The 144,179-nt window shown below is 42.7% G+C and overlaps 3 protein-coding genes and 1 long non-coding RNA gene across 12 annotated transcripts in view; 3 read left to right on the forward strand and 1 right to left on the reverse strand.

Moving 5' to 3' along the window:
- The first annotated feature begins 15,919 nt into the window (after window positions 1–15,919).
- LOC115053508 (uncharacterized) lies at window positions 15,920–19,473 on the forward strand. The gene is made up of 5 exons (XR_003841452.1): window positions 15,920–15,942; window positions 16,271–16,527; window positions 16,794–17,011; window positions 18,005–18,157; window positions 19,179–19,473. It is a non-coding gene; the product is annotated as an uncharacterized LOC115053508 (long non-coding RNA).
- A 2,525-nt stretch (window positions 19,474–21,998) lies between these two features.
- eif3k (eukaryotic translation initiation factor 3, subunit K) lies at window positions 21,999–27,153 on the forward strand. 4 transcript variants are annotated; one of them, XM_029518272.1, is made up of 8 exons: window positions 22,000–22,181; window positions 22,962–23,060; window positions 24,444–24,564; window positions 24,686–24,763; window positions 25,253–25,313; window positions 25,496–25,573; window positions 25,773–25,898; window positions 27,017–27,153. In XM_029518272.1, exons 1-8 carry the CDS (start codon window positions 22,120–22,122, stop codon window positions 27,046–27,048), a joined length of 657 nt encoding a protein of 218 aa, XP_029374132.1. In that variant the 5' UTR covers window positions 22,000–22,119; the 3' UTR covers window positions 27,049–27,153. The 4 variants fall into 4 exon arrangements, with proteins under 4 accessions (XP_029374133.1, XP_029374132.1, XP_029374131.1 ...); XM_029518271.1 differs by having other exon boundaries at window positions 22,001–22,181; window positions 24,689–24,763; window positions 25,253–25,319; XM_029518270.1 differs by having other exon boundaries at window positions 22,002–22,181; window positions 25,253–25,319.
- A 9,906-nt stretch (window positions 27,154–37,059) lies between these two features.
- On the forward strand, window positions 37,060–75,848 carry LOC115053401 (alpha-actinin-4-like). 5 transcript variants are annotated; one of them, XM_029518059.1, is made up of 23 exons: window positions 37,061–37,451; window positions 63,266–63,380; window positions 63,620–63,739; window positions 64,894–64,980; window positions 65,494–65,581; window positions 65,839–65,917; window positions 66,082–66,163; window positions 66,796–66,881; window positions 68,677–68,769; window positions 68,849–68,974; window positions 69,103–69,207; window positions 69,407–69,554; window positions 69,772–69,922; window positions 70,036–70,144; window positions 70,454–70,594; window positions 70,686–70,868; window positions 71,036–71,170; window positions 71,466–71,645; window positions 71,756–71,902; window positions 72,297–72,377; window positions 73,247–73,312; window positions 73,950–74,108; window positions 74,191–75,848. In XM_029518059.1, the coding sequence occupies exons 1-23, from the start codon at window positions 37,326–37,328 to the stop codon at window positions 74,347–74,349; spliced, it is 2,766 nt and encodes a 921-aa protein (XP_029373919.1). In that variant the 5' UTR covers window positions 37,061–37,325; the 3' UTR covers window positions 74,350–75,848. The 5 variants fall into 5 exon arrangements, with proteins under 5 accessions (XP_029373923.1, XP_029373919.1, XP_029373922.1 ...); XM_029518063.1 differs by lacking the exons at window positions 66,796–66,881; window positions 72,297–72,377 and adding an exon at window positions 67,425–67,510 and having other exon boundaries at window positions 37,060–37,451; XM_029518062.1 differs by lacking the exon at window positions 72,297–72,377.
- A 58,649-nt stretch (window positions 75,849–134,497) lies between these two features.
- eif2a (eukaryotic translation initiation factor 2A) overlaps window positions 134,498–144,179 on the reverse strand; it is an 11,441-nt gene continuing 1,759 nt past the window's right edge. For both annotated transcript variants that reach the window (XM_029518406.1, XM_029518407.1), the window contains 13 exons: window positions 143,941–144,059; window positions 143,721–143,820; window positions 141,870–141,952; window positions 141,490–141,563; window positions 141,259–141,403; window positions 141,056–141,172; window positions 140,724–140,880; window positions 140,465–140,549; window positions 140,044–140,376; window positions 139,527–139,640; window positions 139,020–139,133; window positions 138,847–138,912; window positions 134,498–135,122 (listed from right to left, as the gene is read on the reverse strand). In XM_029518406.1, coding sequence (XP_029374266.1) covers window positions 135,057–135,122; window positions 138,847–138,912; window positions 139,020–139,133; window positions 139,527–139,640; window positions 140,044–140,376; window positions 140,465–140,549; window positions 140,724–140,880; window positions 141,056–141,172; window positions 141,259–141,403; window positions 141,490–141,563; window positions 141,870–141,952; window positions 143,721–143,820; window positions 143,941–144,059 — 1,573 coding nt within the window. In that variant the 3' untranslated portion in view covers window positions 134,498–135,056. The remainder of the gene's footprint in view (window positions 135,123–138,846; window positions 138,913–139,019; window positions 139,134–139,526; window positions 139,641–140,043; window positions 140,377–140,464; window positions 140,550–140,723; window positions 140,881–141,055; window positions 141,173–141,258; window positions 141,404–141,489; window positions 141,564–141,869; window positions 141,953–143,720; window positions 143,821–143,940; window positions 144,060–144,179) is intronic.

Here is a 144,179-nt window from a genome sequence, read left to right on the forward strand (position 1 = left end):
AGTGAAAAGACTTGATCAGTTCTGAAAACATCACCTGAATCCAAAACCTTTTTTACTCTCAAGATGATTCCAAGCAGAATCAGACAATGAACTCTGAGCTTCAACAGATTCATGTGAAAATGCCTCAGTCTGCAAAGTGGACAGACCAAAGTGACCTGGGGAGGTTTGGACAATTAGCTGAACTGTGCTCCATTATATCATCTACAGCTAAAATCAAAGAATCTAATACATCAACCTGTGGATTTTTTTAGACGCAGTTTTGGGACCAAAAGCCATTCCAGTCTTTTACATCTCCTCTCTGGAGTTGAGTTGGCCATTCAGAAGAAGAGTTAGTGGGGCTTGGGGGTGTGGTTGAGTACATGCTGTGACATCAGAAAGTTCCACAAGCCCTGACAGTCGGTTTTGAGGCTCATTTTCTGAAAACAGGCCATAAGCATTTACTAAATTAGAATCAGAGACCAGAGAATCTGACTTTTATTGCAAAACTGTTCCTCGTGTTACCAAAGACGAAGCTCATATGTTCAGCTCAGCAGCTATATTATCAAACTATTGCAGCACACCAAAATGATAAATATAACTAATTTTGCAGATATACAAACCTGATTATGGCTCTAGATGAGACATTAAAACCTCCCTGACATTGACATTTTCAAGGACAAATTGGTCATATTTTCTCAATGGCTTCTTAAATTATACTGTGTAGATTTTTCTTTCCTTTCCTGCTGCTGTCACAGTCTGTCCTGCCCTGATGGCTCATGTTTTGTTTTCATTTGTGTTTCCTGTTTTATTGTGGTCACTTTCCTCTGGTCTCATTTCAGACCCACTTCCTGTTAAGTTTCCCACCTGTTTGATTGTCTGCCCTGCCCTAATGTGTTGCACCTGTGTCTCGTTGTTTTCCCTCTCCTGGTGTATTTAGTCTGTCTTCCCTTCCTCCTCTGCCAGATCTTCTTTACTTCTTGTGAGATTTCCAGCGTTATTTCTATACTAGTACCTTGTGTGACCTTTGCTTTGCCCTCCACTGACTTTTTTGCTTGCCAATTTGGATACCTGGACTGATTACCAGTGTATCAACCTATTTCTTTGTTTTAATATGTTATATTGATTTTCTGGAACTTTTTACCCCACAAAAATACAGCACATGTCCATGTCATTTCAATTTACACTGTCTTCTTGTAAACATGGGGTGCATTGTTTTTCAACTTTGACTCATTGGGTTCACCCTTCCCTCTTATCTCACCCCGCCCTAACCAAACCTCCCACTGGTCCCCCACCCCAATCCCACCCCCACCCATTCATTCACCCATAAGGTTACAGGTTACAGAACACACTTAAGGAAAAAAGAAGATTATGAAAAGGAAGAGGAAAAAAAAGGAAAGAAGAATGGGAGAAGATTAAAAAGGGGAATGAAAGGATAAAATAAAGTAAATAAGTAAATAAACAAAATAATGAGGGAGGGAAAATTCCATCAAAGCAAAAGGACGTGTATGCGTGTCACGAAAGCTATGACAGCATAAGTTTTAGTCAGTAGGACAGTTCGAGATTCCTCGGGTGTTATGCCAAGGAGGGCACAGATGGGGTCAGGATCTATTCAGATTCCAATCATCTCACTAAAAGCTTTAAAAAATACTTGTCCAAAAGGTAGAGATAGCATGTGCATCAAGTCTGCAGGTTGTCCTCTACATCAGAGGCATAGTGGGTCAAGGTTTGGATAAATCTTTGCCTGCTTAGCCTTAGTAAAGTGAAATCTGTGTACAACCTTCAGTTGGAATAGGCCATGTTTAGCTGACGTGGATGATGTATGTATCAGATCTAAGATGGCGTTCAACTGATCATCTCTGAAAACTGTTCCAAGCTCAGAATCCCAGGCCTTTCTTTTCAGTGGGCTCTGGGCAATTGTCTGAATGAGGTCATAGATCTGGGCTATCAGTCCTCTGTTGTCTGGTTTCAATTCTAGGATGCAGTCTAAATGTGATTTTGTAGGTTTATCTGGAAATGAGTGGAATGTCTTTTGTATGAAGCTCCTGATCTGTAAGCAACAGAAGAAATAGTTTTTAGGTAAGTCTTAGGCCTGGGATAATTGAGAGAATGATGCAAATGTATCTTCTATATATAAGTTACACACTAATTTGGTCCCTTTATCAAACCACTGGATAAATGTAGGGTCTGTACGAGAGAGAATAAACATGCAATTCAGCTTGATAGGGGAGAGAATAGAGAGACCTTGTATTCCAAAATGCTTTCTAAATTGAGCCCAAATTTTTATAAAATTATTAACTATTGTATTTGAAGTCCAATTATTACGCACACTGGGCAAAGCTGCGCAAATCACTGAGCATAAGTGATATCGGCACAACGAGAGTTCTAACTGCACCCAATCCGCCTTTCCTGTAATTGGTTTATCGTCAACCCAATGGGTAAATTTTTTAATGTTGCATGGCCAATAATAAAAAAGAAAGTTTGGCAGAGCCAGCCCTCCTGAGCACTTAGGTTTTTGGAGGTGGATCTTGCTGATATGGCTGGATTTATTCCCTCATATGAAGGAAATAATGATTTTATCAAGTGTATTAAGTGTAAGTGTAAGTGTATGTAAGAAAGTTTTTTTTTTTTTTTTATCAAAATTGGAATGTTTTGGAGGAGATATAGAAATTTTTTTGTAAATACTATCATTTTGATAAGATTCATAGGTCCAGCTACTGATAAAGGTGAAGAGGCCCACCTGTTCATGTCCTGTTTACAGTTGTTAAGGAGAGTAATGAAATTCTTTGTAAAGGTAGTAGGCAATGTATGGGTGACTTCAGTTCCCAAGTACTTAAAGCTATTTTGGATCCTTTTAAAAGGGGGAGGGTTAGAAATTGGTGTGTCTGTTCAGATTTTAAGGAGAACATTTTGCTCTTTTGCAAATTTAACTTGTATCCTGAGAGTCTCCCAAATTGTTTCACAATATCTCGATGTAGGAAAGTGATGAGGCCGGGTCAGAGATGTATAAAAGTAAGTCATCCACATATAAAGAGACTTTGAACTCTAGGCCATCCCGCTGTATACCCTTAAAATCCTTGCAAAGTCGCAATGCTATTGCTAGAAGTTCAATTGAGATTGCAAACAGGAGTGGGGGAAGAGGACATCCCTGTCTTGTCCCCCTTCCAAGAGAAAAATAAGCAGATTAGGCGTTATTAGAAATTAGTGATGCCAGGGGAGAGGAGTAAAGCAATTTGACCCAAGCGATTAACTTTTCTTTAAATACAAATTTGTGGAGAGTGAAAAATATGTGGTTCCACTCGACCCGGTCAAAGGCTTTTTCGGCATCAAGTGAAAAGACTACCTCAGGATATTTTGACCGGGGTTGAGTGGATCACATTGAATAGCTTTCTCAAATTTGAGTAAGAATTTCGGCCATGGATAAATCCTGTTTGATTGGGCGAGACAACATCAGGAATTACATTCTCCAGGCGCTTAGCTAAGACCTTAGATAATATCCACATTTAGCAAAGAATTTAACAATTTAGCAAAGAAATAGGTTGGTATGATGAACACAGGAGTGGGTCTTTATCTTTCTTCACCAATAGGGAGATTGAGGCTTGTCTCAGCATCATAGAGAGAGTTCCTAGTGAGAATGCTTCCTTAAACATTGCTTGGAGAGTTGGTGCTCATTGTAGGGCAAACCTTTCATAAAATTCACATGTTAACCCATCAGGGCCGGGGGATTTGTGATTTTACATAGATTTTATAGCCATGACAATTTCGGAAATTGAGATGTCCACGCACAGTTTGGTATTTTGGTCTTCAGACACAGTAGGGAGACTCAAATTTTTTAAGAAATTACTAGAGAGATCAGGTTCATTACTGCATTCTGACTTGTAAAAGTCAGAGTAAAATCGAAAGAAAGTGTTATTTATGTCAATATGGTCTGTCAGCATCTCACCCGTACGTGATTGAATCTTTGTAATTGAGCGAGAGGTAGCTGCCTGGCGAGCTTGCACAGCTAGTAGTCTACTTGCTTTGTCCCCAAAATTGTAGGTGTTGCGCCTAGTCTACATAATAAGACATGTTACCTCATCAGTGGTTAATAGGTCAATTCAGTTTGCAGTCCCAAGCGGTCTTTATATACCTTTGATTTGTTGATTTGTTGAGAAATATTTTGCAATCTTGATTTTTTTTTTTTTCTGTTCTAAGTGTGGAGGAATAGGCTATGATTTGCCCTTGAATGCATACTTTAAGGGTCTCCCATAATGTAGCATATGAAAGTTAGGGAGGTCCAAGTCAAAAAGGATAGTGCCGTGGTCTGATATCACAATACTGGTACATGAATAATTGTACTGGGATTTTAGTCTTTAAAGCTGTAAACTAAGGTAATGGTTCCTATTAAATTAGGGAGTCCGTCTCTTAAAATCTTCAGTTTAAACCTTTGGTTGATTGTAGTTGAAAAATGTAAAAAAAATAAAAAATAAAAATAAAAATCACAGGGAAGCAGGGGCTGTAAGTTTCACCACATAAATGAAAAATGAAGAAGAAAGATTGAAATTGTTATGGATGAAGCATGGCATACACTGAGTTCTACCAAACAGCTCATTTCCCTTCATTCCTCCAGTAAAAGTTTACTTTAGTAGCATGTCCTTGTAAAAGAAAGGAAAGGAAAGAAAAAAGAATCAAACAACCCAGAAGATAAATAAGTAAAGGTATTACTAACAATGTTGTTGTGATTGGGCATTAAATGTAACAAAATTACACTGGTTTAGCGGATAAGCCAACTGGCATTTGGCATAACACCAGACTGTTAACAGAGTGACCAAGATATGTCCGCACTAGGCAGAAATCCCCTGACCAGTTTCATCACCAGGTGATGGTGGTCTTCCACAGAGACTCTGAAAGACCATCTGGCCCCCCTTGACCCCCTAATTGCTTTAGCCTCCAAGATTGATAAGACTGCTTGAACGGGAAAAGGCTAGGCCCAAATCTAAAAGCCCTGTATTTTCCCATTGGAGGCTACAATCCGATAGCGCCCCGGTCTCCTGGGGACGTCCACCATCGAAGTCTATGGAAACCCACACCCTCTGAGGAACCCATGCAGATTGGGAGAGCCAGGCTTTCTCCAGAGGAGTGCCAGTGATGCATGGATGAAGGCCGTTGCATCTCCTGTGATCCACTCAGACATTTCCTCTTCAACTGTCCAGAGAAGACCAGGGGCTTATATGGGAATCTGAGCCAATTGGTAAGCTAGATCTCATTGAACAATGAGTTGACATGTCTGCTTCTCAGTCTCACTCACCTCCCCCTCTCTGTCCTTTAGCCACCAGGTCCTCATTGATTCTGGAGCTGATATAAGCTTTGTGGACTACGACTTGGCTAAAAATATAAACACTGTCTCTTCTGCCTCTACTTCAACCCATCAATGCAAGCACTGTGGATGGATGTTTACTCTATACGGTCACTCACCACACACCGCCAGTGATGCTCACCTTCAGTGACTCTAACACAGAAGAGCTCTGCTTTCACCTTTATCAGGCCCCACTACATCACCTGATTTTGGGTTACCCTTTGCTAATTGACCACAACTCCCACATAGATAAAGTCAAAGCTTGGGGGTCTTAAGGATGTTTTCAACAAGTCTAAGGCCACCTCCCTGCCTCCTCATTGCCCTTATGACGCCATAGATTTGTCTATGGCGTCCCTGGTCCCTGGTCAGATATCTCTCTGGACTTTGTCACTGGATTGCCACCCTCTGACGATAACACCACCATACGCACAGTAGTCGACCGGTTTTTCAAAATGGTCCATTTCATTCCCTTGCCTCAACTCCCCGCTGCCAAGTAAACTGCAGAGGTGGCCCTGCTTCATGTTTTTCGGCTCCATGGTTTCCCTAGGGATGTCCTGTCAGACCATGGTCCACAGTTCATGGCTCAATCATTATGTTTTCTTTTCCTGGTATATTAACATTGAGAAAACTTTGAAATGCCTGAGGAGTTTAAAGGGGAGGTGAAACATGCCTGTGCCTGCGTAAACTGTAAACATAAGTTTAACTTTTTGGGTACCAAAATGATGTTGAAAGCCTTAACTTGGATGACTTTGTACTTAGATTCTGACTACATATCAAAGAATAATCAGATAATATTGTGTTATTATTCTTACAGAAACCATGCATAGTATAACGGACACAATCCTCCTTTGAAACTTTATTTAAGTTTGTGAGTACTGCTTTTTGGCATGGGCATGTTTGATGACTGCTTTGGGTTGTCCTGCCTGTCTCTTTTCTGCCTGGCTAGCACGTTTTAGTACCTTTTCCCTGCAGTCAGCCACAGCCGTCCCTTTCCAGCTGTGGTCAGAGTATGTTGGGCAGTCGGTAAAACCCAGGCTATAAGCATTTAAAGTAAAAACAGAGAGCGCCACTTCAGGCTTTAATCTTTTGGTCTGGTGGACAAGTAGTTTGCCTGACTCAAAGGTCTTCATCTCTGTATAATCTTCCTCAAAAAAAATGTTCACTGTAAACAATGGCCTCAGCACCCATCATAGGATTCTCCCTCTTCATTGCCAGCGCTGTAGTACAGCTCTCCGCCCCAGTGGCAGTTTATGGAAACTGACTGTTTTGCCCTAAGATTTCAAAGGATCAACATTGTTCATGCAGACAATCGTTAATGTTAAACTTTAGCCAAGTTACTGTTAGCTAGATATGTTAATTATAACTTTATATTTCTTTCCAGCAAAGTGACAAGATGTTCCCTCAAACATGATGTTGACTTACCTTGGAAGAGATATCAAATCAAATGAAATCAATTGTATTTGTATAGCGCCAAATCATAACAAAGTTACATCAAGGCACTTTACATATAGAGCAGGTCTAGACCAAACTCATTCTAAAATTATTTAAAGAGATCCAACAGATCCCCCCATTAGCAAGCACTTGGCGACAGTGACAAGGAAAAGCTTCCTTTAAGCGGCAGAAACCTCGGGCAGAACCAGGTTTAGGGGGAGCAGCCATCTCCCTGGACCGGTTGGATTGAGAGAGGGATAGAGTGAGAGCAAGAGTGAGAGAGGCACGGGGTGGGGAGGGGTGGGGGCTATGGTCTACCTCACAGTTTAATCTCCAGGAGACACTTTTCTTTGTTGAGATGTGGTTTGGGAAAGGGTAAAAAATACACCCCATCACCCAGCCTCTCAGGATACCTTGTGTCAGAGTCGCATGTACTCCATGCACACCGTTTGACCATTTTTAAACCTTTAAAATGCAGAAAAAGTTAATAAAACTGAGCGACTTTCTGTAATGTATTTCAATGGACATCCAGGTGAAGAATATCAGTGTATGGGAATGGCTGTAAGCACTGTGATTGGACAGTTTTGATATTTTTTAAATTAGCCTGTATTTCAGACTTTTCTAACATGGTATAGTTACCAACACTAGAGCAAAAATGTCAGAAATAATGCTTCAGAAATAGACCCTGCTTATGTATTGTGCTTAAATTGGTAAGTATCAAAGGGTGAGATAGCGCTGAAGATAAGTGCCAACTCTACTTCCTACATCCATTTACAGGAAGGGAGGGCAGGTCGTCAGACCCACCATGGATGAGTGCCAGAAGTCATTTATTGACATCCAACCTGCAGGTTATGCTTTATGTTTTTAAATTCTGTAAGGGGACATTTCCACTGCTTGATAAATATGAAAGTAATTTAGGGCGAGAATCATTTTACATCCAGAGTTTATTTTTCAGCTTTCAAGCATTCTGGCCATAGATAGATAAACTTGACCTAACATAAGAGAAGTTATCTTGGGAAACTTTTCACATAGGGCTTGATAACTTATATGACAATGATATTGCAATGCTAAGTGACTGATGTTTAATTAACAGGAGGGGACCAACATGGTGGAATATTTTCAGCATGCAGTGAAGAGGCTACTGTTTCCTCATATTTTGAACCTTGGGGATGAATTCACCACATCCAAGGCCTTCAACATCATCACAGACAATGCAATAGAAGCTGACTCTTTGCTGGGAGCCGCTGATGTCTGTTTCAAGGCATTTTTTGTCCTGGACATAAATTATACAAAGCAGAGCCTACTCACCTGAGAATTCTTCAAAAATGCTGTGTGCTGCATTGATGGACATGAATCTTCTTCAGTTAAGTTTCTAAGAATTGTTTGTGTACATACATGATCCATACTGAATTTTTTGGTGTTTTTTGTATATAGTTGTTTTCTGGTGTTAACCACAAGATGAATCAATAAGGTTAGTTTGGTTGTTTGTTTATGTTGAATTTGTTGAAGTTAATTTAGCTCTCTAGGTTGGGTTAAATGAACAACCCAATAAATGGGTTAAATGGTAAGACTCAGCACATGTTCTGTCCCAGAGTTATCCAGCGGCTGGGTTAAGGTTGGGCTATTTTTTCACCCAGCAGTTTTTTGAGTCTATCCCCCCAGCAGAGCCCCATTCTAGACAAGCGGGAACACAGTGCCAGACTCCGTCAGGATGTCATGCAGCGTTTATAAAGACAATTCAAGGTTAATATTTGCACATTGCCTTTTAATATTGCAATCTGCAATTTCAACCATTACAGTTCTAAATTGTGTCAACTCCTCCATCAGGTTGTTGATTGTTTGTATTGTCTCCCTTTGTAGCTGCAGGACTGTATTGGTGAGAAGTCGACCACTCGCAGGTGTACCAGATTAATGTTTATAGCCTTTGTGTTTTTCCTCCGTTCGAGTGATTTTGAGTTTCCATAACGTTATCAAATCAAATCAAATAAAATCAGATTTATTTGTATAGCGCCAAATCATAACAAAGTTACATCAAGGCACTTTACATATAGAGCAGGTCTAGACCAAACTCTTTATAAATTTATTTAAAGAGACCCAACAGATCCCCCGATGAGCAAGCACTTGGCAACAGTGGCAAGGATAAAACTTCCTTTAAGAGGCAGAAACCTCGAGCAGAACCAGGCTCAGGGGGGGCGGCCATCTGCCTTGACCGATTGGGTTGAGAGTGGGAGAGAGAGAGAGAGAGAGAGAGAGAGAGAGAGACAGGCATTGGAGGGGGGGGGGGGGGGGGGGTAGGCAGGAACATGTTGTTGCTTGAAGTTCATGGAGTTGAGCTGTAATGCAGAATTCATGCTATATGGGACCAGCAGATGTTGCAGGAACATGGGATGGCGATGAGTCACCACCTGCAGGATGAGGACAGGGAGAGAGAGGAGAGGAACTGGGAGAGACAGAGACTTTGGCAGAACATGGTTAGTAAATATAGTATAAATGCTTAGAACTGGGTGAAACTGTTGTTTTTTTTTTTTTTTAAGAAGGATGGTTTTTATCAGCGCATGCAAGGAGAGAGTTAGAGAGAAAGAGGGAGAGACAGAGAGAGAGAGAGAGAGAGAGAGAGAGAGAAGCTCAGTCCTTCCCCCAGCAGCCTAGGCCTATAGCATTATACCTAAAGAGTAGAGGACTTTTTAACTGTACGCTCTGTCATACAGGAAAGTTTTAAGCCTGGTCTTGAAAGTTACTAAAGAGTCCGCCCCCCGGACCGATGCTGGGAGTTGGTTCCATAGAAGAGGAGCCTGATAACTGAACGATCTGCCTCCAGATTTACTCTTGGAGACTCTAGGAACCACAAGTAAACCTCCATCTAGAGAGCGGAGTGGCCTGCTAGGACAGTAAGGAACTATGAGCTCTCTGAGATACGATGGAGCTTGGCCATTAAGAGCTTTATACTTTTTATTGATTTACATTTGATCCTCCGCTTAGAAGCGTGAGAGTTTTTGTTTTGACTAGTCAGGGTTTTTCTCCTTACGGAATATTTTCTGTTTTCCCCGTTAGGTCCCTTTAGTGTAGCCTGATGGGTGGCCCAAACCACCCATCGAACCGGAGCCGGCGGCCCCGACTGCGGTTTCCGTTCAGGCTGAGCCCACCGCTGGTTTCGGCATTAGACTGGCGCCCCCAGAGCGATTCTCCGGGGAGCCTGGAGTTTGCAAGGCGTTTTTGATAGACTGCTCCATCCACTTTGAGCATTCCCCCTACGCTTTTTCTAATGACCGAGCGAAGATTGCGTTTATGGTTTCCCATCTGACCGGGAGAGCAAGGGCATGGGCCACTGCGGAATGGGGCCGTGACTCCCCACTTTGTCACTCGCTCAGGGATTTTCAAGCGGCTCTCCAGAGAACTTTCGACCCTGTAACCACAGACTGAGAAAAGGCCAGGGAGCTAAGCGGGCTGACACAGGCTGGTGGGTCGGTGTGTGACTACGCCATCTGCTTTCGCACCCTGGCGGTGGAGAGCGGATGGAATTCCGCCGCACTGTACGACATATTCCTCAAGGGGCTGTCCACACCCATACGGGAATGTCTGGCTCCAGTGGACCTACCTCAGGACCTGGACTCCCTCATCGCCCTAGCCATCCGGACTGACAACCGGATTAAAGAGCTCCGCCAACATCAGGAACACCGACCGCCGTCGGAGAGGTACCGGCGTTTGCAGGTGCAGGATACTACGGCAGCCCGGGGTTCTACTTGACCGGCTGGGGAGTCCGAACCCATGGAACTTGGCAGGACATCCGAGGAGCGGCAACGACGACAGCAGGAGGGCAGATACTTCTAATGCGGGGAGTCTAGCCACCTCGTCGCCGCGTGCCCCGCCGAAGGGACCAAACGGGTGAGTTCACCAGCAGTTCAGGGCCGTGCTTCACGTGTCCTCACAGCAGCGAGGGTCTCTCACCACGACACTACCACGAGCATTAAAGTGGGCCGATGAGAGTCTGATGGACTGGGGGTTGGCAGCCAAATTAGGGCTCAATCCCGAGCCATTGGCCAGGCCCATTAGCGCTAGTGCTCTTAATGGCAAGGAACTGTTCACGATAACCCATGTCACTGAAACACTAAAACTACACACATTCACGGACATAAAGAGCACATACAATTTTTTCTCTGCCACTCTCCATCACAGACACTAATCCTGGGCCATCCCTGGTTGTGCATCCATAACCCCCACATTAACTGGAAGACCGGAGAGATCATAGGGTGTGGGGGGGTGCGGAACACACTGAACCCTGAAGATGATGTGTCAAACATTAACCATGTTTCTCTCCATGCCACCACAGACTCAGAATTAGACCTAACATCCGTCCCTTCCTGTTACCACCACTTCTGGGACGTGTTCAGCAAATCCAAGGCCTTGTCGCTGCCTCCTCGTAGACCTTACGACTGCGCCATCGACCTGATCCCCGGTTCCAGTATCCCCAAGGGCTGCCTATACTCGGTCTCCGGACCAGAGAAGGCGGCCATGAAGGAGTATATCGAGACTTCACTGATCCGCCCTTCTTCGTCAGCTGCTGGAGCTGGGTTCTTCTTTGTGGCTAAAAAGGATTGGTCCCTAAGACCATGCATTGATTACAGCCCCCTCAATGACATCACAATAAAAAACCGTTATCCTTTGCCCCTCATGTCCTCCGTTTTCGACCAACTCCAACAGGCGAAAATATTCACAAAATTAGATTTGCATAACACTTATCATCTCGTAAGAATCAGGGAGGGGGACGAATGGAAAACTGGGTTCAACACCCCAAGCGGCCACTATGAATACCTGGTCATGCCCTTCGGACTCACTAATGCACCCGCAGTTTTTCAGGCCATGATTAATGATGTGCTCAGGGACTTCCTCGACCAGTTTGTGTATGTATACTTAGATGATATTCTTATCTACTCCCCAGATGTAGACTCCCACAGACAGCATGTTACCACAGTTCTTCAACGGTTATTAAGTCACAAGTTATATGTTAAAGCCGAAAAGATCGAATTCCACGCCGACACCATCTCCTACCTGGGCTTCATCGTAGCTCCTGGGAGAGGTCAGACAGATCTGGCTAAAGTTAGCGCTGTGACCAACTGGCCCACACCTGATAGCCACAAGAAAGTTCAGCAGTTCCTCAGGTTTGCTAACTTTTACAGGCGATTCATCAGAGGCTTCAGCGTCATAGCGGCTCCCCTGCATGCACTCACCTCGTCGAGGGTACAGTTGTCCTGGTCTCCAGAGGCAGAGGCGGCCTTCCAGACCCTGAAGTCCCGCTTCACCACAGCCCCGATCCTCACGATGCCGGACCCCAGGTGACAGTTCAGGGTAGAGGTGGATGCCTCCAACGAGGGAATTGGGGCCGTCCTCTCACAACGGTCCGAGCAGGATGGGAAGATGCATCCAATGCGCCTTCACAAAGGAAGCGGAGCACAACTATGATTTCGGCAACCGGGAGCTGTTAGCATTCAAGGTGGCTCTGGAGGAGTGGAGACACTAGTTGGAGGGAGCTGAACATCCATTCATTGTCTGGACAGATCACAAAAACCTGGAATATATACACAAGGCCAAGAGACTCACTTCCCTTCAGGCCAGGTCGGCGCTCTTCTTTAACCGTTTCTCCTTCTCCATCTCTTACAGGCTGGGGTCCCGGAACGTTAAACCCGACGCCCTGTCACTTCTCTACGACGGTATCACGGTGGTTGATAGATTTTCTAAAATGACCAGATTCATTGCTTTGCCGAAGCTGCCTTCAGCCAAGGAGATGGCTGAAATAATGATTAACCAAGTGTTCAAGATTCATGGCTTTCCCAAGGACATTGTTTCAGACCGGGGGCCCCAGTTCGTGTCACATTTCTGGAAGGAATTTTGCTGGCTCATGGGAGCCAACGCCAGCCTTACCTCAGGCTATCACCCGGAGTAGATATTGAGTGAATTTTCATTTTTGTGTGAACTTTTGCTTTAAGATCTGTGGTGGAAGAGCTATTCAGAAGCCTTACTTAACTAAATATACTAACACCACAAAGTACTGCATCACAAGTAAAAGTAGATAATATTATCAGCACAATGCAGGCCAGTATCAAAAGTAGTAGTGATTTTGCAATTAAATGTTCCCTCATGATGCTGTTACTGCTGTGTTCATGTTTAATTTTACTGTTGATATTTACAGGGATAGTGTGGATTTTTTTGAAGTATAATTGTTTGTGGCTTGTTGTCCTGACTAGGTCCCAGAGGTCTGTCAGTTTTTGTTTGTCCTCTGGTCATCAGTTTGGATTAGGTAAGATTAAAAGATAGATGTTTTAAACTTGATTTGGCTGACTGACTTTTATAGTGGGTTAAGGGGTGTGGTTAAGAGTTTTTACGGTGCCCAAATAATTTTAATTCCATGATTGCATTTCGTTTGATTATGTGAGTGAAAATTATAGTGACGGAGTGAAGTTATTTGGGTGTACGTAGGCCTGTCACGTTTGGTGGGTGTAACTGTTACATTGATCGAATAATATAAAAGTAATTGTTAGATTAATAAAAAAATTAATCATTAGATTAATTATTTAAAAAATAATTGTTAGGTGCAGCCCACATTACTCCAGTCTTTCATAATTCACCCATCTCTATGTTTTCCCAAGTTCACATAATTCTCCATGGGTTAAAGAGATTCATCATATCTTTGAAGAAGCTGAATTACAGTATATGTATACTAATAATTTAATATGCAGCATATATGCTATAAGAATAAAGTTACTTGTTGGGTTTGATACAAAATAGTTAAATGATATTTTTATTAAAACTAAAATTACGAACATATATAGGAGTCAGACAGAATACTCAATTATGGAGAGGGCTGGGGGACAGTACCACTATTTTGGGATTCTAGCATCACTTAGAAATACACTATCTAAGTACATACACACATTGGTAGACAATTTCACTTTGAAATTGCAAATAAACATAGATGGCCTTCCTTTGTTCAAGAGCTCTAGTTTGCAGCTGTGGCCCATCCTTGGTCTGCTACTAAGTGTTCCCATGAAAGAACCAGTAGTGATAGGTTTGTTCTGCGAACCAAAGAAACCCAGTTCAGCAATGGAGTTCCTCAGAGATTTTGTTACAGAGTTGCAACAGCTTGAGAAAGGTTTTGATCTAGATGGCAAGAAATTCAAGCTCAAACTGGACACAGTAATTTGTGACACACCAGCCAGAGCCTTTGTTAAAAACACAAAGAATCACAATTCTTACCATGGCTGTGACAAATGTGTGCACCCTGGAAAATACATTAACAGACGCATGACATATCCATGTACAGACTATGCTTTAAGGACAGATGAATCATTTGAAAACATGGTTGATGAGTGTCATCATCATGAGGGCCCACATCCATTTCATGGTAGCAGTGTTGGCATGGTTTCACAGTTCCCTTTAGATTATATGCATTTGGTTTGTTTAGGTGTTGTTAGGTGTCTGCTACACATCTGGCTTAGAGGACCTCTCAACTTCCGAGTACCTGCAAACATAGTAGAAAGAATGTCTGAGGAAATGCGTTCCTATATTCCTGTGGAGTTTGCCCGCAAACCCAGATCACTGAGGGAATTAGATCGTTGGAAGGCCACAGAATTAAGGCAGTTTCTACTGTATACAGGAACTGTAAAGCTGGGTGCCTTTCTGGACATAAATATGTACAACAACTTCTTGCTGCTCTTCTCTGGTATTGCAATTTTAGTAAGTCCTTGACCATCCTGTCATACACAGTTTGCTGCCACCTTGCTTGAATCTTTTGTCAGTCACTTTGGTGAAATATATGGCAAAGATCAAATTGTTTATAATGTACATGGTTTGGTCCATCTAGCAGATGAAGTACAACAACATGGTTGCCTAGACTCATTTTCTGCATTTCCATATGAAAGCTACCTGCACAAGCTGAAAAAGTTAGTTAGAAAACCAGACTTTCCCCTGGCCCAAATTATCCGGCGATTGTCAGAAATTAAAATTATGGTACCTCCCTTAAAAAGCAGCATTTTGTTGGGCCACTTGTATGTGGAATGTCAGTGAAAGCACAGTACAGAGAAATGGCCTGTGACAAGTGGACTATTAAAGTTTCAACAGGGGATAATGTTTTTGTCATTGGAAATGACATTTGCCGCATACTTAACATTGTAGAATGCAGTGATGCAGTGTATGTAGTATACCAAGACTTTGCAGATAAGTCTTTGTTCTTCACTTATCCATTCAACTCTGATTACCTGAACATTCATACAATTTCCCAAACATCTGATACACTCAAGTGTGTTAAGTTTTCAGAGCTTGCTTCTGCTTTTGCCTCACAGGAGGGGTTTTTTGGCCATTCCCCTATTTCATACAGTTTAGGGATGTGTCATGTTTTGGTGAGACAATGCAGGTCTGTCATTTGTTCAGGTTTAAGGTAACTAGCTTTTGATCTTCCATGTAGGGCTGGGCAGTATATTGATATCACATTTATATAAGAATTGTATAGTATTAGTGTAGCTCTTGTGTTCAAGTGTTAAAAGTGAAGTACAAACGTTTTGACTGGATGGGTGTAAATACAAAATAAGTGTCAGAGACTGTGACAGAAACGGACGGACTGCACCACCAGAAACACCATCTTTGTGAACAGGACTGGACAGTTGACTGTATTTTTTATGAATTGTGTCTAATTATCAATGGTGACTAAAAGATACTCACTTCTTGAAACAGAAAGTTATATTTTTATGATTGATGGTGATGTTTGTTTCTTTCCTTCACGTTATAGGATGTTCCATTTAATAGAATTTTTGTTAAACAAGAGTGTAGCAGTGGTGCCACAACAGTGGAATAGTGATGGTGTGGTCTGTTGGCCACATTACAAGAGTGATGAAAGAGTGGAGAGGGCTGTCAAAAATTTGGAGGAGCCAGGACCTGAGTGACAAATGTTTGACGTGAGAGTTCTTAAATCATGTGGTAAGTATTCGAATAAGAAATGGCTATTGTAAGTAAATATCAGCATATGCTCATATTTGTAACTTGAAAAAATCAATTTAACTCTATTCTATTGTATGCAACTTGACACATTTAATTTTTAGATCAGTATTTTGAAGCACAGCAGCTTTTAAAGAATTTGCTTACGCACAGTACGTCGGACCTCCAATCTGAAGAGGAAGAGGAGATTCAACCAAAAAAGGGAAGCTAAAGCTGATGTAAGTATGTATATATTTTCCTAAGCGTTCTTCTGAACTTTTTGACATTTAGTTTCACAGCAGCTCTTTCAGTGTTATGCTATGACCAATTTAACAACATAGGCAAAGCTAATTGGTAAGGCAAGCTTGAACTGGGTGAAAAGGTCAGTAAGTGAGCTTCTTAGTTTTGTGGGTAATTTTGGCATGTTTGTTTATTCAGAAAAGTATTGACACAGCATTGAATACATTGTTGGTTGTTTTTTGATTAGACAAAATAAAGTACAGAATAACACTAGAAAAACATTCATGTCATATTAACATGGGCTTATTTATCCAACCAACTTTGTAGTCATTTCTTTGGGGACTCGGACGAAGACAGTGAGGAGGAGGGGGTTCCGAAAAAGAGAGCCAAGGGTCCGGCCAAAACACCCACAGCTCCTAGTGTCCCACCGCCACCTTGCCGTGTGCTACCACGTACACCCACTTCACCACCTCCTCAGATAGAAAACAGGGAACAAATAGATGAGGCTACTCCCTCTACTAGTCAGGTGTACAGACCCACATGGCGAGGTGGAAGGTGTGGCTCAGACACATTTGCCTGCTCTGGTGAGTGATACCTGAAATGGCCATGAGATTCAACATCTCGATCATTTCACTTTTTAAGATGTTAACTGTATTACCTCTGTATCAGTAGTTTTCAAACGTCTTGTGCCGTAGGAACACCAAAGAGCAAACCAAAATTCCAAGGCACACCATATACCCAGGGGACAATAAAGATGTATTGTTTTGGCCTACATAACAGTGAAATCTGCCTTAAGGAGTTGTTATAAGCTAACTGGAATTAATTTATATATTTTAATGTTCTTTAAAAGCTGCTGAAGTCCACATCATGAGCCTCCTGGAATATATTAAACACCAGCAAGACCTGCTAATAGCTAAAGTGAATTTTCTGACAAGCAAGCTCAACCCGACTGGCACCAATAGAGACATGGCAGAGCCCGTCCAGTTCCCACTGGGTTTGATGGAGGAAGTGGAGGAATTTGAGGACTGGCTCAAAGATCCTGCCAATTCACGTCAGAGGCAGAGTCTGGTGAGTTAAGTTTTTCTTTATTTTGTTATCATCACATTACATTTCACCATCACTTTACGTTTAAAATTTTCTGGAATTGAAATCTGAGCTTTTTTCAGTCTTAAAAAGGACATGAAACAGTCAACCAAGTTGTGATGGTTTACTAAATGGACATCCCCTCTGATCAACCGTTATATAATAAACATGATAAATGTAAGCATTTAAGAGAGAAAAGAAGATCTGTTTTAGATATCAGATATAGATAGCCAGGGGGCCACCATATACTGCCTAATCCTAGCTGGGGATGTCATGTGGGTGGCTCGCTTGGTTGCGCTCATACAGTATAGTACGTATACAGTGGAAACAATATAAGATATCACGACAGATAACGACTGAGACACTGGCAGAAGGAGACATGCGGGGCACAGGAGACAAGAGGACAAAGGGGAGACCACTATTGTATTATAGATGTAAAAATAAATTTTTACAGTGTTTAAAGCTATGAACAAACAGCCCGCTTTCATTCACTGCTGCTACGCCAGCTTGTGGTGCTGAAAAGAGCGGACACACGTCTCCTAACCTGCAGATTTCAACTGCAACACAAGAATAATCTGATGTGAGCTTTCTGATACAGTATAGCAGACATATAGTTACATGTTAATGTTGTCAGTCCACTCTGCTCTTACCCACAAAGCGCCAACTTCAAAATTTTGGTGTTGTGCCACTGCTTAGTTCTCAAGCTTAGTTCTCAACCCACATAAAAAATGTGACTTATTAAGGGCTGATAAGGCGTTTCAAGTTCATCTTCCTCAATTTTCACTAGACTAGGTAGAAATGACAAAAATAAATTTGACATATCTTTGGTTTCAAATTTTTGACAGACTGGTTCTTCTAATATATACAAGCGTCATCAGTGCCAAAACAAGCATGTTTCATGTCCTCTTGAAAGCCTGTGGAATCTTGGTTTCAATATGTGATTGTAATCTGTGTGTTTGTCTGTATATTTGTATTTAGATTTCCTCACTGGGATGTATTGGGGGCCATGATATTAAGCGTGTCACATCCTGGCCCGCATATTCCCTGATGATGTGGGGCGCAAGATTAATCGGAAGGCCATCAACGGAAAAAAATCCTTCAGCCAGATTGCGACCAAGACTTTGCTTCTGTGTAAGTAATTGTGATAACGTTCTTAGACAGTGACATAACTGTTATAATAGATTACACGAGAAATGACTAATGCTAATTTATTTGATTGAGGGCACCGGGGAGGTGATCAATGCTTGGGGCATCAAAAAACATTGCAGAATGTTTTTGCGAATATATATATATATATATATATATATATATATATATATATATATATATTACACACACACACAGTGACGGAAACGCGGTGCGAGTGCGTTGCAGGGTGAGGACCCAATTGCAGGAGCCAGAAACCAGGTAGGTGACGAAAAAGACTTTAATCTGAACTAAATCTACTACATGAACTGAACGACAAAACGCCGCAGCCGCCTTGCATTCCTGTCGCTGCCCAGCACAGAACAGAACAGGAAGGCAGGACGGCTGCGGCGGCAGCGGCCCAGCCGGAACAGGAACGTAAGACGGCTGCGGCGGCAGCAGCCCAGCCGGAGCAGGATCAGAAGCGGGAGGTGGCTGCATGGGACGAAAAAGACTTTAATCTGAACTAAATCTACTACATGAACTGAACGACAAAACATGAACAAGCAACGAGGAACAAGGAATAAGCGAGAAGGATCCGACAAGGACTAGACTGAAAACAGGGCTTAAATACAATGCTAGACAAGACACAGGTGATCCACATCAGGGCAGGGAAGGCAATCAACATGGGACACAACCAGGAAGTAAAGTAATGGGGGACACGAAGGAACCAGGACTACAAAATAAAACAGGAAGTTACAAGGACAGGACAGAATTAACTCCAAACCCTGACAGTTTACACACGTTTCCAGTATTTACACTAAGTTAAACTAACAAATATCTGGCTATAGCTTTAAATTCACTGTTCAGACATGAGATTTGCTGAGTTGTGTCAAAAATGCAAATAAGGACACCTAAATGTCAGGCAGCAAAATTTCACTTCAAAAGCCAATGCTTATACGCATCTTTTTAAAATATTACAACTGGTTACTGTAATGGGAGTTCATGAAATTTTGTGTGATTTCAGATGCTGTAAAAAAGAGCCACATTGGCCGTGCTGCGACTGAAGCGAGATAAGCAGACATGCTATTCGCTGGTTCAACCTGCCAGCTGACTGGGGAAACTCCCGGAGGTGTCCCAGTAGTTTAAATGAGGACCAACTAGGGAAAGTTAAGAAAAAAAAAAATATGCAGTGTTCTTTTATTTACTGATTAATCTTTTTACAATGTTGCCTTGTTGTTTTTGTTGTTGTTGTTGTTATTATTTTTCGTGTCTAACTGTAATGATTATTTTCAACATTAAATAAACCTGTTCATGATTTTCTCCACTAACTGATTGTTCCATAAAATGTTTATCAGTTTTTCTCAGAGTCCAAGATGACTTCCTCAAATGTCTTGTTTGCAATAAACTGTTCTAGATACATAGTTGCATTCAATTTTTCTATTTACAGTATGTTTTGACCTCTTACCTGATGAGTCTCACTGATAAATGATAGCTCTCTTGCAGCCATAGCAAAGCTGTATATTGTACTGCTTCACAGGAAAATTTAACCAGAGACTCTAGAGTGGGATATATATATATATATACATTGTCATATATTTTCAAGTCTTGAATGTTTTATTACTATTACTACTAAGCTTTTTCAGAGCAATCTAGATGTTGGTCAGCTAGATTTTAGATATCTCTGTAGTTAGTTATGGCCAAAGGAGCCATTTTGAATCTGGCCCGGATCAGCTACTTTATGAATGGATCTGGAACGGATCCGGACCGGATGAGCTGCTTCATGAACGGATTCGGACCGGCTGAGCTGCTTTATCCGGTTTGGATCCGTGTTCCTTATCCGTTCCGCCGTGCAAGTGGACTCTGATCCGTATCCGCTTTGCTGATCTGTTCCGGAGCATATAGCGGATCCGGGGCGCAGTGAGTTTGCTATCTGGGATAGCTAATGTTAACTTTCGCGCTAATTTCAGATCGCTCTCCTCACCAGTAATGACAGCTTTGGTCATGTTACTGCTGTAACTGCGTGAATAATGAACGAAAGACCAGAAGACCCATAGTTATAAGTCATGAATGAATTACTAATTACAAGTGAATGAGTCTCAGTCCCAAAGACTCGGAGTTACCAGGGTTAAACGAATCAGTCGCGCCTACACTGAGATTGCGCAGCAGTCATGCGACATGTGAACAAGAGACGAATCAGTTCATTCCTACAGAAAGATCTCCTCATGAACGAATCTGAGCCTGTGGCGCGCATGCTCGGACCAGGGAAAAGAGAATGAATCAATCACTGAGATGGCTTGTACTCCCGAGTCATACAAAAGATTAGTTCAAAATGAACTAGTGATGGGCAAATTATACCGAGGCTTCACCAGTGTCACGTGACCGTGGCTTCGCGCTTCATTACTTAATATTTTTTTAATATAATAACAAAATATTTCGAAGCTTATCATTGGCTCATAGTCTTTTAGTGTGTATTATTGGCTCATGGCGTTTCAATGCATTCTAAGCCAATGACAGCTTGACAGGTTTGACAGATTTGAGTGGTTTGGTGCCATACCAGCGATATGCATCATTGTGCCTCAAAATGGGGTTGTGAGGAGATAGAGCTTTGGATAGTGAGAGTATTTCCATGGTGAGTACTACCAATAAGCCACATTCTAAAGTTTGGGATAATTTTGATCCCATACCACCAAATAATATAATATTATAAATAAGGGATAATGCAGTTTATGACATACATTTTATGTTTCCATAATTGAATTGTATTTTTACTTTTTAAATGGGTGTCAAATTTACAATAGTTTGTAGGTGAGGTGTTTGCTCTGCACACAAGAGTTGTCTTACAGCAACAACACATCATCTATGCTGAGACACTTGCATGCCAGGCATGATAATCATACCCAGCAAACCAGTGACCCTGTCAACACTGGAAATCCTGACAATAATCTAAATATATATATGCATATATACGTTATATGTATGTATGTGTGTGTGTGTGTGTGTGTTATATTCATAGCAACCTTTCTCCCACACAGGGTCCAGAAAACAGAAGGTGGATGAGGCCTTGGTGGACATGATAGTTAAAGATGGCCAGCCTTTTTCTATCGTTGGGGATGAAGGGTTCCAAAATGAAATTAAAATCCTGGACCCATCATACTCCATTCCAAACCGCAAACTGTAAAAGGCAATGGTGGAAGCAAGGTACACTGTAACCAAAGAGAAGGCTTTGGCAGAAATTTAGAGTATGGGGGAGAGCATCAGCGTATTTTATTGTCATGACGATAAAATCGTTATTTGGTATGAATGAACGAAACACTTGAATGACCACACAGACTTTTTTGAACTTTTATTGCTGTCATGGGATTGAAACAGTGCCAGTGCTTCAGTCGTGCGCTTTAGAGGTAGCTATGGCTTCAGTTGTTCACAAGATGTCACCGTCACTGAGGTCTTGAAGGTTTGAATCTCTTTCGGTACAATTGTTAGGTACGCCTCAGTGTTACATGAGGCTTCACTTGCCCACCACTAAAATGAACGAATCGTTCACGAACATCACTACTTCACATACGTTTCCCTTCTCCTTCCGTTGGAATTGAAAACAGAGTTGTTGTTGTTGTTGTTTTTTGTTTGTTTGTTTTTAAGTTTACCCCCACTTTCTGGACCCCACGTACTTTCATACTACCGCGATAAAAGAGAATGAAACAGTCACTGACTAAACACACTGAGGTCAACCGCTTCACTTTCAGACAATGGTGAAGGAAAGTAAAGATTAGGTGTCACAAAAAGTTAATGTCGTCGCACCAATTTGGCAGTTCGATCAAAGGGTAAATAATTCGGTCCGTGCACTTTCCGGCCAGCGTCGCTCCTTCCGGTCCGATCTTTTAGTTCCTCCGTCGGTGCTTTCTCTTCTCAGCGCCCCACGTGTGGATTTAACTCTTCCACCTGAACGTTTGCTGCAAAGTTCGAACTAAATGTCTTTGTCTTTCGAGCAGATGAGGGCGAACGTGGGTAAACTCCTGCGGGGAATCGATCGGTAGGTTGACCTCATGATGGACACAATCCGGCGATCAAGCTAATCTTTGCTTAGCCTGTTGGCTAAATTTTAAGCTAACGCCAGATATTTTCGAGCGTCGAATCGTTTCCCTTTAGAGCATGGCGGAATGAGAAGCGGTCCCTGCGCCCCACAGCTGTTACAAATTAAACAGCCCCATGTTATCCTATTTGGATGAAGGGATTGGATGACGGTTCTTCCAGGCCAAAGCTGGCAGAAAAGCATGAAGCGGGTCTTTTCCACTTGGCCAGGACTCACTGACGTTTATCCCGATTTAGCTCGGCTTTGCTCAGACTTCTGCCTGAAAACGGGCCATGGAGCAGAAAGATCAATGTCATTCACATCCATTTAAAGTGGAAAATTTTCCTCTCACATGAAGGAGAGTCCAAATTTAAATTTCCTTTCTTCAGCCATAGAAGAGGGTTTGCCGTTTTGCGGCAGAAACGGCAAACTTCCTGTTAGCTGCTGAGATGCTCCTCCACCAACATTCCGCACCATTAAAGATGGCTGATGCCACCTCAGAGTCAGAAGGTGTGCAGGAGAGAATGACTCAAGAGAATAAACATGTACAGATGTAGCAGCCCCGAATGCTTTGTTTTGAATGACTCTGTATATAATCTTAGCAGGGAAAGCACTTATTGCTGCTCACTTATTTTCTCCTTTTCTTTGCTAAAGATTAAACCGATGTTGAGTATGAAATGTCTGACCTGCAGTATAGAAAAAAAGTACCAGATTAATACACACATTTTTTGTCTCCTCAAGGTATAATCCAGAAAACCTTGCAACGCTGGAACGCTATGTAGAGACACAGGCAAGAGAAAATGCCTACGACCTTGAAGCCAATCTTGCTGTCCTGAAGCTGTGAGTTGCACTGTTACTGTGTTAGAGCCAAACAACAGACAAATTAGCAAATATTGTGTGCTGCCTCAGCAAAATTTGTTGTTGAGGGTATCATTGAAAACATTGTGTGCCCTGTCAGAGAAGAGGGGTGAAATTTTGGTTAAGGCTGGGGAATAATTACTTTTCTACACCTTTTCAATTATTTGATATCTGGTTTATCTGTTTTAACTTGAATGTGATGCCTGTGACTGTGTTGGTCTGTGTTATGAAGCTCTGCAACTATTTCCATTTCAACTACTTACATTTTGCAAAAATAGCAATTTCAAACTAATTTCAAACAAAAGAATATTTTAACAGATGACCTGGTGAAGTGGAGTTAGAGCTGGATGATATGGCCAGAATCACAATATATAAAAAAATTTCAGCAATACAATATAATTCTGATATTGATATGAACGTTATAAAAATCACAGAAAAACTGCCAAGAATGCCCACAACAGCTGTCTGTACCTACAGACTAAAAACTTAGTTTGCCATGTCTGTGAAACAGCTGTATAATATTTTCGATATTTAAAAAATCAGTACTTGTAAATCAATGTTCACCTTCTATGTGTATTCAGATAGACAAACGAGTCATGCCAAACGTCACTGTCAAGCAACAACCATTGCCTTGTCAATTTTAGTATCTTTAAACTACAAAATAGGCTTATTGTGTTATTGTAACAAAAGTGCTTCAGTCACAAAGAGTGCAAGTGTTCTCAGTTGCTGCAGAATGCAGGGAAAAAAGTGTCGAACATTAGAGACCCATGTTTTGTTTACACATGTGCAGGTGATGTTGTATTTTAGGTACAGGCTGGCTTAAACTTCTATAGTGTTTCATCTTGGAGATTCATCTCCATCCATGGAGATGAACTGCTTCAAATGGTGGACAGATTGGATGTGTTCTCGCTGCTGCTCTGGCACATTTAGGAGGACACTGAAACCTCAAGTTTATCTGACCTTCAATACCTGAACCTCTTACACACCACTCACTTAGTCTCTTCTCTCTTATCAACAGTTTTGTCTGCTTTATTATGACTTGTAGAAGTTAGTTCAGTCACATTTGTATTACAGTCAGAATATAAACATTTCGCAGCTGATTTTGAGTACACTGTCGCTGAGCTCTGGATGTGTGATGTCATGATGCACTGATGTAGCCTGCTGTGTTCTGCTCTTTTTGCTCAACTTGAATGCAGTGAAGTGATGGCGGTGCCCTGTAATGAATGTCAGTCACTGACAGATGCTGTAAATAATGTATATTAAAAACCTTATCGTTATTGAAGCATTTTCTATTGCATTATACATAATGACATTAAATTATTGCGCAGCCCTATGTGAAGTATCATTAATACTCCTTTTCTGCAGGTACCAGTTTAACCCTGCCTACTTCCAGACTCAGGTGACTTCACAGATTCTACTGAAGGCACTGACCAACCTGCCACACACTGATTTCACTCTCTGCAAGTGCATGATTGACCAGACACACGTATCCCTTTGGTGCAGTAATGTTACCTGACACATGTCTGTATACTGTGTCTGACTTGTCAAAGCCGAATGGGAGTGGGGTGTATTTGGCATGAGAGGGTGTTTCCTTGACTACAGTGTCGCAGCAAGAGGAACGCCCCATCAGACAGATCCTCTACCTGGGGAACCTGCTGGAGACATGCCACTTTCAGAGCTTCTGGGTATGACAAACTCTCACACACAGCGCGTGTCACAAGTCTAATATGCATATAGAAACCAAAGTGCCAGAGTATCCTGGCAGCCTCGTTCAGTATCAGTTTGGATCAGAAAGAAACTCTGAGAAGTAGCAAACCCTCAGACAGCTGAAAGACGACTGGTTGATTCCAAGAAATTAAAAAGTTACAGTAGAACACAGCAAGGACAGTTGACTACATGTTTATAGACTGACAACTTAGACCAGCACTGTGTTGAGCTTCTATATTTTAAAATGTTTCCGTTAAAGGGGACGTGATCATCATGTAACCAATGACAATTGCCAGCAGTGTCTGTGTTATTGAAGCTGCTGTATTAGGGATAAAAAATGGTTCTATATTGATGAGGTAATGCTCCTGCTGCTCAGCCCAGCTTCACATGCCCTTGTCTTTTCTAAACTTCCACACCACTTAGTCTGGTATCAACTAATCGCATTTGTTCTATTTTCCTGCCTACAGACCAGTCTTGAAGAGAACAGGGAGCTCATCGATGGCATAACTGGTTTTGAGGACTCTGTTCGTAAGTGTGAGTGAGACACAAGAATGACATAAATCCTGACTATAAACACAAATGGATGATTGATCAGTCTGTGGAGCAAACAGGAGACAATCATACCCTAATAGAAAATGTGTAGCAACATGAGGCTTTGTTTTAATTATCAAGACCTGAACATTGACTGGTGTTTAATATTTCTTCTTCAGTCATTTGTCATGTGGTGGGAATTACCTATCAGACCATTGAGCATCGTTTATTGGCTGAGATGTTGGGAGACCCATTGGGTGAGACCTTAGCCCTGAGTCCAACACAAACACAGATACGAATCTTTCATATTTTCTTTCCAACAAGTTGCTGCTGTGTAGTGTGATGTAAAGCCAATAACAGCTGGTTCCTGTGCACTCACATGTAGGAACAATTAAAATTTATTAATTAAATCTGCTGGCAAGAAGGTTCACTCTCACTGATGCTTCATTTATACAGATACACAGGTAAAGGTTTGGATGAATAAATATGGCTGGACGGAGAACGAGGACGGACAGATCTTCATCTACAACCAAGAGGAGAGTGTCAAGCCCAAAAACATCGTGGAGAAGATCGACTTTGAAAGTGAGTGCTGCTGATGAATATACATGGAACCAGACACAGGCAGGGACAGAGGGAACCCAGCTGCCTTCCCAGATGAATATCTGTAGGAGAGATACCAGTTCAGCAGGCCTAGCATAGTTTACTTCATCTGCTGGAACTGCCTCAGTAAAACCACACAGCAGAGCTAAGGGAAGTCTGGAGATATTACACTGTGGTTCATTTTCTGTTGGACATATCTCCATAGTGTGAGAGATGCTGAGGGATAAGGAGAGTTTACTTTATCCTTGATTTGCTTCAGCCATTTCACTGCCAACAGATGAACGCTGCATTTGTCGAAGCATGCCATGGTTGGATGTCATGCACAGCGTTGTATGACGATTTTGTTTTCTAGGGGGAAAACAATATGCACTGGTACTTATATTTCATAAATGGCTGTTTGCAACTTTATAAAAATACAATTACATTTGGTCTTAACCTGTTGCCGTTTTCTTTTTTTGGCCACTGAGGTTGAGTCTGTTAAAAGTGAAGAATAAATATATAGGTCAAAGGTTACTAGGTCAGTGGGGTTCACACATCCATACACTCATGGAAAAGGTGTAAGCCTTAAATATATTGTAGCTGTTGATTACAAGTCCTACACCTGTGTTTTAGTACATTAAATTGCAACACACTATATGAAGCAAATGTAGTAAACTTGCACAACATACACATTTAGTCAATCCTGATTGAACAAGCCTTGCTTGAGTTAGTGGAACAACTTGAGACTTAATTAGGAGCTGGTGCTAGCTTCGGCCTGGCTTTGTTAGATGAGCCAGGCTTTCTTTAGCCACATTAATGGTGTGCCTCCCAGATCTGAGGTTACAACGCTTGGCGAGAATCAATCAGCATATCTTGTAGATGATGAGATGACAACCTGCGCCTAATGTTTCAGACCACTCTGACACCCTCAAGGCTGAAACAGTGGGGACTTCCGTCCTGCTGCCTAGCAACCTTGACCACAAGAAATGCAATTTACAAAAAGTTTTTTTTTTTTTTTTTTACTTTCTCTACCAGACTGCAATCATGGGATATGTGAGGACTAATGGTTTTTCAGTTTTCTCCTCTTCTCTGTCTGCATTTTTCTCCTTGTCTTTTCACAGGTGTATCCAGCATCATGGCTACATCCCAGTGATGAGAAAACACACACATACTAGTCATGACAGATTCAACCATTTCATTTATTTTATCATGTTTTTGTCATAACACTTTTCCCAATAAAACGTATATTCCTCATTAACTGACTGTTTGGTTCTTGGTGCTGCTCTTAATTTAACAGTGACATACACACGCAAACGGCTCTATCAGCTGTGTTATGTACTGGCAGTCTGCCATTTCCATATATGATTCGTTAGGCTATGAAGCTGTTGGAGAGTCTTATCTATATGCTCTGTGCTTAGGAAGCTTCTAGTTTCAGAAACAGCTAACTCCAGTTTGATCATCACTAACATGAAGCAGAGTTAATATGACCCCTGACCCTCAGACTCTTGTCCTTGCGCTGTCCTTAGGTTGGTTGACCCTGGAAAATATTGGTAGGGAAGGGTTACTGTAGGACACCTTGTTCCCAATGACGCTGCAGTACAACCCCAGCATCTGTCTGCTCACCTTTCCCAGAGGGCGTGGCCTCCGAGGGCATAAGTGCTTCAGGTAAGGCGGAGGCAGCTCTGTCAGAATTTAGCCAAATCAGCTACTTATTCCCAAGGCCCAGCATGAGTGTCTCTGAGGACTCCCTCTCCCCGCTGGAGGACGATGCGGACCCATTCTGCTCAGACGAGCTGCCGGACTTCTAATCCCACCACTTGCTGGCGGACCCCGTGATGCGGGACTAATGAAGATATTATCAACAAGTTTGAAGAATTGAAGAACATAATGAAAGCTGGACGTTAAACTGCTTTACACTTTTACGGACTGCAACTTCCTAAGGATGGAAAGACTGCTGGCAAAATTGTTCTAATATTTAATAAATAATGTAGAAGCTCCTGATATCTGACTGGCCCAACATGAAGACACATTTGACAATAATCACATCTGTGTATTCTCTTAAATTCCTGGTGCATGTTGAAGTCGTCACATGGGTTAATGGTAATCCCCATATGATCATCACCACTGTTATTGTCAACTATTGTGCAACACTATGCATCATTGCTAAACTTTAATTTTCATGACACTCCTCAGTATATACTGCACTAATTTGATTATCTCCACTTATTCACTTCTCATAGCCCACTCAACTTAGTACCTGACACTCTGTATTTGCTATTATTAGACCTTTTTTTTTTTTTTTTTTTTAGATATCTATATTTTAACTTATGGGTGTACTCATTCTAGTAATGTTTCAATTTTCATAGTAAAGCAGTGAATTGCCCCAGGAATTGAAAAAAAAAATATATTATCTAATTTCCTGCTGTTATAAAGCTCTCTGCCTGAGATGTCGAGTGACCTGGGAAATAACAAACAACCCATCCTTTTCAGTATCTGAACTGCAATGTTCATGTTTAGATCGCTGCATCAGCCACAGAAAAAAAGTTCTCTGCTAAACTGAAGTAATGTAGTGACAGGCGCTCCTCTGAGAAATCTCTGGACTCTTGCCGAGGGGCAGATTTAGGAATTTGTGGGGCCCTCCACATCCTTTTATTCGTCCCTGTTTTCAGGCTGCTGGCAGAAGTGGCTTGGTCCTGGCTAATGAAGATGGTACAAGGAGCACTTGCTTCTTGCTGTTGTTTGTTGTTAGCATCACCGCACTGAAAAAAGTAGTCACTTTCTTCCTTCTTTCTCCTTTTCTCAGCGCCACTGGGATAACTTATTTGCATCGTCTTCTCTTCTGTTCTCTTCTCGTCTTCTCCTCTTCTCTCAACTTCACTTGTTCGTGCCGTTCTTTTTCGTATGTTTTGCTGCTGTCTTCCTGAATCCTTCCTGCACACGCGCAGTAAAATGTGTAAAATGTCAATATAGTGGGGACTGGAAGAGGGGGGCGAGTCACACATTATACGATAAGCATTCCGCTGGCATTTTAGCGAAATGATTTTAATCAAAAACGTAATTACTGTGCGCAAATAAGTAAAAACTATATTAACCATAACTGTATGAGGAGTTTTATGGGGCCATAGGCAACCGCCTATTTTTGCCTAATCGTAAATCTGGCCCTGACTCGTGCATCTCTACAAGATGAACGATAGATCTCCATCTCATCAATCTATGTCAGCGGTTCCCAACACCCGGTCCGTGGACCGGTACTGGTCCGAGGGTTATTTGGTATTGCGCCACACAGAAAGAATAAATAACGTACATTATTTCCGTTTAATTCATTATCTGAGTCTGAGCAATGTTTTATTTTGAGAAATGTCTGGATTCTCACCAATTACATCCGTCTATGACTCACTCGACGCATGCCAAGACGCTTGTCTCGGTTATGTTACCGCTAAAATTAAACCCACAAGCTAGCAAAATGAGTAAAAACAAACATCTTCGGAAAGTTTCTTTGCGAAGGGGAAATGACCCAGTGATGAGACAGAACAAGAGCCTGCGACTTCCAAGAAAAAGAAAGCTGCATTTAGGTTAGGGATAAGGGGCCAGAGAGGTCTGTGGAAATATTGTCTGACCTTAAACCAGTCCGAGGCGCAAAAAAGGTTGGGGATCGCTGTCCTAAGGGTCCAAATGGGTTATGTCTCGGAAAACTCATGCTCCCTTGAGGGACATTCTGACATCTGCTCCGAGCTCCATGGGGTCGTCCTCGGACAGTAATGTAATTTTCCGAGAGACTTGATTGGCCAGAGAGCGGGATTTTTATTCCCAGTGATCTCAATCTCCAACATAACCTGCAGGTTAGCCTTTATTATAAATTACCACGGGGATATATACCGGTAAAACCTGATCCAGCTTTGTAAGAGAGCAAGCCCAGGGGTTAACCTGAATTTACCTGGATAGCTCCAAATCCTCCAAATTTGTTGTACAGGCCCCAGATCAGTCAGCTAGTGTGTACACATTCTATGGTGGTTTCCTCATGGCCAATTCATTGGACAGCATATACGACTAACGTGTTTCTGACATTAGCATTTATTCTCTAGAAGAAAGAAATTCTTATTATTAGTGATGCTTCCCTGAGATTCTCTTTCTCTTTCTTCTGTAGGAAGAACAAGAACAGGAAGTCTGTTCTTCACTGTACAGTGTGCAGGGCAGACTTTGTGTTACTCTCCTGACAGTTTCAGGTTTTTTGTTACTACCTCAACACTCGGATCAATTTGTGTTGTTCCAGGTTGAAAGGTGGCTATAGAGCTCTGGACATGGGCTTTCCTCATGAGGCCATGGCTGATATGACAGGTGGGGTCACTGAAGTTTTGAATATTGCCTCCCAGCCAAACCTGCCAGCCTTCCTCAGTTACCTCCTGTCCAAACGAGCTCTAATTAACTGCGCCAACTGCCAGGTACACTGAGAGGGTTCGGGAATGTAAAGAAGGAGTTTTTAAACTGGCAAATAATGGCACAACACATGCCCCATTTAGTTTAAGAAATTTTGTCCTGACTGTGAGCAGATGATTTTGCCTCCAGGGTCCTTTGGAGAAAAGGAATAAACTTGGTATCATGTTCAGACATGCCTACTCTCTGACTGCAGTGGAAAAGGTAACTGTGCCTAAACACTAATTAACAGACTTTAGCTGAGAATATAAAAGTAGAAAAGATGTAAACATGAATCAGAATTTTCACATTAGGTCCAAAAATTCCAGTGTTAAGATGATAAAACCAATGTGGAAGCAACAAAAGCTGATGTAAGTAAGTGAAGCTGCAGAAGCAGCTACTCATATGGAGCAGGGGAAGTTTTTTCACGACACTTAAAGCTTAAATTGAGAATATTACTGCAACAGTAAAAGGCAGATCTGTCATGGTCTGGTCTTCCCTTTCCTCTGCTCTCTTATATCCTTGCTATGGGTTCCTCTCCTCCAACAGGTCAGAACAGCATATGGCTCAGTGGATATGGTGCAAATCCTAAACCCCTGGGGCAACACTGAGTGGGAGGGGGGGCTTGGAGTAACTTGAAGGGGTTGGTAATCACCTACATGAGCCAGAATGGCCAGATTTTCAATGGTTTTATAACTTTGTGAAATATTGAATGAAAATCTTATAATGACACAACAGTAAGAGGCAGGTGGTTGGACAGCCCATGGTCAAATCCTGGTTTTATAATACCTGTCACCATTACAGACACCCGAGTGACAGAAACACACTCTGATTTCAACTGCAAGTTTGTTTTTGTGTGAAGGTTGCAGACTTTAATCAGAGCTAGATTGTCATATGGGACTTCCAGAGCACTTCCTGCAATTGTTTAAAATTAAAAGCCCTCCAGTGTGCAATGGACAGGCATTCTTATTGCTGTGCCAGTCAGTGTATTGTGTCATTTCCTGCTTACTTCTCTTGCTCCCTCCTGCTCTCTTTTTTTCTCTGCTCACTGGTTTGTTGAGTTATCAATCAGAAAAGGTGAAGGAGGTATATCTCATGAAAAACAACTCATGAGCATGTGGAGCGGCAAGACTGAAAATATCAGTTCATTTTTAATCATTCATAAATCAATTTTGAGTCTGTAAATGGATATGTCTATCGTCATAGTAAGATGAAACGGAGGCACTGAAACAGTGATGATTGATGGGAAATTTCTCTTCTCTTCCTCCTTTCAACCAGGATGTCAATGTCAGACTTCAGTCAGCTCACCATGTGACTCAAGCCTGTAAAGTATTTTTTCACCTGAACCTTTAAAAACATGGAAATAATTCAAACTCAGTTTCTCCTGCTCTGAATAAAAGCATGTTTGTGTATGTGTATATCCAAGTTGGTGCTGTCAGAGGTGGACAGAGTAAGATCTAACTCCCAGAACTGTTCTGTTCTGGCTCTGATGCAGAAGCACCAGCGACGTAGAGACATCAACCTGGCTATAGCTCTGCATGTTTATCAGGTATACATCTGTCGTAGTCACACCATACTTGTTTGTACTTGATTTGGCATAATTTTTGTGCCTCATTTCTGAGTGTCTTGTGGGATTCTATTTGCAAATAAAAATAATTTTTGAAAGTACACAAATATATTTTAAAGATAAAATATTTTTGAGCATAACTCAACCTAAGCAAACAAAAATCTATTCTGTCCTTAATGAATTTATTTCCCAGTTTGCTTTTATCCATATAGTCACACAAAGCTAATGTCTATCACTTTTTTCAGACAGCTGGTCCCTCACAGATCTTTGTTCTTTAATCTGGCAGATACTTGCCAGTATTCTCAATATTCTCTCAGTATTCAGTAGAGAGAATTCAGTATTCTCTCTGTACTCTTAACATCTCTCCTCCCAGATATTTGTAGGTTGACACCACCTCCATGTCAACTCCACGGATATTCACTGGATGAAAAGGGAGCCTGGACTTTTAGAAAACCACAATCATTTTATTTGTCTGTGAAGTGTCCAGTAGGAGGCAATTTTTGACTCCAGTTGCTGAAGGATTTATAAGGTCCCTATATTCAGATTCCTGCCAGTATTCTCCAAGTATTTCTAGATTTACTTGAAGTCTCCTGTATAAAGTATGAACATGAATGGAGCCAGAACTGTCCTTTGTGAAGCCCCCATGCTGCTCAATAATGTCCCAGATATGTAGTTTTCCAACCAGACAAACTATGGCCTGTCTCTCAGGTAATCTGTGATCCAGGAAACAGGTAAGGGGTCATCTTCTATCCTTTTGAGCCTGTCTCTGAGGAAGTGATATACTTAAGAAACCAAAGAACCTCACCTGTTAGTGATGGACAGAATGGACCAGAATGGACCAGAAGGTTGAGGTATTTTGTGTCTGACATGACAGTAAGTTCTGAATAGAGGTCTTGAGGTTCAAGATCTCCTGGCCTCCCGGTCTGTGTAACTTCCTTGATGTCCGTTTTCTCCAGACTCAAGGTGTTGCACAGCTGAACTGGCCTGATTTACAGTGTCTGTGGGACAAGATCAGGAAGTGGACAGTAAGTTCATCACCACATCATCCCATCATAAATAAATCAGTTGACAACAGTCAAAATAAGGTTGAATAGCTGTTGGTTTGTGTGAATCAGGAAAGAGCGGTTTATCTGCGTGTTTCTGTGCTTTCTGTGTTTGTGTGTGTACTGAGACATTGTGCATTTCTTAGTGAACACTGCACAACAACTACGTTCCGGATGAAGCCTTGTACATGTACCGTAATAATAATAATTGTTTGCTTGTTCTCCATCAGACCGTCATCCTGTAAACTCAGTGTGTGATCTTTCCTCGGGACATTTTCCTGGTGTTTGACAAGAACAAAACTCAACACCTAGAGTTTCTGGAATTAGCTCCTGCTCTGAAGGCAGCAGGTAGATCTTAGGACACTGAAACACCTGGTTCCTCAGAGCCACAGGTCTCCAGTGTGCAGGCTCCTCATCTGAACAGCAGGGGGAACCAGCCAACCTTCTCATCACCTCTGCACTGAGGTCATGAGACTTTTTGAATCAGACCAGTCATTTTCATGACTCCTGATTGTAGCAACACTTTAGATTCAGTTGAGACATTGTAACATCAAACAATTTGGGGTAGCAGCTCTATCAGTGAGGTGTGTTCTGGCCTCTCTGTTTTTGGAAATCATTGATATGCACGTCGCTCATATGAAGCTCATCATGGAGTCTTTCTACTGAGGTGACAGCATGAATCTCCATCACACCTCCTTAAGAACAGCTGAAAGACAACGACTGGTTGGACTGAGATACACAGAGCCTGACCTGACTATCAGTTACCCTGGCTTCCTATACCTGCTGATGAAAATGGAGAGCATGATCAGTAAGTGGGTGGCAGGAGGGGTAAGATCAATAAAAGAACAAATTATGGGTTTAAGTCAGATGCTCATAATAATTTTGCCTCTTCTGCTTGTAAAAACCAGTGACAACCACATGCCAACATGCAGTTTGTATCCACAATGTGATGGAATTGCTGTAGGGAAAATAAGGGGAAGGGACTAAGAAAGAACCAGAGAGCTGGTGACAGGAGGCCCTGGAGAAGATGGGACAAGATATAAGGAGAAGGAGGGGATTGGAAATGTGGATGCCTGTAACCGAGGAAGCTCAAGCTTTTTCCTTGCTACTGTGTGAGGTCATGATGTCATCACAGTTTATCACCCATCATGTTCAAAAGTTGTGCTGCAGGCACTGTGATGACTATTTCTGTATTAGTGTAGTTAGAGGCTGGATATCCTAAAACCAATTCAAAATCAACATCAAACTGGTCCCACACCAGTGGCCACCAGTTAAGCTGAAACTAAAAGAGAAGTAACTATATGAAAACCAAACAGGAAGTTACCAAAAAATTTACTTTGAAGATAAAAACTATGCTGAACATGAAAGCAAGTAATATAAAGATGAGATGTTTTAATAACTCACGCAGATCAGCTGATCTCCTTTTAAACAGTGAACCCAGGAGCCGTTTGATTTTATCTCAGTTAGAAGGAAACCAGTGTCTGCTTGAGTGTGAGTGAAAGACGAAACAGGTTTGAATATTTACTGACTCATTAAAAATCAGATGACATCATCAATGCTCTTGTCACACCCGTCAGCTACTTGCCATATGCTCATGGGTGGGGTGTCAACGCAGGACCAGAACAGAGTCTTTATGTTTTAACACCTTTTATTGATTTTAACATACAACATATCAACTGACATATATAAAATATACAAAATACAAATAAACAAAATATACATGTCCTATATAAGTTTAGAGATAGTCAGTAGTAAAACTTATTCCTTCCCTTCCTCCTACCTCCCACAACCTTCCCTACCACTCGTCTGCTGCACCTACATTGACTGCCACATTGTAACCAGTAGAGAGTGTTTAGAATCAGTCATAAACTGGAAATTTCCACATGCTGTTAGCTCTGGCCTCTTGTCCACAGGTAGAGGAAGAGTCATGTCAGACATGTCTCATTTGTGTTGGTTTTGTTTGCAGACAAGTTTCACGTGTATGACATGATGGGAATGGGAACAGTGACTGTCAGCTACAGACCCCTCATCACTCTGACTTCTCCTGTCTTTATCGGCTTTCAGTGTCTCATAGATACATATCTAAAGTTTGTTCATAAAGGAGATGAACTGTAACTTAATGTTCTCTACCATTCCAGTGGCTCCGCTTGACTATGTACAGCTGACCTGACCCATCGTTCAGGATTCACCTGCCCATACCCAGTTTGATCTTTTCTGCTCCGCTGATCTTAACGTCCTCTTTTTATATATGCAACAGAAAAGTGTGTCAAAAATATCACAGGCTGAATCTCATCAGAATCAGAATACAAGGAATTGTGACTCAAAGTTCAAAGAGTCACTGTGTTGGTGATACTTTAAGATGGAGTCTTGTCCTGAAATTGGACATTGTCTCACAGCCTGAGTCTAGGATCTCTGCTGCTTCCAATTTAGATAATTAAAAACCAATTATATGATCCTTATCATTTCAAAATGATACAGTGTTTGGCCAATCACTGCTCATTTTAGTTGATGTTGGAAGCATTAGTAGAAAAATGATTGTGAACTGTCTTAGTGTTCAATCACTTTTGTTTACCTGTGACAGGGATAGGCAGTGTGAAAAAACATATTAGATAAAAGTTGCAGGTTTCCTTCTTGTGGTATTTTCATTTTCAGGTGGGCCATTTTTATTTGTTCATGTGTTGAATTGTGTCTTCATTTAGCTTCTGCTAACATCAGTTATGGACCTTGGAGGATGATCAATGAATCAGTGTGATGTAACTCTTGACTGTCTTTACGGGTCAAAGGTCACTTAATCTGCAGGGTCTCCCATTAACCCCCAAAGTATGCATAAATATTTTCCAGCATATTTTTTTACAGTGCAAACATACACACAATGTGCATGTGTGCGCATTGTTGTTTTTGTCACTCACACGTTGATGTACTGCTGTTGTGTTGATTCAGACTTTACGGACAGCATGTCCTGATTAAGTCTCATTTCTTGTCTATTTCATCTCTTCTTAATTAAAACATTTACTGTTCTGTATTTCATTCTTTTGTCCATACAATTTCTGCTGCCGAAGGAACAAGTTTATTGGAAAATAAAAGTTGTCCAACCAGAGGATAGTTTCATAAAACTCAAGACTCACAGACTAAAAACTATAAACAATCAAGATAAGTAGATTTTTGTTTTCCAACAAAGTTCTGATAAACTCAATGTTCAGAGCTGCCTCTGCCTCTGGCTTGTGTTGCTGTTATCTTCATTCTCATCGTCTTCATTGAGATGTTCTAGTGAAGTATCTGCAGCCACACAGTGCACCAGAGAAGGTCAAGTCAGATTGTCACACAGCCTTTAAATATGGGCTAATAGAGACCAGTCGAAGTGCCCTAGTTATAGAGTTGCAGATGGGATGAGATCAAAACTGAAGCATGGCCTTGCTGCAGCCAATGTGCTGAAGTGGTCTGAGGTCGACTTCCACAGCTGTAATGGAAGCCTTTCCTGTTTTAAAATATTTCCATTTGAGCATCTTTTGGTCCAAGATAATTATCTGATAGGGAAAATCTTTGCACAGGAAACGATTATTGTTATTGTAAAAATGTAAAATGTAACTAAACCTGCAATGCAGTGTCATTCCAAACATCTCAAAGATACTAAAAGACAAGTAACTTTGTAAGAGAAGTAAACTCTTTTATTCTTCGTAATGTCAGTTATAATGTTTCATGGTTCCAGCAGGTCGCTTTTAAAAGTACATATTCAGATATATTCACGAGCTGTTGGCGCCAATTGAAACAACAGGCGATGAATGGAAATACACTGATTTCTACGAGGAAATAGAGGACGAGGCCTTCAAATTAAATATTCGTGCCAGACTTTTATAGAAAAATTTTAATTTTTAACTTTACACCATCTATCCACCGACACTCTGGATGTACACTGAATGATTTACTGGATATTCGGTAATGGATGAAGAAAATTAGTTATGTTAGATTTTAAGTGGAAAAATTGTTCAGAAACAGAAGGAGAAAAGAAAACAATTTAGATGAATACTGATTACACAAAGAAACAGAAATAAACCAAACAACGCATGGAAAATTTAACTGAATTATTGTGAAAGGTCTCGCCGGAAGCGTGTGTGGTGGGTGAGGGTAACTTATTGGAGCAGCGGGTTCCTCCCAAGCAGCTTCACCGACCAGAGTAGCTTTTCTTCCTACCGTCTCAGCAGAGGGGCTCTCTTTCCGCGCAACTGAGCTTTAGCACGGTTAAACTCTAACTACTGGAAGCGGCAGAAGACGGATCCTTTGCCCGCTCCCGATTCGCTCCTGTGCCGCCTCTGTAACCCGGGCCGCCGCTGCTCTTCCCCTCTCTGTCCGGAGGTTTTTGGCGCTGACAATTTTGTGGCGCACTCAGGGTTTTTTTTTTTTTTTTTCGCTGACATGGTCGATTATCACGCTGCCAACAACCAGTCCTCAGCCGGTGGGGCGCAGACCTACATGGAGCAGGAGAACGACTGGGACCGGGACCTGCTACTGGACCCGGCCTGGGAGAAACAGCAGCGGAAGGTAGGCCCATCAAGCCGGGCCCAGCTGGGCCGAGTCGAGCCGGGCTAAGGGACAGGCAGAAAGAAAATGGCAGGGATGGGATGGGATGGGATGGGGAGTCGAGGTCAAGGACCGGGTGTGGGCCTTGGCTTTGCTCTCAGTAAACCCGCCGCGCTCGGCTCTAAGCTCGCCCTGGCTACACTCGGTGCCAGACGTTTTAATTTCACTGACGACCCGATCGTTGAAAGGCAGGGGACCGACCGAAAGGTTGTTTTTTTTTTTTTTTGGGGGGGGGGGGGGGGACTTTACTTCCGGAATGAAAATAGGTGCAGTCTAGCAGAGAGAGAGCAGTGATTGTGCAGATAAAAACGCGGACTGTGATTGATGGCCGCCGGCCTTGGTCGGTCCGGGGTCCGGTGTCGGGCCGGTCCCGCTCGGTGAAGGCCGGTAACGCGGCAGGCTGTGCTCTGTTTCAGGCCGAGGCCAAGGCTGTGGTCGGATCTAGCACGGCGACCAGGGGCTTCTCTCCCAGCAGGTGCGACAGGCCTTCACCTGGTGAGAACTTTTCCATAATGGCCCTGGAGCCATTTGCAGCTCTGGTGGCAGACAGGAAGTGGCAGGATGAAATATGAACAGCCATATTGGTCTGTTGGTCAGGCTCAGGTGACTTGTCTGACAGGACAGGAGGAGAAGTTGTATAACTCACCAAAAAGAAGAGTGAACGACATTGGCCTTAAAGCTAGACCAGCCATTGTCTGTGCAAAGACCCTCCTCATTGCAGAGCTCTCTTCAGCCCTCACACACAAAATCACTTCAGAAAGCCATATGGTGGGTCCAACTTTCCATTTCCCTGCTTTCTGGAGTAATGCCCACCCTGCCATGTTTTCTGCCAGGATACACAACCCATCATCACTACCATCACTCATTCTTCCTCCTGCCTCACATGTGTCTCCATAGACCTACTGAGCTGTCACTGAGTCCAGTCTTCTCATTTTTTAAATGAAGCTGATGTGTAGACCATGGTGACCTTTCCACCGTGGTACCTGGTTCCATATCTCTGTGGCCACCACACTGAAGGTTAGACCTGACACAGGAAGAATCTCATCGGGGGGCTGCGTAACCAAGTGTAATGTGAGCAAGCATTACTAGTCAGGATGGAATGATGGACATGGTGTGTTTGTGTGTGTGCAGTATTAACCATCTTAGTCATAAATTAGTCAGATAGCTGACATACTTCCCAGTGGTGTAACAACATGCTACGCATTGAATAGTGTATTTTTATTTGGCCACTTAGCATTTTAGCTGTCAACATCAGACATTCCTACAGTTGATTTCCATCAGACCTGACAGGTCCATTCTTCAGTAAAACCCCCTCTGCATGTATGTTTAGGGATGTGGGTCAAAGGTTCTGTAAAAGGAGATTTGAACCTTTCAATCATTAACAGAATAAGGCTGTGTAAACCATGGTTGAGTATGCCCTCTGCATTCCTTTGGAGGCTGATAGGTGTTGGGTGGCCTGGGAGCTTAAACCTGGGGAAATGTCCCACCGACAGGCTTGAACTGTGTTAGCCACAATGAGATGGGGAAATCAAGAGTGAATTCTTGTGTGGTTACACTTGCTGTGACAGTTATTGCCCAAAAATTAAGCAAATGCTTCCTGTAGAAATCAGAAAGACAGCTAATATGAGTGTGGGTATGAGTTTTCCTGTGTTGTGAATCCATAAGGTCAGAGACAACAGCAGGTTTTGCAAGGTTGAATTGACTTGGGTACATGTACATCGTTGAGTAATAGGAGAGGGGGCAGAAAGCTGGGGCGTTGTCTTTATTAGGTGCTGATAGCAGAGAGGTGGACAGGGACCTCTAGTAGAGACAGTGGAAGCACAGATTTCACATTACCTCATAAAAAAGAGACAAGGAAAGACAAGGTGTGTGGCTCCAGTGAACTGACTGGCAAACAGGCTAAGGCTCTAAAACTTGATAGGACTCAGGCTTATTAGTCCAATCAATAGCAAAACTGCTCCTGGATATTATATTTCTCAACACTCAGAGAACCTGGAATGAGCCCCAGCTGAATTTGGTAAATGCAGCTTGTTTCAATTGAAGCCCCGCCCCTCACAAACATTTCATTAAGTCTTTCTGTGCTCAGGGATCCACACGCTCCAACATGTCAATGATGACGCCACCTTTACAGCTTTATTGTAAATCTGCAGGATGGCAGCTCCATTCAAATCCCACTTCTCAGCAATAGCAAGGCTGAGAGAGACTGTAAAACCAAGCCTTGTGTTTGGGGTCAGAAGGGTGTTAAGCGTTATGACTAACCTTGGCATCAACAGCTGCAAAGGCATTTTTACAGAGAATAGCTGCTGTTGGCTTCCCCACACGCAAAGTATTTGAAGTCCCTCATCCAAATGAGGAACATTAAAAAAAAGAAAAGCTTTGATTGGCTTCTTTTCTAACACATTTATTCATTGACAAAAATGTCAGTTACATACGGCAGGGTAGCGTAGGGTGAGAGAAAGGGAGATATTCCAAACAGGTGTAGGCAGGAACATGATGCTGCATTAAGTTCATGGGCATGATGTTTTATATTTATTTATGTCTCCTTTTGTTTTCATAATGCTGACCACCATTTTGACAAAAAAAATTTTTGTGGTGAAAGTTGTGTGTGTGTGTGTGTGTGTGTGTGTGTGTGTGTGTGTGTGTGTGTGTGTGTGTGTGTGTGTGTGTGTGTGTGTGTGTGTGTGTGTGTGTGTGTGTGTGTGTGTGTGTGTGTGTGTGTGTGTGTGTGTGTACCAATTTTGCTGGTTAAGGCGGCAGCTAGACACAGGGTCACTTGTTCTGTTGCCACCCACCTTCACATGCTTTCTCTGGGATGGGTGGCAAGCTGTAGTTCAGAAAGCCATGTCCAACTATGGAGCAAATGATGCATCCTGCTACATTAGCTAACATCTGTTTCTCTCAGCATGCCTGCTCCAAAACAACCTGTAAAAGGATGAAGGGCGCCAAAAACGTGTGAAGAGGGCAACAAAAGTTGCAAACAACAAGGGACAATGATTCATAGCGAAAGAGACAGTAGCAGCGCTTTGACTGGTTCACTGAACTAAAACCCTCATGAACAGATTAGTGATTCATGTTTTCAGCTCTAAATGAGATGGCAGAGCTACTCAAAAATCAGTCAGTTGACTTTATTCATCAAGTCAAACATTTTTGTGAATTTTTATCTTTATTTCTCTTTTTTTAGTCAGCCAGTGTGAAAAGGGAACCTATGAACTAAAAGTTAAATCATTAGCTCTTAAACAGATAATCATTTACAACCCTGCTCAGTGGTCAGGGAGGATTTAGCCTTTATCTCAACACAGGCCTACTTCAATCAGTAGCTCTACACACACATTGGGGTGGGCGATAATGTGAGCCTGTCCCTAACTGACTCCACTTCAGCTGACTAGGATCCAGAATCAGCCAGTGGACCTAAACAAGAAGCAGGCAGCCAGTGAGAGGAATGTACCCCCCCCCCCCTCTTCTGCCTGTGGTGCTGTGGTGGTGGAGCATGCAGGAGGAGACATTCCTTCGGTAGCCCATGGTGGGATGGGACTTTTTTCCCAGGAAGAGGAAGGGAGTGGGAGTGGGGTTGTTGCGCCATTGGAGCATGACTGCCCTAAGACTGTGACTGCCTGCTTCTTGGAACTGTTTTCTCCCCTCTGCTGTGGTAGGAGAGGTCAAAGTTCAGACCAGTGACCAGCTCACATAGCAGGAAACAGGAGGCCATGGTCCAATCAGATGGAGGGGTGTGGCCCAGCAGCTCTCGGCTCGTATTGACGTTGGTGTGTGGAGGTGGAGAGGTCCAATGCTTCTCTTTCAGAGATTTCTTCACGGTCTGTTTCTCTCCCGCTCTGTGTGAGGAGAGCATTGCATTTTTGGGATTTGTTTGGGCCTAGGCGTCCAAGTGCAACCTCAAGTCAGCCAGGCTCTCCTCGATGCTGCTTCCCACTGATAAATAAAAATTGGCAATGAAAGCGTCTAAAAACTTCCTATAGCTTGCCTGCCAAAATTGATGTTGATGGTTTTAACTTGAAACTCAGAACCTCCCCACCCCCTTTATAACTGAAACACTCCTACACCAACCTGTTTATTTAAATGGCTAAAGATCGCTCACACCATCAACCATTGTTCATGTAGTCGCATTGGGTTCATTGGCAATTAAGCTGGCAAATGTACTGACTTTTGTTCTCTTCTGTTCCCTTAAAAAGAAACAAAAACAAGCAAACCTTTGTATTCTGGGCAGTTTTGGTGAGAACCTTTTATTTTATTAGTTTACCTTTTATTATAAACCTTTTATCCCAGCTGCAGGGGATGCAATGCAGGTTGCATTACAGAAATGAACCTGTTCTACAAATATAATGGCTTGGCTTCTTTATTTATTTTTTAAGAATCTTGGTATTACACAGCTTCTACTGTTGAACAATTGACATTTTTAAATCTGGATTAATAGTTAAACTGGTTAATACTACCATTCATCCCCTGCCACTCTCATGCCCTCAAGTGTTTTCCTGATAGAGGTATTAAACTGCTGGTGTGTCAATGCAGTTGTTTAGCAGCATGATCTGAAACATCTAATGTTGGAGCGATCCATACGCTGAGGACAGACTCTGAGAATACATGGTAATTGTGTTGTACCTCAGTGTTAGCAACATTTAGCAACACTAATGAGCCATCAGACTCATCAGACTCGTGTCATGGATGTGGCATCACCAGAAGCTTAGACCATGGACTGTGATTTAGAGCAGAGACACCATCTCCGTGGGACAGTACATGATCTTAAGGCAGGGGCGCAGCTAAAGGCAATCAGATTTTCAGGAAACACTAAGGGGGTAATCTGTTGCCTGAAAGACAGTAAGATAAGAAACGGAGAGATATTAAGAGACAGTGTATGTTCAGCTTTCTTTGATACCTGTCTCCATGGCTGTGCACAGCAGCTAGAACTCATGTATCTGAAGATGCAGCCTCCCTACTCTAATCTCAGTGCTCTGCAGAGCACTGCTTTGTATTTTTGGAAACACCACTTCAGAGCTCTGCTTTCTACTGGCACCTGAGGGAGGGAAATGAGTAGCATCAGTGAGGCACTGTTCTCTCAGTTTGTGAATCCTAATGACACAACAGATGGATAACTATCATGTGAACATCTTTAAAAACAGTTTATTATGTTATGTTATTTCACTCTCTTGACCTAGTTTATCATCTTACAGTTTGACCTGTTCCTTGGGAAAGGCCACGCCCACTACTATCAGTTCATATTTTAACTCCGGCAGCAGCATCTCTCCATGAATTTGGAGCTGTCAAAACTAAGAGTCTCCAGGTAGTGTTTTATTTTGAAAACTCCATGGTTGAGTTGTGGCCTGGATGTTTTATTTTGAGAGTGATGGCGATCTGTCCCACCAGTTGTTCCTTAATGGCTCTCATTGAAACTGTCTCTGACCTTGTTGTCTTTGTAGCAGCTGATGCTCATTTACACTCAATAGTTTCTACTGTTCCTCCTGCCTCTCGTTTTCATCAGCTCAAACATGCCCAGTGAGTGGAAATGATTGGACAAGCAATGTATTTTCAGCCTTGTCACTGTATACACACATCAAGATTATATCCAGATTAAGTCTGAGATGGACATAAAGGGAGGAAGTTTAGCAGGAAATAAAACCTGGACTTGGCTGAAGAGTGAAAATTGTTTAGATTGTTGAAAAGATGAAAGCAGGAAACAGCTGATAAGAAAAATGAAAACGATGCAGAGCTCATAGTCTTAGTCTTTGTGCTTGGGTAGGTCAGGATCCACAGAACAGAGCATGTTCTTCGATTATAGTGTTGCTATGCAGTGTATACCTGGATGGATATCGTGTACTGACACACCCAGACAGGTTCTTCCTCTTAGGACAGTGTAAGAATGACAGGGAAACAGAACCGCGACAGGCTGTGACAGTTTGATTGGAAGTAGCTGGGGTGGGGAGGCCTCCTTCTACACCTGGGACACACTTGTACATTTACAGAGCAGAGAGAGATGACTGGAGGGGAGGGTGGATCAGGGACTGAATCAGGGATTTAGTCTATTTCTCTTTAACTAACACAGCTGAGTTCTGTCATTGCCCAGTCTGTGTTGCACCATACCACCACAGGTTTGCCATCTTGGACAAGTACAGTCAGCAAGTCCCCTTGTTAAAACACAAAATAAGAACTTTATATTTTGTTACTTGAGACCCAAGGGGAAATTTTGTTCAAACCTCAGAAAGAAAAATCAAAACAAAATAAAAGCAACATTTGTTTCAAATAAACCTTCGCTATATCGCCAGCCTTGCTAGTAACTCATGTGAAGAGACTCAATTTAAACTGTAGGTGTAGGTGGGTTTCCTCTGGGACTGTCTCTGATTTCTCAGTGAGTTCCTGTTTTATTTTTCAACTGCTTTGAAACAAGACAATTGGGCAAAAAAGGTGAGGAAGATGAAGAGGAAAGACCTTCATCCCAACAGATAGAATGAGTGTGTACATACAGTTTTATGTATACACACAGACTAATACTGCAGTTGACTTGGGGGTGGTGGGGGTTACCTGGAGTCAGGGTTGGTCTCAGTCCACATCACAGCAGCATTAAATATTTAGTGATTGTGCCTCTGGTGCTCTCATTATAGCAGAAGCTCTGCTCACCAGACCCAGAATTCCTCATCTCATCTTCCTCTCCTCCCCACCCTCATGTCGACTGTCATATTTGTAATGTCTTTGCTGGAATTGTTAAGGCAACAAGCTCAGACAAAGGAGTTTCAGAGTGTGTGATTTGTCAGTCAAGCTCTGGGGCCTCTGTCTGCTCCTTATGAAGGGTGTCCCTTTGAGATCACCAGCTCGGAGGCAGAGTGGTGGCAAAACGGGGTCTAATTTTCTCTTTTTACAGTTAAAACAAATCCAGCCTGTTATAGGCTAAGTCTAGTCTCTATGCAGGTGTGTAGTAATCCAGTGTTGCCCCTGATTAAAGAAATAGGAAAGAGACTAGACTAGTATGGAGAAATGTTTGTTAAAATGAGAATTGTAGTAGTGGAGGGGAATCAGAATCATTGTGACATTGCAACATTACACAATGAACTTGAAAGAGCAGATTTTTCTCGTACAAAATATAGAAAGTAAGACAAATAGAGATAAATCTAAAAAAAAAAAAAAAAAAAAAATCCCAACTAAACTAAGAAGAAAACAGTTGCACATGGACACACAGGCACACTACTAGTCAAAAGTTTGGACACCCTTTCCTATTCAATTGAATAAGAAAGTGTGTCCAAACTTTTGACTATTAATATATATCGGGCATGTCCCATAAACCTGGGATATAGATGGATGAAGGAGGTAATTAAGAGTAATGTAAACCATGTAGGTAAACGTGTGGTCTAAATTAGATATCGAGTGTGACAGCATTTAAACAAAATGTTTCTGAGTCTGTGTGTTTTTGTCTTTATGGATCTGAAGTGCCTGCCTGAAGGCAGATGCTCGAACAGTGTGTGTCCAGGGTGAGTTGGGTCCTGAACTATGCAGTTCCTCAGTTGTAAGGAGAGGGCAACTGACTATCTATTGGGCAGCCTTTAAAATGTTTTAGAGCTCTTTCCTCTGTGCTGCTGTACAGCAGGAGAACCTGTAGAGTCTCTTGTAGGCTTTTTCTACTACCCCAGCAGTGTGAGCAGCCCAGGTCGGGTCCTCACTGATGTTGAGTTCTAGGAAGTGGAAGTCTGAGACCCTCTCCACACAATCCCAATTAGCAGCAAGTAGCTGGATATTGTCCTCTCTCTTTGTTTGTTGGGACAGAAAATCCTTTACCCAATGGTAAAATGGGGTATGGAAGTCCTGTGTCCAGTGGTTTGATTACCGGTCTGTGGGGGAGGATGGTGTTAAAGGCAGAGGGCTCTAGGTGGGACAGGACAGCATGGAGTGCAGTGACCACAGCGTCCTCCGTAGATCAGCCAGCTCTGTAGGAAAACTGCTTTGGGTTGAAAGAGGGAGAGATGAATGACAGGATGTTGTTTTTGATGAGTTTCTCGAAGCAGAAACCTACAGAGTGCGCCTAAACTCATGCTCCTCTACACTGAATATGAGGATGAACTTGGTGGTGTTGGGTTGTGGATGTAAGCCAGTTGCTTCTGCCAGGTTCAAGGTGTAACTACCAAAGTAGTGGTCCACCCGCAGCTCTGAAGTTTCTCCTGTATTTGATGTGCGAAACTAACCATCCTGCTGTTAATATCCAGGTAGTCCTAGATCTTCCTCCTATAGTCAGATTTGGCCTCTCAGATGCCCCCTCTTCAGGGCTGTGCTGCAGAGAGCCCTGTCACTGGACTAGAAAGCAGTGTCCCTGTCCTTCAGCAGCCTCTGGACCGCCACGGTCATTCAGGGCTTCTGTTTGGGGCAGACCTGGATGTTTTTGTCTACTGTGACAATATCTTTGCAGTTCTTGATGTAACATAGTACTATATGCTGCTAAACACCTCTAAATCTTGTAAAAAAAAAAAAAAAAAAATGTAAAATGTCCCAGTTTGTTGTGCTGAGCAATCCTGTGGCTGCTCAGACACTCATCTGGCCAATTTTTCAATCTTTGTGGTGATGGGGACAGTTTTCCACAGAGGGGTCTATGCCAGCATTAAAAAGAATGATGTGATCAGACTAGCTCAGAGGGGTGTACTACAAAGCGAGATTCGTGTGTTAGCGAGGTATACTTTTCTCTGTCACAAAGGTGGCTCTCTTAAGCTGGCCAAATCACCATGGTAACTTGCGCTACAAACAACCTGGTCCAGACCAGGTTATGTGTTAAGTCAGCTATAAAAAGTGTCGCCCTTTCACCGAACATCCTCCTTGAACATGGTATCACCGTTTTTGGAAAGTCCAGTGGATTTAGGTGCCGAATCATTAAAGGTGCTCTTTGGAGGGAGAGTTTTTCCAGACTGGAATGATCCATTGGTGTTTTCTGATGATATTCTCTATGAGCGATATAGATTCTCAGCTGAGGGAATACGTTACAAATGCAATCTTGTTGAACCATATAAGTAATGCGACCAAATGAATCCATACACTTACAGAACAAAGAAAGCACCAATCACAGGATGTGTTTTATTATTTATTAAAGTTCTGCCTTTCTGGGAAAAAGAAGAGTCATAAGAATACAATGCCAATCATGCTTAACAAAATATTTTAAATTGCCATTACTGCAGTACATTTCTCTCATACTCCAATTGATCAACCTCAAGTTTTAGTTTCTTGATTTCCAGCTCTTTTTTTCAGATTATGTAGTTCTAGATGGTTTTTATAAAGGGCCCTCACATTGTCTGTAAATTAGATTAAGACTTTTCTCATCTGAGAAACAATAAATATGCATTTAGTATTTTACCACCAAAGCACTTAGACATACCCTAGACAAAGAACTGCTGCTGGGAGCTGCCAGCACCAGGGTCTGATTGAATACTCCCTTGTATCCCCTCCACGATCGGCCGCCCTTCATTGTTTGCAAGGGCCAGCTCCTCTGAGGAGCAGGGCCCCCTCTAGTCTCTCTCCTCTCTTCTTGTTTGCTTAAGATAATATTAACACTTAATATGTTATGCAGTGTATCAACCACATTACACTAAAAGAGTGATGAATGCACAGAAAATACATACCACTTTGGATTATATTTTTTGTGCTTGGTCGGGATTTGCTGACAAGACAATGTTTTGCACTGCTGGCACTACAACTAATAGAACACCAATTAGAAAATTGCTCAGACTTTATCACAAATAAGACAAATTAAATGAATTTCACTTTGATTTGGCCATAATCAAAGTGACTTCAATGTATCCTTCATTGTGAGACCATGTCAGGGAGGGAATATAATATTGTATTATATTACATACATTACATATTAATGTACGCATTTACATGATTTGAAGTTTTTGGCCAGTTTTTGCCTTGCTTGCAGCAACAGTGTTGCTTTTAGCTGTTGTTATTGGTCTGAACTCTTCATAGCTCTCCATTATCACTATCTATTCTTCTTGACTGAAATATGCGGCATTTAATCGGTCAATTTTTCTGCGGAAATAGCATCAAATGACACCTAACGCCCCCTTTTATGTGAACGCGCATAGAATCTGATGATTCAAGCCTGGGTCGACAAATCAAGCTGATAACCACTGTCATGATACTTGCTATCTGTGGTTGGAGCTTTCGGTTTTGTTGAGCCAGCTCACCTAAAGAAATCCCGGCTCTGTTGAGTTTCCTTTATAGTGTAGCCCCCAGGTGTGTTAGTGGTTTAACCCTGTAGCTCTGCTTGATGTTTGTGTAGAGTTTATCCAATGTGTTTGCTCCTCTGGTGGCGCACTTGACGTGCTGGTGGAATTTCGGAAGCAAAGACTTTAAGTCCACATGGTTATATTACCAGCCACAATATGTACAATGCCAGGGTTTGTGGTCAGCTGACTGCCGATGCCTTGGTGTAAAAGTCAGCTAGCTGAGTATTCATGGGCATACGTTGCTATGTAAACAGCAGTGATGGTGACCACAGTAAACACTTTGGGGAGATATATGGGTCTGCATTTAACAGTCACATACTCCTAATTCGGGCAGCACTGCCTGTCGGCATTCACTGTGTTTGTACACTAGCTGTTGTTTACTTATCTACATAGCCCCCCTCCTCTGCTCTTACTGGAGTCACTGGTCCTGTCATGGTGCTGTGTTCTGTCATCTGTTAGCTTGATAGCTGAATCCGCAATCAATGAGTGAAGCCAAGTTTCTGTGATCAAGAGAACACAGCTGTTCTTGGCAGTGTTGTTTATCGCTGCTTGAAGCTTCAGTTAATCAATTTTGTTGACAAGGGATCTGGCATTGGTGAGGAAAAAGCTGGGAGTGGTTGTTTAACATGCTGTGTCTGTAGCCTCGTTCCCGGGCTGGCCCACTTTTGGCATCACTTGCTTCCTTTCTCTATGCCACCTCCGTCGCCTGCACTCGGGTGGTGATCTATGGGGAGCCAGGGCTCCTCGCTATGTCTACCAGGATCTCATGGGAGCAGAGAAAGATGTAGTCAGCCTGGCAGAATGTGGATGTTGGTAGGACAAAAATAAGCAATACTAAACGAAACTCGAAACACCTGAAGAAAGATCACAAAGCTGCTGCATCTGTGCCGCCATTTTTATGCCCATAAGGTTCTGAGGTTTCTGTGATCTTCTATCATTTACCTTTTTTAAAACTTTTCAAAATACAAATGTCTGTGTGTCTGTGAGAGACTACTTCCTCTACTGAGAAGATGATAAATCAGAACTACTCAAGAGGACACGAGTGCTACTTAGTATGACACAGAACATGGACTCATATTTGTCTAAGTAGTCATCAGAGACATTAAACAACTTTTTCACATGCTAAGTCATTCTACCGAATCCCAAAGTACAGCTGGACGATATCGCCAAAAATTATATCATATTCTATTTCTTGATTTAGGTTGATACAATATAATTCCCATGTTGATTTGAGCATTATAAATGTCACAAAAAACTGCCAGGAATGCTCACAATGGATGCTTGGGCATACAACTTGTGAAAAATTTGTTTACCAGGTTTATGAAATGTTCTTATAAAAATATATAAACGGTCTGAGTAAATCAATGTTCACATTTTATTTGTATTTACCTTTCATATCAACACAAAAAAGTCACTGTGAAATAAACCAAAACCTCAGCTTTGTCAACATGAATATCTTTAAACTAACTTTAAACTACAAAATAGGCTGATTATCTTATTCTTGTCAAAGTAAATTGTATCAAGAGTGCTTCAGCCATGATAAGGAATAGTTTAAGTGCGCTGAGTTGCTAAAGAAAACAGAAAGTTTGTGAACAACAATGAAAACACTTTTGGGGTGCAGGTGATGTTTTAGGGACAGGCTGGTTAAATTTTTACGGTCTCATGTCAACTGTGTAGTCTCCTTTTCTATGTCATGTAGAAGCTTGTACACTCACATTTGTATTGCAGTCACAGGTAAATATTTTTAATTTATCTTAAACCTGCCTGCTGTTTTTGAGCTCTTGCTGCATATCTGTGGTAATATGCCATACCAACATAGCCTGTTGTGCTCTGCTCTGTTTCATCAGTTTGAATGATAATAAATGTATATTGAAAACATCTCAATGTCTTTCAAGACCATATCAGCTTTACTGAAACATTTTCTATTGCAATATGTATTGATATTGAATTATTGTCCAGCCCTGTCCCCAACGGTAAAACATGGTGGTTGTTTTGTACTTTGGTGGAGACATGAACGCTCCAGTTCTCTTGCCAACTGAATGTCTGAAATCTGTGCATTTAGATATACAAATCTGTGTATACACAAAACAGTGACACCCGTCTGCAGTCAGACTTATAAAACTCCACACAAGATTCAGTATGAAAGCTCGGACACACCCCTAATTACCTAGTTTGCATACAAAGGGATGGTATTTTGTCATTCACATATGCTAATCGCATAGAATAATAGTCTTTATTCACAACATTCAATTATGTACTTTTTTATTTATAAAAAGATCATTATCAGTGTAACTATTATAAATGTGACAAGCATTTACCCAAGAAAGAAAAACTGTGGTCTTAGTATGCATGGTAGTTTTAATGTGGGTCAGGGAAGTCCTCTTCACCGTCAGCTATGAGCAGACAATTCTGTCTCATCCAATCAAAGCTGGCCTTTAGGGGATTATCTAGCTTCATTCCCTCAATTAACAAAGCCTCCTCTGTTGGCTCTGCTCTGACCAGTGTGTGCTTGCATGCGTGTGGTGACACAGACCCTGCAGACATGTGTGAATGAACTTAGCTCTGCTGGCTCTGAAGACTCAATGCTGTAGTTTCCTACTGCAGAACAGCCTGCACAGTCTTGGATCACCTTCCTGGGTGTGATGCATTCATTCACTGCTGTACACACAGGTGCAACGGTTTAGCTATGGTTTTTATACAAGTCTTTCACCAAACCAACCAAAATGTAGATGGTGTAATCTATGTTACATTAGCAGTCACATCGTAACTGAAGCAGTGCCATCAAACTCATGACTGTGGTTTCCTGCTTTTGATTGATTTGCTTTAAATTGTGAGCTATTTCTCTGTTCAGTCATCTAGTTGTTGTTCACAGAGGGAAAGACGAAAGCCGCCCCCCATTAACGTTTGACTCTTTGACAACAGAAGCAGGACACTGAGTCATAAAGGTGCGTGCATGTGTGTACGCACTTTATGGGTCATCAACAAGCGGAAACTCGGAGGAACAAACAATGCGCTGCTCCTTGTTCTGCTCTGTATCCTCAGCTCCTCCTTCTCCCTCCGTCCATTTAACATCTGAATTAACTATCAAAAGGGAGTAGTGTTAGGGTTTATCTCTAATGCTGTGAAATACAAAAAATTCTTGAAGATGATGATTAATTGAAAGAAAAAAAAAAAAAAGATTAATTGCCTTCAAAAATGGGGTCAAGAGCATTGGCCTTTTTACAATAAAAGTAATGCAATAGGTACAAATGTCCAATAATGTGGTTTGGTGACACTTTAACCAAATAAGGTAGGGGAGATTCAAAATGGCGCTCTCTAACTTTGCTGATGCCTATGGTTTTTGTCTGTATTCAGAGCCAATGCGCAACAGAGCCTTAGAAAATAAAACAATAATAAAAACAATGTTAACTTCAGTTCTTGAAAAAAAAACAAAACAAAAAAAAAAAAAAACCCAAAAAAACTAATGTTGGCCTCAATACAACCCAGTTGTCAACATAATGTTGTAATTTTACCAGCCTTATTTATTTCACATCCATTAATCTTTATCTCTTCCTGTCTAAACCCTATATCAATGATTCTTCTTCATGGCTGCTTCTTGAAAACACTAACTTTCTTAAAATGAGAAACATACACACAAGGTCTTCTAACTCATGAAATGGGAGCTGAGGACATGCACGCACTACCTCGAAACGGACACACATGCGCGCACACTCAAACAATCCTTGAATGACTGGCAGACTAACACACACACTCACTTACTCACTGAATGACACACACACACACACACACACACACACACACACACACACACACACACACACACACACACACACACACACACACACACACACAACACATTTGACCTAAGTCTCCTGCGCAGACATGGGAAGTGAAGAGATGAGGAGGATTGTTTCTGCTGCCTTGGAGGAAATGGGAGGCTGTGTGCAATGTTTCACACTCTTTCACTACAAAGTGTGCATGCGCACGCACATACACATACAAAAAAATGGGCATGGATGTATCCAGGTGATTGCTGTGCTGAACAGTTGCCTTCTGTTAATTTCTTCAACTCTCTATGGCTGTCCATTTAGCATGCATGCCTAAGTCTGTGAGAATGTGTCAGCAGTGGTTACACCTTGTTACCCTCTTGCATCACCATTGTCGTTGTGACAGGCAGTCACACATTGTTCCCTTATAAGGTAAAAGCGTGTGAGGCGGATGAAAAGGAGGAGGGGCAGGAAGAGGCTGTTACCGTGACAATGCTGCATGCTGCTGGGAAACTGGGCCAGCCTGAAACTCCTGTTTGGCCACATTTTCAGACCCACACTTGCACACACACATTTTAGTCTTCCTATTTATTTTATCTTATTCATCCCAAGCACCTCATCATTCAATATTTGTGTCTTTCCTCCCTTGGTGTCTTTTGTTGTCACTCTCTGAGGTATGTGCCTTCAGGTTAGTCATCATCACAAGTTTTGTGTGAGATCAGCATATAAGCAATAGAAGTGTGAATAGGAGTGTCAAGAATGAAGATTTCTAGCTGCTGAGAATGCTTCTTGTACCACACACGCAGGAACGCGCTCAAGTACACAAACTGTAGTGTCTTCCCCTTTTTTCCTTTCTTTTCTCCTCCCTCTCCTCACCTTCCCTTACATTAAGTCAAGTGTGTGTTTTTTGTCACTGTTTCTGCCAGTGAATCATGTTTCAGCAGGTGCTTGTTTTTTTATTTTTTATTTTTTTCCCTTCTTCTTAACATTTGATATTGTTGAACTCAGTGTAGCACCTACTCACTGTATCTATAGGAATGTTTGCTTACAAACAGACAGCTAAAGGAGTGTTTGAGTGAAGCAGTGAGGAGGAAAGATGATCAGTTACCACACTGCACTGTGTTGTCTGCAGGTCCTCCCGTTTTCCTGTTGCCTCAGATTGATCATAATCACATCTCAGTCAGACCTGGTTTAAACGTAGATCTGGAAAAAAAATGAAAATGGCAATGGTTGTCTTTTTTTTTTTTTTTTTTTTTTGTGTGTGTGTGCGTCAGTCATGTTTCATTGGGCAAGGCAGTTGATCCTGTACTTTGTTTGTTTATTTTTTTGTTGTTATAAGGATCCCCATTCGCTGTCTCCAAAGTGGGACAAACTAGTCTTCCTGGAGTCCACACAAAAAGACAAAACAAAGCAATACACAAAATACAAATCGTAATTTACTTGAATCAAACATTGATATGGACTATCAGTCATTAGTCAAAATTCATCGAGGCAACAATACAACAACGTTTCTTTCACTGGTATTAGACTAATATTGGAATTGGTTTTAGAATAATATTTTTATTTTCACTCAAGTAATGGACCTGACTACTTGTTCCACCACTGCACAGTGAGTCAGTTCCACAGTATGGCTTTTCTCCATGTATAAACGTCATACTAAACAATTGATTTAGGGCTCCAATATGCTCTGTGTGCCAAGCAATCAGATGTGGCCTCAGTTAACTGTGTATACACCCAGTTTGGAGGTGACGACAGGTTATATGTATTCATATCAGCCAACAGATTGATCTGGAAATGTGCAGCATTGAAGCTGCAATCTATATATATTTTTTTTTTCAGCTTCTTTATTATTTGGCCCTGGAACATACAAAAGTATTACACTGATTCATCCAACGTTCGGCAGGAGATAAAAGGGTACCATCAACAACTCATAGTCTCTCAGGCATACCTTTTTCTCCACTTTGAATTGAGTGGCCCATGTATTATCTAACAGGATGCACAGGCCATTGATGAATTTGTGAAATGTGGTTTTGTTGTGGTTTGCCTTAATGACTCCGTAACCATCAAACCTGATGGTTACAGAGTCATTAAATCACGTAGACATGGCTCAGTAAAGCAGATCAGTTGCTCTATGGAAAATCCTCCTAATAACTGGGAGCCTCATCACAAGGAAATTCAACAAATCTCCACCAGCACATAAAAAAAAACCGAAATATTAAAAGTGCAAATCAAATTTCAATTCCAATATCTGCCAGAAATATCTCAATTTGATATTTTGCCCTATTGACCAGCTCTACCTGTTTAAAATTGGGCCATTTGTTGTCGAACTGCTTCATGTTGCGGATGCTGCTGGGTTATTGATGATGCATGGCTGTGGTGCCCAAAGAGTGTAGCGAGTATAATGCACAGTCAAATAAGGCTTTCAGTCTAATCCCTGTGTGAACTGATTAAACTTGACCTCTATGGCCTCAGTAGTTTGAGTGACTGATTAACAGTCACAGCCTGGACTCCTATTTCCTGACACGAGGCAGCAAACAACAGTTTAATTATTTTCACCATTAATAAAAATGTAAAACTGGGACTCATGCAGGCTAATTACTTCTTATTTTGCATATCTCACCCCCTGGTAACAGGGAATAAATAGATCCCCAAGGGTGTCAGTGGAAGTCTTGTTTATTTTTATTTGCAAAGTCAGTCTCGATTCAGACCTTTCCATTTACAGCTGAACCAACCAGATGATGAAACGCCACAGACAAAACGTGTTTGTGTTTACGTTCTTTACAAGGCTACCAGACTAAGCCCATAGTCCCTTGGCAGGTTGGTGTAGTGGATTAAAATTTTGATGCACCAGTAATCGTTTTATTATATAATTGCTTTCTAACAAAGCCAGATCTTTTTGTTTATTTTTTTTTCTGCTGATCAGTAACAGCCCTGGGAACACTCAGCCACTGGTTTAACACAGGCCACACTAACGGTTGAGGGTTCCCCCTGCCAAACACACAGGTGGGTGTGTATTAAAAATAATGACCTCAGCTCAGCTGTTATGTAATGGAGGTTCAGGTTGGTGAAAGAAGGAAAACAGACTCTGGCTACTGGTGGTTCTGGTTCCCAGCACCTGAAGGTTCCACTGGATATGAAAAACCAGGAACTGGAGGGAACCATGTTTACACCACACTTGTCATATTGTGACATGACTTTTAGTTAAGGTCTGAAGTGAGATGTCGATATGCAATGTTTATTTTAACGGATTGACCCTGAACAGAACATGAGGGATGGACAGGGTCTGAAATGAACACTTGGTAGAATTGATTTGGCAAGTAAACGTCAGAGGGCTACTTGCATATGCTGAGTACATTTTTATACCCAAATAATAATGATATTAAACTAGGGCTGCACAATTAATCCAGTTTTAATCACAATTTTGGCTTCCCATGATCAAATTGATCACGAGCAATATTTATTCATATTTATTCATTCTGTTCATAGAATGCTCCGTTTCATAGGTTTTTTTTTTTTGTTTTTTTTTTTCCCCCAAACCCAATCTAGCGCTCCTCAGTGATAGAGAAAACGCTCGCTTCTGGTGTTCCGTAAACCACTGTCTGATCACGTGACTCCATGAGCCAATCAGAGTTGTTCTCTGCACCACTGTGCAGCTTTGTTTCTAGACATAGTACTAGTCTTTATATAGTCTGTAAAGTTCTGTTGGTGCTACAAAGCAACAGAACAAATCTGTTCAACCACTTTAACAACACAAGGTTCAATACGATGAATGTATGAGGGCCAAGAAATGCATTGCAAAGCATCCTCCCACAACATCCACTTAGACATCCATCGAAGCGAGCCTACTGTATGTGACAATAAAATTTGTTTTGGTAAAAATTTAACAAATAACTGTGATAATTGTAATTAATCGTTATCTCAATATTGCTGAAAATAATCGTGATTATCATTTTGGCCATAATTGTGCAGCCCTACATTAAACCTATCAGTTTTCATTTTGGTGTAGCTGTAGCTTCTTTCTCCTGCTCCTCCCTGTCTGTGCATCGCAGCTTTGTGAGAGAAGAGTGAACCACACTAAATGACACTGATGCAGACATACACAGGAAGGCCAGGGTCCTGTACTACATAGCAGGCTTTGGAGCTGTTGAGGTAAATTCGGGTTACCATGGTACATCTCACCATGGTAATTTATGCTGAACAGCTAATCTGGTCCTTAATTTGGATATTGAGATGACCAAATATAAAAGCACTACCCTCTGAACAATCAATTCTCTGAGAAAATTGCACCACTGTCTGAGGACAACTGACAGATGGCCTGAGAACTTTTTGTCAGCCATTAGTGACAGACACTCACCGGACACTTTATAAGGTGCACCTTACTAGTAAAAGGTTGGACCCCCTTTGCCTTCAGAACTGCCTTAATTCTTCAGGGCATACATTAAACAAGGTGTTGGAAACATTCCTCTGAGGTATTGGTCCATATTGACATGATAGCATCACGCAGTTGCTGCAGATTTGTCAGCCACACATGTATAATCCGAATCTCCTGTTCCACCACATCCCAAAGGTGCTCTATTGGATAGAGATCTAGTGACTGTGGAGGCCATTGGAGTAAATTGAACCATTGTCATGTTCCAGAAACCAGTTTCAATTGTTATGAGCTTTGTGACATGGTGCATTGTCCTGCTGGAAGTAGCCATCAGAAGATGGGTACACTGTGGTCATAAAGGGATGGACATGGTCAGCAGGCTGCGCCATTTAAACAATGCTCGATTGGTACTAAGGGGCCCAAAATGTACCAAGAAAATATCCCCTCACAATTACACCACCACCACCACCAGCCTGAATCGTTGATACAATGCAGGATTGTTCCATGCTTTAATGCTGTTTATACGCGTATCATTCGTCTATAAAACTGTGTGCGCTCAGTGCATAAAAACCCCACTAATACTCACTGCGCACATTCTGACAATGAGAGCGCCACTGCCATCAACTGTAGTGTAGGTGCAATTACACTTTAGTCTAGTATGGCAAAAAAAGCATGGGGGTGGGGGGGGGGGGGGTTCACTATTTGAGAAGCACTTGTGTGAGGCAACAGTGCTAACCACTATGCCACTGTGCTGCAATTTCAGCTCATTGACGGTGTTGTCCAATAGTAAAATAGTTTCAGTGGTTGCTCCACCTTTCCCTGTTACTTCACACTGCGGCTGTCTGAGTCTGATGAAGGTCCAAGTGCGTGTAGATGAGGGTTTGTCTTTATATCTTTTTGATATCACTAAGACAGTGGAAACACTTTTGTGTTCACTTTTTTCATCGTAATGGAATTACTGACTAGCTGTAATGATGAACCACCATGTGAACTGAACAAACAACAGGAGTGACTCCCCCGCAGCACTTCCTGTCTTCCTGACTTTTCAGTTTCTGCATGCTTGCAATTGTTGGATATTGTTAGCACCCATCACCACAGATGTGTCAGGGGTTAATATTTTACATCTTGTACATTTGGAATCATTCACTGCATTCCTGGAGAATGAACATGGACAATCTCTGCCCACGTCACGTCTTGTACTGTGGCTCATAAGACAGGAAGTGTCTTATTTGGCTGCTGATTGGCTACTAAGAATAAGAAGCAATGATGTGCTATGAGAGGAATAAAAAAGACAGTAATGCAGAGCGGTACTATGTTCTCCTGACCTTGTCTCATCTCATCTCAGTTGCAGTGAAATGTCCTGTCACAAGATGTTTATCTCTTTTTCACGTTCCTCCATATCGGCTCATAAAAGAAGCCGTTAACCCTTATAGCTGCAGCTGTTTGAATTTAAAAGGAATAAAGAAATTAGAAACATCTGAAAATCTGTTTAGTGTTTTAAAGACAAGAGTCCCTAACCTGTCTGTCTGGTATTTAGACACAGCAAAGAGTCAAATCACAGATTAAACTGAGCTCAGGGAGGCAAGGCGTCCGGGACCTGGATTGAGGCATGACAGCAGATGGAGGATTTATCTACATGAGTGGACCCTAAGGAGAGGAAATAAAGGATCTGTCTCTGGACAACAGAAAGGAATGAGGAGCTGAAACAGTCCAGATTAAGGGTGTGAGAGGGGGATATAACGAAAAGGTTGGAGGGACGGTGTCAGTAGGAGGAAGAGCATAGCTGACATACCTGACATACCTTTATTAGTATTACAGCTGCATGGTCTTTATATATTCAGGTTCACGGAGACCTATTGCCAAATCCAAACTTTTGTAGTGTGAGCATAGACTGATATGACAATGGAGCAGCAGGCTGAATCAGCTGGAATGTATGTCTGATTTTCTGTTTTCATGATTGCAACTATTTGGGCATAGTTTAGCCTTTAACCATCGTGTGGGCCAGATCCAGCCTGCAGGGTATACAATGGCCAGATCTGGGCTACAAAGAGGAATGGAATAATCTGACTCGGCTTTAATTTGCTTGTGTGGCATGAGGGCATTTGATTGGAAAAATAGTTGTCCATCCCATGCTCTATAAAAAACTGTGGTTGGTGGCGTAGACAAACCTTGAGAAAGAAGCTTGAATAAAGTGTGTGTGTGTGTGTGTGTGTGTGTGTGTGTGTGTGCGCGCGTGCGTGCGTGCCAGACCTAAATATGAGTAGCCTGTCAGTCATTCTGTTCTCCCTAATGACCTAATAATGTAACAGACAAGTCAGTCCAACCAGATTCTGAGCAACAAAGACAGGAAAAGACAAAAATAACTGAACAAATAACCCCCCACACACTTGCTCACTTCCCTCCACCTTTTTTAGCTCTTTTACTAAACACTCTTCACAATCAGAAAACAAGCTCTGATTTCCTGATCCGTTCCAGTCTGAGCTGGATTTCTGGAAAAATGGTTGAACCTACAACACTGACATGAATACACACATACATTAATCTCTCTTTAGCTTGATTGGAGACGTCCTTTGTCATTCTGTGTGTGTGAATTTAATAGTCACCTACCCAGACTAGACAGCATAATAAGCTGAGAACAGCCTCTGCAGCACATGCTTCAGCTTCCTCCCTCATTACTTGTGCTCAGCAGTAGTCTGGACAGCTCCAGGATGTGTTACAGGAATGTCCTGTCCAGTGTGTCCTCATTCTGTAGGGTCCCCTGCACTGGACCCTGGCTTTGTGTTCCAGCCTGCTTCCTTCTTCAGATGTCCAGGCCCTTCCTGTCCCACTGTGGCTTGGGTCCTACACTGTGATTGTAAACTTGTACAGCAGCAGACTGAATGTTGGGTTGTCGGGATTGTGTGGATTGGTTGTAATTTAGCCTGTTTTCTCCTGATAGGGATTGTGGGTTATCTGTTTGTTTGACAGTTTTTTTTTTTTTTTTTTGTTTTGTTTCTTTTTTTATGTTATCCTTGGTCATTTTGTTGTGTCCTGAACAAATTACATTTATGAAGTAAACACTGAATCTCACTACAGTATATCTAGACAATATGTGCATGTGTGTCTCCATATTTGTGGTATGGTCCAAACATTAACCTATGCTCTGCAGCACTGGAAGCAGATGTGTGTGTGTATAACAATAGTCAGCGGTGTTTGGTGCTGGTTGCCACAGCCCTCAGTAAATGGAGTGGCTCTAAGAATAGGAGCCGTGTGTCAAACCAGACCAGTTAATAAGCTGCTTTCTCAGGGCCAGACCAGTAGATTTGGGAATGCCGGTGGCACAGCAGCTTGATTTTAGTGGACTCCATGAGTACACATTGAAGCAAATTGAACAGAGCAGGACCTTCTGATGGATTTACTTGTCTTGCTCAAGGGCTGAGCCACTGCCTGAACTTGGTACTGGCTCATTGGTTCGGTGTCTCTGCATTTCTTTTATTTCCACAGTGTTACAGTGCAGTGGACTCACTTCAACACTAATTCATTCAAATTGCAGTATGGCATTGTCCCACTTCACCCATTGTATTGTCCCATTTCAGCTGCTTCGTTGTCCTGTTTCAGCCATTTTGTAATTAGCAGTGCCATCACATCACAGATCATCAGTGGATAAGTGCTGTGCTGTATCAGGTCTGTTGGTCTGGTCCTGCCCCTGGAATTCACCTCATGCAAGTCTCTACCTGTAGACTAGATACCTGTTCTACCTGCTGGTGAAGAGGTGGGGCTGGAGAGTAACGGACATTTTCCTGTGTAAAGACACAGTTTTGGTGATGTATATGTATTGTGTGCGTTTGTGCTTTTGTGTGTGAGCTCATACATTTGTGTGTAACTTGTCTTTTTGTGAAACACACAAAGCACAAGCTGACAAATCCAAGTTTAACATCTCAAACATTTGTAAACTGCTTTAAGTGAACTCTTAAGTGTTAGAGAGAAACAAGAAAATAAATACACACACATGTAATGCAGAGAATGTGAGGCGGTCGACAATAACGTGTTCAACCTGCTCATTTTTTCCAGCTGTGCAAAGGCACACCCTTACCTGCACATGTGAGTGTTGTTTTTGTGTTTGCACACATACCATATAGCCCATGCAATGGGTTTGGGAATAATTAGCATAAAAACTAACTTGTTGTGTGTGTGTGTGTCTGTCTGTCTGTGTGAGGAAAGTCAAAGTCCATGTTATCTGTGTTTGTGTTGGTGTGTGTGTTCATGGGTATTTCAGGTAGTGCACATTGTCAATTTCACTGACTGTTCCAAGGTGGGCAGGGCTATGAGAAAATATCAGATTTTTTCACACAACTCAATATAAAATTTTAAATGATGAAATGAAAATGATGAAATGATGAAATGAATGAAAATTTGGACAACTGTTTTGATAGCTTCTCCAAGGTACGAACAAAAAAAACTTCCCCTTCAGGAGATCACATGTTCAGTCTTGCTGTGATGAAACTCAGTGATTTCATCTACAGATAGCAACTTGGTGACAAACCTGTCTGGAGATGTGATGATCTCATGTTTTTGAGATTATCACATGATTAACATGGAGGCATCAGACGTTCAAGCAGTGACAACAGGATGATCTTCACTGTGGCTAGAGAAACTGTAGTAGACACACGAGGATCAGGGCTAGTTAAGCCCTCTTAATTTTGCACCATGCAGCCTTAATTTATCTCTATCCCCTGCTCCATCTTAAGACCTGATCTGATCCAAGCCAGCAGGTTTAACAGACTGCACTATCTCTTTCTGTATAGCTTTTCTCAGGCTCCAGATCTGAGGATGTTTAGATACAAATTAGTCAGTGTTCATTATGGTTAAAATTATGCTTATTTTGTTTAATTTCAGACTTTTCTCAACAAGCTGTTGATATTTCAGAGAAAATTTGGACTAGGTCACATAATACCAGGCAAAAGGAAGTGAGAGGATGGCATACACTCAATCACCGCCACACCTGCTCAATATCATTAGCTGACTGTCAATCTGTCTCAGTCTGATGAACATTCAGTCTGGCATATTTGTGCACTCACCTGTGTTTCTCGTGACCCTGGATGAAACCAGCGAGCCTGGACTATGAGTCATCAACACAAAAACGCGCAACAGAAGTCAATAGAGGTTGCAGACATAAAGCAGCCCAAATGACAGCACTCAACCTAGCTTGGGAGGGGGAGGTAGGCCAAAGTGTCCTTGAGCAAGACACAGTGATTGTCTGTGGGAATGTGTTCAGGGGACTGTTCCATAGAACATGCAGTCCTCGAGCTCAGTGCAAGTCCCAACCTGTTGCTTTTGGCACTCGCCATTGTTGTTGCTTTGCACGAACGAAGCCAGCAGTTAGATTCAGTATAGTAGTTTAATGATGCTTTTCAAACACAAATCAACTGCTGCAACCAATGACATGACACAGAAAAAAAACATCTTTTTGTATTTGATCACCATTTCATCAGATGGTCACAAAAGTAACATTTGTTCTTATCAGACGCTCACTGTCCTGAAGGACACACAAACGTTCAGATTTTTCAATAAATGAGGTGTGACCATTCTGATGTGTTGTGGCACCCTTGTGTAGCTGCAGTGATGATAGACTGCTCTGTACTCAAAGCAAGAACTTCCTGCCATTGCAGTGCCACATCCTGTCCCATTGTCCTTAACTGCATGTGAGGGAGTGTGTAAGGGGTGGGACTAGGGAAAGCAATGTCCCCTGACACTCCACTCTCCCTCATCCAGTCTGACAAGAAGCTTTGTAAATATATATAATTGTGTGTGTGCATATTTGGGATGGAGTGGGTGGGTGTTGGGGGGCTGTTCACGGGGGTTGGGGGGGGGGGGTTGTACAGCGGCTGAAGTGTGCTATTATCCATCAGCTCAATAGGGGCTTTGTGCTAGTGGCAACAATGGCTGGATGGGGAGGGGGGGTGACAAGCAGCACTCAGTCAAAATGTTTTTTGCTCCCCCCTGCAGGGGTTAGAGGGATGCAGGAAGAAGAGTGGGGGTGAACTGCAATTATCCTCGTTCCTTGTTTCTCTATTATGGCTGAGAACATGCACAAAACAGTTTATTTTCCATCATCAACATCATTAACTTTTGACACTGGGCGGGTTTTCTGCTTTAGCACCTTTTACTTTGGTGCTGAACTTCTTTGCCTTTGATCTTTGTTGTCAACTCTTCCTCCTTCTTCTCTCTCCTTCCTTTTCCTACTCCTGTTCCCACCAAGAGCTGTACTTAAATTTGAGCCATGACTCATCTTCATTCATTGAAAGCCTGAGATTTATCTTATTAACTTTCATTTTCATTATACTATTATTTGATTGCCTTTGTACTCTTGATGTGTAAGTGGTGGCAGGTTCACTCAGTGTGTGCAGACTGGATGATAGATGCCCCCAGTTTCTGATCTGTTGACTAATTGTGAAATCGTGAGATTGTGTATTGCTGCGAGATAGCACACAAGGCTCCACAAAGCGTTGTCTACCTCAGCGCCATCAGCACCTCAAAATAACATGATTCTGAATGTATTTATGAAGAATATTGGTTCACCAAAAGGCCTAAGAAGTGTGTGTGTGTGTGTGTGTGTGTGTGTGTGTGTGTTCTGATATTTACTTTTTTGGTTGGTTTGTTTCCTGTCTGGTCTCAGGATTGTAGAGTTCTTTTTTTTTTTTTTTTTTTTTTTTCTTACTCTATGGTGTTTATACCAGATTGGGGGGGATTCCAAATTACCTTAACTTCACAAATGTTTGCTCTATTGAAGAAATTTCATCGGTTTCTGAAAGCTAACCAGTGTGAAACTTTGATGTAAATCTTAGTTCTTATCTCTTGGTATTGTGTTCTAAAGTCAGTCTCTAATCCTATTTCCCTGCTACTTCCTGTTTCATCACAGGAACTGCCTGACCGCCCTCCTGTCCTTTGAATTTCCTTTTCTTTCATTCCCCCTTCAAAGTAGGTTATTATTTTAGAGGCAGATGGTGGGGTTAATTTTCATGACGGGTCAAATCACCATCCCTCACAGTTTGCACAATTAAACAAATCGATCAGTGGATGGCCCCTCCTAGCAGCTGGGCATAGCAGAGTCGTTCAGCTGGCAGACGAAATATAAACGTGACAGCGAATGGTCAGCACAGCTGGCACCATTGCAAGCCCAGTGAGGTCCAGCCTCAAGCCAGTGAAACTGAAAAAAAGGGCGTCGGGCAGATTTCTGGCCAGAAACACAAGCATTTTCAGAGGACTATATATATTTGCATTATTATTATGATTTCTAAAAATTGGACCAAAAGAGAGACTTGTATTGTTAATTGCAATTATTTCCGAGACAATTGTGTAGCAACATTTGGAATTGTTACAGCTCTAGGCAGGCAAAGTGTTCTTGCGCTGGCTCTGAATAATCTGTTTGTCTCCTGTCTCTATGTTGTGGTTTAGACGTTCACAGCATGGTGTAACTCCCACCTGCGGAAGGCCGGCACTCAGATCGAAAACATTGAGGAGGACTTCAGGGATGGACTAAAACTCATGCTGCTTTTGGAGGTCATCTCAGGTATCTTCTGTGAACAGGAATTGATTGAATTAGTCCAAAGGAGCCATAAAAAAAAGTCATGTTTTACCCACACACATACACTTCAGAGAGAGAGACCTCCTTCAGTTTTAGGTCAATCACCTTTGTCTCTGAGGCAAAGCTACTCAGAGATGATGTGGCCTGAACATTGCTCTACTGTCATCCGTAAGGACTTTTGGATGTACCTGCAGCTTTTCGTGTTTGTGTATCTGTATCCACAGGTGAGCGGTTACCCAAACCTGAACGAGGCAAGATGAGGGTCCACAAGATCAACAATGTAAACAAAGCCCTGGACTTCATTGCTAGCAAGGGAGTGAAATTAGTCTCGATTGGAGCAGAGGGTATGCATACATATTCATACATCACACCAAGTCATAGCAACGCAAAGATTCTGCCAAAGAATAGACCAGAACAGTCTAATCTCCAGCACCAGATGAATGTGAGGTCTGATGGAGCAGAACTAAACAGGGTAAATTAAGCAGAATAAAAATCAGCTGATGTGAGACATGACATTTGGTCTCTGTCCATCCTCAAGCTGTGGTACACACACCACCACTGGAACAGGAGCTGCCTCTAGTGGTACATGAAGGAACAACAGATTTATTTATTTTTTTAACTAATTTGAAAAGATTCATATTACAACAAACCTTTAAATTGAAAAAAAAAAAAATTTTATATATAAAAAAAATGTTTCAATATCAGCTCGCATTTGAGCACAGTGAGAACGTCAGTGCTCAAATGCCACAGTGAGAAAATGAAACTCTGAGGAGGTTATTTTGGGTAGCTGTTTTAAAAATTAACTGAAGGACGACAGTGAACCTAGCCATAGTTTCTCATACACATTTTAAATGACTAGTTATGACCCCCTCATCACACATACACACACACACACGTATAAACACACATAACGGTTTATTGAGGAAAAAACCCATATCAATTAAAATGCCTGTCCATGTTTTTACTGCTACCTGCAGTCTCTCACAAATCACATGCACAGACACACCTGGACACACGGCATGCTTGATGTTTTTTGCAGATGTTATCCCTTCGCTGAATTAAGGGTCAAATTCTGTCATAACAAAATGTTAAGGAGATTAGAGAGATTTAGAATTCAAAAAGTGTCCCCTCACATCAGTTTTAGAACATTAATTTAGTACAGTTATTTCTTCACTGTTAACTTTTCTAATATCTTCAAATATGTGATCTGGATCTAAACACTTCCCTTGGCTGTAGTTACAAAATGTATCAATAATTTTTCTCAAAAACTAGCCAGACCGAAGTGTCCAAACATGTTTTAAAAGGCACCAGAATACAGGAGATAACAGTAGATGCTGTCATTTACTACCTGCTGATGGAGCTGAGGAAAGGAAGTGCAACTGTGTGTGTTGTTATTAAATAAAAGTGTAGAAGCAACAACATCAGCCAAAGACAAGAAAGATGATGCACAAACAACTGAGATGGCAACAGCATTTGTGTCTGTCTCTGTGTTGTGCAGAAATTGTGGATGGAAATGCTAAGATGACCCTGGGAATGATCTGGACCATCATCCTCCGGTTTGCCATCCAGGACATCTCTGTAGAAGGTACAACTTATGTGATCTTGTTCACATAAACTTGCAAAAGCCTTGCCGAATAGTGTCCTGCTGATGTGCTCTATGGAAGCTTGACTCATAAACTATGACTGACAGGAATCACACACAGACATATTATGATGTAATTGTTGCTGTGAATATGTATGATGTTTTAACTCAGGGCTAGTTGCTGCTTAAAGTTTTCATATTAACTCTGTCATCTATTTTTAGCATAAATCTGTAAAATGTCCCGATATTCCAAACTAACTCACAAGAGCTGCATTCAGCCTGATATGAAACAGATCAAATCTCAACATATTTCCTCACTAATTTTACAACTGTGAGTCAATTGACTGATCAATAGATTCTTTTCAGCTGTACTGGGTCAGAGCTGAGACAAAATGCTCTGTTGATAAATCAGCTAGATTTGAGTATTGTGGCTGATCAAAAGTTGGGGGGGGGGGGCACAACAAACGGATCCCTGGTCCTTTTGGTCCAAACACCCCTTCCTCCTCCTCCCTGCAGAAACATCGGCCAAGGAGGGTCTTCTCCTGTGGTGCCAGAGAAAAACAGCGCCCTACAAGAATGTCAATGTGCAGAACTTCCACATCAGGTAACACACACAAACAAACAACAGTAACACCTTGCAAAGGTGGTGTTGTTAGTTGTGTCTCTATGACCTGGATTGTGTGACTGTGATGCCATCATTGATGTGTTTGTGTGGAAGAGCCACCCTCTGCTGGAGAATCTGAAATATGTATTACTGCTCTAGAGGATTTGCAGCCTTATGAACCATAAATGTTAAGTTGTTTAATCATCTACTGCATTTTTCTGCGTTCCCAAACCGCAAACCCCCACCCCATCCAACAGCTGGAAGGATGGTCTCGCCTTCAACGCCCTGATCCACAGACACAGACCTGACCTGATAGACTACGACAGCCTCAGAAAGGTGGAGCTTCACCTTAAACTTCTGATCAAACCCACTTCAAATGGGAGTTCAATTAAGTTATTGATTAAAGCATTGAACTTGCCAATGAAAAGAAACTGAAACCTGAAATTGACTAGCTTGAATTAGGAAGTTGATTGTCTCTGGCACTGTGATTGGTTGTGCAGGACGACCCTGTGACCAACCTGAACAATGCCTTTGAGGTAGCTGAGAAGCACCTGGATATTCCCAAGATGTTGGACGCAGAAGGTAAGACTGAATTCAGGAAACTAGTCCATTTGTTAACTGCTTTTTAACTGTTTACATTGACTCAGTTGGTTCTGCAATATTCTTTATTTACTATCTCCTCATTGTTCGTGCAAAGATCAATCAGATCAGTTAGATCCTGATCTTAGTTTCACCTGCAGCCCAGTCAGTGCTGATGTTAATGAGGCTTCAGTTGAGGCATGGCAGCCGATCCTCCACAGGACCAGGAGCCTCCATCACTTCCCTCAGTCACCATCATTTTGTTTGCCCTCTAACGTCTAAATATGACTGAATGTCTGTGTGTGAGTGAGGGTAGGCCAAACTTGACCAGACTAGATCACACTACACAAGACTAGAACAGATCAGACCTGACCAGACACCACAAGAACAGATCAGCTCAGCTCACACTGTACCAGCACAGAGAGCTACACAGAGTTAGTTCTATGTCTTTGATCTCTCTCACTGTTGTTTGTTTTTGTGTGTTTGTCCCTCCTTGTTTTGATTGGCAGTAGGCTGTAAAAGAGCTTGTTACATGAATGTGCGTTTTCTAGCATGGTTCAACAGTCTGTTTTCCTGCCTTTATAACAAATTTGTTTCTGCATGTGTGTCCTCATAACCACGGTCTCCCCATGTAGACATTGTGAACACGGCTCGTCCTGATGAGAAAGCCATAATGACATATGTGTCCAGTTTCTACCATGCGTTCTCTGGAGCACAGAAGGTATCCTTGGACCCCCACTGTGACCTTTAACCTTCTCTTACTAACAGGGTGCTGTTTCCTGTCCAGCATCGCCTCCCTCTGTTGCACAGCACCATTCAGACACTGGAGTTGTTGGGACACAAACACACACATAAATATACATTTTGTGAATACCTTTAAAACTTCTCCACTCCTCAGTGTCCATGATACAAAGATCAGAGGAGCTGTGTGATGTCATTCACTGATGATGATGAGGGTTAGGGTTGGTAAGGATGATGCTGACTCTATATACACTTCCTTGTCAGTAGCCTGTATGTGTGTCTGTCTCCATCTGGACAGCTGTGCTTCATTTAGAAACAACTTATGTGGGTGTTTGTGTACCGGCTGTAAGCCCATGGCCCCAGTCTCCCTTGTCCCCTGAAGGGGGCGGGTTCTCTCTCCCCAGCCAATTCCCTTGCAATCTCGTTCTGGGTGAGCGAGGACATGTAGCTTTGGGTAGTTTTGGCTTCACTCTGTCTCCCTCTGTCTGTTTCCTGCCCTCTCTCTGCCCTGGATGATGTTTAGACATCGTGGGTACGCTGAGGCCGGATGAGAAGGCTATCATGACCTACGTCTCCTGCTTCTATCACGCCTTCTCTGGAGCACAGAAGGTGAGCGCCTCTTGCTTCAGGCTCTATTAACTCTGAGGTTCGATCTGTGTTTCCTGGTTTACTCTGACCGACAAGCTCTGTGCGGACTGTGGTCAGCTCCTCCTGGAGACAAACTTACTCAGTAGTTAGATCTGGATCAAGGTGGGAACAACAAAAGCTCTCTAATGTTTCAGACATGGCAGTGTTCCTCCAGAATAGACTGGACCCAAACTAACTGGCTGGATGAACACCAGTTAGATGGATTCTGTGTAACTGGGACCAGCTTCTTTAAGCTCTATATGCCTGCAATATGCCGCTTTTTCTGCAATTTGTCCCCAGTCTGTTTTTAAAGCATGATAAGATTAATATTATTTATTTTTTTACTCATTAGTCGAAAGTTGTAAATGTTGACACATTATAACCAGTGTGTATGTTAAACTGAGGTGATTTTGAGAATCCACACTTGTTTTGGAGAAACACTTGCAAATGTCACCCCATTTCCTTTTCTGCTATTAACATTTCTCCACTCTAAATGTTTGTATGTTTAATGAAATCATTGTTACATATTATTCTGTATCTGTGGACGTTTGTTTTGACTGTGTTTCAGCAGAGTGTTTAGAAAATGCTCCCAGAAATCAAGTCTGAATCAGTGATGATGAGGTCAAACTGAAGTTTATATATGAACATATCAGCTGAACCAACAGAGTGTATGTACTGTCTTCATTTCTGGCAGCTCAGCAGTATCAAATCCTACTGATGGCAACCTGCTGATGCTGACTGAATTGACATCAACGTGTAACTAGATGTATGAACCAATTCCTGAGTTGTGACGGGGTGCATGAAGCTTGAAAACAGATTTACTGAACTAACTTTCAATAGCTGGATTATGTTAATGTTGGATGACTGCACTTCTTAATAATGTGTGTCATTTACTTTTATTTCATCACTGCTTGTGTGTGAAGTGTGCACACATATGAAAATCAGAGTCTCTGATTATAACAGTGTTAACTTTGAGGGCTGAGCTACTAATAAAGTTTATTGTTTGATGTTGTGACTAAAGTGCACCATCATGATGTGAATATGTAGCAGTTGAATGCGCTCACTAAGTTCTTGGCACACTGAGTGGAATCAGTGATGCAGTTTGGTCTAGTCACTGTAAGCACCATTCACCCTTTGTTTCCTGATAGGCTGAGACAGCAGCAAACCGCATCTGCAAAGTGCTGGCTGTAAACCAGGAGAATGAGCAGATGATGGAGGACTATGAGAAACTGGCCAGTGATGTGAGTATCCATCAGCAGCCAGGTGTGACAGAGCACCTGATCCTGTCCACTGATTCCTCTTGCTCCTCTGCTCCTTTAGCTGCTGGAGTGGATCCGTCGGACCATCCCCTGGCTAGAGAACCGAACCCAAGAAAAAACTGTAAATGACATGCAGGCAAAGCAAGAGGACTTCAGAGACTACCGCTGTGTCCACAAACCACCAAAGGTTTAATTGAGCTTCTGCAAAGCTTTCTAACCAAACGTCAGCATACCTGACAGTATATTCACTGTCTCATTTCCACTTGTTAATGTGACTTTAATGTCACTGAGCCAAGTACTCTGATGTGTCTGCAGGTTCAAGAGAAGTGTCAGCTGGAGATCAGCTTCAACACCCTGCAGACCAAACTGAGGCTCAGCAACAGGCCTGCCTTCATGCCATCAGAGGGACGCATGGTGTCTGTATGTACAACTCTGCACCACAGTAACACTCAGGATCTGAGTGAACTGATTAGTTTCACCATGTTGACACTTGAGAAACTTGGATCAGTTTTGAGTTCAGTTTTCTATGTCACGTTTGTTTCTCCTGTCTACAGTAACGTGACCTACTGTGTCCTCAGCTGTCATGATTAATTTGAATCTTCGTACTGTATGCTCTCAGGACATCAACGGTGCATGGCACACCCTGGAAGGCGCAGAGAAAGGGTACGAGGAATGGATCCTGAGTGAGATCAGACGTCTTGAGAGACTGGAACACCTGGCTGAGAAGTTCCACCAGAAGGCTGCCATCCATGAGTCCTGGACTGACGGCAAGTGGTCCTCTTAACATGCACATTGACCGAGGACCACCAACAGTTTGAATCAGAATTCTGCTGTCAAGTTCAGACCCAAGAGGAAAAATCTCTTTTCAGTCAGATCTTCATCAGGAGTCAGTGCATGAACCTCCTCTGATTCTGCGGTGAACTGTTGTTTGTATTCACTTTGATTTACCTTAATTACAGGTGGTAAAAGAAGTTTTGTGTGCAGGTAAGGAGACCATGCTGACACAGAAAGACTATGAGACTTCCACCCTGTCAGAGGTTAAGGCGTTGCTACGGAAACACGAGGCATTTGAGAGCGACCTGGCAGCACATCAGGACAGAGTGGAGCAGATTGCTGCTATTGCACAGGAACTTAAGTAAGAAGAATGGGTGGGGAGAAGAATGAACAGATTAGGAACAAACCTGCTGAGTGAGTAATATATCTGTGGAGAAGTTGAGCCTCTAAACTGCTCTTCCCTCTGATTTCTAGCGAGCTGGATTATTATGACTCTGCCAGTGTCAACACTCGCTGTCAGAAGATCTGTGACCAGTGGGACGTCCTTGGAGCACTCACCCAGAGCCGCAAAGAGTCTCTGGAGGTACGACTGGCCTCATTCCCCTGGGTCTCTCTCTTCCACAGGAGGAGATTAAACTGTGCACTCAGTTAGAAATATATTAACTCTGGTACAGAAACTGTTAAAATTAATAAAAGTTAAGTAAAAGTTTCAAGTATGGTATTATATTAATACAAAGAGCAATCAGCGTAGTTCTAATGATGATGTGACAAAGATCAGGTATTCAATCATTGAAGAACTTCAGATAATCTCTCCAAAACTTAATAAAGAATCTATCCCACACTGACAGCAGCACATATAAGATCAAACTGACCTTTGGTATCGTTGTGACAGAGGACAGAGAAGCAGCTGGAGTCTATCGATGAGCTCTACCTGGAGTATGCCAAGAGAGCAGCACCCTTCAACAATTGGATGGAGGGAGCTATGGAGGACCTGCAGGACATGTTCATTGTCCACAACATTGAGGAAATCCAAGTCAGTGAGATCTGGACAGTATCTTGCTGGTCCCACATCAGAACCCAATGTCCTGTCAGCAAAGGTAAAACAAATGTTTGGTCTCCCTCAGGGTTTGATCACAGCCCATGAGCAGTTCAAGTCCACCCTGTCAGAAGCCAACAAGGAGCGGGAGGCCATCCAGTCCATTCAGGCCGAGGTGCAGAAGATAGCCCAGAGCAATGGCATCAAGCTGAGTGGAGCAAACCCCTACACCACCATCACACCTGAAAGTATTGACAACAAATGGGAGAAGGTGGGTTGTGGCCTCATCATCTCCTCATGCTCTTTTTGTGCTGAAACCTTTGTCCTGAGGTCAGGACCCAAATGTTTGGTGTGACTGCAGGACATGAGGGCTGGAGTTCTGTTTGTAGGAATAGCCATAGATACTGACTATGCCTAAGTGTGTGTGTCTGTGTGTAGGCAATGGCAATGGTGCCACTGCGTGACAACGCCCTGCAGGAGGAACTTAACAGGCAGAACTCCAACGACACGCTGAGAGCCAAGTTTGCCACCCAGGCCAACACAGTGGGTGCCTACATACAGGACAAAATGGAGGTAAAGGATGAGCCCAGTGGTTGGTGCTAGTGCTTAGCATCATGTCAGTGCCACTCATCTTTGTTCCAGTATGTGTATGTCACAATTTAGGAACTGGGACAGGCTAAGCTTCCAACTTATTATCTATAAGTTGATCTGAGGTCTCATGCAACTCATGCAAGTTTCTAGGCTTACTCGTTATTTTATTCATTCTATATAGCTTCATCACTGGTTTTGGGTCACATACACTGGCACTCAAAAACAGTCAGACTACACACAGTGACAGCATTGTATGCATGCGGGTGTGTGTGTCTAGGAAATTGGCAGAATATCTATTGAGATGAACGGCACTCTGGAGGACCAGCTGACCAGCCTGAAGGAGTACCAGAAGAACATTATGTCCTACATGCCTGAGATCAACAAGCTGGAGAGCTTCCACCAGCTCATCCAAGAAGCCCTGATCTTTGACAACCAGTACACCTCCTACACAATGGAGGTAAGACACACACAGACGTAGAACTGAATCTTCACGTGCTGCTTTGTGCATATTTCCTTCATCTATTGTTGAAGCAGTTTGTCATGTAACACGTTTGTCTACACCACCAGCATCTCCGTGTGGGGTGGGAGCAGCTGCTGACCACTATCGCCAGAACCATCAATGAGGTGGAGAACCAGATCCTAACACGTGACGCTAAGGGCATCAGCCAGGAGCAGCTGTATGAGTACCGCGCCTCCTTTAACCATTTTGACAAGGTCAGAGCTCCATTACACTCATTGTGATGAAGGTGTGTTTAACCTGAGCAGTCAGACTGTTGCTTTAAATGTTCATATGAAACTTTAGATCATGTGCAGGTTTCAGTCTGGATCAGTCTCTAGGTCAGAGATGCCAGGGCCACACAATGCCAAAGGACTGGTCCTGAGGGGGGGGAAACACATTGATGCTCCTCACCTCCCATCTCACACCATTTTTTTGTGTGTATGTGTGTTGTCATTGACTAATTCCATGTCTGTCTCTCTGTCTGTCCCATTGTTGTTATCTTCTTCCAAATGTTATGGATCGAATGGTCTCCATCCTTCATTCCTCCTGTGTTGATTGGTTCATTCTCATGACATGGTGCTCTGTCACTGGGTGTTTGGCTGATCTCAGGACCACAGTGGGGCCCTGATGGCCGAGGAGTTCAAGGCCTGTTTGATCAGTCTGGGCTACGATGTGGAAAACGACAAGCAGGTAGGAGTCAGTGGGGTAGAAGTCACTTTGTCATGCCTATGAGCAGGAGAGCACAGATCATTGCCAACCCCCTCGCATGGTCACTGCCAAAGCTTCCGAATGGTAACAATTGGAAAGCAAGGAATCATTGCCAGCCACTGAGTCATTCAACCCGCCCCCCAACAGCCATCATCTGAAAAAGATTCATTAACATATTTGTCTGTTCACTCAGTGAATCTTATTTCCCAGTGTCTGTGAATGCCTTGTTCTCTATCCAAATATAGTTTTAGCTGTCTGGCCAGGAATGTCCTCATTATTTAAAAATGTCTAAGTTTGAGCTGAGCAAGGAGAAAGAGTTGATTCTAATTAAAACTCATGTTCAGAAGAAAAAACATTATAATCAACCTTTGTAGGACAAGTACACACAGCACTCAAATGAACCGTCACACATATGCTCTGAGCTCATGTCGCTGGCATCCTCATAGTGACATCCTCTGCGTAGCGTCCTCTGTCATGTTTCTGGTGGTGGTTTGAAGTGAATGCTGGCCAATGATCTGTTGGCCACCTGCTCTGTGGCACAGACAGAGTTCAAGTCCATCAGCATGAAGGACAGAGATGTTTGTCCATTGGGGTGTCTGTTGCTGTGTACTGCTTCAGCTTCTTCAGCCTGAGTCCCCTCCACCTATCCCAATCTGTCAGGTTTTACTTTGCTCTGAAAATGTTTAACGGTGTGCTTTTTATCTTCTTCATCTCCCCAAACATCATTCACTTTCTCTTTTTAATACCTGTATTTCTGTTCATCCCTACCCTCCTTTCTGCCACTTGTATCTCTCTGATTCCTTCCTTGCCACCACTATGCCCGTGGCTGTTGCTGTGCTGTGCGGCCACAGAAGCGATCAGGACAGATGGTCTCAGATGATTTCCGGGCCCTTCTCATTTCAACAGGAAACAGCCTGGTACTGCTGCTGCTGCCATGATGTGCTCACAGGGTCACAGGGTGTCTGCAGGTCAAACTTTATCTTGATTCACTTCAGATCACTGAGGATGCATCATGTGCACTCATTATTAGTTTCTAGCTGCAGATGTCTGTAAACACCTGCAGATGTCTACAAATGTTTACAAGTATCTGCAGATACACCTGTAAACACCTGCAGACCCCCACAGACTCTCGCAATCACGCCATTGTGGTGTGTTCTCCTGTATTTGCTGCTCATCTGCCGTCATTGCTGAAACAGCATCCAGCCTATGTTAGTGTTGTCTCTATTTATCTGACTACATCTCTGTTTCTGTCTCAATTTTGTTTCTTTTTCTGTTTCTGTCTCAATCTTGTTTCTGATTCTATTTCTGCCTTTGTCTCTGTCCTGAACTCTGGCTATGATTCTGTTTCTGTCTTTGTCTCTGTCCTGAACTCTGGCTATGATTCTGTTTCTGTGTTTGTGTCCATTTCCATCTCTGTTACTCTTATCATACTTGAGGTTGTGAAACGTCAGGACTGTGGTCAGTTGATGCTCCTAATGTTTTGCACCTGACATCCTGTATTTCGCCTGTAAGCGCCATCTGTCCTTGGTTAACCTTTTGTTATGTGGTTGCCAGGGTGATGGTGAATTTTCTCGCATCATGGGCATAGTGGACCCTAATGGCAGTGGTGCCGTCACCTTCCAGGCCTTTATTGACTTCATGTCCACGGAAACAACTGACACAGACACTGCCGACCAGGTCATCGCCTCCTTCAAGATCCTGGCTGCTGACAAGGTGTGTGTCTTTCTGTGTGTATTTGATCTGATTAAGACATCGCTAAACTCTAGAAGTGATTGTACATCCCTGTGTCCATCAGAACTACATCACAGCTGAGGAGCTGAGGAGGGAGCTGCCCCCCGACCAGGCAGAGTATTGCATTGCCCGCATGGCACCCTACACTGGGCATGATGCTGTACCTGGAGCCCTGGACTACATGTCTTTCTCCACTGCCCTGTATGGAGAGAGCGACCTGTAGAGGAGAAAGGAAGTGGCAAGGGTGGGGGCAGGGGCAGGACCGCAGGACTGGTGGTGGTGGAAGAAAGGTGCCCCTGAATGTGCCGCTGTAGATGGAACCTGGTTGAACTGTAGTGACCTTTACCCTGCAGCACCTTCAGGTTTTGAGCACATCGTTTAGGCATATCCAGGGGCAGCTGGTCTTCAGCTGCCCCTCTCTCTGCCTCTAATTGGGAGGTGGGGGGGACACACACAAGCTAATCTGATACTTATGCTAATTTTTGTTTATTTTATTATAAAATTTTCTTCTTGCAAAGGGGTTGATGGTGTTAGTGGGCCAGGGAAGTGTGGGTTTTGATGTGGTGACCGGTAAGGTTTGTGTATTTGAATTTAGAGACATATGCTTGGGGTTGGGGGGGATAAGATGACATATTTACCCATAATTTCTTTGTTGCTGGATAAGGTGACCTGTCTAACCTCAACTCTTTCCTCCTTGTCTTTGTTTCTCTATTTTTCCAGTGCAGGTTAGTGGAGAGGGTAGGGGCAGGGCTCAGCGCTGTAAATAATTTTTTTTTTTTTGTCAGTGCAGGAGTTGACACAGTCCCAGTTGTTGAGAACAGATCAGAGGCTTTAAGTGGAGATGTCCTGATAAAGTCAGTGAAGGACAGAGCAGGTTGACTGGGGAAAAGTTGAGAGAAGTTTTTTTTTTTGTTGTTTTTTTTTTTTTTTTTTTTTAATCAACCATGAAGTTGAGGCTTGTGTATATTACTGCCTGTTCACATCCCATGACAGGCCAGACCACAATAATCCACATATAGTAGCTTCTGTGAAACTTCTCTTGGGGCTGGTGCTGATTTCATTCAGAAATTTTATTTCTACCGTAAAACAGGGGGAATCCGTCAGTCCACTTCTGTACAGCAGAAATCAAACCTGGATGCATTTGATTTGACTGAAGCTTCTTCCAGTATTCTTTTACTTGAGGTTGCCATGGTAACAATGCTGCAGCCTTCCCAATGTAATTTTGGGAAAAGAAGTGGAGCTCAAATAAGAATGTGCCTATTGGAGGCTACAGACCTGTCCCTGGATGGGTAAATCATCCCATTATGTGCAAAAGAAAAATGGGGGAAAAACAAATTGTTAGGTTAAAAAAACAAAAAAAAACAAAAAACTATGCAATTCTAATGTGATGAATAGCTGAGTTTTGGGAAGGAAGTTGTTCCGTTTCTGGTCTACATTCATAAGAGATGTCTGTCTGTTGGCTGCTGGGGGGAGAAGGGGGACACAGGGGGAAAGACAGACAGGGAAGGAACTGAGAAGAAAACACTTTGGACCAAAATTTTGTTTCCTTTTTTCCTTTCTTTCTCTTTTTTCCCTGTAGGTTTGGAAAGGAATGAACTCTGGAATTGTGATTTTCCTTTTTTTTGTACTTTAATATCAAACCTGCTGTTCTGGAAACTGAACATCTTCTGTCTCTAATGATACAAGAGTTTCACAAAACATAAAGCACATAAAGTTTCCTTACCAATGTTTCTGTTTCATTATTGTGTCTCTGTCTGTCTCACTCTCTCAAGTGTGTGTCTGACCTGTAATCTGTTTTTTTTTATTTTTTTTTTTTTTTTATCTGTTTATAATAATGAGTTGAAGCTTTTATGTGACGTAATTACTTTGTGGTCATCAGTACTTGTAAATTCCTTCCTGTTAGTTGATTTTATCTTAATGTGATCAAAAGAAACTTCAGTGTTTGATCACATGAACATTTATCAGTTAATTATAGAACATGTGTATTTAATAAAAACATCCAGTTAATGTTTGTCCACAGTTTTCAGCAAAAAAATTTGAATAATTATCATTATTAGTGCTCAGGGGCGGTACACCGAGGCACTATTGTTATTGCTTGTGTGTTTTGTTTTTGTTGTTTTTTCTCATGTTAGTACTTCCTCTTCTGTTTAAAAAAAAAAAAAAAAAATATCCACTACTAGTCCCACTGTTTTGTAAAAGCCCAGGAAAAATTGAGATCGAAATGCACGGCTCAATCAGAAACACACACACACACCTATAGGGGTAAAGTCTAGATATGAGACAAAGACACATAATCAGATTGGGCTCTAAACAATAAAAACAATGACATAATATCAGTAAGTGAACACTTCTGGAAGCTGCTTACAACTGCATCATCTGCTGACCTCCCACGACAAGACTAAACCTCAGGTGTCTACTGGCTCAAGGGAAAGGAAACAAACTTAACGACTGAACGAATGAACCTCATTTCAATAATCACAAGCCTCTGACACTACAGAACAAAGTTCATGATTAAAACACTAACGGTCATAGCACAGACAATGTAAACAAACATAAGTGGTGCTCTTTTCTAAAAAGGATTTCTATAAATTGCTAATGTAGGGGTGGCCATCTAACTAGAATCTTTTAGGCTGTTGATCGCTTTCTTTCTAAAGACTAAACCTATCTGTGTTTTACAATGAAATGATTATGCTTACTTATCTTAACCTCTTTATTTCTGAACTCTCCCTCTCCCCCCATGAATGTTCTGTTTTTTATAGGCAATAACACTGTTCCCTGGTCCTCTTCAGTCTACAGTAACATACATCTTAACACATGTATGATACCGTTAGCACTTTTTTTAAAGATTCAGAAGATAGTACCCTAATGTAAATGATATCACAGTAACTCATTTGTTAATCACAATAATACGCTGCCCAACTATATAGCAACAAGTTGTGGGTTTACAGTCGTGTGTCTAAATCATCCACATTAGCTATTGTATTGTTGACAGTAATTAACTGGACATACTGTAAGAACAGTGTGTGTAGTTACAAAAAAAATTTTAAATGGTTAAAAATGTATGTTGACAAGGGTTGACATTTATGAAAATAGGCAGCAATGACTGTCCTTTTGTTGATTCAGTCATGCTTCAGTAGGTATTGCTATAGGCGTCACAGCATACTCAAAAAGCTTTTTACCATACAGGTTCTCTAAGCAAGGCAGTGCATCCAGTAGGTTGTATCAGTCATTATTCGTTCATTGACCTTATACGGCTTATCCATTTCCGGGTTGCTGCAGCAAATCCCAGCTCACATTGGATGAGGGCAGGGTACACCCTGGACAGGTTGCCAGTCTATCACAGGGCCAGGGCACAGAGACCAACAGCCACTGTGCTATTCGTCTGTGACTAGGAACAAACCAGAGTACTTGGAGAAAAGAGAACAGCAAACTTACCACAGAAATGACCCAGGCCTGGGAACCAAACCTGTGTCTTTCAAAGTCTGCAGCTACTGTAAGTGATGATGATAATGAAGATAACTGTTGGATCACAAATTAACCACTAGCGGATGTGGAGTGGAGTGGCGGAACGCGTGGACTTTTTTTATTTACCGTTTTTAAGACTGAAAGCTGTCTTTCCAACAATGTCTTCAGTCTTCTTGAGGTTAGCTTTTTTTCTAAAAATTAAAGGAGTTTTCTGGAAGAAGTCTTGATGATTTATAACAATAATATTTATTAGAACAATTATAACATTAACTAGAAAATTCCTTGGCAGAAATTTAGAGAGTGACTCGGGGGGCTGCTGCTGGGACGTCGACTTGGCAGATGTACAGATATACAGATATTACTGTGATCTGTTTGAATGAGAACATACACAGACAGGCATATGTCTTTAGACACAACTATTTCTTTGAGACATCTATTTTGCACATGCACCCTGTGACACTTGTAAAAACTGACCAATGCTGTCCTATCTGTTGTGTCTGTGTGTGTAAGCTGTGTTTCTGTTTGTCTCATAATGTGCTTTGCTGTGTGCGTGTGCATATTTTCCCTGTGTGTGCATGTGTATATTTGTCTCTCTGTGTGTGTCTGTATATGTGTGTGAGTCCATCTGTATATTTGGCGCTGTGTATTGCTGTAAATTTGTATGAGTGCATCTGTATATCTGTGTCTGTGTGTTCTGCAGGTTAACAAAATTGTCAGTAGTAACAGTTGATCAGCAGCTCTCATATCAGAGGAGTCTGATGACATAATTGATTTGTCAGAGTTAGAGAAGAAATCCTTCAAACTGATGCCCATAGTCATATTGTTCATCAGCTGTTTCTTTGTCTGTTTTTTATTTTTTTTGTGTCTGCATGTGTTTATGTGTGTGTATGTTTGTGTCTGTGTATGTCTGTATATATGTATATATGTATGTACTGTATGTATGTGCTTATGTATAAGGTTGTCTGTTTGTATATTTGTATCTTTGTCTGTGTGTCTCTATATATCTATGTGTATGTGTATATGTCTATGTGCGCCTGTATTTCATTCTCTGTGTGTGTTGTGCAGGCTGTCACAAATGTCAGTAGTAACGGTTGATCAGCTGCTCTCATATCAGAGGAGTCTGGAATGAGTACGTTGATTTGTCCGAGTGGGAAAAGAAATCCTTCAAACTGATGGCCATAGTCAGTGTTCATCAGCTGTGCGTTTGTGTGTCTGTTTCTGTGTGTGTGTCAGCTGTTTGTGTATCTCTTTGGGTTTGTCTGTGTATGTGTTTCTAAGTATAATTGTTCTTATGAACAGAGCTGTATATGACTGTCTTTCTGTGTATTTGTGTCTGTTTGTGTTTCTGTGTGTGAGTCTGTATATTTGTCTGTGTGAGTCTGTCTTTGTATGTCTGTATATTAGTCTCTGTGTGTGTCTGTATATCAGTCTGTGTGTGTCCTGCAGTCTAACACAAATGTCAGTAGTAACAGCTGATCAGCAGTCTGATGACATCATTGACTGCAGCTGTATGTCTGAGCTTGAATTGCATCATCCTTCTCAGAAAGCCCATTAGAAAACAGGTTCATTTCTGTCAGCGAGCCTCTCACTCTGTGGCAATTTGTGACAAAACGGTAACTGTTATCAGAAAACAGAGCAGACACTGAGCGCCACAACAAGTGTCTGAAGCTGTGTGTGTATTTTGGTGTTTCTAGGATGTAAAATGTGGACACAGGAGCGAGTTAAAAACACATGAAAATGTGAACTCCTCTCCTTCCAGCCAGAGAGAAATATATGGGGAGTAATAGGAGAGACAAGGGGTGAGCATGTCCTTTAGAGGGGCACAGTTCAAATTTGGTTTGTCTGACAGTTAAAGTAAAGATATTTTTCAAGAGAGGTCAAGAATCTCCTCTACTTTGGAGAAAATGAGGCGCATACCTTAAACTATGTGCCCGTGAGGGCGATTTGAAAATAAGTTTTTAGAGAATCTTCAGCTCACTTATGCACGCTAACTTAAGTGTCCTGCACTCTAAGCCACCAACATTCCATGCAATACACACACGGGAAACAAAAATTTTCAGCAGAAATGAGGTGAGACGAGCATCACGCTTGAACAATTGCTGTTCGAAAAGTATAAAAGATATTAGAAAGATAAAAACACCACTTGAAAGACAACAAATTTTTTGAAGGTAAAATGGACTGTGTAGCTGAATGTATGCCAAAGTAGTAGAGGTTTGAAATAGCTGAAAATTTTTGAGGATTTTCGCCGTCTCTCATAGGAAATGAATGGAGTTTTTTGGCAGCAACCCTGCTGCCAGTTGTCCTATTTTGAAAGTTCTAAATCTCCTCATGTGTCACCCTGATTACCGATTGTCTCCACTTGTTCCCCATTTCACTCCATGTTGTTAAATAGTCTGTGTTCCCTTGTCTTGTGCCAGTCTCTTTGTCCTTCAACCAGCACCTGAGCCCTTATCCATGCCCACAGCCTCAGAGAAATTCCTAGTAAGCCTTTGCACTGTGAGAAGAGTGATTTATTTTTTGTTTGCAAATTTTGTACCTTTAGTTTAGATGTTTTTTCCAGCTAAAGTTCATAGCCAGTAGTTTCCTCTTGAGTGATTTTGAGCAGTAAATTTAATAGATTATCTTAGATCCTCCGCTTAGTGGAAAGCTGTGTTAATAGCTCTAAGCTCTAGTTGACTGTTTAGGAGAGTACTGGCTTGATTGAATGTATTGTATTGCCTGATCTCGTCAAAAGAAGGGGCATGGCTCAGTGAATGTCAGACCAGTGTGTGTGTCAACAAGGGCGTCAACAAGTTTTGATGCCAGACCAGCCCTAATGGAAATGCTCCACAAAGAGTTCCAGTTCCAGACTTCGTGAGTCTCTGGAATTCGGCCAGCAGCAGGCGGCTTCACTGGCTGCGGAAAACCAAGCACTTAACACCTTCATTAAAGCACTTACCGAGGGCGTGATGAAGATCACGGCAGAAAACAAACAAATGAAAGAGGCTATCCTTGACATCCAGACACACACTGCCCTATGCAATGTGTTTCTGGATCAATGCAAAGTCAATGCAACTACCGATCATCCGATATAATAAACAGTAAATGAGTGATTTTGGTCTTTGCAATGCTTGGTGCTCATGTCATCCCATGCTGAAGGAACACACCTACTACTCGCCAGTCTGCCACTCTTATTCCTATTTAGACCACTTTTTCATTAATAATTCAATTGTGAAAGATGTCTTTGACGCCAAGATCTACACCATTGCCATCAGCGACCACACACCAGTCACTCTGACACTCACAAAAAATGAAAACACCAACTTCTAAACAATGCAGATTTTATTTAATACATAATTTCTTAAGGACTCCAACTTTATTAAATTCAATAAGGAGGAATAGACAATATTCTGTGACATAAATGACCAGTCAGCCTGCATCCTGTGGCAGGCAGCAAAAGCAGTCATGCAAGGCAAAATAATATCTTATTCATGTAAGAAAAAAACAGGAGCAAGCTCTCAAGACAGAATTAGACAAAAAAAATTAAAGCTTTGGAGACAGCTCATGCTGCCTCCCAAGAGGAACATCTCCTGAGAGAACAAAGGGAATTAAAACTAAATGAATTACTAAACATCAAAATACAATTTCAACTGCAGAGATTACTCTTGGAGGACTTTGAACATAGCAATAAATCCAGCAGATTTCTAGCAAACCAACTAAAGCAGAACAAAGAAAGAGAAACAATATCAAGAACTCCACTGGGAAAATAACCTGTGACCCAGAAAAAATAAATCTCTTAGGGAATTCTATAAAAAACTTTATTCGTCTGAGATTAACCCCTCCAAATACAGCATTGAAACTTTTCTGTGCACAGTCGACTTACCAAAATTTAATCAAGGCCAAATAATGGCTCTGGAGTCACCTATTTCGACCGAGGAACTCCAAGAAGCCCTCAAACATATGCCAAAAACAGGAAAGCCCCGGGATCAGATGGTTTCCCTACAGAGTTCTACAAAGAGTTCTGGCCAGAGCTGGCACCAATATTTTACAGAATGTTCACCGAAATGTAGGAAACCTTGACCCTTCCACCCAACATGAACTGTGCAATTATTAGCCTCCTCCTTAAACCAGACAAAGACCACTCCCATCAGGTTATCATCCAATATCACTTAAATTATTTGCAAGGCACAAGCTAGAAGACCTCACATCTAACATTATACATCCTGACCAAACTGGGTTTATTAAAGGCCGACACTCTACCAACAACACTCGCAGACTTATCAACCTGATAGACTCTTGTAACAGTCAGAGCAAGATGCCATAATAGTCTCCCTAGATCCAGGAAAAGCGTTCAACAGGATAAATTGAAATTTTCTCCTCACCACATTACAAAAGTTCAGGTTCAGAGAAAACTTTGTGAACTGGATCAAAATATTTTATTGCTCTCCCAGTGCCTTTGTCAGAACAAAAGCTCAAACTTCTCCAAGCTTTTCTCTCCAAAGTGCACCCAGGCAGGGTTGTCCACTTTCTCCCTCCCTTTTTGCTAGATTTATAGAACACCCTGTTTGGGTGGAGAAGTATGAGGGTGTGTTTATTTTGCTTTTTTTTTTTTTCTTCCTTCCTCCTTTTTGGGAAGGGGAGGCAGGATGGATGAGGGAGTGGTTGGGCAGGTTTGTCCAGGGGCAGTGGGCCTGGTTGCTGTGGTGGGCTATGGCTTGCCCTGTCCAGGCGTGGGGTGTGAGTGGGCGTCAGCCTCACCGGTGTGTGTTGGGGGCCTGGCTGGGGGGGCACTTAGCCCGTGCTGTGTGGGGTGCACCTGATGGGCCTGGGGTCTTTGGGTTCTCTTGTTTCTCTGTGGGCTGCCTCTGTAGTTGGGGTCGCAGCTCCTGTTTTTCCTGCATTCTCCTTGCATGGGTTGGACCTGGGGTTACTGGGTACTCTGGCAGCTCGGTTCTGACATATTTGCAATCCTGGGCCGGGTGCATGTTGTACCGTCCCATCCAAAACACCTACCATAAGCTACCCACAGCATCCAATGATAAAATCTAGCATACATACACACATTTACACATATAATCCATGTACAATTCAGATTGCATGGAAAATCCTGTGACCAATGCTCTGTTTGTTTATTGTTGCTGTCATTTCTGTATGCCCCCTGTTGTTAGCATTGTTTTTTTTGTACCCCTCCTTCTGTCTTCCCTATCCTAATTCTGTTTATTCTTTCTATCTGCTCCTGAGCCTCAGTCCAGTAGCTTTAGCATCAAACCAGCACCATTGCCAAAAAGTTATATGCAGATGGCGACAGTATGTTAGACTCCTCCTTCGCAGAGTAAAACTGTTTCAGCACAGCAAGGCACCAAGAGCATTTATACTGCCTGCCCCAGCTGATGAACAGAACAGGTGGAAAAAAAAAAAAAAATATATATATATATATATCTCAAATTATCAAATTTTGCCATAATGATAACAAAATTTGTCATGCATGTGTGTTTTTTTTCCCCTTCAAGCTATCTTGTTCTGGACATAGTAAATGCACCTTTTGCTTTTCAACTGTATAACTTGTTTAACTTTGCCTCTTTGATAGTGTGTCTGGATTTGTGAGGGATGAATAATTTTTCTATATATATTTTTAACTGTTCCCAAATCATCTCAAATGTTTTCTTAAAGTGGGCTAGTATGAAAATCAAGCCTAGTAAGTCTAGAAGTATCTCAATAAGTAGAGGGCGCGTAAGTGATCAAAAGTTTGTAATAGATGAAGAGGCAATTCCAATAATTAGGGAAAAACCAGTAAAGAGTCTAGGGAGGTGGTACAAGGCAGATTTGCATGATGGAGAACAGGTAATGCAGTTTTGGAAGGATGTTACTGAGGGACTGGTTAGAATAGATAAATCAGGACTTCCAGGAAAGTTGAAGTGGTGGTGTTGGTTTGGATTATTTCCCAGGTTGATATGGCCACTGTTGGTATAGGAGATTCCAATACCTGCTGCAGAGAAAATGGAAAGACGAGTAAGCTTTCACATTAGGAAGTGGCTAGGTATTCCAAGATGTAAAAGCACTGTGGCACTGTATGTGAAAGGCATATTACAGCTCCCTGTATCTAGTCTAGTGGAGGAGTTTAAATGTACAAAGGTTAGGACAGAGCTTCTGTTATCTGGGAGTAAAGATGTGGTAGTTAGTAAGGTAGTTCCAAACCCAACCAAGGGGAGAAAATGGCAGTGCAGGAAGCGAAAGCAACTCTTAGGCATACAGAGATTGTAATGGGTAATGTTCAAATAGGCCGGGGAGGCTTGGGGCTTGGTCCAGGCAAACCGGTGTGAGTAGAGCAGGTCCCAAAGAGAAGGGGAAACTAGTTGTGGAGCAGGTTCGTAGACAGGAGGAAATAATAAGGAGTGTGAGGGCAGTGGCTCAGGCTAAGCAGGGACAGTGGTCGAACTGGGAAGGTGTAGAGAAGAAAAACATTAGGAGGAAAGAGCTGTGGAGTATGGAGGAAAGTAGGATTATGATGTATTGCCAACTCCCCAGAACCTAAATCTCTGGGTAAATGGAGACCCACTATGTTCATTGTGTTCAGGTATTGCAACTCTAAAGCACATCTTGTCAGGTTGTAAGGTTAGTCTGTCACAAGGAGGGTATATGTGGCGATATAACCAAGTTTTAAAAAGCTTAGCTGCAGACATTGAAGATATACGTCGGCAGGCGAATTTAGGAGGGTCTAAGACAAAGAGTTGCAATTCAGCAGCGAGGATGGAAAGTTAGGATTTGTCCATTTGTAAGTAAGATGTAGAGGGTTTATAGCAAGATCTGTTGTTGCTTTGTTGAGGGAGTTAAGAGGAAGGGGAGGAAAATAATGAAGGAAATGTCGGATGAGGCAGTAAGATCCAGTCAGTGGATTTGGATTAGAAGAAGTAATAGTAGCTGGCAGCAGGGGGAGCTCTTAAGATAGACAGACTCTTGGGAGAAGCAAAGGAAGAAATCCAGGAAGAGAAAGTTTAAGTGGAGGGTGTGACCTGTTTGAACCTCTCTGAGACCATGCGGTTAGTCCAAGTGAGTTTGCCTGTATTGGTTTGATTTGACTTGTCCTCTTTCTCTGATTATAGGACTGTTCAGGTGAGTTTGTTTGCTGAATCTGCTTGTGTAGCTTGTCCGCCACCTCCTGCATGTTAGCTATCACTGCTCACTGGCCTAGTTAGATATTATCTTTAGGGCACATAGTGCAGGGCGAAAGGTTGTTGCTGGGGAGTTAGACACTAAGTCTGGTCCATTTTTTTTGTAGCACAAGTTTCTTGTGTTTACTCAGAATGGGATGGGAAACTGAGTATTAAATTTCAGAATAGCTGATCTGAGTTGGTTCAGTCAACTCTGAGTATGTTCACCTTAAGTTGTGCGTGTGCACAACTACTATAAAAGCCATCAATAGAGCCCCGATACCACGAGTCACCATGGCAACCAAGAAAAAGCAATCCACTTATTTCAACCCGCTTGAGTTGGAGGTTTTAATGCAGGCCTATGGAAAGTATGAGCACGTGTTTTGCCGTAAATGTAACACCATTGCAGCAGCAAGCAACGGCATGAGGAAAAAAATGCTACCCGAGTCAAACACAAGCTTGAATGTACTATTCCATTGATTTTACATTTAACTGAGTTGAGATCGCAGCTTACATTTATAAATAGGAATAAAATCTGATTTTCATTTAGGTACAATCCATCAGGGGAGAAGCGTACTTGGAAGCAGTTAAAAAGGAAATCTAAAAGCTTCATTCAAAAAGGTAAGGCATATTTTGCTGGGCTATGATTGTACCTCACTTTGATTTTAATTTTATTTTTTTAAATTGATTTAAGATATTAAACAAAGACATTAACCAAAGTAAACATTCGGCAGCTGTAAATATTCCATACTCAGATCTTGCCTTAGATGGCTGTTCAAAGTGTTATGAAACAGACTCTTTTCCTGCATCATGGGAGGAGGAGGAGGAGGAGGAGGAGGATGATGATGATGATGATGAAGAAGAAGAAGAAACGCTGTCTGCTGCAACAGGGAGAGCAGCAGAATGTATATAATTTAAAATAATAGAATATATGATTTCTAAAATCAGTCACCTGCAATCCTGTGGAATTCCTCTTTGATGTTTCTTACAGGTTTGTGTCCCAGGAACACTACCATCATTGGTAACAGCCGTTTCAGAGTTACTTTTCTCACAGCTCTACACACTGTTGCCTTTCCATAATTCTCTTCATCACCAATGTTGTAAAGAAAACTACCGTTTGCAAAAAAAAACAACTTTGCTCTTCACATAAAATTAGCTGTGATGTGAGCGCACGTCCAGTGTGTGAGGTTAGTGACGTATGGTCGGAGAATGTTACTGAGATCAATGATACCGTAGCGTTCGAACAGATACTCCTCTGGAAATGTCAGGGACATCTAAGGAAGATTCTCTCGCCACGTAAGACATTTCAAATAAATTGGGCTTTGATATCAATCGGATTGGGAATGAATGGGCAATCCATGTCTAACAGCTGTCTTTGTGGAAGGCAGAAACTCAGGGTTTCTTAAAGAAAGGCCTTGTGAACCAGCCTACCACGTGACCGGGCAGGAAGCATTCGCAGCTTTGGGCGAAATTGGAAATAAAGGTACCACTGAAATGGAATGGATTTCCCCTCACATTTTGTGGATTTGGCAGAACATTTTTGAGCAAGAGTATTTTTTCATAGCAACCTACCTTTTTGTTGTGGTCATGGAGCCAGCAAGAAAGAGGAGATTTTCTCCTGTCTGGCAGCATTTTGAGCTGATCTCTCATAAGGTATAATAATTTTGTGATTATAGGTTATACTAAATATTCTAAAAAAAGATTACACAACCCTTGTACTAATAACAATCTTCCACATTCTGCCATTTTAAAAGGTGAAGTTTCTGTTGTGTCCCAAAGAAACTGGATACAACAATAACACCTCATCAATGCTGAGGCTGCATGAAAACAAGGAGACCAACAACAGTGAACCAAGCCAGATAGCCTAAGTTTTTTTTTTTTTTTTTTTTTTTTTTTTTTTTTTTTTTTTTACTAAATTAATGTATATACTGTACTACTGTATTTTTATGAATTTATTTAATCAGGATTTAATCAGATTGTCTGAAGGTTTTTTCACCATTTCATGAAGCCACAGTTGAGCTATCTGAGGAGAAAACGGTCTCAGGATCCAAAGTTGACAATGCTTCGGTATGCACTGGAGGAGGAGGAGGAGGAGGAGGATCTTGGAATCCTACAAACTCCAGAGAGCTGACAGAAAGGCTGAGGAAATGAATAAAGGACAAGCTCTTTATATACCAATCAAAGAGCATCACATCACTGGCAACACTGCTGGACCCCAGATTAAAAAAAAAAAAAAGGCTTCTATGGCCCCAACAAAGGAGAGGAGACAGAGAAGAGGCTGACAGCAGAATGTGCTGCTGTCATGCGTAACACCACGTTCTCATCATCCTCCTCCTCCTCCACAGCAGCATCATCATCCTCCTCTATATCGTTCTCATCAGAAGCTTCTCTGCCTGGGACTCAGGGTAATCAATGTATTTTAATTGGTTTATTGTATGCATTCATTGTTATTGTATGTAGTCACTTACAGTCAGCTTTTCTGTTTCAGGAAACAAATTGTGGCATCGTTTGGGCGCCACAGTGCAGTAGACAAAAACACGAAATGAAACAGGTGGATTCAACTGTGGAGGTCAAATCATACCATGCAGAACAAAATGTGAGGAGATCAGAAGACCCACTACAATACCGGGAAAAGTATAAAAATGTACACCAGAACTTGTATAGGCTTGCTGTCAACATTCTGTGTACCTCAGCTTCATCTGCGCCCTGTAAAAGCGTATTTTCAAAAGCAGGTGAAATTTCAAAAGAAACCACCTGAAGCCAAGCACTGTTGAAAAGTTGCTCTTCTTGAATAAAAGTCCCCCCCAAACACAAGTAATTCAGGCACTTTTTTTTTTTTTTTGTTAATTTGATCATGTAAGCACAAATTATGTCAGAGCTTCACACATTGTCCACTTGATGGTTGATGGTGCAGTAGCGCAAATGAAGCACCATGAAGCTTCAGCCCGTGTGAACTAGTGATGGTAAACTCGATTCTTTTTACTGAATCGAGGTTAAATGAGTCACTCACCAAAGTGAATCGAGTTTTTGAGTCACTGAGTCAGTTACCCAGTAGGTGCATACAGCGAGCTGCTTCAGATTCAGCTTGCAAGGAGGGAGGGGTTGTGTAAGTGAGTGATACGTTCATCTTTATGGCTTGAGTATATCGCGAGCTGCAGCCATTTATAGCTCACCCGGAGGGAGGGGTGAGTTAACGACTGCCTGCTGATGCTACGTACTGCGAGCTTAGTGAGTCTTGTAAACACAAGACTCACTAAGCTCACAGTGAAGGGGGGTTGATTTTAGCTTTGTAACGAGTGTTTTTTCCATCGTTCACAGCTCATAGCAGGGAAGGAAATAGTGACAGTTCACTAGGTGAAACGGGGAGTTCAGTTAAAAAACATGAACTGTTGCTTTTGCCACAATTACTCTAATTACTAATTAGCTCGATATGTTTCTACAAGTGCTGTTAGAATATCAGTTACACAGTAATGATATACTGATTGGTGTCTTCAGTTAGCTGTGCAAATAAATGGCAGTAGCAGGGATGAGTCAGTTGGGACCAAGAATCGTGCTTCATGAGTCAGTAAAGTGATTCATTCATGAATCACCAGAAGGGAATACTAGACTTAATAAACAGCTGGAACTCAAAGTGCCCAGGACTAAAAAAAACCTCACTGGAGGAATTACTAGAGAAACGCAGAAATAAGAATCACAAGAGGGTGGATCGTCTCAGACGTGATGCCTCAGAGACTGGAGACATGGACATCAATTGTCTGGTACAGTAGCGTGGATGGTTTATAAAGGCTGCTTGATTGCCAATGAGAGGCAGGTGTGCCCCACCTCTCTGCAAGGACCTGCTGAGTGAGAGAGATCAGCAGCAGAAAAAAAAAAAAAAAACACACAAAAACAGATCGCTGATGATATTATTGTAACTCCTATGTGTCTAAAACAGCATTTCAGAGATTTTTTGTGCCCTTTTCTGCTTGTAGTGTGTTTGGTGTTACTTGCTTTTGAAGAGTATCTGAATAAACTGGAAAAACAACTTCCTCTGTTTCAAGAAGAGGTCCCACAACATAACCCGTGAATATGGTGACAGCAATGCTAATGTTGAAAGAAAAACATGGTTGGGCCTCAGTCTCTCCACTGAGTCCTGCAAAAAGTTTAGTGGAACACTTAAGGAGAACTGAAGTGGCAAATACAAAATTGGAGTTGAAACAAGAGCAAACACACCACAGCATAAGCTGATCCAGGATGTGAATACAGGATGGAGCAGTACATACTACATGGTAGAGAGATCCTGAAGTAACTCCAGGGGCAAACATTACTTTTGTCATAGTCTGCCCCTTACTCTCACCTTGGACTCAATACCTGTCCAGGCGTGATTTCACGTATGTCGCTGTCTCTCACGCTGGACTTTTCCATGGCTCACACCACACCTGCTCTGACTCAGCCATCAGCAAACCTTCAGCCCGGCGTACCCATAGATAGATACATAGACGCTGTGTTGACTGCTGCTGCCGATTGGAGCGACGTGCCTGTGTTCAAGTCTTTATTTAGATAATTGCTTCATTTGATTACTATTATTGCTATCATTATATTATTATTACTATTATTACGTCCATCCATTGTCATGCACATCACTCACAGACCACGAGCATGAAGTTCTTCCAATGCATGAACAACTAAGACTTTCAGTTTTTTTGGTGAGAGAGCACTGGTCAGATAGTAAGCAATTGGAGCTTTCCAATGCCCCTGTATGCCAACCACCATAAACATGAGAGCCTCAGTGGCAACATCTCTCTCGTTAAATCCATCCCCCATATCCACAAACCCTGCCTTTGTTTGAGTTTGGGGATTGTATTGCACATGTTTTTTTATGGCTACGGCATCCAGCATCAGTGTCACCCATCCATAATTAGTCCGGTCCATCTTCCCAGCATGTCCAGCATCATCTTATTTTGACCAGGCTTAGCATCAACCGAAGTCAGCCACCTTTGTAAAAATAAAAAGTAGTAATTTAAACACTTTAACCCTTATAGAAAAAACTTAACAGAGAAAAAAGCATATCTGAAAGCTCAAAATGTGTCAGAATGCGTTATGTGATGATTTGATGTGAACTTTTAGATTGGTAATTTTTACTGTCACAAGGACTAATGTGGGTAATGTATTTAACAACGCTCTCTAGTCTCTAGTATGCTCATGTGTACTTTGAGTGTGTCTGAAATGAGTGGCAGAGAACAACTGCGACAGAGGTTTTAATATGATCAGGACCTTGATGCTCTCATGTGTTTGAGAAATATTACATGCAGATACTGACAATAATAGACTGAGGTTCAGCTTCATGGAAAGGCTGAGGCAAGTCCAATGGCAGGCTCTCTTCAGCTTTCCTCGATACAAGATTTAAAAAAAAGTTTTAAGCATTAGAAAGTGTACTGTATTTTTTTCCATGCAGACAGAAACAATTTTTAGAAAAGTGTGGCATTCAGTTGTTATCAAATGCTTACAGACATATGAATCATGGACATGAATGAATGAATAGTTTAGCCAAATGGCACATTTACCTTTTGTAAATGAGATGGGAAGTTAAAGACAAACTGTTTCATTCCATGTCTCAGCCGGACAATCTGACCTGTCCTGTCAAAATCCTCTGCCTTAAAGTGCTCACTGAAGAGCAAGGACCTCTCACTTGTCACAAAACCTTCATGTTTCACTGCCAGTTCCCATTGTCTCCAAAAAATATTGTCTTTAGGAAACCTTAAAAAGTAAAGTGAGAAAAGTAGCCAGAGATGTAAAGAATTTTCATCCTTCACATTAAGGTTAAGTACATAACACATTTACTGTACATATAAAATAGATCCAATATCTATCATTGATCTTCTAACTGGAGTCACTGCAGTCTAAGGTCTGTTTTGTTTTTTTTTTTTTATTTGAAAATTAGTCATTTCACTAATTAGCAGCTGTGTAATACGCAGGAAAACATAAAGTGAGCTGGTTATATTATGTCCTGTTGGAGTTTATTTCACTATTTCAAATCAAATCAAATCAAATTAGATTTATTTGTATAGCACCAAATCATAACAAAGTTACATCAAGGCACTTTACATATAGAGCAGGTCTAGACCAAGCTCTTTATAAATTTATTTAAAGAGACGCAACAGATCCCCCGATGAGCAAGCACGTGGCAACAGTGGCAAGGAAAAACTTCCTTTAAGAGGCAGAAACCTCGAGCAGAACCAGGCTCAAGGGGGGCACCCATCTGCCTCGACCGGTTGGGTTGAGAGTGTGGGGGGGAGAGAGACAGGCATTGGAGGGGGGGGGGGGGGGTGTGTAGGCAGGAACATGTTGCTGCATGAAGTTCATGGAGTTGAGCTGTAGTGCAGAATTCATGAAATATGGGACCAGCAGGTGTTGCAGGAACATGAGATGGCGATGAGTCACCACCTGCAGTATGAGGACAGGGAGAGAGAGGTGAGGAACTGGGAGAGACAGAGACTTTGGCAGAACATGGTTAGTAAATGCAGTATAATTGCTTAGAACTGGGTGAAACTGTGTTTTTTTTAAGAAGGATGGTTCTTATCAGTGCATCCAAGGAGGGAGGGAGAGGGGGAGAGAGAGAGAAGCTCAGTCCTTCCCCCAGCAGCCTAGGCCTATAGCAGCATAGCTAAAGAGTAGAGGACTTTAACTTTTTAACTCTGTCATACAGGAAAGTTTTAAGCCTGGTCTTGAAAATTACTAAAGAGTCCGCTCCCTGGACCGATGCTGGAAGTTGGTTCCATAGAAGAGGATCCTGATAACTGAACGATCTGCCTCCAGATTTACTCTTGGAGAGTCTAGGAAGCACAAGTAAACCTCCATCTAGAGAGCGGAGTGGCCTGCTAGGACAGTAAGGAACTATGAGCTCTCTGAGATATGATGGAGCTTGGCCATTAAGAGCTTGATATGTTAAAAGAAGGATTTTGAATTCTACTCTATATTTTACTGGCAGCCAATGAAGAGCAGCTAACACAGGAGAGATATGATCTCTTTTCCTAGTTCCTGTTAATATTCGTGCAGCAGCGTTCTGAATTAAGTGAAGGCCTTTTAGAGATTTGTTTGGACATCCAGATAGTAATGAGTTACAGTAGTCCAGCCTAGAAGTTACAAATGAATGGACTAGTTTTTCTGCATCATCCTGAGAGAGGATGTTTCTGATTTTCCTAATGTTTCTCAGGTGGAAGAAAGCTGCCCGATTAACTTGTTTTATGTGAGGGACAAAGGACATGTCCTGGTCAAAAATGACTCCAAGGTTTCTTACAGTGGAGCTGGAAGCCAAAGTAATGCCGTCCAGACTGATGAGATGATTAGATAGTATTTTTCTGAGGTGCTTAGGACCGAGTACAATAACATCTGTTTTGTCAGAGTTGAGAAGTAAAAAATTACCAGTCATCCAGACTTTTATGTCTTCAAGACATGCCTGCAGTCTGACTATCTGAGTGACTTCATTTGGCTTCATTGATAGGTACAGCTGAGTATCGTCTGCGTAGCAATGGAAGTTGATGCTGTGTTTCCTGATAATGTTGCCTAGAGGAAGCAGATAAAGCGTAAAGAGGATTGGTCCAAGTACCGAACCCTGAGGGACTCCATGACTGACTACAGTACATGAGGAGGAGCTGTTGCTTACATGAACAAACTGATGTCTATCTGATAAGTAGGATTTGAACCACCTTAGTGCAGTTCCTTTAATTCCAATTTCATGTTCCAGTCTCTCTGTAGCAAAATATTATGATCTATGGTGTCGAATGCAGCACTAAGATCTAGAAGGAGAAGTATGGAGGCTGATCCATTGTCTGAGGCCATTAGAATGTCATTGGAGACTTTAACCAGCGCTGTTTCTGTGCTATGATGGGCTCTAAATCCTGACTGAAACTCTTCAAACAAACTGTTCCCATCCAGATGCTCGTGTAGTTGTTTTACTACAGCTTTCTCAATGATTTTAGAAATAAATGGAAGGTTCGATATGGGTCTATAGTTTGCCAAAACATCTGGATCAAGATTAGGCTTTTTAAGCTGGGGTTTGATGACCGCAGTCTTAAGTGCCTGAGGTAGATAACCCAGAAATAAAGTCAGATTAACCAGATCTAGAATGAACGGCTCAATTAAATAAAAGATCTCTTTAAAGAGGCTAGTTGGTTCTGGGTCTAATAGACAGGTTGACGGTCTGGATGATGAAACAATTGAAGCTAGCACTGAGAGATTCAGAGGTGAGAATGATTCCAGATGTAAAAGAGGCGTCGCAGCTGATTCAGGAGTTGCCGTATTCAGTAGGGGATTTTTATCTAACGTAGGCAAGAGCTGATAAATTCTTTCTCTGATCGTGAGAATTTTCTCTGTAAAAAAGTTAATAAAATCATCACTGCTTAGAGCTAAGGGGATCACTGGTTCAACTGAGATATGGTTCTCTGTCAGCCTGGCTGTCAGCCTGGCTGAGTAACATGAACTTCTGCGGAGAGCTTTTTTATATGTTTTTAGGCTATCTTTCCAGGCTCTGTGAGGCTCTTCTGACTTACTTGAACGCCAGTTTCTTTCTAATTTCCTTGATGTTTGCTTCAAGGCACGGATTTGGTAACTATACCAGGGAGCCATCCTCCTCAGATTGAATACTTTCTTTTTGAGAGGGGCGGCATTGTCGAGATTCGAAATATTGCAGCCACCCCACCTCCTCACGTTCCTCAGAATAGAATCACCAATCACTAGAGTCAGCTTTTCAGCGGGTGTGTCGCTTAGAGGGGAGAACCTGTTGGAAACGTGAACTGGTCTGTGGTGAACTGGGGGCTGCTGCCTACGACTATGCCTCTTGTCTCGGACAGTCACCCAGCTGCCCTGACTAGATCCCGGCTGCCCGGGAGCCACTGGGGGGGAGGGAACTATCTTAACTGTCGTATGAGCTCGTCTAGGTTGGCCCGCACCGGCTACGGGGGGCTAGCTACACTAGCATAGGTTGGGCTAGCTAAAGTGCAGAGCCAGGATTCTAACTCATTAATTTTCGCCTCCATTTCTACCATCATCCTACATCTATGACAAGAGGTGCTATCATAAAAGGAGGCAGAAGAATAACTACACATGAGGCACAGAGAACAGGAGAGGAGAGGAAGAGGAGAAGGAGGAACAGAGAGTGGAGACAGAGAGCTAGAGGACATTGCTAATCAGGTAGTTTGATTAGCGTGCGTAACAGCTCAAGCTCAGGTTGCTCAGAGATCAGGTGTGAACAGCTCTTTTCAAGTCCAGCTACGTATTCTAGATTGGACTGAGATCTGGGCTTTCACTTGGCCACTCCAGACCATTCACCTTGTTGACTTTGAACCATTTCTGTGTAGCTGTTAGGGACCAAGCAGTGAGGCAACAGGAGACAGGAATATAATTAGAAAAATAGGGTTTTTATTTGCAAAAAAAAACCTTTTCACAAAAAATGAACAGAAGTTTTCTAGGCCTATAAAAGAGGCCTACTCACGAGGAACTCAAAGTAACTGAGATGTTAACTTAACAGAACAGACCTCCCATAATGACACAAAGGAGCACTTATATACTGGTTTGGCCAAACCAATCGAAAGACAAGGGAGAACGAAAATGAACACCAACTACAACTAACAGAGGACAAACTCACAAAACCCAAATCCCCTCCATGACACAGCAGGAAATGGTCTGGTCCAATGACCTGGGTGCCATATTTAAGAGTGCTCTGCCCTTAGCCTCGCCTTTGGCTCCACCAGGACGTGACCTCCCACCATGGTGACTCAAAAGAAAGAAATTATTAATATAACAGAATTAAGATAACAGAAACTAATAGTGAACCCTCCATTGCTAAAGTGTGCACTCACTAAAACAATATATGGCTCAAAGTAAATAAACTGGTTTTAAATTAAATTAACTGTGTGAACTTGTGTAGTTTTAAATGTTTGGAGTGACTGACTACAAATGAAACCAAAAAGGAGTGTGTGTGTTTGTGTGTCACCATGTGTGGCTGGCCATCACAGTAGCTTTTGCTGTATTCTTGGGGCTATTTCTTGCTTGGAAATAAATCTTCTCCTAAATTGTAGTTATTTTGCAGATTGACTTCTATTATCCCCCAGGACTCTTTGATATTTTTCTGCATTCATGTTCCCCTCTACCTTTACAAGCCTTGCAGGGCCTGCTGCTGAGAAGCATCTCCGGAGCATGATGTTGCCACCTCCGTGCTTCACGGTGGAGATGGTGTGTTTGTGATGATGTACAGTGTTTGGTGTCCACATAGTCATCGAGTCTGTTGACCAAAAAGCTAAATTTTTGTCTCATCAGGCAAAAGAACCTTCTTCCAATAGACCTTGGAGTCTCCCACATGCCTTTGGACAAATTTCAGGTATGATTTTACGTATGTTACTGTCTCTCATGCCAGACCCAATACTTTTCCACGGCTCACAACACACCTGCCCTCACTCAGTTATCGGCACAAGTGTAGCCCAAGAGAGTAATATGTACACCTTCTCGTCAAATTTTGACAGGTCCTTTGATCTTAGTTAACCCCTCCCCTCAAACGATCTGATTGGTTCTTTTTCCCCGCCCAGGCGAAGAGGTAACAACCAATGAGATCATTCGAGGGCGGGGTCGAGTAAAATGGCGGCAAATTCATTTTGAGGTTGTTGGTGAAAGAGGGAGGACGTGTTTTGTTAGAGTGAAAGGACCATATTGAGTATGTATTTAAAAATGTATTTCTTTACAAAGAGGGAGTACAAAACCATGTGTTTTATTGGTGTGAAGGGGTTACTTAGTAGGGTGTAATTTTCGTCCGTTGTAATGAAAGGAGAGGAGGAGGATACAGAGTGTTTCTTTTCAAAACAACCATCATGTGTTTTATCCGTGTGAAGGGGTTACTTACTAGGGTGTAATTTTTCGTCCGTTGTTCAAATTTCTGTTGTAATGAAAGGAGAGGAGGATATTCCGACAGAGTGTTTCTCTTTCTGTACTCAGGGTTGACTGGAGAGGAGGTAAGTTTTCACCCACCGATCGGTCCGTAGCCAGCCCCCTAGTGTGTCCACACCCCTGAGGTTACAACCAATCAGATCATTCGAGGGCGGGGGCGAGTAGAACGGCGCTCGATTCATATAGAGGTCGACGGGTTAAGAGGGAGAACGTGTGTTGCCCTGAAAGGAAAACGTTTTTTCTTTTGTGAGAGTAAGAAAAAAAAAAATGGCTGAAAACATCTTGAGATCAGAGTCTGCTGCCGCGAACACTGTGATCTGCGAGACTCCTATATCGAGTTATCACGAATTACGTGGAGCTCCGAAGAAGCGGGTGACGTATTTGTGTCGGATTCAGACTCCGGCACCCGAGGCTCTCCACAGAGAGTGGAGACTGTCGGACGGCGGTGCCTGGGGGTATGTGTTCAACTATACCTGTCAAGAGATGTGTTTTTACCAGTTGGAAAAAGATGAGGTTTACAGCCCGGCGGGATCGAGAGCGACACTCACCTCAACAGACTGGTCGGCGTTGACGTTGGTGGGTGTAACAAATTTAAAAGTGAACGGTGTGAAAAAAGAAGAAGAGGGCTCATCAGGAGCTCCGAAAAAAAGAATTGCAGCCCACGTTGTGTGGGAGACCAAGAACAACCCGTCGGGTCGATGGTACTACAGAGCCGCCCGTTGGGTGAGTGAAGGGTGTGAGGACGAGTTTGTGTTGGAGTATTTCAACAAGAACTGCGGAGTGTTTCAGAGATGTTTGCACATTCCGTTCAAGAACTGGCTGAGTGTGATGGAGGAAAACACGGAGAAAATTAAGACTCTGTTTGCGAGCAGTCAGAGTTTCAGAGACATTCTGCTGGTGAGAAAAATTCTGGTGTATTAGACCCCACCCCTTCCACGCCATAGGTCTACGAATAACCCCTCGGCCTCCTCCTCCTTCTCCTCCCGACCAATTCTAACACAGCGTGCAAGTCACTCCTCTCATCCATACTTTAAAAGGAACGAGGACAACGAGAAGATAAAACCATGTCTTTCATACCCACAACGCTCCGTCCGCCGAGTCCTCGTCCTCCTGGGACGCTGACTTTGCGGCCTTTTTGGAAAATACATCTATGACCGTCAAGAGATAACGTCGTTGTGCTCGGCCAAAGCCTGCATATCGCAGAGATCGGCCTGAAATTGAACCATCGGTCGTGGCACAAACACTCTATTCCTAGGAAAATTTACTCTCACCGGCTTGTGCAGAGTATAAGCATCCTGCTCTGATAGAAATTCTTTAACTTTTTCCACATTTACTTTTTTACCCGTTTCATCTTGCAAGGCTCTGCGGCGTCTGTCCGCTCCTCCAAAGCTGCCCGGGTGAACCGGGTTATAATATGCTTTTTTCATAACGCTTTTCTCAGACATGTTCACACCAGCGCCTCTCCAGAGTTTATGAAAAAAATCAGCGAGACTCTACTTTTTTTAATACAATTTTTTTATTTTGTATAAAGCATCAGAAATACGTTGCAAATATATGATGGATCAAAAATACATTGAAAATATATGATGGATCAAAAAATACATTGAAAATATATGATGGATCAACACACACACACACACACATTATAATATTCAAACATCGAGGCTGTACAGGGCCGTCCTCATCACGGAGGCTCCGATGGTGGTTCTAATAACACAATGCAGCTTCAACAATTCACTCGAGACGTGTGTAGGCACACTGTTTTCTACACGTTGATTTATGACATCTACAATCAAAGCATATATCATAAACAGGTGATCCACGTTGTCATAGTTCATCTCTCTGATCAGTTCACCAAATGCTTCGGGTAATGACCGTTCGTCCGTGAATTGCGAGGCTACCGTGATGAGCAAACCCCACAAGGGTCCAGCGTGACTTCGAACCGAGTCCAGCCTCTTTCTCATTTCATTGACACAAATATCATTTGTTCTGTTTTCAATCACCCCTTCTAAAATATAGACTAACCGGCCGGTAGTCCAGTGATCCTTCAAATGCGCCGTCAGTTTTCCACAATAATCCCCCATGACTTCAACTCTTCTCCGTCGTTCCACAAGGTGAAGGCTTCTTCGATGCTTTTCAACTCCAGAGCATTTCCTTTTTCAACCAGTTTGTCGTACAGGTCGGCAATTTTCTCCTTCACACGCCTTTTGAATTTCAGATCGTCGAGAAAGGCTTCTGCCAGACCTTGGATCCTCTCACCCGACACGTGGATGGAGCGATTTTTCAAGGCCGCGGCGATGGCGGGAACAAATTTAGCCGTCCAAAGTCTCTCGTTCACCTGCTCAAAGTACTTCAGGTAGAAGTAGTCCGGCTCATCCTCCAGACACTCGTGCTCCCTCTGACTGGGGTGGTTGGTGATACAACCGTAGCAGATTTCCGAACGAAAAATGGAGATGACGTGGTTCAGCAGATGAGACACCATGGCTTTCACCGTGTTCAAAAGAACGGCGGACAGCAGTCCGTCGGTCGCATCCCCTCTCTCCGCCGCGCTTTCCGTTGAAGATTGGCTCGCCTGCGGGGAAGCTGGTGTGTCAGGAGCAATCTACGTAGCCGTCAGGGAAGGCGGTGTGTCAGGAGCAATCTGCGTAGCCGTCGGGGAGTTTGACGGCGTTGCGTGAGATCCGATCAACGGATAAGGAGCGATCCGGGTCAGATGTCTTTTCCTGCGAGGCCGCAAAGTCAGCGTCCCAGGAGGACGAGGACTCGGCGGACGGAGCGTTGTGGGTATGAAAGACATGGTTTTATCTTCTCGTTGTCCTCGTTCCTTTTAAAGTATGGATGAGAGGAGTGACTTGCACGCTGTGTTAGAATTGGTCGGGAGGAGAAGGAGGAGGAGGCCGAGGGGTTATTCGTAGACCTATGGCGTGGAAGGGGTGGGGTCTAATACACCAGAATTTTTCTCACCAGCAGAATGTCTCTGAAACTCTGACTGCTCGCAAACAGAGTCTTAATTTTCTCCGTGTATTCCTCCATCACACCCAGCCAGTTCTTTAACGGAATGTGCAAACATCTCTGAAACACTCCGCAGTTCTTGTTGAAATACTCCAACACAAACTCGTCCTCACACCCTTCACTCACCCAACGGGCGGCTCTGTAGTACCATCGACCCGACGGGGTGTTCTTGGTCTCCCACACAACGTGGGCTGCAATTCTTTTTTTCGGAGCTCCTGGTGAGCCCTCTTCTTCTTTTTTCACACCGTTCACTTTTAAATTTGTTACACCCACCAACGTCAACGCCGACCAGTCTGTTGAGGTGAGTGTCGCTCTCGATCCCGCCGGGCTGTAAACCTCATCTTTTTCCAACTGGTAAAAACACATCTCTTGACAGGTATAGTTGAACACATACCCCCAGGCACCGCCGTCCGACACAAATACGTCACCCGCTTCTTCGGAGCTCCACGTAATTCGTGATAACTCGATACAGGAGTCTCGCAGATCACAGTGTTCGCGGCAGCAGACTCTGATCTCAAGATGTTTTCAGCCATTTTTTTTTTTTTTTCTTACTCTCACAAAAGAAAAAACGTTTTCCTTTCAGGGCAACACACGTTCTCCCTCTTAACCCGTCGACCTCTATATGAATCGAGCGCCGTTCTACTCGCCCCCGCCCTCGAATGATCTGATTGGTTGTAACCTCAGGGGTGTGGACACACTAGGGGGCTGGCTACGGACCGATCGGTGGGTGAAAACTTACCTCCTCTCCAGTCAACCCTGAGTACAGAAAGAGAAACACTCTGTCGGAATATCCTCCTCTCCTTTCATTACAACAGAAATTTGAACAACGGACGAAAAATTACACCCTAGTAAGTAACCCTTTCACACGGATAAAACACATGATGGTTGTTTTGAAAAGAAACACTCTGTATCCTCCTCCTCTCCTTTCATTACAACGGACGAAAATTACACCCTACTAAGTAACCCCTTCACACCAATAAAACACATGGTTTTGTACTCCCTCTTTGTAAAGAAATACATTTTTAAATACATACTCAATATGGTCCTTTCACTCTAACAAAACACGTCCTCCCTCTTTCACCAACAACCTCAAAATGAATTTGCCGCCATTTTACTCGACCCCGCCCTCGAATGATCTCATTGGTTGTTACCTCTTCGCCTGGGCGGGGAAAAAGAACCAATCAGATCGTTTGAGGGGAGGGGTTAACTAAGATCAAAGGACCTGTCAAAATTTGACGAGAAGGTGTACATATTACTCTCTAGCCCATCCCCTGCAATCGACCCCAGTATATATTCACCAGCTCCACACTCACTCCTTGGCAGATTGTTCTTCAGCGGCATGTGAGACTTTCCAGTGTTATGTGCCTGCCCGAACTCCTGTTACCGATCCTGCCTGTTCCTGACCTGCTCTCCACGTCTGCTCCCTGGTATACCCACCTGCCTTTCATCCCCAACCACGAGTTCTGTTTCACTGTCTTTGGCTTCTGTCTGCTCTCCTGGCTACAACCCATCTGCCTGTCCTCAGCTCATCCTCTGCCTGCTCCCCATCAGACTGCTCTCCTGGCTTCAATTCCCCCCGCCTGTCTCTGACCGCTCCTCAGATCTCTCCTTGTCGGCGCCTCAGCACTAGTGGATGGCTCCACTGACCTTAGACTTTTTCTGTCTGACTCCCAGACAATAAAAGTCATTACCAATTATTTCTCCTGTGTACTGCTTTTGGGTTCAAACCACACCCGTGTCTCTCATACAGTTTCAACTGTGACAGTGACTGGTTTAAGATTTGCAAAAAGACCCCATCCAGTTGATCTGCACAGTCCCCCAGAATTTGTTCAGAAACGTCATAGCGCCAGAGCTCTCCTCGGGTTCCCGGCTCATAGTGTTTTTATCACCTTCTCTCCTTCCTCCACCAAGAGGCTGAAGCGTCCATGGGTCGTGGGTTGTAACATACTTTCCTCAGGTGGCTCCACCTCAAAACAGGCAAACAAGTAGTTTAATTGCTCTGCCAGTGAGGCATCACCTTTGGCAGCTTCAAGTCCAGGCTTGTATTTGGTGAGGTGCTGAACTCCTTGCCACACCTGTTGCAGGAGCCACTTAGTCTCATCTATAATGTTTTGCTGAATATTTTTAAAGTAAATATAAATAATATGGTATGCACTGTTTAAATGAAGATTGTTGATGTTTGTGTATTTGTGGTGTTGGTCTCTAGAGGGCAATATGTCTCTATCTGCACAGGAAGTCTCAGGACAGGTGAAGGGGATATAGGTCAGAGGTTATTGAATTGTGTTACGACCCCGACCTAGGGAAAGGAGGACGCAACACAAAAAGCCAGATTTGGTTGGCAAACTAAGGTTTTATTGCCTTAGATAATAGGAAAAAAAAAAGAAATAGGTAATATAACCAAAGGAACACAGTTGTGGAAAAGGGCCGAGGGATGCTGGTCAAATCAAAAAAGGAATAAAACATAAAGAGGACTCACTGAGCTAGGTTTCTCTATTTGCTTGACACCAAAAGAAAAGAACACAAAAGCCACCTTAACTAAAAACCCGAATTACAAAGGACCAGCATCCCTGCACCTAGGATGTCCAGACATCACAAAATGGGTAACAAAATTATATCAGCCGTCAGTTCTGTTATATAAAAACTTAAACCTGGCTACACTTCTTCAGAGCATCACTATTGAAAATAATTCAAAGTTGAAAACTAATAAACGAAATCCTAATATAAGGAACAACCAAATCTCTCTAATTGGCTGAATACAAGATTTCGGGGCCAAAGCACAGCCGAGGCGAACTGTCCGTTTCAGATAGCCGCCTGGACTGACTGACGAGTTGCCTCTCTTGCAGTCCGCAATCTGGTAATTGACAGGAGGCGCGGCCGGTCGGTCAGGTGCTGCACCAATCCGAATAGATAGGAGGGTCCAGGTGAAATGGAGGAAAGGTGCTGTTCCAATCGGTGGGAAGGAGGCGTGGCCAGGTGGGGGGAGAGAGACACACATACACACAGCGCTGACGACTGTACACATACCCTACAACCGCAACAAATTGTTTGGCTAGATAAACGTGAGGTGAAGGGGATACATGGTTCTTCCTGTGAGGTGTATGCTGTTTTTCCTGTTTCAATTATTCCAGACTCATCTATTTCAGTAAGGCAAATGTCCTCTGTAACCTGCCACATTTCAATATTGGTACAATAAATGGGAACGTCTCACCCAAATGCAAAAAGATTGTTTGGACATTGTTATTCTACTGGACACGCGTAAAGAACTCTCCTAATCACCCATGCTTTATGTGACTAATTTGTTTTTGGATAGTCACCATACCTGTTTACTTTTATTGCTGTCCAGGTGGTCCTCAATTATCCTCCTGTTGTCCGCCTTGGCCTTTCTGATGCCTCTCTTCACCAGATCTGAAGGCAGTGTCCCTCTCCTTCAGCAGGCAGCAGACCTCCCTGGTCATCAAGGGCTTCTGGTTGGGTTAGACCCAGATACATTTGTCCAGTGTTACAATGCCATGCAGTTCTTTACAGAGTCAGGAAACACCTCCAGGTCCCGATGTTCAAAATTGTCCCAGTTGGTTCTCTCAGTGCAGTCTTGCAGCTCCATCAGGCCAGGTTTTAACAGTTTTAGTGGTAAACAGTTCTCCTGAGGGAGACATATGCTGGAATTAAAAACAGAGAAAGTTGGTCAGACAGGTGCAGATATGGCAGCGGTTTAGCCCTGCAGCTCAGCTCAATGCCTAGTTTCTCTGGTAGCACACTAGTACACATGCTGGTGAAATTTAGGGAGCACTGCTTTAAGATCCACGGTTAAAGTTCCCTGGCACAATGTGTAGGGCGTCAGGATAAATGCTTTGCTGTGAGCTAATGCTGCTATGCACATGTCCCACCTGTTAGAAATCTACACACGTGAGAGAGAGACGGATCACACAAACATACACAATACAAAACACTCATGACCCGTGTATATCATAATTTGTTTATTTTAAACATATAATATTTTAAATTTGACTTTGAATTCTTATTGACTCATTCCTGCACTCTTTCTAGGTGAGTGTGGGTGCCCCTCCTCCTCCAGGTGGAGAAGTTGGGATTTGAAAGGTGAGGCTGAATGGCAGCATGACTGGGAAAAACTGTCATTGACTGCAGGAAGAGTACCAGCCAGTTTAGTTGCCTTATTGCTTTATCTTTTCTTATTTTTGGAATAAACACCAATTCATCTTTGCACCCAATCTACTTCATAATTTTTTCACTTTGTGCTCCTGCGTGTCAAGGATTTTGCCCTTTTTTGGGAGTGGCGGTAGAGTATCAAACAAAATAGCATTCACTTGTTTGGATTTTATTGCCACTACACCTAGGGATTGTGATTTCTGCTGCTTCATTGAAGTTGATTGACGTTATCGGAGAACCCTTTGAGCATGTTCTTGTTGACTGCATTGGTCCTCATCAGTACATCCTCACAATGATATGTGCTACCACCCATTATCCTGAGAAAAATCTCACAGCACTGCTTGGAAGTTTGTGTCATTGTGAAAACACTTATTAAGTTCTTTTCCACTTTTGGCCTTCCAAATAACTCCAAAGAGACCTGAGTTCAAATTTCGTGTCTAAAATCACCACCCAGGTCATGTCAGAGTTAGGTGTCAAGCACCATACCTCCAACGCCTATCACCCAGCATTACAAAGGGTTCACCAAACTGAGAAGTTTACTGTGGAAGTTCTTTACTGAATCAAACTGCAAGTGGGATGAGGGGTTACCACTGCTGTTATTTGTTATTTGACTTAGTTTTTGGCCACGCTGTTCATGGTCCTACACATTTGATCTCAAATCTCTGAAAGGCCTCTGTTGATTCAGAACGCTGCTGCACGAATATTAACAGGAACTAGGAAAATAGATCACATATCTCTATTAGCTGCTCTTCATTGGCTGCCGGTAAAATACAGAGTAGAATTTAAAATCCTTCTTTTAACATATAAAGCTCTTAATGGCCAAGCTCCATCATATCTCAGAGAGCTCATAGTCCCTTACACTCCTAGTAGGCCACTCTGCTCTCTAGATTGAGGTTTACTTGTGGTTCCCAGAGTCTCCAAGAGTAGATCTTTCAGATCTTTCAGTTATCAAGCTCTTCTTCTATGGAACCAACTTCCAGTATAGGTCCAGGGGGTGGACTCTTTAGCAATTTTCAAGACATGTTTACTGCATTTACTAACTATGTTTCCCTGAAGTCCCTGTCTCTCCCAGCTCCTCTCCTCTCTCTCCCTGTCCTCATCCTGCAGGTGGTGACTCAGAGCCATCCCATGTTCCTGCCATATCCCATATCCCATACCATATCCCTTGTCATAGGTGCATTAGCTGATCCGAAGCCAAGCCTTGATAGCTGGGGTGATCAAAAACAGACTTGACTCTACTGAAAAACAGTATAGGGAACCAATTCCAAGGAAAAGGTAGAAGAAAAAATATCCTCTGCCCAAGCCAGAGCCCTCCCTCTTAGTAACCCCAGAATGTATTGTACCTTAGATCGGTTGGAGACAAAAGTTGGAGGTTTCTGAGAGAACATCACCTCACACTGCAAAAGGAATCGTCAACATAAGTCCATCTGGCCAAAATATGGTGGGGGATCCGTGGCGTGTGAGTCCTGAATATTTGTTGCAGGAACAGCCGGCCAGGCTGGCTCCACAGGGCCGACCCCTGTATCAGATGGAGAGGGAGAAAGGAGGACAGCCAGGTTGGAAACCTTACGGGTTAGCTCAGACAGTTGCTCCAACATGCTCTGATTAGAGTCTGCTAACAAGCACAGGTGTTGCTCATGTTGTCCTCGGATGAGTAACTGTCCCCCATGATGAGTGCATAGCGCAGGCCTTCAGAGTCGGGTGGAGTTGGGTCCATGATGGCCAGTTCGTTCTGTCAGGGGAGATTCAGGGGGACCCAAAAAATAGTCAGCTCGCCATGCTAGTGAAGACTGGATTTATTTCCAGAGCAAAAATCAACATGTCAGGTTTAAACCACCTAGAACATTATTAAAAACACAGAGAAGAAAGACAAAGGACAACAGCGCTCATTTTACTTGCAAGGAGAACAGACAGAGATGTGCTCAGTGACACTCTCTACCCGCTCTGGAGTATCTCTTCTGTTCTCCCCCTTTTTATTTCCTTAGGGTGGTCCCTAGTTACAAGATCTTGCAGCTCTAAAGGTGAGAATACACAGCTGCAAGTAGTGAATGAATAGACGCTTGTTATATGATTTATATTCAAGTTATAAGTCACAAGAAACTCAAACACATTGAGGGTTAGTTTATGAACGAAGTAATCTCGCTTCGACATCCTCCCTTTCTTCATAAATCTTCTTCGAAGGTCGTTGCTTCTTCTTCGGAGGTATGACCTCTGCTCCTGCTAGTAAAAACACAGGTTTCTGCATTCTTGCAGGGTCAGTAAAAGTTGAGCAGTACTGTGATAATCACTTTATATACATTTATTCTAACATTTCCCGCCTGTTTATCACATTCTTGCTCAACTTCTCATATCACTCTGCTCAGTCACTTCATTAAGATTTTCAACTGCGAGATAATTTTTATGAGCACAAGTAAGTTTACACTTGGAGGTAATGTCTTTAACATTTATAATCTTTTTAAACTGAGAACAAATCCAGTACATTTTTAATAGGGTCTTCTTCTCCACTACTCTCCTCGTCAGTTTGAGAATTACTATCCAGCAAGGGATACATTTGAGCCACTTTATCTTCCATGGGTGAAATTGCTGTAGTAATTAGACGTTTAATAAGAGAACGCAAGCAGGGCACACAACAACATCCACACAAAGTTAAGATTGCAGCAAACACTGCTATAGAGACCAAAACAGAGGACACTAGAGCTTTATATTTTCCAAAGACATCCGTCCAGGAATCCCACATTGAGGTGTCAACCCCAGAGTGTTCTTTCATCTTGCCATTGAGAGCTCGGAGTCCCTCTATGGCCTTAGTAAGGCTGCCATCAGCAGCTGTGTTGTTGGGGATGAACGTGCAACACTGCTCTCTGAACATAGCACACACACCTCCTTTCTTAGCCAACAACATGTCCAGGGCTATCCTGTTCTGGAATGCCATGAGAGAAGTTGCAGATAACTGTCCATGTACCGCCTCGAAGCCGCTCTGTGTCCAATTACCTAACTTTTGAACGTTGTAGTGGATGTAGTTGATCCTGTCTGCATTTTTATTAATTGTACACCACCAACATAAAAATGACTCAAATCCTGCTGCCACCTGATCTACTAATTTGTATTTATCTGGAACACCTCGAGGTACACCAATTGCATCAATGTATGTAGGATCATCGTCTGATAACCAAGTTGCAGATCTTTTCTTGCGGTGCCATTGCTCAGGCAAAACACTAGACAAGTTAGCAGTAAGTTCTTTAGCAGAGATAGGGTGTATGGACACTGGTAGTAATAGTGTTACTAAAGCACAAAATCCTTTCACATCTTTAGGCAATTTATCAAATAATCTGTCATCACCACACCACCACCAAATGTCTCCTCGAGGCACCGGTTTGAAATGTCCAGTCACAATTATTATCTCAGAGCACCATTCACTGGAGAGATTGCCTAAAAGCTTTCCACCTCCTGTTATATTTTTACAAGTAAAGTTTCCAAATGCAACTCTTTTGGAAAATATAGGTTTCTCTTTTTCTGATATAGTGACTGGAAATACAAAATCCCACTTCGCACAAGTGATATTCGGATTTGTTTTGTTCATCACTTCCACAACACATTTTTTATCTATTGTTGCAGATACTATTTGTAATATCGGCCTAGGACCCATACACACTACACAATCACCTTTAGTCGTATTTGCAGCTTGTTCTACCATAAGTAACCAGTTGTTGCTTTGTCCTGTAATACCTGTTATAACTTGAAACCATTCATCAACTTTTATCTCACCATCATGGTTAACAATTTGTATGTTAACAGCACCTTTGGGGCCAGTCGTGAGGCCTCCTATGATGTCATTTTTCTGTTCAGTTTGTCCTGCTTCAGCAGGGCTGGTCATATTAGGGCAGAGACTCAAATGTACACAGGGGTCCTTAGCAGTATGTCTATATACACAAAGGCTTAAAACATGACACAGAGCCTGTGAAGCAGGATCTTCACTATTATCTTGTAAAGGAACTGCGGTGGTATTAAACTTCAAATTTATCTGATTATTATCTACACCAAGTTGTAATCGTTTAGTCCAGTTCTGTGCACGTGGATGGTACCCGTATGAACCATGTGACCATCCACTTCCACTATATGCAAACACTTGGCCCCATCTGTTCCCTCCAACATGCTGGTAAGCTCTATCTATTTTCTCCATTTTAACTTGTTGTGAGTCTAGGTAAAATATATACCCTTTCCACTGATCTGCTGCATATCCCCCCAGTTTAAATGAATTCCGGGGTATGTATACAAACATACAAACTTACTTGCATTGTAACAGACATAAAGTTCAGTTGTTCGGTCATTTTAGTCGAAAAATCAATCTCCTCTACTTGGTTTGGTGTCTTGTAAAAAGCCTCTAAACGTCTGGATCTACCCTATTATCAGTCTTTGGCTCACCTCCACTATCGGAGCTTTCAACTGAAATGACCTTTTTACAGTGCGTTAAATGAATCTATGTCTGTAATGAATCTATACATTTCTTTAATCTTTTTTTTTTTTGTATGATTTACAAAATGTGTGCCATTATCACTATATATATTTTCTCAGGAATTCCATATCTTGGTATTATGTCTTTACACAGTGCCTTAGCTACTGTTATTGCATCTGGATGTTTTGTTGGAAAAAGCTCTATCCATTTTGAAAAAGCGTCTATTATGACTAAACAGTATTTCTTTCCTTCACTTTGATTTAGCTCTATAAAGTCCATATGGATACTTTGGAATGGATATTGAGGTGTAGGGAATCGCCCTCTACGTGGCCTTAAATTCCCTTGAGGATTGTGTCTTGCACATGTTAAACATGATCTACAAAAATTTTTTGAATAAGAGTTAAATCCATAAGTGGTATAATGCTGATGTATCTGTCCTACCATCCCTCCTGTTGAGACATGTGTCACACCATGGCTCAATATTGCCGCCCACTTGTATAAATTTTTTTTGGTAGGATAGGTTTGCCGTCTGGTCATACGTACATGTCGTTTAGTAACTTCGCTCCATTTTTTTAACCATATCTCTTTTTCAGATTGAAGACTTTGTTGTTGCATATCTTTTCGTGTAGTGTCCTCTAAAGTTGTACAATCTTCCACAGTCAGCACTTGAACCTGTCCTGCTGCTGCTTTTGCTATTTTATCTGCAAATGCATTTCCTAGAGAAACTTCATCTGTGCCTGTCGTATGAGCTGCACATTTACATATTGCAACGGCTTTTAGCAGCTGCACTGCTTGCAGCAGGCCTGATAACAGTTCAGCATGAGTTACTGGTTTACCTGTAGAGGTAACCATGCCTCTGTTTTTCCAATATTGTGCAAAAGTGTGTACTGTAGTGAAAGCATACTGGCTGTCTGTATAAATTGTGGTTTCCTTATTCTTCATCAATTTACATGCTTCTGTTAATGCCACTAACTCTGCAGCTTGTGCTGAGTAGTGGGAGGGTAGTTTTTCTGCTTATAACACTGTATTTTGTGTAACTACTGCATAGCCTGTCTGGGTTTTCCCTTGTTCATTCTTCTTTGAGGAACCATCTACAAATAACACTTCTCCTATTTCTAGTGGTTGATCTTTAAGATCTGCTCTACTTTTAGCTGTTTGTTCAGCTAATTCTTGACAATCGTGTTTCATTCCATCATCAGGTACTGGCAACAATGTTGCCGGGTTTAAAGCTGTGCATCTCTCTTTTGTTAAATGAGGTTGGGATAAGAAAATAGACATACACGACAAGTGTCTGGCTGGTGATAGAAAAGTCATATTAGTTTATAATAATAGTGCTGAGACTGCATGTGGTACTTTTAGTACAAGTGGATGAAACAATACTATGGCTGCACTTGCTTCTACTGCCATCAATGCTGCTATGACTGCTCTGACACAGCGTGGTAACGCTCAGGCCATGCTGTCTAGTTTTGATGAGAAATATGCAATTGGCTTCATTTTAGCACCATGCTGTTGCACCAGTACGGAAGTCATGAAGTGGCCTTTACAGTCCACCATTTGAATAAAAGGTTTACTATAGTCTGGTAATGCTAGCGCTGTACTGGACACCAACATTTGTTTTATCTTACAGAATGCTTCTTCTGACTCTCTGGTCCAGCATAAAGGCGAGGTCATCTTTAAATCTTCTTCATACATTAGCTTATTTAAAGGTGCGGTTATGTCGTCATAGTTTGGCACCCAGTTTCTGCAGTAATTTGTTAGGCCCAAAAATGACATCATTTGCCTTTTTGTTAATGGTTTGGGAGCTTGGAGGATAGCGGTTTTTCTGTCTTCCAGTATTGTTCTTCCTCCAGCACTCAAATTGTGTCCTAAATATTTCACTTGCGTCTTACATATTTGGAGTTTATTTTTATTTACTTTATGCTCTTCTTCTGCTAAATGTTTTAACAGGGCTAGTGTGTCTGCTTTACCACATGGTTATGTGTAAGCTGTCTTTAGTCATTTGATCCTATAGTCACGATGAAATTTTTTCTGCCTTCTTCCATCAATGCTGTAGCCGTTTCATGTGGAGGTTTATTTGGAATATCAAGTGAATAGTAGTAATGTGGCTGGCCTGATCCCTGAATTACATAGAGATCCCCTTTTTCTATTTCCTCTCGTCTTTTTACTGCAATGTGTCCGTGAGGAGTGTGTATTAGTGCTAATCCTAACAATAACAACCCATCACGCCCTAAAAGATTTACTGGGCACTCCGGGAACAACAAAATAGACAGCTGACATGTCTGTCCTTGGGGGTCTCTCAACCACAATGGTTCTGACTCAGCTGCTTTAGTTAACTTTCCACTAGCAGATCGCACAGTTACACTTTGATCACTGAGCTTGGCGTTTGGTATAATTTCTTTGCATGTTGTTCTACACGCCCCCGTATCACACAAGAAAACAATGCTTTTGCCATTCACATATAAAGTTACCTCTGGTTTTACTGTGTCTAATACTAGTAGGTCTTGGAGATTTAAAATCTCCTCTGCTCCTAACGAGTCCTCCTCATAAATTTTTTTATCTGATTTGCCTAGTCATTTAAATTTATCTAATCTTTGTGGACAGTTTCTGGCCATATGTCCCTCTTTTCCACAATACCAACACTCTCTAGAGTTTTGTTGATATCCTCCTCTGTATTTTCCTCCTCGGCCTCTGCCTCTAAAACCTCCTCTTCCTCTGTATCCACCACGTCCTTGGCCTCTGCTGCTATCCTGGTAGAACACCTCTCCCTCTTTTTCCTCTTCTCTCTCCTGATAAAACACTCCCCCTGTCTTTCCACTTTTCTTCTCCTTAATTACTTTTTCTGCATGGAGGGCATGGTTAACATAGTCCTCCATGGTTCCTGTAGCGAATCCTATGTAATGTTTATTAACCCAGCAACGTATTCCATCTCTTGATCCTGCATGGAGAGCATTTTTTAATTGTTGCTGGAATGCTCCATTTACATTCCCATCATCTTGCAATCCACTGTGGATTTTGAATTTAGTTGTCATTCTTATCTTATATTCTTCAAAAGTTTCATCATATGGTAGTAATTCATTTAAGTCTGGGTAAAGTCCTCGTCCTGGTCCTGAGGGAGCTGTACCTGCAGCCCCCCCTTCTGCCCCTTGGCCTAAGTCTCGGCCGTCTCTAGGTCGTCTGCTAGGTCCTGTCTCATCATCTTCTTTTCTCTGATACATTAAGTCTTTTTCACAGTCTTTGTCTTTATTGTTTTGTCTGCATTCCTGCTCTTTCTGTTTTTTCTTTCTCTCTCCTCTTCCTCTCTCTTCCGCTATTTTCATCCAGTACTCTGTTTCTTCATAACCTTCCTGCTTAATTTTTTTTTCTTAGTTTTTCTTATAATACTTTCTTGCAATACACTTATCTTTTGTGTATTTAATTTTCCTTCAAAAAATTGTGTTTTACAATTCATCTATCTAATTTTTTATTTTTTACATGGATCCTGTTGTTCTATAAACTTCCAATCTTGACACTGCAATTTATCTCTTGGTTTTTCTGTACTCGACCCCTTTCCCATTTTATTAATTTGACTCGACCTTTGCAACACTTAGGGTATTCTAGAGGTCGATTTTTCATCAGTGGGGTAGTCTCTCAAATTCCTGTTGTGGTAATTCTCACTTCAACTCTTTCGAGTGGAGAATTCTTGCCTTTGCATCCACACCAGTTGACTACAAATCCTACTGTTTTGTATGAGATGAAATACCTAGTGGTATGTCAATCTCCTTTCACACTCACATTCACTCTCCTACTCGGACATTAAGGGTGCACACCAGGACTCCGGCATCCTCTGCTGAGACTCCCTTGGTCTCTTTCTCTGGGACTCCCTTGGTCCCCTTCTCTGGGACTCCCTTGGTCCCCTTCTCTGGGACTCCCTTGGTCCCCTGAGACTCCCTTGGTCTCTCTATGGGACTCCTTTGGTCCCCTGAGACTCCCTTGGTCTCTCTATGGGACTCCCTTGGTCCCCTGAGACTCCCTTGGTCTCTCTTATTCTTTACCTGCCAGTGTCTAGAATATTCAGGGCTTGTTCATGCGCAATGACCCCTAGTCATTCGCTGTGGCCACTCACTCTTTTTAAGTCAAGACTCAACTCACCTCCGTTGTCTTTCCCCTCTCGGGATCCCGTCAACCTTTGGATCCCAGCTGGCGGGCCGATACCCAGTCCCGGAAAGGGTTTATTTCCGGACTCACTGTTTTAGGAATCCGCCGTGGCCACGGTTTTCCTGGAATCCACCCGCCCGCTGGAATCCTCCGGTCTGTTGGTATCCGGCTCGAAGGACCAAATTAATGTCAGGTTTAAACCACCTAGAACATTATTAAAAACACAGAGAAGAAAGACAAAGGACAACAGCGCTCATTTTACTTGCAAGGAGAACAGACAGAGATGTGCTCAGTGACACTCTCTACCCGCTTTGGAGTATCTCTTCTTTTCTCCCCCTTTTTATTTCCTTAGGGTGGTCCCTAGTTACAAGATCTTGCAGCTCTAAAGGTGAGAATACACAGCTGCAAGTAGTGAATGAATAGACGCTTGTTATATGATTTATATTCAAGTTATAAGTCACAAGAAACTCAAACACATTGAGGGTTAGTTTATGAACGAAGTAATCTCGCTTCGACATCCTCCCTTTCTTCATAAATCTTCTTCGAAGGTCGTTGCTTCTTCTTCGGAGGTATGACCTCTGCTCCTGCTAGTAAAAACACAGGTTACTGCATTCTTGCAGGGTCAGTAAAAGTTGAGCAGTACTGTGATAATCACTTTATATACATTTATTCTAACACAACATAAGGTGATCTCAATCACTGGGGAAATAGCTAGGCTAGGTACACAAATCAAGGGCAGCCAGACAACTGGGCAAAAGGACACTATAGAGAACAAAATGCAAAACGCCTGAGCATAGGAACAGGGTTTAATTTGGAGCCCAATAATGATGACATTATTCACCCTGGTGTACTACTCGAGATCCGCAACCTGGCTTTCCAGATGTGCAAGCCACTTATACTTTTCCGCATTTTGGATGTGAGGTGCTTTAACTTCTTCTACCAGATCCAGAATGCTTTTCTGTTGTGACCCAACAACAGACTTCTTCTGTTAGAAACTCCAGGGCTCTTTTAATGTCCTCAATTTCCTCAGTGGGCGTGATCTTTTTCGGACCCATACTGCCCGACTTCAATTGTTCAGCCCACCGATCAGCTGCTCGCTTAGCAGCACTGGTGTTCAACGCCGGCAAAGCTCTGATCCCATTTATCCGTAATCCAGATTTGTAGTTATTGACAGGCAGGGGTCAGTCCAGGGTATCCACACTTAAGCCAATGTCCTTGACCTAAATCGATGATTGGTAGTCCAGAAATTTGTCAAAAAACGCCAAACTCCGGCGCACAGAAGTAACAAGCGACTGACAGGAAACAGAAAACCCTTAAACCTGAAATACTTTATCAGTATATGTGTGACCTACTCTGACTTCCCCGAACAGGAACACTGAGGCATATTACAAGAGGCATATCTTGTGCAAAAGTAAGTTGGCTTTATTACAATATAAAAATATATAAAATGTGAAAACAATAAAACAGACAGGCACACTAAAACCCAGCCAGACACATACAAAGAGACAAATATACAGACAGACAGCCCTATACATAGGCACATACATCCAAACACAAATACAGACATACACAACCGTAATCAGAGAGACACACACAAAAACATAGCCAGACACACAAACACACGCATACAGACATGAACACAAGTACACAAACAGAAACACAAACAGACACAAATATACAGAAAGACAGCCATATATAGCCTTATTATTAGGAACATGCACACACACACAAACATATACAGAGACACACACACACAAAAACTCAGCCAGATGCAAAGAGACACAGACTAACACAGACAAATATACAAAAGCACACACACAGGCAAATGTAACGATGCACACAAACACACACACAGAAACACAAATAGACACAAACACACAAAAAGACAGCCATATACAGCCCTATTCATAGGAACAAATATACATACAGAAACACAGACACATACAGACACACACAAAAAAAACAGACACAAACACACAGCTGACGAATACTATGACTACACTGATGCATACACATACATACAGACACACAAACACACACACACACACACACACATACACAGACAGACGAGCACACAAAAACACAACCAGACACGTACAAAGAGACACAAATATACAGACATACAGCCCTATACATAAGTACATGGGACTACTTAATCTCCTCCATACTTATTATTATTCTGTCACCTTTTTTGGCAATTAATGCGGCCCGCTGCGCTGGGAAAAGCTGTGTTGGGATTCATAAAATGTGATTTTGAGAGGTGAGCTCCTCACCAAATTTCGGGAGAAAGTCGGGAGACTTTTGGGGAGAGACTGACTCCCGTACGATGTCATTAAAATCGATAGTGAAGAAAACGCTTAGAGTTAGCGGTTGCTCTCTCTGTGCAAAAACTGCTATTTAATGGGGGAGATTGGTTGACGACATGTTAGCATTTATAATGCAGCTAACATTAGTAACTATCATATTAGTGCCGCATCCAAAACCACTAATGTTTACTTTACCACCGAAATAAACACAAGAGCCTTTCATGGGATTTATTAACGTTTACGGATATATTATTATTATTAACCGTATTTATATTATATTATATATATATATATATATATATATATATATATATATAAGATAATAATGTATATATTAATATAATATATTAACCGTATATGATAAAAGTATAAACTATATTGTTGCTATCGTTATTTCTAGGAGAGTGCTCATACTGCCTTAAATTGATTTACATATGCCTACATTTCTCTAGAACTCCATGTGGTGAGGAATAGATAGATGAATGATTGACTACCACCCTGCTGCAGCCACCCATACACACAGACATGACCTGTTAAGATGTAAAATAGTGCTGCTTATGCTATTGGTAGCTGTCTAAGTAATATACATTTTTCTTTTCATTGCAGCTTCTTCTTGTTGATTGAGCAGTTTTGTAGCGGCTTTTGCTGCCTCACCTCGACTCGCCTCATTTCACCTCAACTCACCTCACCTGCACTACATTTACTGAATTGTTGAATTGTTCACGATTTCTTTGCACATAATATAATATAGAATACAGTTTACTGATTCAGTTTAGATATTAAATATAATAAAACGATATTAAATATCAATATATATTTAAGATAAATTGTTTAGGTTAGGATTTAGTGCAGGTTTAATGCCCTTTTGTTTGGAGGTGGTTTTTTTTTTTTTTTTTTTTTGAATGCCGGAAGGGAGGCCCAGAAGCAAGCCAGAACACCCCCTCTCTTCCCTCTCTTCAGTCAACAATGTATGTATGATTCGAAATGACAGGCACACTCATTTAATAACTCAGTCTCTTCAATTTACACCGTTCATTTAATCTTAAATGTGATCTTTTTATCATTTCTCATCAGGTGGTTGGAGCCACCCTGCCAGCCAGACAATTGCGAGGAGAGGATGAAGTGTGTGCCAGGTTTTGTGCACGTGAGTGTACAGCTGTTGTAATATTGAGAGTCTTTATGCATTTGTGTTTAATATACATGCCTGGTAAATGTGTAACTGCTTTTCTTCCCTGCACCTTTTTATTGATAATTAAGAGTGATTGTTGTAAGACCTTTACAGATATGAAATCCCTCATTATTCATCTCATGTTCCATCTTTGTCTAAACAGGCTGTGGCACTGGATGGCGCCACAAAGTGTTGTGGTGGCCAATTTCACCCTTCACAGGGCACAGTCACAGTCAATTGGTCATCCCGCCTGAGTCACCTGACAAGAAGGTATTATTGTTAAAATGGAAAAAAAAAAAAAAAAAAAAGAGCAACTACATCTCATTATGTTTTCATGAATTTCATGCAATTTCAATGGTATTTATTTTTGCAGTTTGTTCTGATTGTCGAGGACTCCCATCTACGTGCCATTATAGATGGCTTTGTTCTCACAGTCTCTTCTTTGGCATCATGTCGACTCCGGGAACCTGTGCGTCTCTGATCCGTACTGAGGTTCTACACACCGTACTTCCTTGTACTCTTGAGGCTGTCTGTCTGCTGGCTCCCAGCAACAACCTTACTGCTAGTAGGACCATTGATGAGGCTGCCATCGACTTTGCCAATCTCCTCAAGTTCATTGGCAACCACTGGCATAAGGTAAACTTATATTCCACATCTTAATTTTGCTCTGCATGCTTTTTAGTGAAAGAGTAATTAAAAAGGAGATATGGGTTCTCCAGGAAACTGGTTGTATAAGAGCGGCAAGGTAGGGATGATGTGTCTTGGTAAGAGAACACGGAGGCAGTCAGATTGTAGTATCCTTCATTTATTTTGCTGTGGTCGCTTCTCATCTATACACAGCGGGAAAACAGGGAATCAGGATAGCTAATGCTGCATGAGGTGAAGGAAAACTGTCTGCTCTTGACCGCATGGAAGAAAGGAGAACACTAACGGAGCAGAAGCATGCACACAGGTGGTGCATTCAGGAACGTCGGTAAAACTGAGACGCATTCGAAAAAGTGGGAAAAATAAGTTCTCTATGCAAACACACTTTATAACACATAAATCTCACTTGAACAATGTGGGCTTTCGAACACAGCCGCCCCCGACTGTCAACATTGACAGTCGAATCCAAGGTAGAAAGGTCACTTAGGTAAGTAAGTCCTTGGTTTCCTCATCTTCTAGCTTGGGGAGTTGGACCAAGCGAGCTACTGGTCGAATGTATGTCCGATCCTTGACCTTCACAGCAGCGGTCCGAATACGCGCATCAGCCCCAGGATAAGTATCCGTCACCTTACCGACGGGCCATGAAGCTCTTGGGAGTTGGGGATCCACAATGAGCACCACTTGGTTTGGCATGAGGCATTTCCCATCCTTCTGCCACTTCTGTCGCTTCTGCAAAGTAGGCAAGTAGTGACTAATGAACTTGGACCAGAAGTGGTCAACAAGGTCTTGACTATGTCTCCATCTGCGATTTCCAAGGGTGTTGCCTAAGTCATAAACTGCTTGGGGGAGTGAGGCATCGTAGCGTCCCATCAGCAGGATGCTAGGTGTGATGGGATCCGGATCTGCTATGTCTGATGAAACATAACCAAGAGGCTTAGCATTCAAGATGCCTTCCACTTCCACTAGCACTGTCTGGAGCACAGTTTCAGATACAGTCTGGTCTTTAAGAACAACCTTGAGGGCAGTCTTCACAGACCTTACCTCTCTCTCCCATGCTCCACCAAAGTGGGGAGCACTGGGAGGATTGAAGCAGAAGGTGATCTGCTGTTCTGCCAGCTGTTCCTTTAGAGGAGGAGTCATCGCTTCAAAGGCTTCACGTAGCTCTCTAGCTCCACCAACAAAGTTTGTCCCATTGTCGGACAGGAGCTCAAAGGGTTTGCCTCTTCTGGCTATGAAACGACGCAATGACATCAAGAAAGCTTCAACATTGAGGCTGTCAAGGAGGTCCAAATGCACGCATCGGGTTGTCATGCACTTGAAGACTATGCCCCAGCGTTTCTCGGTTCGTCGTCCAATCTTCACCGTGAATGGTCCGAAGCAGTCGACGCCAGTCGAATAAAAGGGTGGCTTATACAGCCGTAGACGAGCTGGTGGCAAATCCGCCATCTTAGGGACTGAAGGATTGGCTCGCCATGACTGACAATGCATACAGTTGTTTTGGTAACTCTTGACCACTTCCCTACCACGCAGAATCCAAAAGCGGCGACGCAGTTCAGCCAGGACTCTCTCTGGTCCAGGGTGCAGGAGCGTTTCGTCGAAGTCCTGGATGATGAGCTTAGTCAGAGGATGCTTTGGGTCTAGTAAGACCAGGTGGATTGCGTCTGTCTCTAGCTGTTCAGCTCTTCGGAGTCTTCCACCGACTCTAAGGAGTCCTGTCTCCTTATCATACTCAGGAGATAGTGAGCCCAGCCGGCTATGGGATGGTAGGGGCCGGTCTGACATGAGAGCCTTAATCTCCTCTGGGAATGACATAGACTGGGCTTGCTTTAGATGGAGATTCTCCGCTTTGATGTAATCAGCTGCCTCAACGGACGAACTGGAGCCTGGATCAGCCGCCCCGTGTAGGGATCGCACTGTTGCTTGCATGAGGTCCTTCCATGTAGAGAACAAGCTGACATCAGGAAGCTGAAGAGAGGGGTCAACAGTCACATGTGCGCAGAAAGAGGATTTCTTCAGTTCACTATCCTCTGGCTCTGGATAGACTGATGGACTGATAGGCCAATGATCCTCAGAACATCGAAGGAAGTCAGGGCCTTGGTGCCAACGATGTGGTCGGGACAATTCCTTTAAGGTCTTGCCGCGCGTGATGTCGTCAGCGGGGTTATTGGCACTATCCACGTACCTCCAGTTGCTCACATCAGTAAGGTTCTGGATCTCGGCCACACGAGTGCCCACAAAAACCTTGTAACTACAAGATTCTGACTGAATCCAGTGGAGGACTGTTGTGGAGTCCGACCAGAGTGTGACCTTCCTGATAGGTAAGGTGAGCTCCGTTTGGATAACACGAGCTAGTTGAGCACCAGTGAGCGCAGCACTCAGCTCCAACCGAGGGATGGATAGTTGCTTCTTTGGTGCCACACGGGATCTGGTTAGGATGAAAGCAACATGAATTTCCCTTTGATCATCCTCTGTTCGCAAGTAAGCAACAGACCCGTATGCTCTCTCAGAAGCGTCGCAGAAAATATGGAGATCTCGGATAGATGTGGGAGAGTCTGCGGAGGCTGGTGCATAGCATCTTGGGATTTCCATCTGAGTAAGGTCAGGAATTTCCTGTTCCCATGTTAACCATCTGTCTCGCAGGCTCTGTGGTTGAATTGGGTCGTCCCAACCGATTCTTCTGGCACAGCCTGTCTACCAGGTCCTTAGCTTCCTCTTTTGAGTGTGTACTGCGGAGACAGTTATCCACGTAGAATGAAGTAAGGTTCAAATGTTGGACAGCTGATGGCAGGATGATGCTTCGCTCAGAGCCATCGTCCAGAACTGCATAAGTCTCTAAGACTCGGTTCCCATTGTGGAGTAGGACTTTCATGATTTTCAGCATCACCTTGGGGGATCTGTTTGGTCTATCTAAGTACACCTTTGTCGTGGGAGCAGTCACCATCAGCACACTCTTCTGTGTTTGCTGGACTGCATCATGTAGTATTGTCAGATGCTGCTCCTTGCAGACATTGCAAGGTCGCTTGAGGGTACAAACGTCAGGCTTGTGAGGTCGTCCACACCTCCAGCACAGTTGCCCGTCCGTTAACCAATCCACCATCTGTGCTGTGGTCAACGCCTTGAACTTGAGGCAACCGTTTAAGAAATGTTCTTTGTTGTTGCAGTGTAGGCAGTATGGTTGAGGTTTGGATGAAGGCCTAGGCTGGGCAAGCCGTCCTTTGGAGCCTCGCTGATCACTAGCAGTCAGGAAGAATGCTGTGGGTTTCTCCTTTGGTCTACTGAGAGGACGTTGGTCCCCTTTGGTTGGCTTTGGAGCCTCATAGTGGTAGAGTGAAGCTGCTCTACCTGCGATGCGCTTGGCCTGAGATTTCATCTGTAGCCAGGAGCTCAGATCTGGTAAAGTATAGGTTTGGTCAGTTCCTGTCCGAAGAATGCCTTGGTTCAGACAATATTCTACGAATCCGTCGCGATAACTTGGCGGCATCTTACTCAGCAGTCGGTCAACGTGGGATCCACATCTTAGCTCGTAGCCGTTCTGTCCCTCCAGAGTCCTAAGCATGCCTACTAGTGACTGGATCGACAAGGCGAACTCATCAAAGGCTTCAGAGTCTCCAAACCTGATGGCTGGGGCGTTCAAGATTGCGCCTAATTCACTTTGGACAAGCTGGCGGGGTTGACTATACTTTTCCTGTAAAGCTTGCATAGCCATGGTGTACGGCTTAAGGTCATGCATGTATGCTTTAGCGAGTTGGAGTGCACTATGAAGTTTCAAGTGTCCCAGGAGCACCTGATACTTGTACTGCTCATTGAGGTGCTGATGGCTATTTAACAAGTTGTCAAGGGCCATCTTCAGTAGGGCAAAGTCACTTTCTTTACCACTCTCGAATATGGGGATCATCGGTTTCGGGATGCCATAGGACGAGGCGAGGATTGGGGAAACATTGGGCACTTGTGGACTGGGTTGAGTCAAAGCTGGAGTGGCGTATGTTTGTACAGGGGGATTGAAGGCATTCGGCTGATGGTAGTTTGCTGCCACCGAGCTAATAGGTAGGGTTGCAGGAGGATGAGCTAGTTGCAGCAAGGGAGATGAAGCCAGCATTATTGGAGGCAGAGCTGTGTCTCGAACTGGAGGCGGAGCCACGTGTTGCGCTGGGAGAAGAGGCGGGGCCACCTGAAGCGGAGGCGTAGCTACGTGTTGCACTGGAGGTGGTGTCACCTGGAGTGGAGGCGGAGCTACAGCACCCTCTGGCGGCGGAGTCACGTGTGGCGAAGGCAGAGCCACATGTGGCGCCGGAGGCTGAGCCACTTGAACCTCTGGAGGCAGAGCCGCCGTCACTAGTGAATGAGTTGAATGGGCAGGAGAGGCTCTTGCACTATCTGGTTCTTGTGCTTTCTCTTTAAGAAGAGATGTAACAATCTTAGCTATTTCCAGATCGTTAGCTCTCTTCTTTATTTGTCGCCGTTGTTCAAGTTGCTTTGTTAATGATTCTCGGGTTCTAAGAACTTCCTCCTGTAGCCTTTGGGCCTCTCTGGCTTGAGCTTGAAGTCACTGATACTCTGCTTGGACGAGTTGGTCCTCTTCCACCTGCTGCTGCAACTCCTCAAGCTCTAGCTGCTTTACTCGCTCTTCAAGCTGGGCTGTCTCAAGGTCTGAGAGAGATGGGAATATTCTTTGAGATGCACGTGAGTACCTTGTGAGTCTTGAATTGGAGGTCCGGGAAGAACGTGTTCGCTCACTGCGTGAATGTCTGGTGGAGGGAGCTGGCTGTGTGGCTTGGTTTTGTCCCTCTGGAGGGAGAGTTGCAACCACATAGTCGCTCAGGTATGATGGAGGGTGTCTTTCCCTCCGTGAAACACGTTGGGGTGCAGGTTCAGCCTGTGCATCCAAGTTTGTTGGTTCCATACCTTGATTGGTGCTCTATCCGGCTCGAAGGACCATAAAAAGGAGATATGGGTTCTCCAGGAAACTGGTTGTATAAGAGCGGCAAGGTAGGGATGATGTGTCTTGGTAAGAGAACACGGAGGCAGTCAGATTGTAGTATCCTTCATTTATTTTGCTGTGGTCGCTTCTCATCTATACACAGCGGGAAAACAGGGAATCAGGATAGCTAATGCTGCATGAGGTGAAGGAAAACTGTCTGCTCTTGACCGCATGGAAGAAAGGAGAACACTAACGGAGCAGAAGCATGCACACAGGTGGTGCATTCAGGAACGTCGGTAAAACTGAGACGCATTCGAAAAAGTGGGAAAAATAAGTTCTCTATGCAAACACACTTTATAACACATAAATCTCACTTGAACAATGTGGGCTTTCGAACAGTAATATATTATTTAATGGCCAATAGGCCATCATCTCCAGTTAGGAAAGTCCTTCCTAAATTGGTTGTGAGGGAGCGGTCCCCTGGAGGACTGTTGGTCGGGGCGGCGAGGTAATTGATGCATTTTATAAGGTGTGCTTGGGACTTAAAATATGGTAGTATGGTGTGATGTGATTATATTGTTTTAAATATGCTATTTTTCTGAAACTTTTAATGTAGGTTGCAATGATAGATTTGTTTAATACAATGTGGTGCTTTTTGTAATTCCAGAATAGCCAACCTGGGGAACCTTGCGGGGCCAGAGGTTCACCTCAGCCCAGGATAGCTCAAACAGAGGTTTGTAATTCGTTTATGGATTTTCAAATATTACCTTAGGTTGTATTTGTTATCCTTGTGGGTCGTTTTTTTGAAAATAGAGATTGTAATCAGAAGACTTCCTGTTTTGTGTTGTATAGGAGGAGGAGTGCTTCCTTCCACTGGACCCCGTTTGGTTTAGCAGCACCATCCTACGTGCTATGGAGAAAGTTTCTCCTTCTCACTTGTCTTGCCTGGCGGACTTTAAGCCATCTCCTAAGCCCAAGAAGGTCAGTGTCAAACTTTATCTCATGCTATCCATAAGTATAATGGCAATGCATATTAATGTTCAGTCATAGTGATGGTACTTGACATGTTCTGATTTATTTGATGTCAGAGGTTGCGTCCAAGCCCCCAGCCAGGGGCACACGTCATCGCAAAGTCTGTTCTTCAGTGAACAAGGTATGTTACCACTTATCACAAATGACACATACTGGGGATTTGCAGCTCACTCAGTTATGTTGTGTAGACTGTCAGTTTAATAACTGGGTTTATACACAAGTTTGGAAATAAATTTGATAAATTTGTAGGTATTAAAAAGGGGCAAGCAGAAAGTTCATATGTAGCTTGATCAGCAATCCTGACATCAAATTGGTGTGGTTTAATGTGGCTTGCTTCTCTGTGTTGACATCATCGTCATGGCGACGTCAACAGCTGGAGAGTTGTGTGTTGTTAATGCTTACAAGTTCAGGAATTAACATTACACTGGAGAATTTGCTATCAGGTCCTACAGAAAATCTCAGGCTTCATCAACAAAAAATGTTCCTCGCTGTTTTCATCCTTGTTGCAGTTTTTGCAGCATGATGACAATTGCTAGATGCAAGCTTTTGGATGGATGGCTTGATAATTCCATAGATGCAAACTTTGCATGAAATTGTTTCACATAGCCAAACATGGGGCAAAATTGTTAAACTATGTTTACATAAAATTCAATGCATTTACCTTTTACATTTGCATGCCATCATGGTACTTCATGGCCTCAATTGCCTATTACGAATAACTAAATATCATACACTGACATCTGATAATTACTCAGATGTCGCATATTGTCTCGGGAAAGTGCAGAGTAAATAGTCCTATGTATGTTATATCTTCTCACATGGTTGGAACAACCCCACCTAGATTGTCCTGGAGTTCGGACGAGGGCACGCCTTTAGGCCCAGCCTCCTCTGCTGTGACGGTATGTTGTCCTCCCTCTTGTATTAGTTTGGAATTTGTTCATAGCGTTATGGTCTGCTAAAAGGGGCAATGACAATGCGGGTTACACTTAAAATAAATTTTCATTGGGCCAGCCCGGGGAACCTCGCAGGTCCATAGGTTCACCTCAGCGCAGGATGGCTCAACAGCAGGTTTGTTGTTTTAAATAATAATATTTAAAATAATATAAATAAATAAATAAATAAAATAATATTTATTTGGGATCATCTATCATTCTTCAAATTGTGTTTGTGACAGGACAGATTTTAATCAGAAGTAAACCTGTGTTTTGTTTTTCAGGAGGAATGTGTTGTGGCGGAAAGAGGTGGAAAAGAGGGAATCAGGTTGTCCGGACACAGGTGTCAGATGGGAAATCTCTTTATTCACATCAGCCCTACTAACAACGTAGTCAGAGACAGAACCCACCAGAAAAACATGTGACATGCTTCTTATACCTAGGACAGGTTACGTGTGTGTGTTGTGTAGATAGCCTTCACCCTTATCTTAAACTTCAACCATAGTGATTGTGTAGCTCCGTGTGCGTATGTGTAGTGCTATTCTTTTCCCCTGCACCCAGATGTCTTCTACTTATTGTTTTGACTTGTTAGGCACCAGAGCAGGACCTGATGAACCTTGGCTTTCTCCCACAAGTGCTTCCCCCTGCGGAACACCCTCTGGTTCAGGAGCTCAAACTTGTGTGTGGACCTAAAGTCTTCTCCTGAGCCCAAGACAGTAAGTTACCTCATTCAGCTTTTATCTGTGCAACACTGAACATTTGCAGGTCTCACATTTAAAAAATACACAGCTAAGCTGTCCACAGTTTACTACACAGTTTCATCTCATCTGCCATCAGCTGATTGGATCAAGTAAGTTTTAGTCTCTTTCAGTAACATGTATCGCCTCACTTTAAGTCTTCCGCTTACTAAAATGTTGCTGCTTTATGTATTCAGATGGCCAGAGGTCAGATGTCTTCACCAGCTGGACAATTCTGGACCATTGAGGACACAGGTTGCCATTCTGCTTCACATGATAAGGTATATTTTAGTCTCCACAATTGGCTGAATATTTACAGTACAGTCAACTGCATCAAAAACAAACTTGTTGATGGTAATTCTTTGCAGTAAGAACTGCATCTTTCTCTTTAGCCCATATTTACCTGCTATTCTTTACATCCCTACTTTCTATGTCTGTTTGGTTTACCTCAACTCAAAAGCATAAAAAGAGATTTACCATTTTAGAAGTGCAAAATGTAAAACAAAACAGCTTCATTCCATGGGATTTTGTTAGGAAAAGTAATTTAAAATAATCTCACAAATTTATCATGGCATTAATAATGGTGATGGAACAAAATTTTCCAGAGTGGTGGTTTCTTACGGTGATGATTTTTTTAAAGCTTGAAATATCAGTGCTATGAAGGTAAGACTCAGTTATTTAGGGGTGGTCAAGATTATTCTGAAAGATCTTTTCATAGGTACCATCTGAATGTCTGTGTGTCTGTGTGGTTTACCTCAGGTACATTCCATAGGGCTGAATAAAGTGACCTTTCATGTTTGTGTGCTTTACCTCTGGTACCTCTTATAGGAATGAATAAAGTTTGTTTATCATGTATGTAAAAATTTGTTTATCATGTATTTTCAGAACAGTTAAAACATTTGTAACAGGTAGTAATTGTAACAGCATCCAAATTGTTATATTTTGCTAATGCTGTTGAATCAATTATTTTTATACAGGTAAAGTCAACAGCAAGTGCCGTGGAGGGTTCTAAACCTTCACTTCGCAGTGTCGTGGAGTGTACCAGTCAGGTAACTTGCATGCACACTGTAGAAGCATAACACATGAAAATCTCTTCTCAAAAGTGGTTGGCCTGAAACAACTGATTGTCAAAAGAAGGATAATTAAAAGATGTTGCTTAGCCATGTCTGCTTACAAGTGTTACAAATAGGTGGCGCATGTGTAACAGAATAAAACATTTAAAATGATCATAATAACAATTGTTATGATAAATGATTGTAGTAATAATGATGAAACTGTCAGTTATAAAAGCAATAAGACAATAAAATTAAAATGCAAAAAAATAAAAAAACAACTTACAACATTCCTTCATAAAATAATTTCAGAATTCCTTCATGGGACCAGGCCAGCGCATTCAATTTGTGAGGGCAAGTCATTCCCAGGCAGACAACAGGAGGATTTTCTCGTAACAGTCAATGCACTTGAATGGCTCTCACCTTTCTGGCCCACCACAATGAAGGGTTGCATTTCGACACAATCTGTCTTGACAGAGTGCTTGAACAGGGAAATGCATTCTATGTAGGTGTTTAACAGCAGCTTTTGTTGGACAACAAATTCCAAAGCGACCATTTAACCTTAGAAGAGAAGCCTAAGCAGGTATTCACCGAGAGCAATGTTTACACTGTAAACATGAACGCGTCAGATCTGATGGTAGGTGGCCTGAGAGTCAAAGAAGACAGTCGTTTATTGTCCCTTGCCAAGAACCTGGAGTGCCTTTTACAAGACGTCCGCCATGCTGTGCTCATAGTAACTCCAGAGTGCTTTGCAGTTTTCCGAGAGAGATCTGGACGCTATGGATTGTTTGATTCCCACTCTAGATCAGAGACAGGTTTGCCACAGCCCAGAGTAACTGCCGCTATGCTGACCTTCAGTTACCTGAGTGACATGGCCGAGCACTTGCATGAACTTTTTAAAGAACACAGTCCACATGCAAGCTGTGAGTTGATGCCTGTTTCCTTTGAAAGCGAATGTATTTCCAGACAGATTCCTGGGCAGTCTGTGAATGAGCAGAAGAGTGTTGATGCCAACGTCCCTTGGAGGAAAACGGATGACTGACAACCAGAGAAAATGCACATCAATCAGGCAGTCAACATCACCCATCATGCCACCCATCATGCATCACCCAACAGCAATGCTGGATTTTTAAAAAATTAGCAAGGAAAGGCGAAAGAAAGCGATGCGCAGAGCAAATGTTCTACCTGGAGCTAATAGCACAAGAAGCAGTGAAATTCTGCTGAAAAAAATTAAAGCCAGTAAAACCAAATATGCCCAAGACTGCCATCATCGAAAACAAAAGAAAGAATACATCACCAGACCATACAACACTGAACCAGCTTTTAAGAGCAGGCAGAAAATGTACCAGAGTGTCAGGACTGGGGGGGCAGAACGCGGTGAGCGTGTTGTGGGTAGGACCCAGATGCAGGAGCCGGAAAACCAGGTAGGTGGAAAAAAAGGACTTTACTCACAAACTGACAGAGCAAAAAATCTACAGGGCATGGGCAAGACAACTAGGCAGGGCATGGACAAGGCATGGACAAAATGACACTTGGCAAGGCATGGGCAATGCAACAACACGGCGACGCGACAACCGACAATGACAACGACAATGAACCAACAAGGACAAGACTGAAAACAGGACTTAAATACACAGTGATAAACAAGACACAGGTGATCCACATCAGGGCAGGGAAGACAATCAACATGGGACACAACCAGGAAGTAACATAACCGGGAACACGAAGGGACCAGGACTACAAAATAAAACAGGAAGTGACATGGACAGAACACTAACACCAGCTTTAACCCAAAACCTGAGTACAAAGTATCACTACATCCCAGAATTCAGGCTTCATCAAATACGACTTTGCACTCAAAGCAAAAAGGATAGACTGGCTACAAATGTTGTTCTTTGTATTTGTCACAAGTCGCAGTGTGCACAGAGACTAAAGAGGAAATACAAAGAAGTCGCAAGCCGCCGCCCGGAAACTCCACTGCCTGTGGTTAACCCTTCAATGCAAGCTGCTATCACTTCATTTCAGGAAAGGATTCAACATGGGCCCACACATGTTTGCACAGTGTGCCACAGAGCTCTCTTCCCGGAATAGGTAAAATATTGCAAGAGAGACAAATATGTGAAAAACCTTCACGTGGTGGCGGAGTATATCCACAAATGTGAAGGTCAATGCTCAGCCCCTTGCACTGTACCACAAGAGAGGATGCAGGAGTGGATCTGCCACGCCTGCGACAGCCACCTCATCAGAGGAGAGATGCCATCCATCGCGGTTGCCAATAACTTGGAGCTAGCACCCATTCCACCGGAGCTTGAAGGGTTAAATTTGCTTGAAAGGCAGCTGTTCGCAAAAATCTTACTGTTTGCGAAAATTGCGTCACTGCCGAAAGGACGACAACGGGCAGTACATGGTGCAGTTGTGTGTGTACCATCGGAAATGGAAGCCACAGTTAACGCTCTCCTGAGGCCCAGCCCGGAAGCCCAGCTGTTGCTGGTCAAGTTGAAGCAGAAGATTAAGTACAAAGGACATCAGCACTTCTACACTGTGAACATGAAGATTGTGCTAGCAGGCTGAAACACTGAAAGAAGTATTTGGAATACCGCGATGTAACCATCGACGAAAATGTTACATTTGAAATTCTAGAGGATGATCAGCCAGTCAATGAAGGACAGGTCAACCCAGATGCTGTACAGCCTGAGGAACATAAAAGGGAAATGACAACCACAGACGAACAGCCGCCCAATAAAGCGAACCAAGAAAAGGAGGATCTTAGACCAGGTCTGGCCTTGGACACTTGTATGCAGCCTCTCAACATAGCACAGGAAGTTCTATCCTACAGAGATGGGATATTCAGCGTTGCTCCCGCCCAAGGGAACAAACCCATGAGCTTCTTCACTATACCAAAACTTGAAGCAATGGCTTTTCCTGTCCAGTTCCCAACTAGACAAAACACAATGGACGAGGTCAGGGAAATCAAATTGTCCCCAAGTAAATATTTCAACGTGAGGTGTGGACACCCGGTTTGCGAAAGAACCAAACTTACCTCTTCTTTGCACAATTTGTGGAGGAAACTCACATGGTGACCAACAGCATGTCGATCCAAACACGGAAGGGAAAGAAAAAAACAAGGATGGGAGGAAAATTTCGAACCAGATGCTTCAGGATAAAGAAGAATTGGAAAAACTCATCCAAAACAGGGAAGTGACACGGTTCATGCAACCCCTTACAGGAACTCCAGCGTACTGGAAGAAGGCACTTAGAGATCTACACGCTATGGTTAGACAGTTGGGCAGGCCAACCTTTTTTGTCACCTTTTCTGCTGCTGAAATGAGATGGCCTGAAGTTGTTGAGGTCATAAAAGCACAGCAAGGTGAAGAAGTGGACTTTACAAAGCTTGACTGGAATGAAAAATGCGAGATTCTTCAGAGCAACCCTGTCACTGTAATGCGTATGTTTGAGAAGAGAGTGGGCGCGTTCATTACAGATCTGATCCTGTCACCAGCGCAGCCCATTGGTCCGGTGGAGGATTACTTTTATTGGGTGGAGTTTCAAGCGTGAGGAAGTCCACATATTCATATGCTGGTTTGGATCAGAGATGCACAAGAGCTTGATCTCGAGGATGACGTCGAAATGGCCAAGCTCAGATTTGGTTTCCCAAAGCTCCCCGTGGAGAAGACAAGAATCACCATCCACCCCTGGGGGGACTCAATAGTTGAAGATGATGAAGACAAAGATGATGACCAGAAAAAATAAGCGGGTGTAAAAGGAATAGATGATGTCCAAAAGAAATGTGGGGAAAAAAACAAACGCAAGTCCAATAAGAAATTTGTTGGAAAGAAACAAAAGGAGGCTAAGGAAAAGTTAAAAGCGCTAAGAGACTTTCTCATGGACCCATGAAGAATACGAAGGATATGTCGATGACCTCACCTGCGGAATGGTCGTCATGATGAAGCGTGATCCTAAGGACAGCTGGGTAAATGGATACAACCCTGATCTACTGCAAGCCTGGAATGCCAACATGGACATACAGTACATACTTGATGACTACAGTTGCATCATGTATATGATGCCATATGTATCACTGAACACTGTGTTCAGTGTTCAGTTTATGTTGTAATTTTGGTTCAGACAAAAGTTTCTTATCGTTACCTACTTGGTTTCTGGCTCCTGCATTTGGGTCCTCATCCTGCAACACTTCATCTGTGTTTTCCCCGTGACAGTTGCGGACATGTCCCAGACTGCAGTGCTTCTGACTGCATTTACTGGTACTGCAGCTTTCAACATTTCTGGAAAAACCTTGCATTCCATCTTGAAGCTGCCAAGAACTTTGAAGACACCATATCAAGGTCTTGGAAACGCTCTGGACGATCTCAGAGCAGTGCTGTCCAATGCGGAGATTTTGATCATAGACGAGATATCCATAGTTTCCAAGGAGCTGTTTGCCTACGTCCATTGGAGATTCCAGCAAATCAAAGGCAACAGGAAACCATTTGTAGGAATGTCTGTCCTTGCAGTTGGAGACTTTTACCAGCTGCCACCTCTTGGTAGAGCCAAACCCCTCTGCGTCTTTGAGGAAGATGTTCTTGATTTCTAGAGAGATTTCCAGATGGTTAACCTCACAGAGATAATGCGACAAAAAGATGACTGTGCTTTTGCCGAGCTCTTGAACAGGATCAGAACGAAGAAGAAGATGGATCCTCTCAGTGTCGATGACAGAGCTCTGCTCACACGGGCCATCATTGAAGCCAAAGATTGTTCATTCGATGCCCTACATATCTTCGCGACGAACAAAGAAGTTGATGCTCACAATTCTGCAACTTTGACTGGGCTCAACTTAAAAGTTCAAGACATTCCAGCAGAGGACTACAAAAAAGACCCCTGAACAGGATGAATGGTCATGACACATATTTGCATCAAGGGCAAGAAGAGGGATTTACCAGAAAACATACAGCACGTGGAGCACGGGTAATGGTGATTCGGAACCTGGATATCAAGGATGGGATTGTAAACAGAACTTTCGCTACAATCAGGAACATTGTCAGGAAATGGGTTAAAGGCCAACCAATTACAGTGAAGCTGATCGGGCTTGAACTGGATAATCCAACAGCAGGTAAAAAATTCCACGAAAGGATTCGAGGACCAACAGACGACTTGGTAAAAATCTGAGGAAAACACAAGCATCAGAGGAGTGGTTCGACGGCAGTTCCCAATGAAACTGGCATTTGGTTGTACAACTCACAAAGTGCAAAGCATGACTATGGATTCTGCAGTGGTGTGTCTGAAGCGTGTATTTGAACCTGGAATGGCCTATGTCACTCTTAGCTGTACAAATTCAATTGAAGGACTGAAGATCATTGAGTTTGAGGAGAAGATTTATGCTGATCCAAATATAAGGACAGCAATGGACAATATGAATCACACTTCATTCCGGATTACAAGATCACTGTTGCACTTTGTGAAAACAGCAGACCACACTGCTTCCACGTTGGCAATCGTCCATCACAACGCAGAAGGACTTCTGCCGCACATAGACGACGTGAAATGTCACCATGAATTCAGGCTTGCTGACGTCTTATGTATTATGGAAACTCACTTCACTGGATCCTTTGTTCCCCCAAAGTTTCACTTGGACAAATACGACCTGTTTGTGCGCAACAAAGTAGACATGGCTACAAAAGAGGGCGGTGGAGTTGCAATTTATTACAAGAGCAATCTTCAAGCAGAGTCCCGGCGATACTTTCTTGAATTTGTTGTTGTTAAAGTTGTGACCCCTGTCAAAGCGTTGATAGTCACTGTGTACAGACCAAACCACTCGACAGACCAAATCTCTCCAAATCGATCGGGAATAGTGTGCTAAATTCTCACGTGTCCAGATTCAGATTTTTCCCAGTTATTCCCCAAAAACCGAAATTTTCCATAGGAAATGAATTGGAGCCGACGAAAAATCGCCACAAAAATTCACCTATTTTCTCAGTCACCTAGCTCTCTCATCCCCTCTCATCACATCATTCCCATATCTAAATTCAAATGCGGATTTCTCCCATACACAGGTTGATGACCTTGTGACTAGCACTATGGCCACACTGCGTTCGAATCTCGACAATGCCGCCCCTCTCAAAAAGAAAGTATTCAATCTGAGGAGGATGGCTCCCTGGTATAATTACCAAATCTATGCCTTAAAGCAGACATCAAGGAAATTAGAAAGAAATTGGCGTTCCAGTAAGTCAGAAGAGTCTCACAGAGCCTGGAAAGATAGCCTAAAAACATATAAAAAAGCTCTCCGCAGTGCTAGAAGTTCATACTACTCAGCACTCATAGAAGAAAACAAGAACAACCCCAGGTTTCTCTTCAGCACTGTAGCCAGGCTGACAGAGAGCCATAGCTCAGTTGAACCAGTGATCCCCTTAGCTCTAAGCAATGATGATTTTATTAACTTTTTTACAGAGAAAATTCTCATGACCAGAGAAAGAATTTATCAGCTCTTGCCTATGTTAGATATCTCCTACTGAATACAGCAACTCCTGAATCAGCTGCGACGCCTCTTTTACATCTGGAATCATTCTCTCTGAATCTCTCAGAGCTAGCTTCTATAGTTTCTATTAGAAACTATACGTGTCTATTAGACCCAGTACCAACTAGCCTCCTTAAAGAGATCTTTTATTTAATTGAGCCGTTCATTCTAGATTTGATTAATCTCACTTTATTTCTGGATTATGTACCTCAGGCACTTAAGACCGCAGTCATCAAACCCCAGCTTAAAAAGCCTAATCTTGATCCAGATGTTTTGGCAAACTATAGACCCATATCGAACCTTCCATTTATTTCTAAAATCATTGAGAAAGCTGTAGCAAAACAACTACACGACCATCTGGTTTCAGTCAGGATTTAGAGCCCATCATAGCACAGAAACAGCGCTGGTTAAAGTCTCCAATGACATTCTAATGGCTTCAGACAATGGATCAGCCTCCATACTTCTCCTTCTAGATCTCAGTGCTGCACAACAGCTCCTCCTCATGTACTGTAGTCAGTCATGGAGTCCCGTAGGGTTCGGTACTTGGACCAATCGTCTTTATGCTATATCTGCTTCCTCTAGGCAACATTATCAGGAAGCACAGCAAAATTAAGCCAAATGAAGTCTCTCAGACTGCAGGCATGTCTCTGGATGACTGGAAATTTTTTACTTTTCAACTCTGACAAAACAGAAGTTATTGTACTCGGCCCTAAGCACCTCAGAAAAATACTATCTAATCATCTCATCAGTCTGGACGGCATCACTTTGGCTTCCAGCACCACTGTAAGAAACCTTGGAGTAATTTTTGACCAGGCCATGTCCTTTGTCCCTCACATAAAACGAGTTAGTTGGGCAGCTTTCTTCCACCTGAGAAACATCCTTTCTCAGGATGATGCAGAACTAGGCCATTCACTTCTAGGCTGGACTACTGTAACTCATTACTATCTGGGTGTGGATCTGGACCAGGCTTAAAACTTTCCTGTATGACAGAGTTTATAGTTAAAAAGTTAAAGTCCTCTACTCTTTAGCTATGCTGCTATAGGCCTAGGCTGCTGGGGGAAGGTCTCTCTCTTATACTGCATTTACTAACCATGTTCTCCCAAAGTCTCTGTCTCTCCCAGTTCCTCTCCTCTCTCTCCCTGTCCTCATCCTGCAGGTGGTGACTCATCGCCATCCCGTGTTCCTGCAACACCTGCTGGTCCCATATTTCATGAATTCTGTACTACAGCTCAACTCCATGAACTTCATGCAGCAACATGTTCCTGCCTATACCCTCCCCCCATGCCTATCTCACTCACTCTCTCTCTCTCTCCCACTCTCAACCCAACCGGTCGAGGCAGATGGCCGCCCCCCCCAGAGCCTGGTTCTGCTCGAGGTTTCTGCCTCTTAAAGGAAATTTTTCCTTGCCACTGTTGCCAAGTGCTTGCTCATCGGGGGATATGTTGGGTCTTTATTTATTTATTCTTTATTTATGAAGAGTTTGGTCTAGACCTGCTCTATATGTAAAGTTTCTTGATGTAACTTTGTTATGATTTGGTGCTGTACAAATAAATCTGATTTAATTTGATTTTGATTTGAAACTTTAAAACGGTGGAAATCTTGTCAAATCCGCTCAAATGAGCAGCCCAAATCACTTTTTCCTCAAAGTTAGAGTGGAGCTGCTTGTTAACTAGAGTGAGAGAAGCATGGAAAAATAACCATAATCTTCATTTTAAACTCGAGCTCACAGCCAAACTGTACAAAGGAGAAAAATAATTTTTTGGCAAAATGTAGACAGAGTTTGACCGCTGAGCGGAGCAAATTCTCAAATCACTGTGGCAACCGCAGGTCCCTTAGCTCAGCTCTTTGTGAAGCTGTTGGAATTGGATCAAACCCACCCTTCTTTGGATCCACACTGCTTTGCCATACTTCGTCACAGAAACGCGAGTTCAAAGTTTAAATGGGTCACAAGATTGTTGGTGACAACAGGCTTTATGATAGCTACTACGCTTACTACACAATCACAGTTCAAGTGTGATGCTCGTCTCAACTAATTTCTGCTGCAAATTTCATTTTCCTATGTGTGTATTGCATGGAATGTTGGTTGCAGGACTGTATGTCTGTACGGATAAGTCTGTGTGTGTCCTGCAGTCTAACACAAATGTCAGTAGTAACAGCTGATCAGCAGTCTGATGACATCACTGACTGCAGCTGTATGTCTGAGCTTGGATTGTGTAAAGCCCATTAGAAAACAGGATCATTTCTGTCAGCGATCCTCTCACTCTGGGGCAATTTGTGACAAAACGGTAACTCCTATCAGAAAACGGAGAAGACACTGAGCGCCACAACAAGTGTCTGAAGCTGTGTGTGTAATTTGGTGTTTCTAGAATGTAAAAGGTGGACATGGCGCAATTTAAATACATATGAACATTTGAACTGCTCTCCTTCCCACCAGAGAAAAATACACAGGAGAGATGATGGATGAGCATGTCCTTTAGAGGGGCACAGTTCAAATTTGGTTTGTCTGACAGTTAAAGTAAACACATTTTTAAAGAGAGGACAAGAATCTCTACTACTTTGGGGAAAATGACATGTGTACCTCAAACTATGAACCCGTGAGGACGATTTACTAATTTTTTTTGATAATCATCGCACTCTATCTGAAGAGTCCTCCACTCTAAGCCACCAACATTCCGTGCAATACACACACATGGGAAACTGACATTTTAAGCAGCAATGAGGTGAGACGAGCATGAGACTTGAACAATCGCTGATCAAAAAGTATAAAAGATATCAGAAAAATTAAAAGACGACTTGGTAGAGAACATATTTTCCTCAGTTTTAAAGGTAAATGGACTGTGTAGCTGTAAGCATGCCAAAGTATCAGAGGTTTGATAAAGCTGAATACATTGGGGTATTTTCGCCGTCTCTCATTAGAAATGAATTGAGTTTTTTGGACATGTTTTCACCGTTCATGGCGCCAATATATTGTATTCTACCCAGAAAAAAACATAGCACATCATTTCAATCCACGTTTTGATGTATACATTGTTGGGCTTGCGAGTTGCATTACGCACCAAGATTAAATTCTTTTTGTATGAGTGTTTGTTTTTTGATTTTTTTCGTGGACACAGGTAATTGGAACAAAATGTATGATTATGCAACTTTACACTCACTAATGTTCTCCATGATGGTTTCATAATCTATATCCGAAAAGCTGCATTGTTCATGTGAAGTGTTGAATAAAAACTTTATGGCAAAAAAACAAAAAACACAAAACTGTATCAGCTGTCCAGTGAGGACAGGTTTTTAGTGATGGTGGAGCTGTCGTTGAAGGAAATGTAAGCAATACTCCGTAGAATACTGAAGAGGATATATAATGGGTTGCAGTAAGGAAAGCCTGAGGGAAGATAAAAACATACAGTCACAGGGTGCAAGGGTGAAGTGATGGAGTCACACATGACAAGCATGATATACAGAGGGGAAAACAGAGCCGTACAGGACGTATGATACACAATGGGGAAAGCAAGGGCTAAAATAACACACCAGAGAGGTATGAGACAGGAGGCCAAGGGCCAAAATAGACAAGCAGAAAAACTGTGTAAAAAGAAATATATTATCCAATGAGAATGTGCCACGAATAGAAAAGAGAGACCAAGATGAGTGAAGGGTAGAGTCTAATGGTGGCATAGAAAGAACACAAAGCAGGTAGAGTTTCAATGGTGGGGGCTCTGCTCAGGCTCGTTGTCTCTAAAAGAAAAGGGAAAGGAGGGACAGAAGGCATATATAAGGAAAGGGTTTCGAGAGATATCACTCGGAGTGCTCTCAGACCTTGTTGGCCGAACCACTCAGTTGTTTATTCAGATACTTATGCTCTAATTTGAATAAAAATACAACCTCAGGACACTGAAACTTTTGAAGAACTCAGCAACTGATCTGGAAGATTGGATAACTATGTTGGTCACCACTGCCAGATGACGTCCATCTGGCCCACTGCTTGGGAGTTGTAAGCCACAGCACTGTGCAGTGACCTCTGACCTCTCTGCGGCCCATCAATTTAGGTGTGGATGTATGTGAAGACAGCAGGACTTGGGGTCTCCCTGTTGTCATGTTATCCAGGTGACAACTGTGACCAGCTGAGTGGACAGGAGGCTTTTATTTTGAGAGGAACACTTAAAAGTTTTAACATCTGTACAGATGTTGCACAGCAACAGGGTTCAATGGACTGCTTCATATTTATTCTAACATTCACACACACGCTTTTTCCTCTCTCTCAAACCACACACACAAACATAAGCCCCTTCCATTGTCCTCAGGTGAATGTGAACAGAGGAAACCTAAAACATTTAAGGATTTTGGGGCAGAGCTTGTCAGCCAGGCTGCACCCCTACTGTCCAATCTGGAGTTCCTCCAGTTCCTTCAGCAGCTTTTCTTCCTTCTGGATCTTCTCCAGCTGCAGAAAACACAGTACAGGTCAGTCGAGGACACACAGCCGCAACAGCCTGATCTTAGCACATTTTGATCACACAATCAGTTAGTATAATATAGTAAATTAGTGTGGATTCAATGTAAAGACTTTCTTTATTAAGTCACTGATGGTGGAGGTGGAACTGAGTGAAGCTTCGTCCTCACCTGTAATGATACATTTTTACTAATTTAATGGTTAGTTCACATGCCCTTTCTCAACACCGCCTCCCACATTGACTGTGTATGACCGCAATACACTTCTGAGTATTGCATAGTCAATACCATTAATTTTTCTGGGAATTACATACAACTGCTCTTCCTGGCCAAAGGAGATCCTCCAGGACACTGACTCCGACAATGGGCCTACACCTCTACAGAAAAAAAGGACAAGTAGGGAATCCGCAACTGGCTACGAGCGAGAGCACACTGTCCACTGCTGCCCAGTATCCTACTGGCAAATGTCCAATCCCTGGACAACAAGACGGACAATATCAGGGCCCGAGCACCATACCAAAGGGACATATGGGACTGTAATGTTCTTTGTTTCACCAAGTCATGGCTGACCCCCGCTGTGCCAGACCACGCCATTCTAACTGCAGAAACTTTCTCTGTGTTTCATATGGATAAGATCAAGGACTCTGGCAAAAGCAAGGGAGGAGGCATATGCTTCATGACAAATAACAACTGGTGTGACCCAAAGAATATCTCAGTCCTGTGGCGTTCCTGCTCGCCCCACCTGGAACACCTGGCAATTCTATGTTGACGGTTCTATCTCCCCCGGGAGTTTACTTCAGTCATCATTCTTGCTGTTAATATCTCACCACATGCAGATACGGACACTGCTCTGGCCTCATTACACGACACAATAAGCAAATACCACAGCAAACACCCGGACACTGCCCTCATTGTGGCGGGGGATTTTAATAAGGCAAACCTAAAAAAGCATGTAACATGTCCAACCAGAGGTGTTAACACACTGGACCACTATTATACTCTCCAAAAGGACAACCACAAAGCCACTACACTACCGGCTTTCAGCAGAGCAGACCACGCCGCCATCTTCCTCATGCCGGAATATAAACAGAAGCTACAAGCTGTAGCCCCGGCAACGATGGAGGTCAGACGCTGGTCTGCCCAATCAGAGGCCACGCTGCAGGACGCGCAGGATCATCAAACAAATTTAAATATTAAACAAAGACACAACTAAATATAAAATGCATTTTCTCTGTGATGAATTTATTTGTTAAGAGGAAAATACTATCCAAACCTACATGATCCTGTGTGAAAAAGTCATTGCCCCCCTTGTTAAATGATGAAGTAACTGTGATTAATCGTATTTTTGTGGAAAGCTAGGTTCAATTTCATAGCTACACCCAGGCCTGAATGCTGTCAGACCTTTCAAATCAAGAGATCACTTAAATAGAACCTGTCTGACAAGGTGAAGTAGGCCATATTGAACCCAAGACATCATACCGCGATCCAAAGAAATTCAGGAGCAGATATAAAGAAAAGTAATTGACATGTCTCACTCTGGAAAAGGTTACAAAGCCATTTCTAAATCTTTGGGACTCACAGTGAGAACCATTATCCACAAATGGAGAAAGCATGGTACAGTGGTGAATCTTCCCAGGAGTGGCTGGCCTACAAAAATTACCCCAAGAGCACAGCAAAAGACTGATCCAAGAGGTCACAAAGGAACCCAGAACAACATCTAAACAACTGCAGGCCTCACTTGCCTTAGTAAAGGTCAGTGTTCATGATTCAACCATAAGAAAGAGAATAGGCAAAAATGGCATGCATGGCAGAGTTCCAAGGTGAAAGCCACTACTGACAAAAAAGAACATAAAGGCTAGTCTCACTTTTGCCAAAAAACGTCTTGATGATCCCCAAAACTTTTGGGAAAATATTCTGGGGACTAATGAAACAAAAGTTAGGTTTTTGGAAGGAATGCATCCTGTTACATCTCGTGTAAAATGATCACAGCATTTGATAAAAAGAACATCATGCCAACAGTGAAACATGGTGGTGGTAGTGTCATGGTTTGGGGCTGCTTTGCTGCTTCAGGACCTGGACGACTTCCTGTGATTGAAGGAACCATGAACTCTGCTCTCTACCAACAAATCCTGAAGGAGAATGTCTGGCCATCAGTTTGTGACCTCAAACTGAAGCGCACTTGGGTTCTGCAGCAGGACAATGATCCAAAGCACACCAGCAAGTCCACTTCTGAACGGCTTAAAAAAACCAAATGAGGGTCCAGACCTGAACCCAATTGAAATCCTGTGGCATGACCTTAAAAAGCCGGTTCATGCTCGGAAACCCTCCAATTCCTCCACCGCGATGTGAAAGACTCTTTGCCAGTGAAACATGGTGGTGGTCAACTAGTTATTAGGTTGAAGGGGCAATTATTCTTTCACATGGGCCATGTAGGTTCAGATGGCTTTTTCCCCTTAATAAATAAAATCAGCACTTAAAACTGCATTTTGTCTTATAAACTTATATTTAATTTTGCTTGATCTGAAATGGCTAAGAGATCAGTAAGGGGGCAAATACTTTTTCATAGCACTGTACCTGTCCCAAAAAAGGCATGCCCAGCCTGTTACAATGACTACCGCCCAGTAGCACTCAACTCTGTGGTGATGAAGTGTCTGAAAGGCTGATGAAAGACTCCCTCTGCACTTCACTGCCCTCCTCTCTTGACCCCCTCCAGTTTGCCTACCGCCCGAATAGGAGCACTGATGACGCCATCATGTCCTCCACTCCATCCTCACACCTGGACAGCAGAAAGGGGAACTATGCGCACCTGCTGTTTATTGACTACAACTCAGCATTTAATACCATAGTTCCTCACAGGCTGGTAACTAAGCTCAGGCATCTGGGGCTGAATTCCTCACTCTGCTCTTGGGTCCAGAACTTTCTGACTGACAGACCACAGGGGGTGAGGATAGGAAAACACACCACCAGCACATGCACCCTCAACACCGGCCTTCTACAGAGGACCCTCTACACCGCAGCAGTCGAGTCTGTGCTCACTGGGAGCATCACCGCCTGGTACAGCAGCAGTACAGCCACGGACAGGAAGGCTCTGCATAGAGTGATCCACTGTTCTGAACGCACCATCAGGACAGCATTGCCCACCCTGCAAGAGATCTACACCAGACGCTGCACCACCAGAGCCTAGAAGATCCAAACTCTTTCAATGGCTGCCATCTGGCAAAGGACTCCGCTCCTGCATGGCCATCCCTCAGGCCATCAGGACACCGAACTTACAACCCCCTCAGCCCCCCGACTCCCCCATCCCTCCAAACGCACACTATTCTCACTCCTCCCTTATGTAAATTGTACATTTTATAATTTTGTATTTCATATTATATATTCATACCTCTTGTATGCAGTTTGCACAGGATTGTTGTACGCATTTATATTTCACTGTGGGTGCACCACATGTGACAAATAAAGATCTTGAATCTTGAATCTTGAGTATTAAAAATTGTGTATCACTAATAATGAGGTGGACTCTCTCTGTAGAATCAAATCAGCTCCAGCTAATTAAAGTAACATGTTCGATATAAAATTGTTCCTCTTTAACCATCATTATGTCAGATATAGAAAAGAGAGAGCAGAGGAGAGTGATTATAGATCAGAGGACAAAGTTTAGAGATCAGGTTCAAGGGCAGAGGAAAAACCTCAAAAGCTCAGCAGATCTCTGTTACCTGGTTCTTCTGCAGGACTTTTCCAGACACCTGCTGCTCCCTCAGTTCCTCAATGGCTTTGAGTTTCTGAAACACACAAACACAATGGCTAATCACAAACAGTCAAATACACCTTCAGCCATTAACAGCCAATTCCATCACTACTACAGGTCATGGGATTTGTCCATCTCCACCTTCTTTAAATTCTTTATCTTCTTGTCTGTCTCCGGATCACCACTAGTTGGCTCTGATTGACTGTTGGTAATGGTGGCGGGCTCCAACGGAGGTCCAGGTTCAGGTTTTAGTTCCTGAGGAGAGAGATCGTTACAGTGAGTGGGCCTGGGCTGTGTTCTGACCAAGATCCTCCTGATTTATCCAGGCAGATTTCTGTCCTCTCAGGAGACAGGAGGATGAAGAAGGGACTGTGGGTCAGAACAATCTGACTTTTGACTCAAAGTTAAAATGTGTTATCATTTAGGTCATTTATGTCCCGTTTTTCCTGTGCTGTCAGAGATGACAACCTGAAACATTTTAGTGTTCATGAGCAGGACGAGCAGGTTCAAGGATAATTCAGGCTAAAGTACAATAGAACCAGCTTGGTTTCACTATGGCCAGTTATTTAATCAGATTTATGAGAAGTTCATGCAACACAGAGGATGGAGAGTGAACAGTAGAGTTAAGAGAACAGGTGGGAATATCACCTGTTTTGCTGCCTTCTTAGCTTCTCGTTTCCGCTGATTCTTCAGAGCTGATTTAGAAAGACTCTTCTCCCATAAAACACCTGGACGCATGTTCTGAGGTGGCTCCTCCTCATGCTGATAGACAGGTAACATGTCAGACAGAAACAAAGTCTAACTTTCACCCTTTTTCTTTGGTTTTTTATCCTATCTTCTGACTTACTTGCACTTGTTTTTACCACATTGCTTTTTCTTTCTGCTCCCTGCCTTGCCCCGTGTATTAATGGGGACTTAGCACGCATCCTCTAATACTCTTCATTTATCTTGTGTGAATGGTTGTATGTGGTTAGTAGACTGTAGTATTGAATTGACCTTTGGGGATAAATAGTTGTGTGTATCAGAAAGCCATCAGAGAGATAGACAGGAAAATGTCTGAGAGACAGAAAGGTACAAGTCAGAGACACAGTTGACCTGTCTCTCTCATGAGGATAGTTCCATTGGTCTAACCCAGAAACAGGCCCTCACCCAGTTCTTTCCTCACCAGTTTGCTGCTGGCTGTAGCTGGCAGGTGTCTCAGGGCAGGTGGGCGGTAGACTTGTGTGGGCAAAGCCTGTGTGGTGCCCAGATCACTGGGTGTGGCCTGGTACTTTACTGGCCGCTCGGGGAAGCAGCTGTCTGGGAAGGGCTGCCATAAAACTTCCCACAGCTCTGAACCAGACGGCATCTCCCATTTATGCACCACCGAGCCGGTATAATGCCAGATCTTATAACCGTTACTGACCCGTAGCCGAGGGGAACAGGTTGCTGTGACAACATACTCGCCATCAGGAGACCAGGAGAAGTGTGTGGCATCTGGAGCCTGAGGTTTGGCTACCTGAGAAGATGGGGGGACAAGGGGTTTAGCTGGTCTAAACCTCTAGACTGATTTTTACAAGTGAAGACTGAATTAACCTCCTCCTCACCTGTTTATATTTTTTAACATCCCAGACCTCCATTTGACCCCGCAGGTTCCCGAAGCCAGCCAGGACCAGTATGTGGCCCTGAGGACTGGAGACAGGCAAGAAGATGCAGTCAGACTGGCCATTATCCAACAGGGCGGCCTGAGCTACTTGAAGAAGCTCAATGAATCTACTGAAAGCTAAATCTGATCCTTTGATAGGAGAGAAGCATCATCTAAAGGACTAGTCCTCAACGGGTAATAAGACCGTCTCAGTCTCTCACCTGTAGTAGGCGGCATTTCTTGGTCCAGTTCCAAAGTCGAATACAGGGTCACATTTGAGATTGAAAATGGTGGCTTTGGCTGGCATAAAGCCATAGACCACACAGAACTCAGACGAGTTCGGACTCCAGACCACATCATAGATTGGCCCATTCTTTGCTGAAAGATGCAGAAACCAAACAGTTTATCTAGCTCTAGTCTGAGTGAAGCATGAAGCATGAAGAATTAACCTCCTGACTCCAAGACAGAACAGAGCAAAGCCAGTGAGGGTAGCAGAACAGGAAGTGGTCATGCAGAACTGGATTTAATGGGCCCTGTCCAGTGCAGTACTTACGCAGCTGAACCAGAGCAGTCTCCCCGTTAACAGCCAGGTAGTGCAGTGTCTGTTCTCCATAATAAGAAGCGCCGGTCTTATCCACCTCAGTACTTGCCATCACCAGCACTGCTGAGGCTGAGGCAGAATGAAGGGAACAGGGCCTGGTTAAGGTCTGACCTTACCACACATAGACTTCAGACCGAGTCTCTCTGAGCTTTAACCTTTCTTGTTCCACTGCATGGTGACTTTGTCAGCCTTGAAGAAGCTCTTGTTGGCGAGAGCTGCACTCGACCCACCAAAAACTGGGTACTGGTACAGGCGTACAAATGACGGGGCTCCCTTACTACCTGGGACATAGACAGCAACCTGGAGGGGACAAGCAAGACAGGAACATGTGCGGATTGTCAGATCAGGTCAGAAAGGGTGTGTTGGTAAAGGTTGTGGGTCCTCACCTTGCTTGGTTGACCTCCAGGTGACAACGCAAAGTTTGAAACTTTCTGCATGTGGAGCTTGTTGGCAATGGTGTCTGAAAAAAAGGTTCTGGTTTTACAACTTGGCAACTGGCTTGACCCTGATCCTATGGACAGTTTGTTTGCCTTTGGATTTGGGATCCATCATATTTTTGACATCAACAGCACAAACAATATTGTCTGGTTGTATGGTATGTGGAATGGTCCTAGGATATGACGAAAGTCTTTAATGGACAGGTGAGTTTTCACAAGGAAATTCAGACAAATTACACAGGGTTTGAGTGTCAGAGCTTTTTCCATGCAGGTCTTAGCCTCAGACGTGTTAATGAGGGTTTGAGTCTCCAATAGATCTGGTCTCTTACTGAAGTCGTTGTTCTCATAAAAGTGCAGTTCATTGTTGACACTTCTCACAGATAGCTTCTCATCTTCAGACCATCTGGGACACCTGCAGATGCAGACACACACACACACCTTTAGTATCAGCATTACTATCACCTGCAGACACAAATACCTGCTGCAGAACTTAATCCATGTCTCTTTAGCAGCACTCTGCTATGAAGCTCTGTCAGTGAGAGTGGACATGTTCAGGGTCTGTTGGTTTGCAGACTTAAGCTCTTAAAGGGGATATTGCAGGTTAAAGACCACTTTGAATCAATGTTTAGAAAAATAATATAGGAACTGTGCTTTCTTCAAAATATAATTATAAATACAGTAATTAAGCTTCTATGATCGTCTTTGTGAGAAAACTTTACCTCCGTATCCGGAAAAGCTAAAGCAGAAGTGATGTAGGCAGAGGGAGAGCAGTGAACCTGATCAATAGGAAAACAACTGATCCATTATCTCTGTTAAATGTGTACCAGTACACATATGACAGACCGCAGCCCGATAACGATGAGCCTGTTATGCGCCACAGAGAGCAGGGAAAGACTAAATGGTCGGAGGAGAGAGATAGAGAGATAGAGCTGTGGTGTCAGGACAATCAGCAGAGAGCAGCGCAGGTGTCTTGGTGAGAGACCGGTGTTATCTTATGTAATATTGTGTTCACGTCATAATATTGCACAGACAATCATATGTCAGGCAATAGCAAAATTATTAATGGTCATCTATTACAGGCAGGAGTATTGATAATTACAGATAATCAAAATTAATGATCTTGATGAAGTGTCTCATACTCGTAATATCCGCCAACACTACGAGGTATAGCGCTGTACTATTGCCACGGGAGAGAAACACTTTTGCGATCCACGTTTTGTTTGATAGTTGCTTGTGTGAGAAATGGCCATGACCACAGCCAAGGAGAGCATGTGCTGCATGGGGGTAGATGCCTACTGGGCCTTAGTGGAGAATGTCACCCCCAGGGTCCAAGTGCAGTGCTTCACACAGCAACCGAGATTTGAGGCTTACTGTCTGAATCCCTCTGTGCTTCAGATAGCCTATATGCATTACAGGCAGGAGCATCGACTTCTCCAGGCCAGCAGACACGAATATGTTATGTTTAAGGTACAAATAATTAATTCTTCTAGTTATTTTACTCTCTTTATTACTTAAATGTTCTATTTTCCACTAGGATAATAAAGTACATAAAAATGCTGAATGTTCAGCAGATTTGTAAAACTCTAAATTTCTCCAGCACAACCGGAGCCTGCTTCAGACAACTGAGCTGAGGAGGCTGTGTGCACCGGAGGCACCGTATCCATTGTCAGTAATACCTGGGTCTTGCTTCAGCATCCCATACTGAACCTCATCAGATCACTTGGTTGATAATCCTCCAGTCAAAAGTGAGAGCCACACATGGCTGCGTTAGTCGTAGCTGATGCAGCTGTGAAGTCCTGTCTCTTCAGCTGCACAAAACGCACCCAGGCACAGAGGATAGCAGCATTTTTCTTCCCTGATAGGAAAGCTGTGGACTTGATGTCCTGAGAGACTGGAGTTTGTGCAACCTCCAAAAACGGTAAAATTACCATGATAATGATAAATGAATGCAATACAGCACTAATGAAAAAAAATTTAGAGGCTTAGCTCAAAACTTTCACTTTTTGGACTAAATTTGCACTCTGACGTCTTAAAAGAAATGTTCAAACCATTAACTTTTCAAAGGGTATTTTTTAGACAAGATTATATATACATCTCAAAATTTTTTTATCTGCAATATGCCCTTTAAGTGGAGCGGTATCAATAATGAGACTTCAACACTGTCATGAATGAAAACTAACCAAGAGTCGACCTTCTTCTGATACAGAGCTTTGATGAGCTGACCGCTCTGCAACTCCCAAAGCTGGAGGTTCGCGTCACTGTGAGAGCTGTCCTGACTCTCTGAAACACACGTTACACTGTAGGAGTTGATGTGAAATCACATCCTTTTCCATCAACAGTTTGATCTATTCTGCAATTGGTTCGCCAGTCTATAACTCTTTGGAGTTTTCATGGTCTTACTGTTATATGGTTGCCAGGTGATCAGGATCTTGTTGAGAGGAGAAAACTCCAGCAGAGCCGTCTTAGGGAGGTCAAAGGTCGACACAATGGAACCGTCTGAAGATCTCACCACGGAGACACTGAGAGTGAGAGAGAGAGAGAGAGGGAGACAATACGTCCTGATAGAACTGAGCCATGTGTCTTTAATCTCTCAGATTAACAGAGTTTCTGAGTTTCTGAGTTACTCTGAACCAACCAGT

This window comes from Echeneis naucrates, chromosome 13 (assembly GCF_900963305.1).
Source record: "Echeneis naucrates chromosome 13, fEcheNa1.1, whole genome shotgun sequence".
NCBI lineage: Eukaryota > Metazoa > Chordata > Actinopteri > Carangiformes > Echeneidae > Echeneis > Echeneis naucrates.

Excerpts from the sequence above, each read along its gene's own strand:
- eif3k (XM_029518270.1), top strand. The coding sequence starts at position 22,120 with ATGTCTTTGTCTTTCGAGCAGATGAGGGCGAACGTGGGTAAACTCCTG. Across the intron at positions 25,320-25,495 it reads TGAGGACTCTGTTCGTAAGT|TCATTTGTCATGTGGTGGGA; the intron begins GTGAGTGAGACA and ends TTTCTTCTTCAG. Across the intron at positions 25,574-25,772 it reads GATGTTGGGAGACCCATTGG|ATACACAGGTAAAGGTTTGG; the intron begins GTGAGACCTTAG and ends TCATTTATACAG.
- LOC115053401 (XM_029518059.1), top strand. The coding sequence starts at position 37,326 with ATGGTCGATTATCACGCTGCCAACAACCAGTCCTCAGCCGGTGGGGCG. Across the intron at positions 68,975-69,102 it reads GTGTCCACAAACCACCAAAG|GTTCAAGAGAAGTGTCAGCT; the intron begins GTTTAATTGAGC and ends ATGTGTCTGCAG. Across the intron at positions 69,208-69,406 it reads CAGAGGGACGCATGGTGTCT|GACATCAACGGTGCATGGCA; the intron begins GTATGTACAACT and ends GTATGCTCTCAG.